Raw genomic sequence first — 144,179 nt, 5'->3', positions numbered from 1 at the left:
CACATGGAATTTAACCTTGTGCTTTCATCAAATTGCTTTGCTACCCCAAAGTCAGTCAACATAACCCGAATAATAATAATTCAGTAAAGTTAAACCAAAACATTTTACCACAATAATAAACATCATCTTTTTAGTGACAACTGCCAACCTGGATGGTTAATACAAGTGTCGGGTCAACAGCCATTGCTTCATGGTCAATGTTGTTTAATGTCTCACCCGATGCCTCCCATGTTGAGGAGTTTGCTTTCACTTGACGGCTAGGAACAGTAGGGGGAAGAACACGAATAATCTTCAACATAATACAATCCTTGGTTGTATCATGCTAAACAGTAGCAGAACAGTAACTTGTAGAAGACAATGTAAAAGAAGAAATTGCAGAAAAAACATTGATCTGATAGTGTGTAATTAGATTAAAGATTATGAGAAGATAATAAAGTAAACCTTGAGTTGCTGGATTTAGGATCTTAGTTGATTTCTTTCAATGCTGGTCAACGAACATGAAAGCACCGGTTTTTTAACTCCACATGCTCTCCCCAAGTCTTCTTTTGAAGGAACAAAAATATTAGAAACATACCTTATATTTAGTAAGGAATGGAATATGGGAAATCATTTCAAAATCTTCAGTGTCTGCAGCCATCACTACAAATTCAGAAAACCCCTATTCAGGTCCCTTGTAACTGTTTAAAAAAAAAGAAAAAAATAGAAGTTAGAACCAACATTAAGAACAAAATATCAAAAATAAATATCAAAACAAGTCAGAATAATATTCACAAAGTTGATAAACTTTGGTTAAGAAAAAGAACAAGAAACATAGCCAATTTAGTTAGGCATTGATGTGGTGAAGAAAACCAAAGGAAATAATGGAATTTTTTTTTCAAATGAAGCTACAGGGGGAAAAACAGTTTTCGAGTCAGGGGGATCAAGGGAATTTCTCGAAAAATGAAGGTTCAGGGGTTTTTGCTGGAAACCGCAAGCAGGGGAAAAAAGGGAATTATCCGAAAATTGGAAATTCTGGGGCTTCTGTTGGAATTCGCTATCAGGGCTATAATGGGAATAATCAGGAAAATTTGGAATTTAGTTTTGATAGAGGTGGGAAGACAAGAGGTAAAAATGGGCAGGGGTATTATGGGAATATTCAGCCAATGAAAGGAAAGTCTAATGATTCAAAGATTGAACAGGGGCAAAGTTGGAAAAGTAACAAGGTTATGGGAAAGAACAAGGATGGGGGTGATGTTTCGGAAGTCAAAGGGTTTGTGGGGAATAATTCTATGAGTCGGCCTGACCAGGAAGCTAAAAAATCAGAAGCAGGGGTGATATGGAACATCGAATTGGAAGGATTGGGACAAAATTCTTACCATACTAGTTACCAATTCGAATATAAAACTGATCTGGAACATCGAATTGGAAGGATTGGGACAAAATTAGCGATCAATACGAACTGAAAAACAAATTTAGCGAATCACTTTGTTCTTCCATTTCTGTCAAGGCGATGCTTAAGGTAACAACAAATTTAGCTCCTGTTTCATGATCACGTCTATTTTCAAATGTCCGAAAAGGGTAACAACACGTATTACGGACTGATCTACAAAGAAATTTATCCGAAACTAAACTCACAAATTACACTGAGAAGAGTTGTACCTGAACGAAATTGGACATCAAAGTGGTAGCTGCAGCGACGATGAGCAATGGTCTGCGAGGATCTGTAAGGCGGAAAGGAGAAGAAAGCGTAGCGGCGAGCACTGGAGGAGATGAGGTTAGACACAAACGGTGGAAGAAGGCGGTGGCGGGGACAGAAGTGGTTGTAGAACAGAGTAGGGAAGAAGATAGAGGATCGATAAGCGGAGGAATTGAAGCCATCTTCGGTGGTGTTTGTCGGTGTGTTGTTAGATAACAAGTGCCGATCGATCCCCAGTGGAGATTTCACGGAAGCGGTAGGAAAAAACGAAACCCTAATACACGCCTGGATGGCACAGTCGATAAAATCGCTCAACATCTGCACAATAAATGAAAATCGTTAGAATTCGAAAACATGTGCACAATAAATGAAAATTGTTAGAATTTGTCGGCTGTAAATCACCCAAAAAAAACTGTAAAATAACATGCAGTTTAAGAAGCAATTAGCGTTAATTTTGAATTGGGGAAACAAACCTTAGTTCTTTTTTCTTCGCCATGGAAAAGCACACAAACGGAGGATAAAAAAGAAGCGGGTTTTCAAAATTTTGGGGATTTCATTTTCCCCAGTATCTACTAAAACCCTGGCCTAGCACGTGCTAGAGAGAAGGGAGGTGGCGATGGCTTAGGGTTTACAGAGAGACGGGAGGTAGAGAATGAAGGGAGATCTAGAGGAGAGAGTATCAGAGAGAGGAGAGTGGATTGCAAGGATGAAAGATAGATAGAAGATAGAAAAAAAAAGGCGGGTTTTCAAAATTTTGGGGATTTCATTTCCCCCTTGTCTACTAAAAGCGCGTTTCATTAAAATTATAAAGCGACAGGTAAAGACGATGCGCGTTTAAGATAAAGCGCCCTCCGTGTTTTTAATTTTTTTTTTCTTGAGACACTAAATTAAGGGCACGCAGTAATGCGTGACGTAAATCCTAAATTTTTTTGAAGAGATGACACTATTTTAAGGGCACGTCCTTTTGCGTATCATTAATCAGCGCGTGTCGTAAAAAGCGCGTCATTAAAGGTCTATTTTCTAGTAGTGAAATAAAGTTAAAAGTTGGAAAACCACATTGCTTACAACCCAAGTTTAATGAGGAAGCTTGGTTATGGCACGCGCGACTTGGCCACATTAATTTGGCGCGGTAAACTTGATGCACAAGCTAGCTACAAGGGTACCGACAATCCAACATCAAGACCAACTTTGTAAATCTTGCATGGTTGGAAAACAAACAAAGCAGTCGTTTGAAAAGAAAGCTAATTATAGAGCTACAAATATTCTTGAGATGGTGCATGGAGATTTTGGTGGACTGGTTGATCCCCCCACCCAAGCGGGTAATATTTATATTTTAGTTCTTATTGATGATTATTCTAGATATATGTGGTCTTTTCTTTTGAAGCACAAAAGTGATGCATCCAGAATTATTAAAAGATTCAAGATATCATTTGAAAAACGAACAGGTAAAGAAATCAAGACTTTCCATTCAGATAGAGGTGGAGAATTCACATCGACTGAGTTGAACCGTTTTTGTGACAAAGAAGGGATTTCACGTATGTTGACAGCTCCTTATGCACCTCAACAAAATGGTATAGTCGAATGGAGAAATCAGACTCTACTCGAGATGACACAGTGCCTAATGTAAGCAAAAAATATTCCAAACCACTATTGGGGTGAAGTGGTACGACATGCAACGTTCATCATAAATCATACACCTACTCGAGCATTGATAAGTGCTACACCATTCGAGAAATTTTATGGTGAAAAACCGAACCTTGAAGACTTGAAATTTTTTGGTTGTGTTGCATATAAAAGAGTAGTCTCAAAACATTTGAAAAAGCTTGATGATAGGTCTCGACCATTTGTATATTTTGAAAAGGAATCCAATTCGGGAGGATTTCGGTCTTGTGGAGTAACGGTCAAGCAACCCAAGATAATGCTGGTTTGATCCCAACTGCAACAGAAACCGAACAATTCACTGATCTGGCCCAAACCGACCAAATCAATGACACTTATAACGATGATTGCACCCCATCACAACCTGTTGATGATCAAAATAACGATGCAAGTTTTGTCCCACTTCGACGATCCACTCGATCTTCAGTGTTGCCAATAAGACTAAATGCTAACGAGCTAGATGTGGATCATTTAATGTTATCATTCGATGAAGAACCAAAGAATTTTAACAAAGCCAATGCAAATAAGAATTGGGTCGATGCAATGAAGGCCGAAATTGACTCCATCGAGAAGAACAATACTTGGAAATTAGTTCCTCCACCTAAAAATGCTAAACCTATCGGGGTAAGATGGTTGTATAAATATAAAAGAAATACGGATGGATTAATTACAAGGTACAAAGCGCGTCTAGTAGCAAAAGGCTATGTACAAGAACAATGCATTGATTTTGATGAAGTATTTGCGCTAGTAGCTCGACTCGAGACAATAAGATTATTGATTACTCTTGCGGCTGGGAATGGATGGAAGATTCATCACTTACATCTAAAAACAACATTTTTATATGGAGATTTAAAGGAAGAAGTGTACGTGTGCCAACCGGAAGGTTTCATGAAGCAAGGTAAAGAAACAAAAGTCTACAAATTGGCAAAAGCTTTATACGGTCTTCAACAATCTCCGAGAGCATGGAATTTGAAGCTCAATAACACGTTCAAAAATATGGGTTTCCAATGATGCATGCAAGAAAATATGGTTTATAAAAAGGTTACAAATGGAGAATTTATCATCGTTGCGGTTTATATAGATGATTTGTTCGTGACGGGAACAAGTTTAGAGTCTATAAATCAATTCTAGAGACTAATGGCGTTACAGTTTGAAATGTCAGATCTTGGTGAACTAACTTGCTTACTTGTGTATTGAAGTATTGCAAGAAAATGGTTGTGTAAAGGTGAAGCAAGAGAGTTGTGCTATAAAGATTCTAAAAGAGGCAGGCATGCAAGAGTGTAATGCAACTCAATGTCCGATGGAGCCAGGACTAAAGTTCTCTAAACCTGAAGATGAACCAGAAGTTGAAGCTACATATTATCAAAAAATAGTAGGTTGCTTATAGGGATGAGATTTAGAACCGGAACCGTTTGAACCGAAATATATAGAACCGGTTCCGGTTCCGGGTTTAAAAATTTACTTTATCCGGGTTCCGGGTTTGGGTCCATTGGGTCCGGGTAAACCAGGCCTAAAAACCGGAATCGGTGTTAGGAACTGGAACCACATTTAGAGTCGGAACCGGTTTTTGTGAAACACTTAAAAGATATATATCTCATTCGTTTCAACTCCGATTGACATGCGGTTTTTTCCGACGTGTAATTTATAGTTTGTACATGATTTTAGACTATAAAGTTGTCATTTTTAGTTTTATATTCATTGACTTACAGTCCCCCAAAGTCGAGATATCAAAGCTGAAAGTTTTTAGTTTTTCATTTTTTTTTGTTCTGTGAAAGTTTTAAAATATGCATATCTAATTCGTTTGAAGTCGGGTTGACATGTGGTTTTTTCCAACTTATAGTTTACAGTTTGTACATGAGTTTAGACTATAATTTTATCATTTTTAGTTTAATATTCAATGATTTACCGTCCCCTGAAGTCAGGATATTAAAACTGAAAATTTTCAACTTTTTAGCTATTTGTTTTTGTACATTGTATTTTGTGAAAATGTTAACACATGCATATATCCTTGGTTTAAAGTCGGATTGACATGTGGTTTTTTCCAGAGTGTAGTTTAGATTTTGTACATCATTTTCGACTATAATTTTGTCAATTTTGGTTTCATATTGAATGAGTTGCAGATCCCGAAAGACGGGATATCAATATGTAAATTTTCAAAGTTCAACCCACTAAGTAGTAAGTAATTATCAAAAAATTCTGGTTTTTCCGGGTTTTCCGTTTCTAAACCCACTTTATCCAGTTCTAACCTACCCACTTTGACGTTTCCAGGTTTTCCGGTTCTAGACCCACTTTACCCGGTACCATACCCTGGATCGAACCGAAACCAATTCCTATATACCGATCCGGTTTCCGATTCTACAAAATGTCATTAACTGGTTACGGGTTTTCCGGGTCCAGGTCCAGGTCCATCCGATCCAGGTTTGGACCCACTTTCATCCCTAGTTTCTTACGATGTCTCTAACACACTTGTCCAGATTTAGCATATTCGGTTGGAGTAGTTATCCGTTATATGCAAAGTCCAAGAGAATCTCACGCACGCGCTATTAAGCAAATTCTTCATTACTTGTGTGGTACTATATCTTTTGGGATAGTATATAAACGAAGTAAAAAATATGAGCTTGATAGGTTACAGTACAATCACAATGTGGATGTTGATGATGGCAGAAGTACAACAGTGCAATCATATGAGCTTGGTGACTCACCTATCACTTGGTGCTCCTAGAAGCAAGATACAATAGCTTTGTGCTCGTGTGAAGCGGAGTTCATGGCAACTATTGTAGCTGCATGTCAGGAAGTATGGTTAAGGGAGTTATTGGCTGAGCTGACAGGAATGAAGAAACATAAGGTGTTGATTCGCATAGACAACAAATCAGCAATAACATTGTCAAAGAATCCTATCTTTCATGGAAGAAGTAAACACATTCACACTTGATTCCACTTTATTCGAGAGCGTGTGGAAAACGAGCAAGTGATTGTTGAACATGTTTCAGGAGATAAGCAACGAGCCAATCCACTTACGAATGCCTTAGCTCGAATAAGGTTCGTAGAGATGAGAGCGTTGCTTGGTGTGCAAGAATTACCCTCGACTCAGAAATTCAGGGGGTGATTGTTGGTGAATTTACTGAGATATATATGGCATGCTTACGTGTTTTGTCCTAGATCGTCCAAGACTTGGAGTGTTGTCCAAGGTTTACTAGTCTTCCTCGAGCTATAAGGAATCCTTATATGGAAAGTTTTTAGGGATCCTAGTTTAATACTAAGAAGATACATTTAGTATAAATTAGATAGGATCTTGTACTGTCTTTTATCAGATATTATAGTTTTGAGTTATTTTCTACAATAAAAGGTTTATGTGAGTTATGCAATTCCAATTTCCTGTTTACCTGTTTTAGCTTTTACTCTTCTCCTATTTTTTTGAACAATGACATATTATTGTCCTCTCCACCTATTTGAGATTGAACTCAATAAATTGTCCTTAGAATATTTTTTCACAAAAAAAACAAAAAACAAAAACGTACCATGAAAATAAACCTTTTTTTGTTTAGATGATAAGTCAAACCTCGATCTTGTTGTATAAATTGCGAAACTTAATCTAAATCTGGCCGTGAGGAGTGTGGATGTGTATGTCTATGTAATATTGCATGATATCTTGATGTGTGTCATTAGATTGGTTATTGCTATCACTTTCTAACAAAAAGGTCGATTAATGTTCATACATCAAATGAAAACAAATCGATTAATGTGCATACATCATTTTTTTTTGTTGATAAGATTTAACACATCATTTAAGAAATGAGATTAACAATATGATTCTTATCGCTCTTTTCATGTTTATATGTTCATACATCAAATGAAAACAAATCGATTAATGTGCATACATCATTTTTTTTTTGTTGATAAGATTTAACACATCATTTAAACAAATGAGATTAAGGGTTCTTTAATGCCATGGAATAAAATATCAAAGAATGAAATCAACAAGTTATAAATAGATTTTTCTATTTTACTGTCATGTTTTGTTGGTTCAAAAGAATAGAATCATTCAAACTATATTATTTTATATCAATAATTAGAAAACTAAATAGAGTAATTTGATAAATACAGAAAAGACTGTTATTTTATTATAATAAACTTTAATTAGATAAATATATACCATTAAATGAATTGATATAAACATAATTAATTTCGTGTAAAGTACTTGCTTTTTTTAGAAAATCTGTAATACAACAAATATATATATATATATATATATATATATATATATATATATATATATATATATATAGAGAGAGAGAGAGAGAGAGAGAGAGAGAGAGAGAAATGTTATTTTTGCTAAAAAAAAAACTTATCTATTTTTGCTAAAAGACCTATCTATTTCAGTTTTATTTACATAAAGAACCATATGGTTTTTGGTTCTAGATTCGCCACTCACACTGGCAAAAAAAGAAAGAAAGACAAGTTATATCATACTGGTCAGCAAGCAAGTGACTCGATTATTTATATGCTATTGCAGATCTAAAATGTACATCGATTTACATATATAGAATACCATGTACAGAAATTGCTATACAGGCAAGGAAAATAACAAAGTTTTGAAGTTTTTTTTACCAAGAATCAACAATGAACCTAGCTATGATCATATCTGCAACTAGATCCTAACCTCATAAAATATACTGTCATCGTCTGTTTCTTGTATATCATCTATGTCATCTTGCGCCGATCGATCACCGTGTGAAGCATGTCTAGCACTTTCCACATTAACAACTATGCTCGATGATCGTTTCATTTGACGTTTCAAATCCTTAAAAAATGTTGATATAAGTTCCAAAAAACCTTTGTTTTCTTCATCAGATTTTTTAACTTCTTTAATTCTAATGATGATGTAAATCACAAGAGCAACCGTGGACACCCCTACAGTTAACACAAATAGTACCCAAAAACTGCGAGCACTAAGACTGTCTTCTTCATTAGGAGCAGAGTCTTCATCAATACACTTCTCGGATATAATATGGACTTCCTCAAGTTCTTTAAGTCTCCCACTCTCTGCTACGTTCATTAATGCCTCGTTTGCTTCCGAAAGACGATCATACTCCTTGGGAAATGCCTACAAATATAATAATAATAATAATGTTTAAGAGCTCTTTTGGAGAGAAAATCAAAGAATCTCTACAAATCTAGCATGGTATCAGAGCCTGCGTTCAAGATATTTTAAATTTGAAAGAGACGAACTTACGAATCCGAAACCTCCAACTTTGAATGTCTCTCCGGTTCTAATAAAGCTCCTACAGTACTGAGCTAGGAAGACTTTGGTTGCTGGAACTTCAAGAAAGATGGCTGCAATTTCGCCGCTGTTTAGTGCCTCCGCATATTGATGGGTTGAGTTATAGCTGTTGGTTTTGACGTTTGGAAAACCTAGAACCCCCGTCAGATATCTATCTACAAAGGACCCATTGCAGTATCCCACGGTTGCATTCATGTTTCTCAGCATCTCAACACTGGATATTGTTGGTTCCAGCCGTTCAGCCGTGAGCATGCTGGCTAAGCTAGCCGTGTAGCTCTGTGTGATGATTAGCGCCACAAAAAGCCAAACCACAGCAGCCATTCTTGATAAATTGCTATGTAGCTTGTCACCTAAAGTAATGATTATATGTCAGATAACAGATAACAGATAACAGATTGGTGAATGTTGGAATGTTACCGCGCAAAGTGAAGAGAGTGCTGAATGAAAGCCAAATGATGACTCCGACTTGGTTTATAACAGAGCCGCGGGGATCCTTAACATAGTTCTTTTCGATCAACCAAATGATGAAGCCATTGTAAAGGGTGATTCCTGCTATTAACCACCACATTGTTGGTGTGAAAGGCTTGAGGAACAACCATGCCTGGTTTGATACTCTTGATCTAACAGGTACAATCATCTCCAAACCGGATTCGGTGTAAGGTTGTGTGAAGTCAACAAACTCGTGTCTATCTGACAGAATCGTTACATCACCCGCTATTGCATCAAAATTCTGTATAAATTCAAGAAAAAAAAAAGATCAATAACATGTTGGTTTTTTTGTTTTTTTGGCATAATTATTTGTTTTTGTGTGTATTATTGCTAACCTTGTTTGGTATTTGTTGGATCAATTGATCGTAAGAGCCATAGAATGGAATATAATCAAATGGCTGATTCATCTTTCTCATCACTTCCTCAAACACAGAGACTACGAATCCAGTGATATCACCCGTATTAACATCCACTTTCACGAATTGGTTAAATAGAGATCGACCAGGAACACCAACCCGTATCCGATTCTCTGAACTTTCTGCAAGATTCCGGCGACGACTGTTAGCATACCATGGTTGACCCGGCCATAGAGCTTGTCCAACATTATCGATAGAATGAGTGTAAGTAGTTGCGCCATTGATATCCTCTTCAATCGTCTCTGAAAACCCTGATCCTTCGGTCCAGTACACAGAGTGATAACCCTTTCCGATGACGTTAACAATCTCCACTGTAGTCGCCGGAATTGACCTCCAGTGACCGAAGTTCTCAGGTGAGTTTTTTTCCAATAATTCCACCGCGTTATATCCTTGCACGGCAAAGATTCCAGGTTCGTCCTTTTCTTCTTCTGGGTAATCGGAACGGAACTTGTGACGGAACTTTTTTCTGAAATCTTGAAACTCCGGCGTGTTTTCAGGGAAGTAGCTTTTGACTCCGACCATACCTTTTAGTGAAGCAATCATGGTGGAGTTAATGGAATGAAAAAGATCCGTGATTCCATTAGTCGCGATCCATAGATACCCATCTCCCGTCATCTCCATCTTCTTGGCTGTCTGAAAGAGACGAATCCCAAGTTCCATAGACGTATGAATTACAAACACTTTACGTTGTTGTCTCTTGAGCACGTCAAGCTCTTCATCTAAGAAAGACGAACCAGATGCGAGTGGTAAGATATGAATAAGCTCGGAACCTGTATGACGAAATGCCTGAGAGAGATGAGAGATGATCGACGCCGATGAGGAGGCTAGAGGCAAGGTTTCGTATATGAGAGTCACTTTTCGCATCCCCAATGACTGTAGAACAGCAGCAACCGCTTTCATCTGAGTGGATTCTGTAGGAACGGCTTGAACAAAAAAAGGCCATTGATGTGGGACCTGTGGTGGAGCTGTTGCAGCGAGGGAGAGAAACACCGGGAAATCGTGATTACAGTCGCTGATAACCTCGGCTATGGCAGAAGCTTCTTCCCATGTATGACCTCCTAAAATGGCTTTCACTTTGTGTTCATCAATAAGGTGTTTCGCTGCATTCCCAGATAAAATCCTGGCATGTTAGCATATGGGTATGATTCTAAACAACCAAATCGAAGTTCTTTAATATGAAATTGCCAACTTTTTAAGAAGAAAAAGTGTAGTTTTGAATAGAATACTTCACCTGCAATGGCTGCTTGACCAGGCTTGTTTCGTGAGTTTTGAAGATATAAAACCGAAGTCTGATTGGTTTTGATGTTGAAATCTTGAATCGCTATCTCAATTGCCACTTTCGCTTCTTTTCCAGGCCTTGACGTTTGGTCAAAAATGGCACCAATCGAGGTTCCATCGATTATCTTAGCTTGTAGAAGAAAACATGACGACAAGAAAGCAAGACAAAAAAGGGTTTTAAGCATCTTAGTGTGATTCTTCTTTATTCTTTTTATTTGGATTCTTATTTATTTTATTCTGTGATGATGGCCATATGATTTATAATGAACTTTTTGTCACCAAAAGTCCATCAAATATCACACGGTTTTGTGGAAAACGAAGGTGCAAGAAATTCCTTGAAGCTTGCATTGCATTAAATGTTATAGGAGACACTCGTGACTTGTGGCACAATCATACTCGTAAGCATGATTTCACCTTTATATATTTTTAATGAGTTCATGACGAATGTATTATATATTCTATTGAATATGAGGAATAAAGTAGGGTCTTCTAGATATATATAGCCATGGTCAACGAAGACATTTTCAGCAAGTTGACATTTTGATGTCCACTTGTGTATTTTCAGTGAGGACATTTTCAAACATGAAGAATAGCTTTGTCTTATCTATGAACTAACTAGTTCTAACTTCTAAAGCATGTGCATGTTTGACAATTTAACAAGTGTAAACCGTAGAGGCTTGCTTGTTCAGACCGCCCAATTCGTTTGACAATGCAGGCAAATAGAAAAAAAAAATGGCAGTTTACACGTATTTGATAAAGCTAATTGGAAGATTGGTTTTTAAATATTATAAAATTACATACAAACTAAAAGTTAAAAAGCTCCAAAACTGTAAGCTTTTGTATTAAGAACTTTATGTTTAAAATAAAAACTGAAAATTCGTAAGTGCGAATGCAGTTTAGTAGTTTTTTCTTAAAAGCTATCAAAAGTTCGCTCTAAAACACATCCTTTATATTTGAAGAAAATAAAAGAAAAAGAAAGCAAGGGGCAAGGAATTCGATCCTATGTTTAAAATATAGGTAATACGATCTAACTATTGAAGTCAAGACTAATCTACTTGTTTATTAGTAATTTTGATACATTATTATGTATATGCATGCATGGTATGATTTAGTCGAACATACCCATTTGAGCGACCAGGTTTCAAAAACATGAAACTGACCATATTGTGTCGATTTGACGTTTACTCGGTTTGAACCAAACAGTGTTCAATATAAATTAATTGCCTTGATTATTCTTCGAATATGGTAAAATTAAGAAAATCTTGTGGATCGATCAACATCATTTCCATAAATAAATACATGTGATGGGTCAAACTGGTAAATCTAAAGAGTCAAAACTAAAATAATATAATTTATATAACATATATTAACGTTGAAAGTTTTGTGATTGTATATCCAATGTGCCTTCATGAATTCATGATATTGCGCTATATTTTAGCTTCAACTTAGTGAGTTGCCATGAGTCGCAATTAATTGTGAAAGAAATTTGCATGCAAAAGTTGGAGATTTTTTCATGCAAAAGTTGGAGATTTTTTCATTATCCTGATCTATTGTGGGTGAGGGTTGTGAAAACCATTTATGGGGGCAGACGGTGGTCTTTCTTCTTTATCTCCACGTGGTTTTATTTTGGGGATTTGAAATAATCTTATTCGCAAGCTTGGGAATCTTAGAGATCGTGGAATTAACCTTCTTTCTCTATGCCCTATTAGGGTAGGAGATGGTGCTTCTACAGGCTTTTGGCATGACAATTGGTTACTCGACAATCCCTTTGCTATTTCTTTTCATAAGATTTATGCCTTGAATAATCATAAAAGATCGAGTTGGTATAGGTTGGGACCCGGGAACTCTTCGTCGGTTTCCTAGGGGAGGGATAGAGCATTGCCAGTGGGATGATTTTTTTTGGAGATTGTGCAGAACCATCCTTTGGAGGACAGATCAAACAGATTGGGATGGCTTGGTGATACCTCAGATGTATTTTCCGTTTCCGTGGCTCGCTCTCTTATAAATTCTACCATGCTTCTTGTCATTGGTATAGAGACCAGATGGAATAATTGGATTCCTATTAAGCTCAATATAATAACTTGGAGGATAAGATTGGAGAGTATCCCTACTAGGGAGAGATTATCGTATTGTGGGATTGAGGTGCAGTCGATTATATGTCTGGTGTGTGATACGTCTGTTGAGACTATTGATCATATTTTTGCAGGATGTAGGGAGTTGATTGATATTTGGAGCATGATTGCTATTTGGTGGGATGTTCATTTACCAGAGCGTCTTTCAGTTTCGGATCTCATATCATGGCTAAATACCTAGCCCGACTAAGAGTGGAAATTATCTCTGTCGGTCTAAAAACTGGTGTCACTATACCCTGTTACTCTCAAGTCATCATTCCCACCGAGGGTAAGGACCCAATCCTTAGTCCTCCGCAAGTATTTAAGAATGTTCTTTACTGTAGTCCAGTGAGCTCTACCAGGGTTCCCTTGATATCGGCTAACCATACTCAAAGCAGAAGCCACATCAGGGCGAGTACACGCCATAACATACATGATCGAGCCAACAACGAAGGCACATGGCACTTGACTCATATTGTCTATCTTTTCATCAGTTCTCGGACTCTAAGCTTTGCTCAATTTTGTATTGCTCTAGATGGGAAAATCACATTTCTTGGAATTCTCCATGTTGAAACGTTTCAACACCTTATCCAAGTTGGTACTTTGACTAAATCCTATTAGCCTTTTACTCCTATTTCTCAATATCCTTATCCTTAGAATGTAAGCAGCTTCCCCAAGGTCCTTCATAGCGAAACACTTCCCAAGCAAAGACTTAACCTCCTACAAGGTTGGGATGTCGTTTCCTATGAGCAATATGTCATCCGCATACAATACCAGAAAGATAACTATACTCCCACTAGCTTTAACATATACGTAGGACTCATCTTCGCTTCTCGAAAAACCAAACTCTTTGACTTTCTCATCAAAACAAAGATTCCATCTGCGAGATGCTTGTTTCAATCCATAGATGGATTTCTCAAGCTTACACACTCTATTAGGGTACTTGGCATCGACAAAACCCTCTGGATGATTCATGTAAACATCTTCAACCAACTTCCCATAAGGAAAGCGGTTTTGACATCCATTTGCCATATTTCATAATCATGAAATGCAGCTATGGCTTGCATAACCCTTATAGATTTAATCTTCGCTACTGGTGAGTAGATCTCACCATAGTCAACCCCATGAGTTTGAGTAAAGCCCTTCGCAACCAATCACGCCTTATATGTATGTACTTTCCCATCCATGTTGGTCTTCTTTTTGAAGATCCATTTGTAGCCGACCGTCTTACGACCAGGTATATTGTCAACCAGGTTCCAAACTTGATTGTCATACATGGACTGAATCTCAATGTCCATAGCCTTTTTCCATTTCGCAGACTAGGGACCTGTCATGGCTTCCTTGTAGTTGTAAGGTTCATCCAAATTTACCAGTGTACTATCACTGATAAACGTATCACCTTCAGTAGTAATATGGAAACCACAATACTCAGGTGCCGTTCTAACTCTACTGGAACGCCTCAGAGGTAAGGACTTGTCATTTGGTTCAACAGGAGTTTCCTCTTCAGGTTGAGTGCTAGTGTTTGAGGTTCCTTCATCACTTAACTCTTGAAGTTCTTCAAGGTCAATTTGCCTCCCACTGTCCTCTTGGCATATGAGTTTTCTCTCTCGGAAAACCCATATCCTTGCAACGAAGACAACATTGTCACTCAGTCTATAGAAGAGATACCCAAAGGACTTCTGCGGGTAGCTGATGAAAATACATCACTCACTACGAGGTTCGAGCTTGTCGTGAGTCTCTCGTCTTACAAAAGCCTCATAACCCCAAACCTTGATGTGTGCTAACGAGGGAACCTTCCTTGTCCACATCTTGTGAGGTGTTTTGGTAACCTTCTTAGTTGGGACTAGATTAAGGATATGGGCGGCAGTCTCTAAGGCATACCCCCAGAAAGTGATAGGTAATGAAGCTCGACTCATCATGGAACGAACCATGTCCAACAAGGTTCGATTGTGCCTCTCAGCCACACCATTAAGCTACGGTGTCCTAGGTGGTGTCAGTTGTAAAACAGTTTCCACATTCCTTAAGATGGTCGTGGAACTCGATACTAAGATACTCACCACCTCGATCGGATTGGAGCATCTTTATCTTCCTGCCCAGCTGATTCTCCACTTCTTATTTAAACTCTTTGAACTTTTCAAAGGTTTCTGACTTATGCTTGATTAAGTAAATATACCCATATCTACTATAATCATCAGTAAAAGTCACATAGAAGCAGTTAGCATACCTTGTGGCAGATCTGAAGGGCCCACACACATCGATGTGTATGAGATCCAACAAACCCTCGCCCCTTGCACAAGATCCAGTGAAGGGTGACTTGGTCATCTTTCCAAGAAAACAAGATTCACATGTGTCATCCGACTTTAAGTCAAATGACTCCAACACTCCATCCTTTTGGAGTTGGGCTATGCGCTTCTTGTTGACATATCCAAGACAACAATGCAACAAGCATGCTTTATCCAAACCATTAGACGAATCGATATGCAACACATTATTTCCTAAGTTATCTACAACCATCACTGTTTCATATACACCATTACAAGGAAATGCTTCAAAATAAAAAATACCATTATAAAAAACATTTATAGAACCAATTTCATTGTTAAATGAAAATCTAAAACCTCATTTATACAAACCGTGAAAGGAAATAATGTTTCTCGCTATATCAGACGAGTAGCAACAATTATTCAACTCTAAATTTAACCCTCTACTAAGCAATAAACTATAAACTCCAATCTTGGTAACGTGCAACACTTTCCTATTCCCCATAATTAAGTTCATCTTCCCGTGCTCCATATACCTACTTTTTAGACCCTACAAATCAGAACAAATGTGAAAACAACATCATGTATCAAGGACCCAAGAATTAACATGTGATGAGTTATTAGATAGAATAGTGTAAATACCTGCGAAGATGGGCTTTATCTTCATATCCTTAATGTCCTGCAAGTATTTGGGGAAACTTCGTTTCCAGTGCCCTTTTTCATGACAATTGTCTCACCCCCAAAACGAGATGGCAGAAACATTCGGGGGCGGAGGACGTCATATACAATATCATAACAATGCATAATAGTAAAATAAGCAACAACATCCATTGCATTAATAAAATAGTTAAGACATGTGTGTTCTTTGTATAGCTGCAAGACACCAAATATATATATATATATATATATATATATATATATATATATATATATATATATATATATATATATATATATATCAAAATAAAAGACGAGTCTTGAACATGCTTTGTCTTCTCAAAACCTCATCCAGTGTACCTGACTACTGGTTCCCTAATAATACAAGTTATTTTGAAAAAGAGTATCAACATTTAAGTTGGTGAGTTCATAAGTATTGAGTGTCAAATGATTGTAGTTATATCATGAAAATGTTTGTATTTGATTAGTGAAATGTTTGTATACTTCCTAGAAAATCCTATATTTTCTTCTAAAAATGAAATGTAGTCTTCTACCCAAGACCCGACTGTTTCGTATGTTTGTTCTCTTGTAATAGTGTAAAATGTATGTTTGTACTTGAAATAGTATAAAATGAATGTTTGTACTTGAAATAGTATAACATGTATGTTTTCCATATTTGTAAACCATCTTTACTAGAAAAATAGTATGCATTTCTCATGAGAGAAAATCATTGTATGAATGTAATGGAAAATGAAGGTTTGCAGTAGAATTGCATGAAATACACTACTGATGCATTAACTACCTTGTAACCAAACTGGTTAATTAAGTTTAAAATGTGATAAGGTTATAACCATGCTTGATTGACTAGTATAAAACACGACGTTTTTCAGGCGTCGAAAATGATATAACATTTGTCACCCGTAGACCTGTAGGTACCACTGTAGCTAGCAGCAAGGTGTGGGGTGGTCAATCCCGTATAAATCTATACACAAACTCACGCTCTCCCTTTAGGAGACTCTGGTTACAAAACGTAACATAGCAATATTATTGCTATGCCATGAAATAGTATCTCACATTTTAGTTATCTTGTTCACGTATAGTTTGCAAGTTCCTTTCTGTTCTTGTAAATGAATAGTATACTTTGTAATGAGTAGTAATAGTATGTATGTACTGATTCATGTACTAGTTTACAACCCGTGGGATTCACGGGTGACAAAGTAAAAACATATTGAACTTCAAAACATATAATCATTAATTATAGATTTGTAAACAAAGATTTATTTGTAAAGTTAGATGTTATGGGAAGTGAACTGTTTTTTTTCGGCGAATGTATTCCTTTATCGAATAGTTTATTTCGTATTCTAAAGAACATCAACATAGGATATATATTTTTATTAAAAATCGGAAATGTAATTAATCGCTCGACACATTCATTTAACTATTATATTCATCATTAAACATTTATCTGTCAAATTTCAACTTCGATCACAGTTATACACTCATGTATGTTTAGAGAGTTTCACAAGAAATATAAGTTAAAAGATACATATTTACTTAAAATACATATTAATGTAAAATTTATTTTAAAAGGACTCTGAAAATTTACAAAGTAACTACCAATTTGATGTTGTAAAAAATATTATCCCATTAACCTACCAAATATAACATAACTATTTAATAAGTTAACATTATCAATATGTACCTTTTTAGTTTTTCAATTTTTTTTTTTATTTTCTATTTCATTATCATATTTGAAATTATTTTTATATTACATTTTCATACCAAAGTTGAAAGTGCAAAACCAAAGCAAAATATAGTGTACTGTTTTAGAAAAAACATTGATAGCCAATACTATGAGAGAACCATTCTAACCTTTTTAAAACCCATGGATTCTTCCAAAAAAAAATCCAAAATTAGAAAAGTATGAGAAAAAAAATATGCAACAGAATATTAATCCAAATATGATAGATAATTTCTTTTTGAATTCAAACACACATGATTCTACATTTTACTTTTTCAAACATTATAGATGTATTTTTAAGAACTGACATGTAGCACCTACATACATTTTTATTTGTATTTTTGGTTTTTGAATATGTCTTACTTACCTGTTACAATCTTTCCATCACCATCTCCTTGAATTTCATATAGGTTCATGATATCAGACTCCATATAGATTTGAATAATAAGTTCATCCATCTCTTCCTTAACTTCACAAATGCAAATACACTGGTATCCAGGACCATATTGTCATAGGAAAAGGTATTACCATCAAATGTGAAACAAATATGAAAAGAAGAAAATATTAGCTTATCGATACACAATCTAAATTGCAATTAGACAACATGGAAGCAATGGGAATGTATAGAAAGAAGAAGACTCTTCCCATTTTCAAGTAATGAGAAGAGATAATGACAACAAATGTGTTATCCAATCTATTTAGAGTTACCCTTTTAAAAAGATATTTTGGGCATTACCAAAATTTCCTTCACAATTAGTTGTGATGAGATGAAAACCACCAGGAGTTTATTAGACCACCATCGGCCTCTTCTATGTTCTTCCTTCCTGACAAGGACTCATTTTACTACCAAAACGTTCTTAATAAATTTCAGCATGACCATCAAAACTTGAAGCTAAAAAGACATTCAAAAGGCATGACCACCAAAACTTGAAGCTAAAAAGACATTCAAAAGTCATGAGGCTACCTTGAAGCTACAACACCATTATAAAAAAGAAACAATGAATAATAATTTATATATTTGTTTAAACTCGACTTCAAAAATCTAGAGGAATTAGAGAGAAAACAACATTGCTAAATACCACAAATACAAAAAATAGGTTGTTTAAGAGATTTATCTTTTGATCTCCATGTTGTTTTCTTTTATTGCAAGTCAGGGGAAATCAAAAGAGAAAATCACCGGAACACCCAAAGAAAACAAAAAATAAAGGGAAATCAAATTACAAAACATGTAGGTGTGAAGTAGATGTTCTCAACTTTACATTGATGGTGACGTGAGAGGAATGAGACGTGACCCAAGCGGAGAAAGCCCTAACTTCTTCCATAGCGGAGGTGATGGAAGAAGAAAAGAAAAATATACTGATTTTTACTGATGATTTATTGCTGATTTAAGGGATATGAAGAAGAAGAACTAAAATGAAACTTACATCATCGTCATCATCACTCATCAGTGGTAGATTGATAGGTGAAGGCCATCCATTTATTTCTTGTTTGGATGAGTATGTAACATTTTGATTAGAGGAAGCAATGGCGATGGGAGCAAGGAAGCCACGACGGTGGCCACCGATTCAAAATCGGAGAATAGATGACATTTATTTGGATTTCAATTAAGTTAAGAATTGATTAAAAATTATCTGATTGTTAATTTTATGGAAGCAATCAAAAGGAAACCGAGTATCCAGAGAAAAGTCAATTCCAATTCAATTCAAATATGTTTCTAAGTAGGAATAGAAGGGCAAATAAGTAAATTGACTTACTAATGTATTGAGAGAAAAAATGACGACACGTGGCAATATTTCTTTTGCTTATTAAGATAGGGGATTGTTTCTCTGTTCTAGAAAATAGTATGTATTGATCCTCTAAACTATACCTATTATAGTTTACTAGTATGTTTGTTTGAACTGCAACTGATTTGGAGAAAAGACTCAATTACCTAATGTATGCAACTGAGTTAAGTATGTACTTTGAAAATAGAGTTTAACATTCATGTATATATTTAGCAAGTATAAATATGATTTAGCCGATAGGCGGACTAGTGTTCCTACCCTAAGCCCACAACCAAACATGGAACCGGAGTCAAGGTATTTAGCAATAGTCTTAAGTCCGTTAAAGCATACTTATACATAAATATATAAATGAATACGATTTTGATAATAAACAACAATCTAAAATAGTCTAAAATTGTTTTTGAAATGATTGTAACGACATTTAAAAGTATAAGAAATCCTTTGTTTTCACATGTAAATGTTAACACAAATAAATTGTGTTCTACTTGTATTACCCCTAAAAGCATTTAAAAAGGTAAATTGTAGAGGTATGAACTCACCTTAAGTGAGTGATTCGTTTGGATGTTCGATATAGGATAATTGTTTCCACAAGTTAGGATCCCGAGACAAAATAAGTCCTAAAATGCATTTCACGCGATATATTGGCATGAAATTAGTGAATATAACCTCAAAGGTGTTAAGGAAACAACCTAGGATGTAAGAATTACTTACAAAAGAAGTGTTAGAAGCAAAATCGAGTGACTTCTTGGAGTTCACGGATGGGCTTCGGTGTTAACGGCCGTAAACAGTTCACGACCACTTGATGATTCAAGTGTTTTCGGCTGTAAACTCAAGTGTGTGTTCTTGGTGTAACTGAGAAGATTCAAGGGTTTATGGCTGAGTGTTCTTGATGAAAAGAAGGAGATTCAAGGTTTTTCAGCCCAATGATCTTGATGAATGAAGAACACTTGAAGATCCTAAGCAATATCCTAAGAAGATTCAAAGGAAAAAGAATGATAGTTGAGAGAGATTGAGGGTTTGCGGTTGGTGTTCTTGAGTGAGAAAGGGGTGAGTTTTCGACTGGAACAAGAAGAAGTGAGGAAAGAGTTCACGGCTCAGCCCTCATATAGGGTCCAAAAACTTGATGGGACACCTTCGTTGGATACCACACCGAGAGGATAAGACCGGAGTTTGCGGCCGAAGAGTTTATAGCTGAGGTTTGCGGCTCATGCGAGGGTTTGTGGATCGGATGCAGGTTCTCGGTTCCAAATGTTTTCTCTCCAAAACACACAACAATTTTGAATACAAGGTTGATACACTTATAACTCATTAATCTAACCAAATTAAGATAATTAAAGAAATAAGTTTGACCTTTATTTGATATTTTTGACTTTCGTTAACCAAGATTGACTTTTACAAGATTTGAAATTACGGGTTGTCACAACAATGGAAGCACTCTGCTTCCTTTTGGATTAGAAAAGGCAGTGGCAAAACCACCTTTGGTCCCATTAGAAAAGGATCCATCACGGGACTTTCCTTTTTGGCTCTTAGAAGGAGCTTTCCTCTTCTTCCCTTTCCCATATCCAATTGCCAGAATAGGGGTTGCAGCAGTAGGAGTGGGTACAACAGACTTGACTTTCAAATTACTTTCAACAGTTCTTAGTATGCCTTGAAGCTTTCTTAGAGTGACTTCCTCCTTGTTCATATGATAAGTCATTCTGAACTGATCATAACAAGGAGGCAAATAGTGTTGGATAATGTCGATAGCCAAATCTTCATCGAATTTGACATTCAACTTCAGCAAGCGGTCTACAAACCTTTTCATCTTTTTTCAAGTAGGTCGTGATGGACTCTCCATCCTTCATTTTTGTTGTAATCATGGAGTCAATGATTTCATACCTTTCATGTTGAGCACTTTGATGGTACCTTTCCATCATGTCTTGGTGCACCTCGTAGGGACAAAAGTCCTCATAGGACTTTTGAAGCTCAACAGTCATGGTAGTAATCATGATGCACGACACCTTTGTCACGTCCCTCTCATGAACCCTATATTCCTCGATTTGTTCGGGAGTAGTAGTTTGTTCATCAATCTCCTTTAGCTCTTTATCGAGGGCATATTCTTTGTCCTCGTAGCGAAGGGCCATACAAATGTTTCAGATCCATTAGTTGAAATTTGACCCATTGAAGATAATTCTCCCAACCAAGTTCATGAGGGAAAACGAGCCAGAAGGGTTGGAGCCTGAAACGTAGTTTGTAGTAGACATATGAAAAGAAAGACAAAGTTTAGATTAGATAAGGATCCTTAATATAGCACCCAAATGAAATATTAAGGCTAGAACCCAACACAATATTCTACAATTCAGAAGAGGGGTGCCGTAATCCAATTGCAAAATATATGAAGGTAGGTAAATGACAATTTACTAATTTCCACCATGAAAAACGAAAAGGAATATTAAGTTTTAAATGAGTTGAAATTCCTAGATTCTTTTGAGATTCATTGAAATTTTCAATGGCATGTTTAAATCTCGATTATGCCGTTCAATTTTATGACTGGGATACCGAGGATTACAAACAAGGTGTGAATAACCATTTAAATTGCTTGGTACTCTTGATGTCACTTATCACCTAATCAATGTGTCAGTTAACCACACACGCTCCATTGATATATGACAAACATCAAGCTACCCTTTTCCACCCTTGATAGTCCCAAATTAGTGTGTCAGTTAACCACACACGCTCCACTAACAACTTGACAAGGTACAAATTGCAATTTCATGGAATAGCACCATTTTCACATTTTTCCTAAAGTAACTAACTCCATAATTCAAATCAAACAATACAAATAATCAAATTATCATATAATCAAATCATTATCTTAAAATTTGATAATTGTCTTTTAATTGGATAAGGATAATCACTACCATATCCGGAAAACCCAATTTTATGATACAAAACAGTTTGTGGTAATGATCCTAATAAAATTATGGCCAAAAACTCAAAAAAAACTGCCATCTGACGATCTAACTTGTCGAGTATGGCTATGGACTCGTTAAGTTCATCATCAAATCATCCAACTCGTCGAGTCTATTCATAGGACTCGTCGAGTCCAGCAGTCAGAGTCCAGAATTGCAATTTTTTCAGCTTTGAAATTAACACAATTACATAAATATTACAAAAAACACCCTAGTCTCTGATACCACTATTGGGTTTTGAGCACTATAACACTCTTATGGTGCACATACAACCCTAGTTTCTTTGGATCTAAGTTTTCTCTAATTATACATGCAATTTCATTTTTCCAAAGCATACACCCTAGCTAGCATGCAATTGGAGATATACAACATAAAACCTATTTAGATGAATACCTCTTAGTGTAGCTTGTAGTTCTTGGCCTTTAAAAGCTTTAGCACCTCAAATGTGATGACTCTAATGTGTTACAAACACCAAATGCAAGAGGAGGCTTATGAGAAAGAAAGGCTAGGTAGCACCAAATCGGTTATGGTTCTCCTTTAGGATGCATTACCCGATTTTAGGGGTTAAGGGACTACTTTTATAGTGTGGAAATCCTAAGGTTTCTTCCATGCAAACCCGAATTCACTATGACCCTTCATAATTCTTAGGCCCTTTGGGTTAAACATTCATGGACTATCATATAGGTTTAGCTCATCCCTAATCAACATGGATCATTAGCCTAAACTATAAGTATTACTGATTCACTTAATCAGTCCCCGTAAATTTAATCAGTTTCTTTTGATCACTAAATTAATTCAAAATTAATTCTTGATCAATGCTAATTAAATAATATGATTTCTTAATTAATATATTATTCATATAATATATTAATAAATCACAAACATCCTCTTTCTCAAAAGTTCATCCTATCAAATTGCCCTGGTGAAGGCAACCCAAAGGACCATGCTACTATCGGGTCAAGTACATACCAATTATAGTTATGGGCTTAGACACCTAATCCAACAGTTACAACCTCTCATTTGGTTATTATCATGACGAGCATCGCTATATGATGTCTGATGCCTTCCTCCATAGGGCAAGTGTTACATTACTTTATGAACCATATTTGGTTACATAAACATCAAATAAATTTGTAAATTTTAACTTGATTTTAGGAAAAAAAAAATGGTGTCTTTTTGGTTAAACCTAAAGCATCAACTATATTTTCAAATAAATTTATGCTATGAGGCAAACATTTATAGTAGGGTTCAAAGTAAAGACATGACGGAAGAAGGTAACTCCATAAAAATATTTTTTTTAAAATTTATTTCATTTTATTGATCTTATCGTTGAAAAGAACATTGTACTTCATATTTTATAGGTGAAACACCTTCCATATGAGCTATTTGAAATATTCAATTAAATTTAATGTTTTAAAACATTTTGTAAAAATTAAATTATAGTTAAGGTCCCAAATGTCCAAGTTCAAAAATGTTTAATTTTTTGGTAGTTTTATAAGTACGAGGATGTATCAATATCATCAATATACATAATTTAAGTAGTATCTTATCACATAACAATCAAGTCTTTTAAATATTCTAAAAATTGTCATATTTTTAGTCTTCACTGAAAACTCCTAATCTAAACACAGGTTGAAACAAGTATGTTAGTTTAGAAAGCCTAATGGGCATTAACGAGGTTAGACATTGATCAATGCATGTAAACTTGCATGGTCTATGCACATTATAAACCCTTAACGGTTTTCAAACTCAAAAGATTACTATGTAATCATTAACTAGGGACAGTGGCGGACGCAGACTGTTTTAGTAGGGGTGTCCCTCGTACTTCAAACGGGTGCACCTAATAGAAAAAACCAAAAAAAAAAAAAAATTACACTGGGTGCCGGAAATTGAGCAGTGGCCCGGGACCCCAAAGGCCCTACATAGGTCCGCCACTGACTAGGGATATAAATGTTCTAATAATAATTATACGATTAGGAACATTAACAAGTTTCAATCTCATCAAATTAACAACATCAACAAAATGCAATGAATAATATGTTTCTAGACCCAGTCTTCCAAGTCGTCTCAAAATCCACAAAATCTCATAAATTATGGTTTTAGAGCATGTGTAAAGATAACCACTCTAATGATTTGTCTAACTAGGTAACATGTGAACCATCACACATGTTACACACAAGGTGTGGCACCTTCGGAGATCTTATATCCCACTTTAATTATGACGGAATGCTTAAGAGTCACCTAAATTAATTGACCACTAATTAATCTTTGTTATATAATTAAGGTTATTAATATGAACCGACTCATTTTATCCCTTAGACACGGAATTAGAAGCGGCATTGCAAGGAGTGAAATGCTTGGGTTCGTCGCTTACAGTAAACATTGCGAAATTTGATAGGAAGGCATCGTCCAAGCAGAAAATGGAATCAAAGCATAACCAAAACTATGTGCAAAGAACCATTGGTCAGGCGTTCCGGGATGGTAGAACTGTTGCGGAGGTGATGACAAGGAAGATCAAAAATTCCCCTCCCCCGCCTAGGCTATCAAAAAAGTCGGTGGCTCTTGCAGACGGAACAATTATGGCGGAATGGTTACACAACCCGTTAACCTTAGTTGGCGAAGTGCATAGCCTGGAGAAACTAAGAAACGTCCCACTCGTTATTAGAATGGGAAGTAAGAACACATATGGGATGAAATACCTTGGAGGTTTAATGGTGGGGATGCACTTCCAGTTCCCATCTGATGTTGAAGATTTCTTATCAAAGAAAAAATATTGGGGTGAATGGTTTTAAGAGTTCAATTTTGGAAACTTAGTGGATGGGATCTTTGATAGAATCGCTTGGATTAAAATCGTTGGGGTCCCAGTGAAACTCTGGAATGAAGAAAATTTCTCCAGAATTGCCAGTGAATTCGGGAAAGTAGCAGCTCCAGTAGAGATTCTACCAAGTATACAGGACCTCACCATGGGGAACGTATGCATTCTAACAGGAAGCAAAAGGAGAATCAACGACGAAGTTTTGGTGGAATCCAATCGAAACATCCTTAAAGTTGGCGTGATAGAGAGCGAATATGACTGGTCCCCATTTCCTTCAGGTATGTCCGATAAACTAAATATCAGTTAGTCTTTAGTGGATGTAGACTCATCAGAGAACCTTGATGGGAATGAGCTGGAAGAAGGTGAAATCAATTATACAGGAAACGATGATGACGAAGGGATTTCGGAGACAATCCTGGCTAATGATTCGGAGACAATAGCCATGGAAGCAGTAGCGAATGACATTCCGGTGATGGTAGCAGTGTCGTCGCCTATGGTGGGGGAGGTTGTCGCCGATCTGTATGAAGGCCAACAGTCGTATAGGGAAAGTCAACAGCCGATTATTAATTTTGATAGGCGGGGGAATAAGGATATAATTAAGGGAAAATGACCTTTTAGGGTAATAAAGTCTTCTACAAGTATTCATTTCGTCACTTTTCTTTTTTCTGTATTCCATTTACCATTGATCTTGTTGTAGATGTTCAAAAGATACCATTATTACCGGGTATTGAAGGTTTATGTCACTCCGATCGTCTTCTCCGGTGAGTTTCCGGCTAAATGCTTTTAGCAACAATTTCCGATCTAAAAACGATTTCAAGAACACTCACTTCCATCTGTTCGTTTGTTTTTGTGAATGATTTTAGTTTTCATGTTCTTCGTTCATGTTTAATTTCTGGGTTCATGTTCAAGAACACACAAAAAAATGATTGTGTGTGCTCATCAGTGGGTTTGAATGTCAAGAAAGTGAAGGATTGAAAGTGTGTGTCGGATCTGAGAGGTGTTCATCTTCATCATGTTCAAGAACACACAAAAAATTTATGGGTTCATGTTCTTCATCTTCACCTGTTCAGAAACACTTTGGTTTGCACACAAATCTTCAAAGATCCCAACGATTTCAGATCAAAAAAATGATTTCAAGAAAATTTATGGGTTCATGTTCTTCATCTTCACCTGATCATCTTCATCGTGTTCATCTTCATCATGTTCAAGAACGGTTTCTTATTGTTCTTGAAAACCCAGAAATGCAACCCTTGAAATCGAAGGTTTCAGTTCATTGGGTTTGAGTTCGAGAAATAAAAACAGATGAAGAGTTTCAGGTTTTGGGTTTGAACACATTTGGAATCGTTTTCTGGGTAAGAGCTTCAAGAAATTAAGATCTTCATTTCTTCAGTTCTTGAATCGTGAGTTCCAGAAGAAAACGAGCCCTAGATTTTAGGGATCTTGATTTTCAAGTTTTGGGTTTGAATCTAGATTCTTGTGAGTTCCCTTGGTTTTGAAATCAATTTTAAGAAGCACACCACAAAACAATCTAGATTTCAGATTTGTGTATATGTGTATTTGTTCAAATTGCCCAGAAAATTCATAGTGTTCATCGGAAATTTTATGTTTGGCTAGAAAATTCATAGGCTTACCGGAAAATTAATTTTGACCGGCTAAACTTATGTTAACCGGTCACAATGGTATATTAAGACGACAACAACAAGTTAAATGACAAATGAAATACAAAAAAAAAAAAAAAGTGATCAAATGAATACTTGTGGAAAACTTTATTACCTTAAAAGGTCATTTTCCCTATAATTAATGTGGAGAATTCCCATGAGAATGAGTCAAACCCTCCTACTGGGGTGAACCGTCCAAATCAAACAAGTGTGGATGGTAGGCCTTTTGGATCAATTGCTAAATTGGCATCTATGGGATGTTTTGGGCCTTTCCAACGTGAGCGTGATCTAGCCACACCAGTTGGACCATCTTTCTTAGTAGAGCTAGTTAATGACCATGGTCTGGAACCATTGTACGACACGGGAGGTATCGTTAGATAAACGGAGAAGAATTCATAGGTCTCTAAGCAATGAAGCACCCCCAAACCAAATGACATTTGATCTAAACCGCCCTGATGATTCAAGTCTCGTCCAAAGCCATCTGTCGGAACCTCATGGAACTCCCGGAATTCGTTCGACAATGGATGAGGCCCAGAAAACGGTAGAGATTGGGCAGATTATTGGCTTTGAAATTGAAAATGGCGATCCTATCCTCATGGAGGTGATGGAGGAAAATGGCGAGATCCCAGCTGTAAAATGAACTTAATGACATTAAATATTTGTGGGATTGGAGAGACCCATAAAGTAGATTGGGTATGCAGATTAAGGATGAAACACAATTTAGTTCTCATGGCGATTCAAGCAACTCATTTGGGGGACCTCCGAAACTCGCTAAACCTGTCAAGATGTTGGGGAAACGAAAACTATTGCTTTGAAGGTGTGAATGATGTTGGAAGATTAGGTGGCCTTCTCACAATACGGGACCCTAGCTTGTTCAATGTGGTGGAAACGATTACGTCTAGGTATTTCCTTGCAATATTTGGATCTTGCCCATTTTTCAATGGTGGAAACGATTACGTCTAGGTATTTCCTTGCAATATTACGTCTAGGTATTTCCTTACAATATGGGACCCTAGCTTGTTCAATGTGGTGGAAACGATTACGTCTAGGTATTTCCTTGCAATATTACGTCTAGGTATTTCCTTACAATATGGGACCCTAGCTTGTTCAATGTGGTGGAAACGATTACGTCTAGGTATTTCCTTGCAATATTTGGATCTTGCCCATTTTTCAATGGTTTAGTAGCTATAGTGAATGTGTATGGACCAAAGTCTATCTCTGAAAAGACGAAGATTTGGAATGACATTCTTAATTTAAAGCAAGCTAAATAAGGCACCTGGATAATTATGGGTGATTTTAATGTTGTCCGGAGACCCGATGAGCGGATTAACTCGATATTTTGCAAATCGAGTGTAGAGTCTTTTAATAGTTTCATTGACAGAGCCAATTTGCATGATCTAAAAATGGGTGGGGAATAGATTTACTTTTTTTCAACAATTTGGGGCAAAACTGAGTAAACTAGATAGAATACCGGTCTGCTGAAAATTCATGGACAAATTTCCCTTGGCCTCATGTATTGCCCTCCCCAGACATCTCTCTGATCGCTCCCCTGTTATACTTAAATCTGAGATTGAAGATTTCGTCCCTCCTCATTTCAAACTATTTAATTCATGGCTGTTGCGAGATGGATTTGAGCAGGTTGTCTGTAAGGCTTAGGATGAATTCAAAGGATTCGGTGCGACAAATGCTTTCCTAGTCTGCAGATTCAAACACCTGAAGGGGGAAATCAAAAAATGGAGGGCAATTGAATATCACAAGGAAAATGATGATCTCTTAAACACGAAAAAAAGATTGGGTGAGATTGAATCAATTGCGGAAGCGGGGCCATTATATGATCTAGAAATTAAAGAACAAGCTAGTGGCTTTAGAAAGATAGTTGAATTGGAAAGGATGGCCTCCCTAGATCTCAGGCAAAAAAGCGAGAATCAAGTGGGTAGTTGATGGGGATGAGAATTCTTGATTTTTTTTTTCATGGTTATGTTAATAGCAGGGCAAGAAGGAACCAGATTCACGGTTTCTCGGTGGAAGGGAGATAGGTTTCAAACCTGAGCGAAATGAAGAGTGAAGCTGTGAAATTATTCTCCAATAAATTTCATGAAAAATGGGTGTCTAGATGACGGTTCTGCAATGATTTATTTAGAAAACTTTCTCAAACTGATGCGGACTTTTTGGAGGCCCCAATCTCAATCCCTGAAATAAAAAATGTCATTTGGTCTTGTGGTGGTGAGAAGGCACCGGGGCCGAATGGGTTCAGTTTCAAGTTCTTCAAAAAGTTCAAGGAAATCATTAAAAATGATATCCTGGAGTTTGTAAAATATTTCGAAAAATGGGGCAAGTTCTCAAGGGGTTGTAATGCCTCTTTTATTACCCTAGTTGCAAAGATTAATCCGACCGATTAGTTTGATTGGCTCGTTGTATAAGATCATTACAAAGATCCTTTCTTTAAGGGTCAAAAAAGTAATTGGGAGTATTATTGATGATGTCCAATCGACCTTTGTTGAAGGGAAAAATATTCTAGATGGACCTCTCATTGTAAATGAGATTTGTTCATGGTGTTGAAAACATTCATTCATTTTTACAATCTCATATTTATTTTAAGGTGGTTATTATGAAGGTTGTATTGTGTAAATATTGTATTCTGTAAGGATGTTAAGTATATGCAGGCTACTATAGAAACACGCGGGTTGCAATCTGGGTTGAGTTCGGTTCGGGTTATATTCATATTTTGATCCAGAGTATAAATAAAGAGAGAGAAGGCTTTGGAACTCATTCGTTCAGTTGAAGTGATCAGATCTAGGGTTTTCTCTCGTTTTCTCTCATAAGAGTTCTTTGGTGTTAGATAGTTATATACATCTATTTTGTTGATTGTATATGCGTATATAAAAGTTTTGTAACTAGTTCTTTATCATATTGTATTGTTTAGAAGTTGTTTAGGTTGAGTGACAGATTGAGAGTTTATGTAGTGAGTTTTGATTTGTAAGTAACTTGAAAACCACCTGTTTCTTGATCTTAAAATGATATGAGAAATGGTGATGTTGGGAAATTTGTCTTGTGCGTTTTTTAACATGGTATCAGAGCTGTAAGGCTCGTGTTCTTTGATCCTGACGGTTGCTTCTTGGTTGTTCGTCTTCTGGTGTTTCTGCACTTGACGATCTGTGAAAGGTATATCTTCCTTTTTATTTTATTTTTGTTCATGTGATTGAACGAATTCAGTTTAGGGTTTCTGTCTTGTTTTTTCCCTAAAACTTGAATCTGGTTGTTAAGACCCTGGTACTGCGAGATTTTTTGTTTAATCTTTCAGGTGTGATGTGATTTGGGTTATGACTGAGCGTTGTTGTGTTGAAGGTTAAAACTCTCCAACGTAATCGACTAATCCCTGTTAATCTGAAATAATCCTCTTGGGGTCAGATTTCATCACTGATAAATCCTTGTAGGAAACGGATTTAGGGAGTCGATCTCGACAATCTCAGTTGCCTATTGCACCGTGAGAGTTTCTCGTTCCTTTCTTTCTCTTTTTTTCTAACTGTAGATTTGGGAGTTCCTGATGTTTTCAGTACATCAGTTAATTGTTGATTGTATTTTGAAGTTGTTATGTTCTTTTTCACACTATGTTGATTGGCTTGGGCCCCGACATACTGTTGTGACCATCTGGACTTTAAGTCAACACAAGTGTTGGCTGTTGTTGGATTGCTATTTGATTTCTTTGGTTTGTTTTCTGTGATTTACTATGGCTGGTGAAACTCCTGGAGGGAGTAGTGTTCCTAAAGAAACTCCTGTTGACTTTGATGATCCTTTATATGTCCATCCTTCTGATAATACTGTAACCTCTATTATAACAGTTAAACTGACTGGTAATGAGAATTATCGGTTGTGGCGTAGTTCTATGTCTAGAGGTCTTAAAGCTAGGAATAAGTTGGGCTTTGTGGATGGTACTATTACTCTTGAAAATACTGAGAAAACTAAAGCTTCTAAATGGGAACGTGTAAATGTTGTTGTTTGTAATTGGATTCTAGGGTCGATTTCTGAAACTATATATGCTAGTCATGTGTATTCAAATAAAGCTAAAGATATTTGGGATGAATTATTTGAAACATATAACAAAGATGATGGATCAGTAATTTTTAATATTCATCAGCAGATTAACACTTTAAAACAAAATGGTTCTTCTCTTTCTGATTATTTCAATAAACTAGATTCCTTGTGGAAGGATTTTGATGGTTTAACTAGTTTAACTGAATGTGTGTGTGAGGCAGCTACAAAACTTAATGATCATTCTAAATTGATGAAGTTAATGCAATTTCTTAGTGGTCTTGATGATGTTTATAATCAAGTTAAGAGTCACATTCTTTTGATGGAGCCTTTACCCAATGTTAAATCTGCCTTCTCTATTCTTTCTAGAGAAGAATCTCTTCAAAAGAATGGGTCTCTTGGGTCTACTGTTTCTTCAAAACCACAAGTCTCAGTGTTTAATAGTAAAGTTAATGATTTTAAACGAGGGCAAAATCAAGTTAGGTCTAAGAACCAAGGTTAACAATGCAAACATTGCAATCTTAAAGGTCACACAATAGAAAGATGTTATAAACTAATTGGTTATCCAAAGGATTTTAAATTTAAAAACGATAATAATAATTAAAACAAATCTGTTTCTGTGAATTCTTCTTCTGTTAGTACTAACAATAACAAGTTTGTTCCTTCTAAGTCTGGTCTTAGAAGTGATGCTCATTTTCTCACTGGTGAACAATATTCTAAGGTTCTACGTCTCATTAGTGAGAATTCTGCTAGTGATGATGTGTCTGCTACTGCAAATATGGCAGGTATATATGTGTTTCAATGCTGTAATTCTTTTGTTAGTTTGAATGATTCTCAAAGCTGGATTGTTGACTCAGGAGCCAATCAACATATGATAGCTTCTGAGTCACAACTTAGAGATGCTGTAGATGTGTCTAAACTTAATCTGTCTGTTAAACATCCTAATGGTTCATCAGCTTCTATAAATAAAATAGGGAATCTTCAATTGTCCTCACATCTTACTTTATTTGATGTCTTTGCTGTTCCTGATTTCAATGTTAATCTTTTGTCTGTACATAAACTTTGTAAAGATAGTGGTTGTCAGGTTGTTTTTTCTGAACGTACTTGTAAAATCCAGGATTCACTATCAAAGAAGATGGTGGAGAATGGTAGAGAGTCTAGGGGATTATACTATCTTGATTATGTTCCCTCAGGTATTTCAACAAATATTATGTCTAAGTGTTATGTCTCTAAAATAACTTGGCATAGTAGACTTGGTCATCCAGCAGACCAAGCTTTAATATCTTTAAAAAATGTTCTAAAACTTGGAAATGAGTCTCTTCCCCCTTGTGATGTTTGTCATAAATCAAAACAAACTAGAGAGTCCTTTCCACATAGTCAACATACTTCAACTAAATTAGGTGAATTGGTTCACATAGATGTATGGGGTCCTTATAGACTTGCTTCTGTTGAGGGGTTTAAGTATTTCTTGACTATTATGGATGATTTTACTAGGTCCACTTGGGTTTTTCTTTTGAAATATAAAATTGAGGTTTTTGATTGTTTTAAATCCTTTGTTAATATTCTTCTAAATCAGTTTAGTGTTAATGTTAAAATAGTACGTTCAGACAATGGTACTGAGTTTGTTAATAATCAAATGAAGTTTTTTTGTTTTGAAAAAGGTATAATTCATCAAACATCATGTGCTTATACTCCACAACAAAATTGTGTTGTGGAGAGAAAGCATAGGCATATTCTCAATGTAGCTCGATCTCTTTTATTTCAATCAAGAGTTCCTATTAAGTATTGGGGAGATGCTGTTTTGACTTCTGTTTTTCTAATAAATAGAATGCCTACCTCTGTTTTAAATGGTCAATCATCTTATGAACTTGTTTTTCAAAGAACTCCTAGTTTTGATTATTTAAGGGTTTTTGGTTGTCTATGTTTTGCTGTTAAGCCAAATGTTTCTGATAAATTGTTTGAACTTGCTGAAAAATGTATTTTTTTTAGGATATTTTTTTTGATAAAAAGGCTTATAAACTTCTTAGTTTGGATACTAATTCTTCTTTTGTGTCCAGGGATGTGAAGTTCTATGAATCTGTTTTTCCATACAAGTTGAAATTAACTTCTGTTGATAAGGTTTCAAATAATTTTGGCCCCAGTGATCTCTTTTCCTATGATAAATTTGATAATAATAAATATATAAATGATTATATTAATCTTGATGAGCTGAGAGTAGAGTCTCAGTTGGATGGTGCTGATGCAGCCATTGGTATGGATGATGTTGATTTTAGTAATTCAGTCAACCCTGGTGGCGAGGCAACTGTACCTCCTACTGGTTCATCTGTTCCTTCTTCTTCGAGTGTATCTGAGGAAAATAGTCAGTCTATCTTAACCCCTTCTATGGATCAGTCTGTAGGTGTCTCTAGGTCTAGGCGTGAGTCTCATATGCCTGTTAAGTTTGCTGATTATATTGTCGAAGGTAAGTATAAATATGGTATTGAAAGATTTGTTAACTATTCTTTTCTTAATTCTGAAACTAAATGTTTTATTTCTAATCTAAATAAAACTGTTGAACCTAAAAGTTATAATGAAGCCTTTTCTGATCCAAATTGGATTAAAGTTATGAATGATGAAATGGAAGCACTTCATCGGAATAATACATGGGAAATAACTGATTTACCAAAAAACAGAAAACCAATTGGATGTAAATGGGTTTATAAGATTAAATACAAGTCAAATGGTGAAATTGAGAGATATAAAGCTCTTTTAGTTGCTAAAGGTTATAATCAAAGAGAGGGGATTGATTTTGAAGAGACTTTCTCTCCTGTTGCAAAAATTGTAACAATTCGTATTGTTACTTCTCTTTCTGTTCATCATTCTAGGCCTTTATATCAGTTGGATGTTAACAATGCTTTTTATATGGAGATCTTACTGAAGATGTTTATATGTCACTCCCACCTGGTTATTATTCTAGTAATGATACTAGAGTATGTAAGCTTACTAAGTCTTTGTATGGACTAAAGCAGGCTCTTAGGAAATGGAATGAAAAACTTTGTGCTTCATTGTTTATGTTTGGTTTTAGACAGAGTATAAGTGATTATTCATTGTTTATTAGGAAAGTTGAAGGTTCAATAACTGTGTTACTAGTATATGTTGATGATATTATTTTAACTGGAAATAGTGAAGTAGAGTTAAAAAAGGTGAAATCTTTTATGACTACTCAGTTTTTAATCAAAGATCTTGGAACACTTAAGTATTTTTTTAGGGATTGAAGTAGTTAAATTTGACAATGGTTTATGTTTAAACCAAAGGAAATATTGTCTTGAGTTGTTACATGAATATGGTATGCTTGGTTGTAAACCTGTGAACACACCTTTGGAAACAAATTTTGTTATAAATTCTGGTAATCATGATGGAAAAAATGAATTGTTGGAAAATAAAAATGAATTTCAAAAATTAATAGGTAAACTTATCTATCTTACAGTTACAAGGCCTGATATTTCTTATGCAGTTCAGGTTCTTAGTCAGTATATGCATAGTCCTAGAAAATCACATTTAAATATTGCTTTCAGGTTATTAAGGTATTTAAAAAATAGTCCTGGAAAAGGAATTGCTTTAACTAGGTCTAGTGTGTTAGAATTAAAAGGTTTTGTGGATGCAGATTGGGCTAAGTGTTTAGCTACAAGAAGGTCTGTATCTGGGTATATGGTATATCTTAATAATTGTCTTATTTCTTGGAAAAGTAAGAAGCAGTCTATTGTTTCTAGGTCCTCCACTAAATCAGAATATAGAGCTCTTGGCTCTATCACATGTGAGATAATTTGGATTTTAAAAATTCTATTTGAACTTGAAGTTAAAAATCTTATTCCTGCTTTTGTTTTTTGTGATAATAGGTACACAATTAAGTTGGCTCTTAATCCTGTGTTTCATGAAAGGACAAAACATTTTGAGATAGATCTGCATTTTGTTAGAGAAAAATTTTCTAGTGGTGTTTTAAAATTGGTAAAAATTGATTCTTATGAACAAAATGTTGATATACTCACAAAATCTTTAAGTGTGAAACAACATGAATTTTTATCTAATAAAATGGGTCTTATTGATGTTTTCAGAAAATAAATATTTCGATTGAGGGGGGATGTTGAAAACATTCATTCATTTTTACAATCTCATATTTATTTTAAGGTGGTTATTATGAAGGATGTATTGTGTAAATATTGTATTCTGTAAGGATGTTAAGTATATGCAGGCTACTATAGAAACACGCGGGTTGTAATCTGGGTCGAGTTCGGTTCGGGTTATATTCATATTTTGATCCAGAGTATAAATAAAGAGAGAGAAGGCTTTGGAACTCATTCGTTCAGTTGAAGTGATCAGATCTAGGGTTTTCTCTCGTTTTCTCTCATAAGAGTTCTTTGGTGTTAGATAGTTACATACATCTATTTTGTTGATTGTATATGCGTATATAAAAGTTTTGTAACTAGTTCTTTATCATATTGTATTGTTTAGAAGTTGTTTAGGTTGAGTGACAGATTGAGAGTTTATGTAGTGAGTTTTGATTTGTAAGTAACTTGAAAACCACCTGTTTCTTGATCTTAAAATGATATGAGAAATGGTGATGTTGGGAAATTTGTCTTGTGCGTTTTTTAACACATGGGCCAAGGCTAATAAGAGAGGAATATTACTATTCAAAGCAGATTTCAACAAGGCCTTCGAATCGATAAATTGGGGATACCTCGACTGTATAATGGTCCAAATGAACATTAGGACTAAATGGAAAATATGGATTAGGGGCTGCCTGGAGTCGGCTAGGGCCACTATTATCATTAATGGAAGTCCCGTTAAGGAATTTGCTATGTCAAAGGGGATGAGACAAGGGGATCCGTTATCCCTTTTTTTGTTCATTATTGTGATGGAGGGACTGAGTGTTGCCATGAAATCAACAACCTCCAAAGGCATCTTCGATGGAATTCGTATCCCAAATTTTGTTTCCTCCTTGTCTTATCTCTTGTATGCAGATGATGTCTTATTCTTGGGAGAGTGGTCTAAGAGGAATATTGCAAACCTGGCCAGAATTCTAATAAGCTTTTATGCCTCTTCTGGTTTGAAGTTTAATTTCAACAAACCAAAAGTTTATGGTATTGGGGTCCCGAACCATAAAATCGTTAACTGGGCAATTCCATTGGGTTGTGAACCGACATCTCTCCATTTCACCTACCTCAGTGTTCCGGTGGGTTTGAATATGAGCTGTATTGCCTCTTGGTCCGCAATTATGGATAAACTAAAGGCAAAGCTATCGGCTTGGAAAGAAAAAAATCTTAGTTTTCGTGGTCGGGTTAAACTTGCTAAAGCTGTCCTTTGTAGTATCCCCACTTATTACCTGTCCATTTTTGATGCCCCGATTGGTGTCATAAATTCGCTTGAAAAAATTAGAAGACAATTTATATGGGGAGGCACTGCTTGTAACAAAAGTATAAACTGGGTGGCATGGGAAAAGATTACAACTCCAAAAGCGGTGGGTGGTCTAGGTTTGGGATCAATCCGATCTTTAAACCTTGCACTCCTCACCAAATGGTTATGGAAATTGTAAAGTGAGTCAAACTCCTTCTTGGCATAGGTCATCAGGGGTCTACACAACTTGCATGGCGACCATGCTCAATTCCAACCAAAGAGCCGGTGGACTGGAGTATGGAAAAATATTGTGAAAAGCAAAGATGAATTAGATAGAATCAATATTCCTCTCGAGAAGGTAATGCAACCAGGAGAGTTAAGGGCTGGCTGGATATCACCATTTGTCATGGATGGTGAATTTTGTGTGGCATCCCTCCAGGATAGAATAGATAGGGCATGCTTCCCAATATGCGACGGTGTATTTCCTGGCTCAATACAATCCCATTAAAAGTCTTGGGCTTTGTGTGGCGGGCAAAACAAAACCGTATTCCTTCGGCTAAAGCTCTTAAGAATAGAGGAGTTACAATGCCTTCGACTATGTGTAGCGCCTGTCGTGAGGCATAAGAATCGGGTGATCATATTTTGGTGTCATGCTCACTAGCGAAAGGTGTAATCCAGTCGATTTTCCAATGGTGTAACATCCGGGAAATTGAATTTCAATCAGTCTGAAGTATCATTGACTTTGCATCTAAATGGGGGAACTGCCCCAAAAGGAGAAAAACTTTCACGAGGATTTTGTTTGGAACCCTATGGTGCTTATGGAAAGCCAGGAATGAAAGAATTTTTAAAAACCATAACTATGAATCGGAAAAAAATTATCTCTGATGTAAAGGCTCACCTATGTATGGCTAAACATAGAGGAGGATATGACAAATTAGATTGGAATCAATGGATCAATTCACCCTTTCTTTGTAGCTAAAACACTGTAAAATCACCTGTATTAGCTTCTTGCTTGTTTGGTGAATATGTTATGAAATAAAATATATCTTTTTCCGGTTAAAAAAAAACTATTTCCAAGTCCATAGGAAATTAATGAAGGTAACTGGAGGTTAAATAAGTCAAAACTAAGAAAATCGAGAATTTTGTGTAAAATATAACAACAAATAGGGTGTGTTACTTTTGGGTTTCCATAAACAACACCATGTTTTTGTGTAAGCATTCCCAAATATTTTGTTTTTCTAGAAATAACAATGCACTTTGGATAATACAAATTTTTTTTTAAGAAGGCGAATATGTATTAATATTAAACCAAAAGGAAGCAAGAAGCTAGGTTTGGTGGAACAAATTAGTAAATCAAGGAAATAAAAGAAACAAAAAAAAGACGAGAGTACAATTTTAGAAAGGATTGCAGCTCTATTTGCACCCAGGTTTTACTATTCTTTCCCCTATATTTGCTCCATTCAAAAGTTTGTGAGATGATAATGTCCACCGTTTTTTAGGGCATGTTGCCTTATTTTTGAAGAATTTGTCATTTCTTGCAAGCCAAATATTCTGTAGTGTGGCATAAATGATCATTATGAAAGTTTGTTTCTTCCTTGAGTAGTTACCCCATGATGCCGCATAATCTAAGAGATCCCGCACCGTGTTATCTTGCAAGTTTTATAATCCACACCATTTGAGGATCCAATGTAGTACTGTTTTGGAGAAGTTGCATTCCACCATTAAGTGATTTACTGATTCGTTATGATTCCTACAAAGTAAACATGTTAAAGATTGGACCATTATACCCCTATGAGAGAGTGCCCCAGAAACAGGAATTCTCTCTAACATAGCCTCCAAACAAAACATTTAATCTTGAGGGGGATTAGTTTATCCCATCATATCCGATAACTACAAGTGGAATGATTTATCTTAGAATCAATGAACCTTCTCATAATTTTAACAAGATACATGCCATCTTTGTTGAGATTAAACCAAAATCCATATTTTTTCGAAGATCTAAATTCCCAAGAGTTAAGGAGGAGGTGAAACCAATATAATTCAGTTGTTACTTCTTGATTCATCGAGTTGTTTTTCCATTACCACCTGAACCCATTATTGCTTATCCTTTCTGTGATAAAACATCTTTTCACTATTTCCATTTTGTACAGAAGAGGGAAGAGGATTTGTAATATTGTATTTCCACACCAAACATCCTTCCAGAACATAATTTTGCAGTTTGGTTAAGGTATAAGAGAGAAAAGATTGTTTTTGTTTATATTGATTTTTGTAGACTATTGACAACTTTGTAGATGTTGATCCACATCCCTGTTGTGTCTTTTCTCACGAGGTAGTTAGAGGGCTTTCTATTAAGGTTATAGATGCTTGAGATAACACTAGACCAAAGGATTCCTTGTGCCACCACCCATTTAACAAGTAAAGCCAAATTTTGAGCTTTCAATGTACCCACTCCAAAGACCTTCATCTTTTTTTCTGCAACAACTTTTTGCAAACCGACCCAATGTATTTTGCTTTTTACACCTATGCCACCCCATATGAATCTGCATCTAATTTGTTCAAGAGAATCTAAGATACCTTGTGGTACTTTAAACAAGGATAGATAATAGGTAGGAAGGCTTCCAAGTATGGATTTGATGAGTGTCAGTCGCCCCCCAAATTACAATGTATTTATTTTCCTTTCAAGAAGAAAGTTTTGACTGAAATTTCTTCATTATAGGTTCCCAATTCTTTTTTAGCAACATATTGGCTCCGACAGGTACGCCAAGGTATGTAAAAGGGAGTAAGCTCTTTAGACATCCAAGAACTTGAGCCATGCTTTGTAGGTCCATATCCGTAGTGCCAATTTCGAACATGCAAGATTTGTCGAAATTTACTTTTAGTGCTGAGGATATTTGAAAGCATTTGAGTATACGTGAGGATTTTGAATGATGCTTCTAACCCAATTTCCTACAAAGATAGCATCGTTAGCATAAAATAAGTGTGAAATGGTTGGCCCTTAATGAGGAAGCTTGAAACCTTGAATTAGGGATTTGTTGCAAGCACCCTTGATGACCATATGAAGTCCCTCCATTGCAAATATGAAGAGAAAAGGGGATAGAGGGTCCTTTTGTCTTACCTCCCGTGAAATTAAGAATTCATATGTAGGTGTGCCATTTACAAGAACCGAAGCTTTGGAATTGGATAGACATTCGCGATTCCAGTTTCTCGATTTACTCCTAAAAGCCATTTGTTCCATCACAGAGTCTAGATAACCCTAGTTCATTGTATCGAAGGCCTTTTCGAAATCAACTTTAAACAAAAACATCCAAGTCTTAGATTTCTTGGCCCAAGTGCATAATTTGTTCATTACAAGAGGCCTATCGAGGATGTTTCTATCGTTGATATATGCAGATTGCACCTCATCTTCAATGTAACCCATGACACCCTTCAATCTGTTAGTAAGGAGTTTAGCTACAATTTTATAAATGCATCCAATGAGACTGATAGGTCTGTAGTCACTGAAAGTGTAACATCCACATTTCCGATAATAATTGACTACATTTATTTTACAATGTTAGTTATCGAGTATCAAATTTTGGTTGATCATAAAATAATATCTATTATATTTTGATAATATCTCATATTCAGATTTTATATAAATTCGGAATTTTATGGTAATTATATTTTATGTATTTAACAAAATGGATTTGTTATCTTAATGAAAAAAGTTCATATATATATATATATATATATATATATATATATATATATATATATATATATATATATATATATCCTCCCTAATAATTAAAAATAATTTTTCTACTTGTCAATCTTTCATAAGTTTTGACACTTGTAATTTTATGGTATTTTTGAAATAAATATTATCCACTTGCCAATTTCTGATTTGTTTTAAATTTTAAAATTAAAATCATATACTTATATATGTAAAGTGTTAAATATAATATATATGATATTAAATTGCAATAAATACATTTCTTTCTTTCTTATTTTTAAGTTTGTTGGAGCATGGAAATGCTCTACAAATAATGAGTAATAGTTAGGTTGTATTTTCCCTTTATTGTATTTTATGGTGTAAATACTCTCCCTCCTATATAAAGGGAGAGTTGGTCATTTCTTACTTAAGCTAGCTCACTTTTTTCTTAGTGATTATTTTTACTCTTCTAAAAATGTAATCCTAGAGAGAGAGAGAAAAGTGGTGGGTTCTCCCACACAGGGAGAGTTTCTCTTCCACCATGTTCTTCAAGCAATATTATTATCATTCTCTCTTTGTTCTTAGCTTTCTTCCATGAAATCATAATATGTTCTTCGTGTTCATACTTACAAAAACACGATTAATCTCGAGATATCTTACTTCCGCATTCACCGTTCCTTATAAAAATGGGTTCTTACAATTGGTATCAGACAAGGTTCTAAATGGCGTGAGGCGTGACGTGGCGGCAAGGCCAAGCCTCAAGCTTAATGAGCCATGGCGAGCCATGGCATTTTTCAAGGCGTGATGTAAGGCGGCAATTTTGTATTAATTTAAAATTATATTTCCACATAAATATAAATTTATATTAAATATAACAACTTTTTAGAAGTGTTGGATCAATAACTAATAACAAAAAGTTAACAAAAACCACAATACTTGTATCTCCGATTTGAAAAGACATAACAAAGAGAAAAAATTGTGTCTCAAACAAAAAAACACGCGCCATAACACGCCATAACGCGCCATGGCGCGCCATATCACGCTTTGCCACGCGCCACGCCTAACAGCAACGTTATGAAGCTTTTCGTAACGGCGAAGCCACGCTTCACGCCATGGCGCGCCTTTTAAAACACTGGTATCAGAGCCGTACCTTGAAGATCTCACGATTAGTTCAAGGGAACGACTCCCGTTCGGTGATTATCTTGTGATTTTTTCCGTGTTTCTACAAGAAAAATTTTCGGGTTTCAAACCGGAATTTTTTTATGAAGTTTGCTCTTAGTTCTATATTCTGGGTGATTCTATCTTAGTAAAAATAAATTGTTGCTGATGCTGCTCGTTCTATTTGTTGCTGGAAAAATATGTTCTTAAAAAGTTATTATTTTTGTTGTTGAAAAAATGAAGAAAAATGGGAGAATAAATTATTTTTGTGATCTCCAAAATGTTGAAGAAATTGTTCCAGGAGGTATTTGTTCTTGGAATGAGAAGACACAATTAATTGGCTTATTTTCTTTGAAGTGGGGCTCTTTTTTTTTTACCTAGCAGCTTGAAAATCTTCTTGAGGTATGGAACTTTTATTCCTCTTTATTCTTGCTGTGAATCTTAATTTGAAGAAATATGGACGTAATATGTGTTTCTATAAAGCACTTTGTCCTTGTTACTCTTTTGGGTAAAGAGTACTGCACTATTTGCCCCCTCAAAAAGACAAAAACCATGTGATATTGTCCAATCCCATCATCTTTTGTCCCTAAACCCCACATGTACACTCCTTATCTTTGCCTTCTCAAGACCACTTTTTGACTTAAAATGCTTTATAAAAGATTCCCTAATTAAATTATGAATAAATGGCCTTTGCGGTACCATTTTTCATGAAATAAATGGCCTTTGCGGTACCATTTTTCATGAAAAATTAGCATTTTTGTCATATATTCAGCCCTTCTCGGTGCCCCGAACCGCAGTCAAAAACTGCCTACCAGAGTCCCCTAAGAAGAGTCCCCGCAGCACCTTCTCAGCCCTGATCTGAAGTCATCTCAACTTTTATCCGCAGCCGAGGTCAGGAGCCGAGAAACCGCAGCCCTCCCTTACCTTATTTTGCTGACCGAAGTCACTCAGGACCGCAGCTTCGGATCCTGCTCCTTCTTCCGACCACAACGTCAATCAGCAGCTTGGACTGCAGGCCTCCATTGCGTCTCGGACCGCAGCCTACCCTAAGCCTCGTCCGCAACCCACTCTTCTTCATCCACAATCACCTCCCACCCAATTCAACCTTTCTCATAATTAATATATGCATCATCTTGAATGGATGGTAAATATCGTACATTTCTATTTGTTGTCAAATTTATAACGGATATACTCTAACAAATGAAATTCTTTTTGCCATATATGTTTTTTGTGAGTATTTTAATTAATTTTTTTTTCCACATGACATTTTATGGTTGTTTCATTTTTATTAAATGTTACATAATATTTAATTAAATGTATTAATTGTAATAAATATAATAATAAATGTATTTCAATTTCATTAATTGATTTTCCTTCTAATTTCAAAATTTATAAATTAAAGTTCATTAGTTTCCTTTATTTATTTATTTAAATTATTTGTTTAAATTTAAAAGAGAAAAAATATTTTTCTCAAATATTTAGAATTTCATATTTAATTTTTTATAAATAAATTCATGTAATACATGGGTTTTACACCTAGTTTCTTAATATCCAAGGTAAAATAAATAGTTACCATAATACCTATCATTAAATTGAGATGTTAGTAGATTTATAATTAATATAGAGCATATATGTTAGTTTTATAAGATGAGTAAGCTTTAATATTCTATAGAAGAGTGATAAAAAATGCAGTATAAATAGGAGAATTGGGTTTGAATATTAATCAATTCCATTTCAAACATATCTTATAGTAAATAAGAGATATTTTGGAAGAAGAGAGAAGAGTGATAAAAAATGCAGTATAAAAAGGAGAATTGGGTTTGAATATTAATCAATTCCATTTCAAACATATCTTATAGTAAATAAGAGATATTTTGGAAGAAGACGTTTTCACTCTCATATACCAAAAGGTATTATTTTCATATTATCTAACATTTATAATAATTTGTTTATTTCATTAATCATAAGATTTTTTTATAATCCGATTAAAGTTATATTTTTGGTCGCATAGCCTTCATCAGTTTAAACATTTTTTTGAAATAAGTTATTATCCTTACTAATAAATGAAGGTTTTTTTTGTCACTTGTCATATTCTCCTTCATTTTGACACATGTAATTTTTCTAAGATTTTTAAAATTATTATTTTCCACTTGTCATTTTTTGAGGATTTCACATTTCTTAAAATAAAATTTTAATAAATTCTAATGGGTTATATATATGTAAGGTTATCATTCTATTAGTTTGATAATATATTCTCATAAATGCTCCAAACGATTTGATTTCTTTCATAAATTCTCCAAAAGATTACATTTTGTATGGAAAAGCATTATTTTATAAAATATTTAATGTTTATATATTTTCATATTAAAATTTTACTTTTAATAAACCCGTATAATATACGGGTCTTACACCTAGTATAACTAATATATTATTAGTTATATTTTAACTTACCTTAATTCCGGTGGTAATTGTTTTTATATTAGACAAATGATATTATATAAAATAATTAAAAAATGTTATTATGCAACTAAAATATTATTATTAGTTATATTATAGCTAATATTAGACAATTTAAACATTTAAACATTTAGATCAAAGAATCGCATTGGGAACTATTTGAGATGAGACATACATTCGGTGTGAGGTGAGTTATCTCACAATACTATGTATTACAATATATATTCATGTATGTTAGGATAGAGAGCTAGTAGAGTAAAAGTATAGTCTTTATGTGCTTTATATTATTATACTCGAGTTATTGAGTCGAGCCGAAAGTATAGTCCCTATGTTCTTATTTTACTATACTTGAACTAGTAGAATAGTGCTGAAAGTATAATCTCTATGTGTTTAAATGTTATTATATTTAAGTTATTACAGTTAAGTTAGAGGTTAACGGCGGAACAACGACAGGTCGTGAACCTATAGACCCGTGTGTTGACGTTGAAATGGCAGGTAGGCCGTAACTCTAGATACACATATTAGTGGTGGATCGGCGAAAGGTTGTGAGCCATTGTTTGTATGCAAGTATATGTATTGGGATATATGGTATATTGGGGAAACTCACTAAGCTTCGTGCTTACCCGGTTGATTACAAATGATTTCATGTACTTCTGCAGATCGTGAGAAGGGAAAAACTTGACTGTACACACGCATCGACATCATGTTTTTGTTTTCCGCATAATTTAATTATACTTTGATTTGAATAATTGACTTCTGATTATCAAACAATGGTTTTCATTATGAATAAAATAAATATTGGAATGAAATGTGGTCTGTTAAAAATGAAAAATTTGTTATGAAAAACCGAGACGTTACAAGTTGGTATCAGAGCCCTAGTTTGTGAGATTTGGATGAACATTTGTGTGATTCCAGACTCAAACTAAGGATCTGAATATCTTAACAAATCTTTTTTAATAAAAATAACTTTATCCAAACAAAAACATGTGGTGCGTACAGTCAGCCAGAGCTCAGAAAGGAAAGTGATTCCCAAAGTATTCATGTTTGTTATGTCTGTTTGATTACAAAAGATGTACCGTAGTTTTATCTAAGTAACTACCAATATACTAACTACCTTAAACCTGTTTGTTTAATTAAGGTAATATGTGATGAGATTATAACCATACTTGATTGACTAGTAAGGCACAACGTACGAGACGCCGAAATGGTATGAAATTCGTCACCGTAGCTAGCAGCAAGGTGTAGGATAGTCAATCCCATATAGATCTATACACAAATTTACGCTCTCCCTCCAGGAGACTCTGGTTACAAAATGTGACACGGTAGTATATTGCTGCACCATGCAGTAGTGGCTCACATAAATGTTATCTTGTTATTGTATTAGTGTAGTATGTTCTCTCTGTTTCTAGTATGTAGTATGTTCTCTCTGTTCTAGTATGTAGTATGTTCTCTTTGTTTCTCATTATAGTATGTTTAAACTGACTCATGTATGAACTTACTCTTGTATGTTTTAGTGTTCTAGAAATAGTAAGTAGTGACTTCCTAAACTATACCAATTATAGTTGACTAGTAAAGTTGTTTGAATGACTGATTATGTTTGAACACCTTTGCTACCTAAAGGTATTTGACTGAAAGAAAGGACTTTTATTTCTATATACATATACGTATACATAATATATAACTAAGATTCAAACGACATTTGGACAAACAACCGAATACCCTAAGTCCACAACCAAACAAAGAACAGGAAATAAGGCGAGTTATCAATCCTAAGCCCTTTCAACCTTATTTATATAACTATATTCACATAGACATGATTTTTACAATATATAATTTTAAAAGAGTTAATAAAGAATTTAACATATAAAAGAGTTTTAACCATTTGAATGGCTTTAGATGACTTGATGTCAGTTTATAAAAAGGTTTTTGAAACAGTTTGATAACACGGTTTTGAAGAATAAGAAGTCTACTTGATTGGTAGTTATTAATCACATGTGATTGAATAATAACTATAATGTTTTCTACTTGTATTCTCCCCTATAAAAGCATTTAATATCATTTAAAAGATAAGTTTAAGGGGGTATGAACTCACCTGTAGTGAGTGATATGAATGTAAGATCGATATAGGATGCTAAGTGTCAAGTGAAGCCTCGAGCACAAACGGATCCTATTAGGTATATAATATGATACATATATGGATATAATTAGTGTTTATACAACAAATCATGCAAGGAAAACACCTTAGGAACTAGGAAACACTTAGATTGAAGTGTTACAAGTACAAAGGATTGCATAAAATGGGTGTACGACCACACTAAAGTGTGTACGGCCAAGTGGTGTGCGGCCACTTGTGTGTACGGACATGGAGTGTACGACCACATATGTGTATGGCTATGAAGTGTACGACCATACACTCCTTGAAGAACATGCCGAAAAAAGGTGGTCTAAGGCTCTATCTAGCATCCTCTAAGTGTCCATGATCTTGTGTTGGAATATAACATGAGTTTGAGGCCAAACATGCACTAAACAAGGGGTGTACGGCCATATGAAGGGTGTACGGCCGTACACTGTCACACCCCAAAACCGAGAATGGCGGAATATGTTCTAGGGTGGAGGACGTCATGCACAATATCATAACAATGCATAATAGTAAAAACAAGCAAACACATCCATTGCATTAATATAGAAATTTTAATACAAGCGTGTTCTGTACAGTTTGTTAGACACCAAGAAGGTATAATCAAAATAAATAGAAGTCTTGTATGTGCTCTGTGTTCTCAAAAGCTGCATCTGTACCTGTCTACTAATGACCTGAGAATACAAGTTATTTTGAAAACGAGTATCAGCATAAAGCTAGTGAGTTCATAAGAATTTTAGTGTCATTGCTTGTATAAAAGTGTTTACAATTGTGTAACATGAAAGTTGTTATCAAGTTTGAAAATAGTGTAAATCTCTAGAAAATCCTATATTTTCCAGTAAAAGTAGTCTTCTGCCAAGACTTGGTTATTTGTAGGTTTGATCCTTTGAGTGTGTAAAAGTTTTTCCCAATTAGACTCTCATTTATAAAAATATAGTTTGGACTTCATTTGAACAAAGTAAATGGGAAAATAATGTATTATTCCAGCAGTGTTACTGTCGACTGAATGGTAAATAAACCGCAGACTATAGGTAGTGATAAGTATATAATACACCTCGGGAAGTCTACTTTACCTTTAATTCTTAATTTGTTAATTTAAGGATCCGAATGTGAATCTTTATGTAACCATGCGAATAGGCGTTCGAATGTATAATGACCCTCCAGGTCACACGTAGTGTGGCAACATGTTATCATCCCTGGGCCTAGACGGCTCAGACTGTAGCTAGTAGTCGGGATGTGAGAGTGTCCGCCCTATATAGATCTATACACGTAGAGCCCGCTCTCCCTCCAGGAGACTATGGTTACACGGCGAAGGCGCAACAAAGTGCCGTATAGAGAAATAGTGTATCACATTCTGTTTTAGTATGTTCTCTTGTATTAGTGTATAGTGTGTTTCTCGGTATTATGTATTCAGTGTTCTTTTTTATAGTACATAGTATTCTCCTAGTATAGTACTTAACATGTAGAGACTCATAATAGTGCTAACTAGGGATGAGCAATGGGCCAAACCCGGACCAGATCGACTCGAAGACCGAAAACCCGAAGACCGAAAATCGTGAATTTTCTTACCCGAAAACCGGACCGTTTTTGGATGTATCGGGTTCGGGTTCGGTCCGGTCCGGTCTCGGGTACTAAACTAGGTTTCGGGTTTTGGACCGAGCTAGGCTTTGAAATTGGTACAATGCGGAACTTTACTTAGATCACGTGCAAATGAGGTGTCTACAAAAAAAATACAAACCTTATTAACATTTGGAACAAATAAAAATTACACTATTTAGCACAAAAACTGCACTTTTTATAAAAAATGCATGTTTTAACAAAAAAGAAACAACATTGTTAATAAAAAACTGCATTTTAACAGCTTTTTTGTGTATAAAACAACAAAAACAGCATTATTTATAAAAAAACTGCATGTTTTTATAAAAAAATTTGCATGTTTTTATAAATTTTTTTTGCATGTTTGAACAAAAAATAGCATGCTAGATACATTTTTTCTTGTAAAGTGATAGGAACAAACGTTGATCAAGATTTATAAATAATGTTACAATAAAAACATCAAGTTTTATACATAAAATTATATATAACATTAACTAATAATTCAATATCCTTATCTATATATTTTAAGGAGAAAAAAATTTCGGTCTGGTCCGGGTTAAATCCCGTATTCCGGGTACGGTCCGGTCCAAACCCGAAACCCGATTAGTGGTAAAAACAAAACCCGAAAACCGGCCCATTAATATATATATCCGGTCCGGTCCGGGTCCGGTCCCGGTTTTTTTCCGGTCCGGTCCGGTCCAACAGGTCATATGTTCATCCCTAGTGCTAACTATGGTAAGTATCATAGTAATGGTAGTAAAGAGCGGGAAAACTTAACTATACCTATTATAGCTAAATAGCATGTTGTAGTCTATCTTGGATACACCAAAGTATTGAACGGAGTGAAAATATTCATATCCAACACAAATACATACAATATATAACTAAGAATTCAATGACAGTCGGACAGATAACAATATACCCTAAGACCCCAATCAAACAAGAATAGGAAATAAGGCGAGCTATCAGTCCTAAGTCCTTCAAGTCTTACTTATATAGATATATTGGTGTAGATATATTTTAGGAACATAAGAAGTTTAAAAGAGTTTGGAAATAGTTTTTATAATGATTTAACATGAAAATGAGTTTGATAAACATTGAAAACAGTTTTGATGGCAAAACGGTTAAAAGTATAGAAATCCTTTCTGATTGTAAGTTAAAAATCACATGTGATTGATACTATAAATTGTTGGATTCAACTTGTATTCCCCCCATAAAAGCATTTAAAAACATTTGAAAGGTTAATTAAGGGTTATGAACTCACCTGCAGCGAGTGGATCGGATGGAAGTGTCGGTTGAGTGCTTTGTGTCAAGTGAAGACTTCAACACACTTAATGACCCTAGTAACATATGAAGACATATGTTTACATATAATTAGTGATTAAAACACTAATTAAACATGTATAAAACATCCTAATGCGAGGAAAAACACTTTGGTCAAGTGCTAGGAGGCTATTGGGTTGCAATAAAGGAGTGTATGGCTTTATGCGGAAATGTATCGTCAAATGACCATGTTTGTTCGAGTTTACGGCCCAGGGGAGTTTACTACTGGCCGTAAACTCTCAATTGGGTCTCCAAACTAGTCTTGAAACTACTATAACTTAAGTGGTTAAGTGCTCCAAGGCCTAAACAAGAGATTGGGTGAGTTTGAGGTCCAAAAATGGTCTTGTGTGGAGTTTACGGCCTGGGGACCACTTCCCCATGAGTTTACGGCCGTAAACTCATGGCATGAAGTGCCAAATTGTTGATTCAAGTCCCTAACTCATTGAGGTATAATTCTAGGTTAATGTCCAAGGCTAGGTGAGGTGATTAGGGCACATTTTGCACCATTTGAGGGAGTTTACGGCCTAAGAAGATCCTGGGCCATAAACTCTCATTCAACCCTCCAAAACCTAATGTTTAAGGTCCATAACACTTCAAGGGTATGATCTATGCTAGTATCTAAGCACAAGGAAGGAGTTAGGGGCATTTTGGCACCCATGTTAAGGGTTTACGACCTAAGAATTTCTTGGGCCGTAAACACCTTGTTCATGCTAGTTTTGGGTGATTTCAATGCTATATGGACATGAAATAAGCTTTAACACAATCTAGGGTAAGAGAACTTATAGTTTGGGGACGAAAACTTGAAGATTTTTGGGAGAAATCGGGTCTTGAAGAGAGAGGGTAGAGAGAGAGTGGAAAGAGTATAAATGAGGTTCACTCAACCCTTATATAGGGTGAGTTTACTGCCCCGGAGTTTACCGCGCGAAGTTTAACGCCGTAAACTCCATGTTTACGGCCGTAAACTCCATCTGATGGAGTTTATGGTGTGATTTTTTTGGTGTTAGGGCTTTAGTGGTTACTTTCTAAGACTTAATCCTTAAGTGTGAAAGGCTCAGAATACTAAAACGGACTTTAAATTGTGATAAAAGATGGCGGAAATGAAATTGACTTCCGAATGAAGTGATTAACTGTGGAAATTATATATATGAAATATTCGGGTTGTCACATACACTCTTTTTGTTCATGCATTTGATGTCGATTTTAAGATGAATAACAAGTGTTTCTAGAGTATGACAAGCATAGGAAGAGGTACTTACAAATTGGAAGCCTCTAAGGGGTGTTTAAGGTCCAAGAACTAGTGTGTGTTCTTGGTGTTCTTGAAGATCTAACCAAAAGAAGTAATTTCATGGATGAAATCATGGATCTTCACTAGATAGCATAATGAATCAACTTACATTTTTGAAGATCTAGGTGAAAAAACCGATGATAGTTGAGAGAGAATCGATTTCTTGGCTTGAATGTGTGAAAAGTGATTAAAAATGGCTAAGTTTCACATATATATGTGAGAGTGTATGGACATGAGGGGTGTACGGCCGTATACCCATGTGTATGGCCATACACTCCTCTTGAAGGAGTGTTTGTCCCGGTTAGAATGTGATGAACTTAAGGAACGCTTTTTCTAAACCCTAACTTTGAAGGTACTAGGCTTAGAACACTCAAATAGACTCTAAACATTGCTAAACGATAGCAGAAACGAGTCTAACTTTGATTGAATTGAATAGTTGTACAAGATAGAAATTTCGGGTTGTCACAGAGTGAATGGAGACGATGGGTCTTGTCGCTATCTATGACTTCCAACGTTCCCCTACAGTCATTATCACACCTCCTTTCATATCTGTGAATCACAAACAACGTTCTCTAGGCATTTCCGTCTTCATATGAAAATATAGATGTGTGTTTGTGTGAGAAATAGAATCTGAATACTCCATGTGTTCATATGATTTAGAAGTATGTATCGGTGTTCATCAGATATGAATTGGTGAAGATGAAGAAGTAGGTGGGTGGTGAATTTCGAGAGAGAGAGAGAGAGAGAGAGGTGACCTCACTTTTTTTAATTATTAAAATAAATGAAAAACAATTAGATTTTAAAAGAATGAAAGAAAAATGAAAAATAAATACCCCAAGGGCATTACAGTCATTTCAGTTTACCGAAGGACAAAAAACGCAACGAAACTACCTCAAAAGGACCACCAATCCAAAAAACCGTGGTTTGGACTAAAACCCTTAAAAAATACATACCACATGGACCATTTTTGCAATTTTTTCATAAATCTACCACGATAAACCATATCCAATCTCTAATGTAGGGGTTGTGTTTTTTTTTTCTTCTGATTATAGTTGAGCAAATTGATTTTGGGATTTTTGATTTGAACAATCTGATTTTGCTCCAATTTTGATTTTTTCTTTCTGGATTGTTTTCATATAGGTTTTTTTTTCGGATCGTTTACATCAAAGTTAAAAGAGTTTGAGAACTTGAAATTGGTTTGTTTTAATTTGGTTGGCTAATGGTAGTCGATGGCAATGGTGTTTGACAACGGAGGAGGTGGCGGTGGTTGTTGATTCTTTTGGCGGTGATGGTTGTCGGTTCTTTTAGTGGTGATGATTGCTAGTTTTTTTTATTGATGCTGATATCTGTGAACGCATTATTTTTTTAAAGTTAATAAACAAGAAAAGAAATAAAAAAACTGAAAAATAAATATAAAGACAAAATAGTCTTTTTATGTCTGTGAGGGACTAAGAACGCAATAAAATCATACTATAAAAAATAGTCTTTTTATGTCTGTGAGGGACTAAGAATGCAATAAAATCATACTATAAGGACGATCCGAACGCAAAAAAAAATAGTTAGGGACCAAATGCGTGATTTTCACAAAACTATAGGGACGATTTCAGTAATTTACTCTTAAAAAAAATGAAATCATTTTGTATATTGTATTATTTGTAGTTATCGTAGTGTTTAGTTAATATTCTGCTGTTTATTCATAATGTTTACTTGATAATTTTAATTTAGTAGTTTTTAATTAATGTATTTTTAAATATGTTAACTTTAGTTATTTTATTTTTAAATTTTATGTAGTATCAATTTTATTTAATATTATTCAGAAATAATAATAATAAAATGATGATATAACAATTGATTGAGGTCGTGTTCGGTATGTAACGTTCGAGAGTTTTCAGTTTCTAGCTTTTAAAAATTAAACCGCTCGTAAAAAAAAGTTTCATTCGCAACAGGAGTATTTAGCTCGAAGCATAAACAAAACGTTCCAAAATAAAAAATTATATGAAGAAACTTTTAGTTACCCGTTATCAGTTAGTTTTACCGAAATGCCCTAAAACCGAAATATTACAATTATAAAATAGTAAAATGCTTATATAACTTTAAAATTTTATAGAGGTCGATGGTATGAAAAAATAAATAAAGTTAATAAACAGTGAAATGATTGTGGTGCAAGTTGCAACTATTTGAACTCTTTCGACCGTTCAATGTATCGTGGACTTGACATGGTCTAAAGTCAAAGAAGCTGATTTTTTCGACTGGCGGCTGTGTAAAAAAAAGAAGAAGCTAATTGTCAATGGTTTTTGCCTCCCGAAATCGATATTGTCAGTCGGGTTTCTGTCGACTGTTGTAGAAATCAATCCAGACAACTTCATTAAGGCTACAGTTTTTAATGGAGTCTCCACTCTCTGCATATTCACCAAGCTATCGAAAGATTGATGTGTTCTTGAGTTACTTTGGTCTAGGTAGTCGTAACAACTTTGTAAACGATATTCGCCATGCACTTGGAAGAAAAGGAATCTCCACACGTTTGGATGATATAAGCACAGTCGAAGACCGGTATACATATGTCTCGCAAGGTATCTTTGGATCGGTGGAATAATCATCAATGGCGGTAATTGTCTTCTGCAAAGACTATCTTAGCACCGGAGAGTGCTTGGATGAACTAGTGAACATCATGAAATTGAGCAAGATAACTGAAGGAGGTTTAAATGTTCTCCCAGTGTTCTATGATGTCGACCCCTTGGAGCTTCGCAACCCTGATGAGCCTTTAGGGGAAATACGCAGGAAGAATTGGCATTTTGGGTCAATGTTTCGTCGTGAATATTATTCGGTAGAACAGGAGAAGTTGTGGAGGCAGGCTGTAGTGGAATTGACTAAATTACACGGGTTGAAACTGAAATTGAAGAGCATACCCAATTGGTAACATTCTTACTGATTTGACTTTTGCGTTCTAAGTTGAAAATTATCAAATGCAAAATTGGTGTGAGTTTATAACAAATCTACTTCAAACAGTTTTCTATCTGCAAATGCTTGTTATAATGTGTCTAAAATACTCATCGGATGTATCCTGGGAAGGTTTTAAGTTCATATATTAATTTGGCCTTCAAGTCTCCCAAGTCCCAAATTAAGTTGTTAGATGCAATAATTCTATTAGCTTCCATAACAACAATTTTAATAAAGCATAACCAATATAATCACAAGTTAGTGATTATATTTCTTTTCCTAGGCTTTGACAACACACAATGTTTTCCAAATACCTTCACATTTCCAAGTACACTAGATTAGTATTAAGATGCCACTATTTATAAGGGGCTTTTTTAGGTTTTCTAATGAGGTATTTTATTTTCACTTACAACTTAAGTACATTTCACCAATAAAACATGTGTTTGATAATTTGCCATTACATTAGTGTCAAACTTGTAATTCTTCGGTTTAAATTTATTTGGGGCAATGTTGAGCAAGTGAATATTGATTTCCATATACAGGGATGTACTCGATTTTGTTGAGGAGATTGCTGAAACCGTTATGAGGAATTTAGGTCGCATGAATGCATCCAGTATTGACAAAAATGTTGTAGAACTGGTAAAGCCTCACAAGAAAAATGCAAGATCCTTGAAGGTTAAACCAGGTGATGTTTACATAACTTAATGTAAGCTAGTTTTTTCTTTCTGTGTGCTACAGTGATGTATGTGTAGCATTATTATTCCTAGATGTTTGTGTTTTTAGCAACATTGTGATGATTATATGAAAACCCTTATATTAATAATCAGAGATGCAACCAACTTTCAAGATTTTTAATTCTCAATGTCCTTCCATTTCCATATTGATTAACTTGAATACTTTTGTTCAGAGGTATGCTCTAGCAAGTTCCCAATGGCAACTTCAAAGTTGCAGGATTTTGGGTGGACTTATGATGTATTTGTGAGTTTTAGAGGAGAAGATACCCGTAAGAACTTTGTTGACCATCTCTGTGCTGCTCTTGAAGAGCATCAAATCTATACTTTCAATGATGATGAGAAACTCGATAGAGGAAAGTCAATAGCCCCAGAACTCTTAAAGGCTATTGAAGAATCAGCTATTTCTGTCATTATTTTCTCAAAGAACTATGCTTCTTCCACTTGGTGCTTGGATGAACTTGTGAAGATAATGAGCTGTCATAAGACGAGGGGAAAAATAGTTTTTCCGGTGTTCTATCATGTGGACCCCTCAGATGTACGGAAACAGAAAGGGCATTTTGGGAAAGGTTTAGCCCAACACTACAAAGCTGAGAAAATGCAAGTATGGAGGGAGGTACTTGTAGAAGCAGCTAATTTGTCTGGATGGGACCTGAAGACCATTGCCAATGGGTAATTTCTTGTGCAGATCATGTCTTCATTGTTCCTCTGTGGCTCTGTGTTGAATATCTCTTGATTCTTTTGTATCCATGTTTCAGGCATGAAGCAATATGTATCAAAGATATTGTTAAAAGGATTCAGAGAGAACTGAATCGGGTTTCTGTTACTACTGATGAGAATTTATTTGGGTTAGAACATCGCACAGAAGAGGTTATATCTCTGTTAGATGGAGATCATGGTGTTTGTATGATAGGGATATGGGGCATGGGTGGTGCTGGTAAGACGACTCTAGCCAGAGTCCTTTTTGATGAAATTTCTTATCACTTTGATGGCGTAAGCTTTCTTGAAAATGTTAGAGAAGTTTCACGACAATATGGTCTGCAAAATCTGCAAAAGTTGTTGCTTGGGGATGTTGTAAAGGAAGAAAACATGAGAGTACGTAGTGTTGTTGATGGTAAACACATATTATCGAAAAGGTTAAGACATAAAAAGGTTCTTCTTGTTCTTGATGATGTGGATTCTCTGAGTCAACTAGAAGCTTTAACTGGATCACTCAACTGGTTTGGTGAAGGAAGTAGGATTGTAATCACAACACGAGATGAGCATGTTCTAGTTGCACACGGGATAAAGGAAAAGAACATCTATAAGATCAGTTTGCTAAATGACAATGAAGCAATTCAACTGTTCAAATGTTATGCTTTCAAGACAAGTATTCCCTCAAAAGAGTATGAAGAGGCTTCACAACAGGGGGTAACACTATGCTACTGGGCTTCCTTTGACTCTTAAAGTCTTGGGTTCCTTCTTATGTGGTAGAAGTTTGGCTGAGTGGACAAGTACGTTAAATAAACTTAAAAGTATTCCAGAAAAGGAAACTATGGAAGTATTGAAAATGAGCTATGATGGTCTAGATAATGAATACAAGGAAGCGTTCCTCCATATTGCATGTTTCTTCAGAGGATGGGAGAAAGATACCGTGTTCTGGATACTTGAAAGTTGTGAATTCTACCCGCATATTGTCGCTAGAGTTCTTGAGCAAAAGTCCCTCATAATCATCTCAAATGAGCGTTTGTTGATGCATGATCTTATACAAGAAATGGGAAAAGATATTGTTCGTAGGATGCAACCCAATGAGCTTGGCAGACGTAGTAGATTGTGGGACCCTCATGAAATTGTGGATGTTTTGAAGGAAAATACGGTAGAGGAATTCTCCTTTAGGTCCCATTTGTTACATAGTACACTACCTGACAAAACTGAACAGGTTGTACTGTGTTTGTGTTTGACTTGACTGACGCCCATTTTACAAGGACGTACTGATGTCAATGGGACAAAAAATTAAATTTTTGTGTCTGGTGTAGTACTTTCTGGCACTTGGTTTTTATGTTGTTATCTTTGGTTTGCAGGGTAAAAAAGAGATCAAAGCCATTGTAGTGGGCAATGTACATGTGGTAGATTCAATGAACATGTCAGAAGCATTCAGAAATATGCGAAACCTTAGACTGCTGTATTTTCATGCAATGACCGAGGAAATGAGTCCTTGTGCTCCTGCATATCTTCCTAATGAGTTAAGGTGGCTTACATGGAATTATTTCAATCAAGATTCTTTGCCAAAAACTTTCAATGCAAATAAACTCGTTGGACTCGAAATGCCTCACAGTAATATTGTACAACTGTGGACCAGTTGGGATGTAAAGGTACAGATACTCTGCTATACTTTGTTTTGGATAATTATACATATCATATTACTCTTATTGTCCCACAATAACATATATATGGACTTTTTCTATTTCCATTTGATTGCGGCAGGTTCTTCATAACTTGAAGCTTCTTGATTTAAGTTACTCGAAGTTAAAACCCCAGATTTTAACCAGATTCCAAACCTCGAGAGGCTTAATATTGGTTTTTGTCTGAGTTTATTGGAGGTTCATACTTCTATTGGGGTTTTACAGAGGCTAACTTACTTGAGTTTGTCTGGTTGTTTAAATCTCAAGCACTTGCCAGAATCACTAGGAAATTTGGTTGGCTTAGCTGAGCTTAATGTTTCTCACTGTTTGATTGAAGAACTGCCCGAGACGATTGGTAATCTCTACAATCTTGTGTACTTAAACCTCACTTACTGCCAAAAGTTAAAGAGTCTACCAAGCACCATTTCTAGATTAAATCGTCTGGAAACCCTTGATCTCCACCATTGCATAAGTCTTGAGAAATTTCCTGACAACTTGGACAGCTTAGAAAGTCTAGAGAACCTGCTTGCATCTAGCACTAGTGTTATCCATCTTCCTGATGCCATTACTAGGCTGAAACGTCTGAAAACTCTTGATCTTCATCATTGCTTCAGTATTAAAACACCTCTGAATCTGAGTGCAGTTTGCAATGATACTGGAGTTGGACAGAATCTCATTTACTTAAACCTCTCTTCCTGCATACAGCTGAAAGAGTTCCCAGAGTCTCTAGGGTACTTGGAGAACTTGTTAAATCTTGACTTGTCTCATAATATGATAAAACAACTACCCTCCTCAATTGGAAATCTAACCAAGCTTGTTTGTCTGAGTCTCACTTATTGCCATTATCTGAAGAGACTTCCAGCCACCATCAGTCGATTGAAAGATCTGAAAACTATTCAACTCGATGGCTGTGTTAGTCTTGACGGTTTGCCTGAGAACCTCGATCAAGTGGAATCTTTGGAGGACCTTATTGTATCAAGTACCAGCATTAGATATCTTCCAAACAATATTAGTAGATGCAAATCACTAAAATCTTTGAATGTTCATGATTGGAAGAGTCTCACATACTTGCCTCCAGCAATAGGTGATATAGAATCACTAGAGGTGCTTCGTGCTTCTGGATCTGGTATTATGTTTATCCCAGACAGCATTTGCAGCTCAAAGTCCCTCAAAATTCTTGATCTCCATGATTGTTCAAATCTCCAAGAACTTCCTACTTACCTCGGTAATATTGAAAGCTTGGAGGAGATTTATATATCAGGTACACATGTTGCGGAATTACCTCCCTCCATTGATGGATTTGAAGTGCCTTAGTGATGGATGATCAAGATATTGAGAAATCCAAACAACATATGATGGTTAGTATTACGACCCAAGGATAATTAAATCTAAAAGATTTAATTTATCATTATCTTTAGTATGACAACCGTAAATCCCTCATCAAATATGTACCAAATTTAGATCCTAAATTAGCTCCTAGACAATTGTATATCACGGCTATATAAGCCTCCTCTGTATATTGTTTTGTATATGAAAAATACATACAGTTAGTTGTTCTCAGGAACCCTAATACCTTATATGGTATCAGAGCTTCAATTGCTCTAAAGCCGATCCTATCTTCTACTTCTTCTTCTTTCCCAACTATTTCAATGGGTTCAAAAACAATACAAGTTACTGCTGCAACACACTTCCCAATTAAGCTGAACGCCAACAACTTCCCAGTCTGGCGTCGTCAAGTTGAATCTGCCCTAATTGAGCTTGAACTTGACCAGTTTATCACTGGCAATCAAAATCCTCCAAAGCGATTTCTTGAAGAAAAAGATGGTCCTAAACCAAACCCATAATACATCTCCTGGTACCGCCAGGATCAAACAATCATCAGTGCTATTCTTGGCTGTTGTTCTGATTCCATCCAACCCCTAATTTCATCATCTCCTACCTCCCGGGAAGCATGGGAACGACTCAATGCTAGTTTTGCTAGTGCCTCCGGATCTCGTGTCATCTCTCTCAAGTCTAAGCTTGTCAAAAACCCAGAAGGCACTCGTCAATCGCTGAATACGTTCAGGATATGCGCGCCATTGCTGATGACTTGGCACTCGGCCAAAGCCCTATCACAGAAGAAGACCTATTGGTGCATATTTTGTCACAACTTGGTGATGAATATGGAACCATTGTAGCTGCTATCAAAGTGCGTGAAACACCACTCTCCTACTCTGAATTGTTTGACAAACTAAGTGACTTTGAGCGAGCCCTTAAGGTACACACTGCCTCCTCTGGCCCGGTGATAACCACTGTCGATTACACTTCACGACAATCAAACAGATCCCAACGTGGCCCCAACAATTGTTTTTCCAATCAGCAAAGCAGCCCAACCAAACGTAACCAATGGTCTTCCCTAGGATCTGGAGGTAGTCGCCCAAACAAAAACAACCTTTTTTGTCAATTCTGTAACTTCCCAGGTCACATGACTCGTGATTGTCGAAAGCTATCTCGATTGCTAAGAGAAAACAATATCACTATCAACAACTCGTAGCCACCTAATCCTAATCCTAATCCTGTCGCTAATGTAACTATGTCCGGGTCACCTGCTATCTCATCACTCTGGCTATTTGATAGTGGTGCCTCTAACCATGTCACAGCCTCACAGGTGATCGCTCTACTCTCCAAAATATCTCGGACTATGGTGGACCCGACGAAGTTGTTCTTGGTAATGGTAACAGTCTACAAATTTCACATGTTGGTTCTAAATGCATTAACATACCACTTAAAACTTTAAAATTACCCAATGTGTTATGTGTTCCCCAACTAGACAAGAATCTCATTTTTGTGGCCAAACTATGCAAATCTAACCGGGGTTCTGTTGAATTTTTTCCTTCTTATTTTGTTGTGAAGGATCTTCGCACGGGGGCGCGTCTCATGCGGGGGGAGAACCATGAAGATGTCTATCATGCCACACTACCATCCAATCTACAACTCAACCTCACCATCAAAGCTTCACCACTCCACTGGCATCATACCTTCGGTCACCCTTCTACAAGAGTTCTCAAGGGAATCCTTTCAAAATTAGGCCTTAGCTCTAAACTTTCTAATATGCATTGTTTATCCTGTTCAATTAATAAAAGTCATAAATGGCTCCAACTCATTTATCGTTACAAAACCATTATAGTTGATATACTCTAATGTGTAGGGACCTATCCAAAACTCCATTGACCGTTTCACCTATTATGTCATTTTCATGGACTATTTCTCCAAATATGTGTGGTTCTATCCAATGAAAAAGAAATCTAATGTAGCCATCATATTTCCTCAGTTCAGACTCTTGGTTGAGAAGTTTTTCCAAACACCCATTGTAGCAATCTTTACTGATAATGGTGGCGAATACATAGGCCTCTCACCCTTCTTAAAAACACATGGCATTTCTCACTACACCACTCCTCCTCATACACCTGAGCAGAATGGTATAGCTGAACGATGGCACAGACACATAGTTGAAACGAGTTTAGCTCTTCTTCGTTATGCTAAACTTCCCTTAAACTTTTGGTCTCATGCCTTTGAAATGGCAGTATACCTAATCAATAGGATTCCACACGTATTCTCAATAACCACACTCCTTATGAACAATTATTTGGTCTATCTCCAAACTACAAAAAAACTTAAACCTTTTGGCTGTTTGTGTTATCCATGGCTGAGTCCTTATACCACCTCCAAACTCCAACATAGATCCATTCCTTGCCTCTTCCTTGGATATTCTACCTCAAAATCAGCCTACAAGTGTTATGATCCTACTACCCAACGATTATATCACTCACGCCACACTATCTCATGGAAATCGGCACATTAGAACTTACTCACAGAACTTGGAAATCGGCACGTCAAAAGTCATTTCTAGAACTTACTCACACCACGTTATTTCATGGAAATTGTATCACTCACTCACACCATTTCTAGGATCTAACATTATTTCATGGAAATCGGCACGTCAAAAGTCGGTTTCTCGTTCCTCCACTGAGGCGGAATACAAAGCCTTAGCAAATGCAGCAGTTGAGGTTTCTTGGGTTCAGAACTTACTCACAGAACTTGGTGTATAGCAATCCTCTCCTCCTACACTCTTTTGTGATAATATAGGAGCCACCTATCTATGTGCTAACCCGGTTTATCATTCACGCATGAAACATATAGCTTTGGACTATCATTTCGTATGTGAGAAAGTTGTTGTTGGCTCTTTAAAAGTTCTACATATCAACTCTAATGATCAGCTGGCAGATGCTCTCACCAAACCCCTCAGTCGGAGCCTGTTTGTTCGTCTACGTTCCAAGATTGGAGTCTTTGATGGATCCTCCATCTTGCGGGGGCGTATTACGAACCAAGGATAATTAAATATAAAAGATTTAATTTATCATTATCTTTAGTATGACAATTGTAAATCCCTCATCAAATATGTTTTTAGATCCTAAATTAGCTCTTAGACAATTATATATCATGGCTATATAAGCCTCCTCTGTATATTGTTTTGTATATGAAAAATACATACAGTTAGTTGTTTACAGGAACCCTAATACCTTATAGTTTGTTCAAGACAAGAGGTGAAGCAACGGTGAACATTGCAAATGGATCTTGTTTCGTTATTTCAGTCTCATGTTAGGGATTTCAAATAATATCTTTTAGCTTCTCTTGTTTACACAGTGTTCTGGGCCTTTTCCCTTTTGTTTCAATGTTTTATTTGATGTGTTATGTTTTTTTTCTCTTTCCCATCTGTTTGAAGGAATTTGAGAATGATACTACATGTGGAGGAGTTAAACAAACGACGGATGTTAAAATCCTAAGCAAGCTAATGGCTGTTTCTATTCCTGAAAAAAAAAATCATATTCATGATCCTCAAGTTTAATGTAATAAAGATTGTGGAATTAAGAAAAGAATCCCAAGTGCAGCAGAAAAAACATCTGTGAATACAAGAATTTGCTCAGGATGTGGAGAAAGAGTTCCTCACAATTTACGTACATGCCCAATAAGGATTATAGCTGATCAATTGACTAAAGACATTTAGTTTTTGTTTTCATTCAACTGTGAATAGAATATTACTTGTTATTATGTGATTGTCTAATATTCTATTCATTTCCCATTCTTTAATTTCATATGTTTTTGTTTTCATATCTGATTTCCTAATATTCTATTCATTTATGAATATATAACTTTCAACCATAATAAAATAGTTAATTCATACATGAATAATTATATGTAGATAATTACATATTTTATATGCTCATTATCTTTGCGGAGAATGTTATGTGTTAGATAAAATATTATGAGATGATATTTAATTAGTTTAATGATATAAGTAGTATACACTTTTAAATATGTATTGGGTAGTAATAGGTGATGGTAGATAGGAGATGATAGGTAAGTGATGACAGATAGGTAATGATAAATATACGATGATAAATAGGAGGTGACTAGGAGATTCCCTGACCTTGACTTGCGATGTTGTGATGTAATCATCTACCAAAGTATAGATGACGACCACAAACTAATCTAAACAGTCTAGTGGAAACACCAGCAGACTCATAACTATGTATTCATGCGATGATACTCTAAACCCTTTGTTGACACGTATTGGGGGAAAATCCTTGAAACAATATTGTCTATGTGATGTAGGAGATGATCCTTAGGAAATGTCCTTAAGGAAGAATAAATAAAGAAAACAGGGATGGGTAATCGAGTTAATTATTTGACATGAAATGTGTGAATAAACAAATTAACTATATTATTGTGGGTTGAAAACACTATGTTTCTCACCAGGTTTCCCAACCTAACCCACTTAGTTTATTTGTATCTCATGTATCAATGTGAAGATACATTACACCGAGAGATTAAATGAGATTTAGATCATTATTGTAAATTAGTGTAAGGTCTGTTTATGCTTAGGTTTTGTATCAGTTATGACATCTCAAGTTTTGAAAAAATATCAATATCGAACGTTTCTTTGGGAATGTTTAATGTTAATATTATCTTACGTTGAAATAATATTTTTGGGACCAATTCCGCAACAAAAGAAATACTCCGTTTTAAAATAAACATAGATAAAAAATTTAGAATGACTATAAATTTGGGAATGTCACAGTTGGTATTACCAGAACATTAGTTTAAGCGAACTAGGAATTTGTAGGATTTTTAGACTTAAACTTAGAATGTTAAATGATGATCGTGAGAAGTGTGTCTATTACATTTTAGACTTAAACTTAGAATGTTTAGTGATGATCGTGAGAAGTGTGTCTATTACATTTTAGATAGTACACCTGAAGTGACACAATCACTAGCTCACTTTAGGATAAGATGCCTAATTTACTTTTGTGTGATAAATGGTTTGAATTATAACATGCCTTAGGTTGCCTATTTAAAATGCTATTATCTGATTAGATCTACGGTCTGTTACCAACTTAGAATTAGGAAATTTTATGTGTTCAGATTTCTAAATGCTTAATTATGGTATTAGAACTGACATATAAAATTTCGGAGTGATAAGGGCGATTACGCATCTAAACCTTCCCTATCTATATTCTCATCTTGGTATACTAAATGCCACTTTGATGTTTAAAATGACATGGTGAGGACAAGAAGCAGAACAATAGAAACCAACAGCCTCAGCGAGTGATGGGTCGTGCACCGGTCATCACACCTGCACCCGAACCCATCAAAATGATGATGATACAAGTAATGCTAGATCATTAAATGGAAGAGACAAGGTGTCTACTATGGGGAAATGGAAGAGAACCTACTGCACCCGTTGTGCAACGTGAGTTAGAGGAGGAACAGTCGAAGGAAGGGAATTACAACCGGACTGTGAGTCAAGATGAACCTTGAGTGGTAAAGAGAAACGATCTGGATAGAGGGATTGCCAAGGATTTATGTAAGTATAAGGAATTCTTGGGTGCCAAGCCACCAAGTCTATCTGGAAGACCAAAGCCAGTAGAGATTATGGACTAGATCTCCGAGATGGAGATGGTATTTGAGAGCTGCAACTGCAACAACAAGCAGAAAATTGTCTTTGCAGTCAGACAACTAAATACCAAGGATTTAAGTTGGTGGAAGTTGTTAGCTGATACAATATCATAGGGAGAAGCTATGAAGATGTCGTGGTAAGCATTCTAGGAGCAGCTGAAGATGTGGTATTGCTCGGAAGTGGATCTAATAGACATGAACAACGAGTTTCTGAACTTGAGAAAAAGGAAGATGAGTCTTGATGAGAATGTCATGGCATTTAACGATAAAATGAATCTATTCCCCTGCTTGGTAGCTATCAAACTCTCCACGATAGAGAGGTTTGCTAACGGGTTGCCGACAGACTTTAGTCTAATGGTGAAAATGGCAACTACTTTAAAGACAGCCGTCAGAGCAGCGAAGAATGTGGAGACCCAATTTTGGGAGAAGGGTCTGGAGAGAACGGAGATAGGAGAGAAGAGCAAGTTTGAGGGATATTTAAGATTCGATAAGAAGCAAAGATTCACAAATTCTAACCTAGATGACAAGAAGTTTGGGGGTAGTAGTGAAGCCAAGTGGTGTGAGAAGTGCAAGAAGAAGCACTTTGAAAGATGCGATGAAGAAGTGACTTGTTATAAGTGTGGGATGACCAGTCACAATTCCATAGATTGTACATTCAATAACAAGAAGTGTTAAGAATGTGGAGATGGTGGGCATATTTCGAAGAACTGCCCAAAGAAAAATTAAGTAGCAAGGAAAAATGTGTCGCTGAAGTTGAAGGTAAGGGCATATCATATGATCCTCGACGAAACAACAATAGGTCGAGAATAGAGAGCGGATCATCCAGAGTTTAGGATATGCAGAAGGAAAGGAGTAGTATTAGAGATAAATCTTGTAACCGTTTTCGGAGATAATCCAATTTCCTAAATTATGTTATGTGCTTTCTATACGATATCCTTTTATGATAACTTAGTGGACTGTGAGACAATACTTGGGATGAGTATGAGTGGGTGTGAAAGGTAGTAAAGGCCTATACTACCGAAAGCACAGGAATCACACTTGGATCAAGGAAATCACAAGGTTACTAAGTCTATAATAGTTGAGCTATTTTGTTCATTTCCATCATTACCTTTGTCTCAGTAATGACTACAAAGATAATTAAATATTATTCCAACCTGAGTGGTTATATCAAATCGAATCCAAAAAATCTATGAAGTAAGCTCAACGTCGCGTCCAACTTTGGTTAAAAGATCAAAGAAAAAGATAATCGAAGCGATCAGTAGAAGTATCACGATCACGGCTAGAATTAAGCATCCTGTAGCTAGAAGTGATACATGCTAGAATGTGATAATTTCACATTAGAACATGAAGGAAGGTATCTTTCATGCTAGAGTCGGACTCAAAGAGACCTAATTCTAACCGTTGCATCATACGATGAAAGGTCATTAGAACATAACCCATCGGTATGTTACGGTAGTCGAAGTAAGGACCTTAATTTAGGTTAACTCTTTTCTGGAAAGTGCAGGATCCTCCAATGGAGATCAAATATAGAAGGAAGAGTGGGTGAAGCACCGTCGGCGGTCAAGAAGTCTACGAGTTAGGAACTTAATAGAAATGACATAAGAGTTACGGTTACCACCTATGATGGAAAGGAAACGTGTTGAGTCATTATACAAGCCTAGTTTTGTTGATGATTATGGGACATAATCATCCTAAGGAGGAGAAAATTGTAACACCCGCAGATTCGGGCTAGTCAGTTAAATAGAATAAGCTATAAAATTGACATTTTTATAGAAGATTATTTAGGATAAATAATCTAAACCAAGCTAAAGCTTATGTGACAATGATTTTGTACATATAAAGAACGTTGAAATCCGAATTCGTATGAAGAAGTTATGCTTCTTTCAAGTTCACAATTTAACCGACACGACTCTATGTATCGTAAAAAGTGAATTGGTGAATCGGGAAGAGCTTCGCCTTACACCTTTCTCGAAAGACCTAGATGTACATAATGTTATGTCTTAGTCTAGTTTCATACTGTGTAGAACTACTATCTTCAAGAGTTTATATTCCTTAACAATTCCAAAGTCTATTTCAAGATCAAACAAGTAAGGATGAGCCAGGCAGGACAGTCGAGAGGTAGGATCATTTCGACATATAGTCTTTCTGAAATCCAACAACCATGCTGATGTGACCATTCTAGACACCTCTCCATATTAGATCAGTCAATATAACAACTTGGAATCATTGATAAATCTTAATTATAAGATCCTAGTAATGACTTACAACTATAATTATAAATTACACAGGGGCAAAGTAAGTGTAGTTCACTTATAGAGTACAATAGACGATAATCGGGATCACCAGTTGCAAAGATAAAGTCTATAAGGGTGATGCTGGCCATTGCTGCATTTCATGATTATGAAGTATGGCAGATGGATGTCAAAACCGCTTTCCTTAATGGGAAGTTGGCTGAGGATGTTTACATGGCTCAGCCAGAGGGTTTTGTCAATGAGAAGCATCTCAATAGAGTGTGTAAGCTTGAGAAGTCCATTTATGGACTTAAGCAAGCATCTTGCAGATGGAATCTTTGTTTCGATGAGAAAGTCAAAGAGTTTGGTTTTCTACAAAGCGAAGATGAACCATGTGTATATGTCAAAGCTAGTAGGAGTATAGTAAGCTTCCTCGTATTGTATGTCGAAGACATACTACTCATTGGATACGACATCCCGACACTGCAGGAAGTAAAGTCCTGGCTCGGGAAGTGCTTCGCTATGAAGGACCTCGGAGAGGCTGCCTATATTCTAGGAATAAGGATAGTGAGAAACAGAAGTAAGAGACTAATAGGACATAGTCAGAACACTTACTTGGACAAGGTATTAAAACGTTTTAGTATGGAGAATGCAAAGAAGGGAGAGTTACCAATCCAAAGTAATGCCAAGTTGAGTAAGACTCAAAGTCCGAGTACCGAAGTCGAGATAGCAGAAATGAGCCGAGTACCATATGCTTCCGCAGTTGGCTCGATTATGTATGCGATGACTTGTACTCACCCTGATGTGGCCTTCGCTTTGAGCATTGTCAGCAGAGCTACGATTGCTAATAGGTTTGTATTTACATTTGTAGTTACCAGACTTATCCAAGTGGGAGACTGTTGGATTAGTGTCTAAGCCTGTAACTATATTTGGTAAGTATTTGACCTGGTTGTGCATGGTCCTTTTGGGTTGCCTTCACCAAAGCAACATGATAGGATGATTTATGAATAAAGAGGTTGTTATGATTTATTAATATGTTATATGAATAATATATTAAAAGAGAAATCATATAGTTTAATTAATATTAGACAATAATTAATTAGGAATTAATTATGTGGCTAAAAGAGATTAAATAAATAACAGGGACTGGAACTGTCAATTGAGTGATAGTTAATTTGGGTTGAGAATCCTTATGGAATTAAGGGGTGGACTAAATTAGAGTGGGAGCCCATCTAATTTTCATCCAAGGCCTTTATTCTGAAAGGTTTTGTGGACTGCTTAAGGCCTAAGCTATCCAATTAGGGTTTTGACTGAAACCCTAGCAGCATAAGTATAAATAGACCCCTTAGGCTTCAGAAATCGGCTAACCCTAGTCCTAAGAGTGCAAGAGATGAATTTTATAGCCTCCAACCTCTCTCCAAGATCATCCTCTTGCTTTTGGTATTTGTAAGCCATTAAAGGAGTGGCATTTGTGACTCTAAGCTCCAAGGACAAGAAGATTCAAGCTTTGAAGAAAAGGTAATCATCTAGATCTGTTTTGTTATGTTAATTTTGAATTATACACACTAGATTTAGGGTTTTCAACTCTTGGATGAATGCATGTACAATTAGAGAAACCTAGATCCAAGCATTAGGGTTTTCATGAGCACATAGGATGTTCTTTTGGCTCAAACCCATCATAGTGAACATGAACCTAATCACATTAGAAATCAGTAGCTATTGATATATTAATCTATTTCACTTGCCATGAAATCAACCATAGGAATAAGTTAATCAAATTTGAACAAAAGTCTCTTTTATCATTGAATCTAGTTATCTTTTATTCTCTTTAGTTGTTAATTGTCTTTGTTTAAGTGTTATTTTCTTACTTAAGTTTCTCGTCTTGCAAAACTAGAGAAAACCCTCTTTTATTACCTGTTTTTATTTAGGTAATTCTAGTAGTTATTTTAATTGTTACCGTTCCCTGTGTTCGATACCCTACTTGCTTGAACTATATTGCTAATCGATAGGTACACTACGTTTTGTGTGTTTATTTTGTGTTTAAATTAGTAGGATTAAAACTAGTATAGTTCACACATATCAAGTTTTTTGGCGCCATTGCCAGGGAACGGTTGTAATAGTTATTTTAATTGGTAGTATTATCGATCATTTGTGTGAAATTTATTTCATACAAAGTTACTTGTTTTTCTGTTTTAGATTTTCATTTTCAGTTTTATGTTTTTGCGTTGAGCTCGTCGAGTCCATTACTGAACTCGACGAGTTGGTCGCGCTTTCAGTTTCGTTTTGTTCGTTTTGTGCGTGATTTTCTATTTTATTTCAGGAAGTTTTGACCCGAGGCTCCAGCTCTACACTAGTGCCACCTGTTGAAGACCCGGAATCGATTATTCGCAAAAAGAAGGACAAGGCAATCGGAGAATCAAGCGGTTTTGACAAGAAGATAGATGATCTCGAGCCGAACACACCTGAATTTGAAGATGAAAGTGAACCCCAACCAGAACAAGAGATGGGTGATATCGCAGACATACCCATGGACGAATACAAAAGAAGGATGTGTGACGATATAGGGTCAAGACTCGTGCAACCCACGATTCCAACAATTGCGAACTTTGAGCTAAAAGGTCACATACTCGCCAAACTAAAGGACATCCCATTCTACGGGAAAGGTCACGAAGACGCATACAAGCATATCGACAAGGTCAATGACATAGACGACTACTTCAATATCCTCAATGTGCCTTGCGAGACTGTTTTACTTCTTATGCTACCGGTGAAATCACTCCCTCTAGGATCCATCACAAGATGGGCTAAGATGCGCGAAGAGTTCATTGATCAATTTTTCCCTCCCTCAAAAATAGCAAAGTTGAAAAAAGCCATTGCAAACTTCGAACAACAAGGTGGCGAGTCACTCTATGAGGCGTGGGAAAGATATAAAGGCTTGTTGAGGAACTGCCCCCATAATGAGCTAAACATTCAGCAAGAAGTCTCCATTTTTTATGATGGAGTCAATGTGACAACAAGATAGCTCCTTGACTCTCAAGGACCACTCACGAAGAAGGCACCCGCGGTTATAAAGAAACTAATTGAAGAATTCTCTAAGCATTCTAGAGAATATCATAACCCAAGGAATGATTCAACTCGAGGAGTGTTGAACTAAGTTTCTGATAACATGGCAGCAGTGAAGGCTAAATTGGAAAGCATGGACCACAAAGATGGATCAGTCCATCCACGCCATCCGCCTAGGATGTGACAATTGTAGCGGGCCCCATCTTATTAAAGATTTTGACCTTGATGAGAATGGGAACCAGAAAGTACAAGTATGTTATTCAAGTGGCGATAGATATGATGAGGATTAGTGAAACGAAAACCGAAAAAGGAGTGGCTACAATACGATAAGTACAAGAAGGCAAAGGACGAGAAATATAGGCAAAATACGAGAGGTTTCTATCAAAAGGAGGGGTCGGTGCAAGAGAAGAAAATGGACTTTGAAGACATGCTCAAACGATTTGCAGCTACATCCGAGAAAAGACACAACGAAACCGACGCGGCGACACGAGAACAACAGGAAATAATGAAAGAACAACAAGCATTAATGAGAAATCAGCAAGCCTCTATTCTTAACATTGAGAAACAACTAGGGCAGCTTGCAAAACAAATCAATAAGCGGACACCGGGCAGATTTCCTAGAGACACCGAGAAAAATCCGAGAGGTGCACATATAAATATTGTGACGACTAGGAGCGGAAAAATAGTCACTCCTCTAACCCTGATCCCGAATGAAGATCCTAAAGAGGTGCATGAGGAAGAGAAAGAAAACTCAAAATCGCAAGAAGTCGACGCAACTCGATGAATTCCAGAAAAGAACTCGATGAGTTCTCCATCTGAACAGAAAAATAAACCTCCAATTAAGCCGTATCAACCTCCATTGCCATTCCCAATCCGAGCTAGACATGATAAGCAGAATGAAGAATATCAAAAGTTCCCAGAGCACATCAAAGCCTTTCAACTTAACATTCCTTTCATCGAGGCGGTTGCACAAATGCCTAAGTATGTCAAGTTCTTGAAGGAGCTTGTCACAAATAGGAAGAAGATGGAGGAGGTATCCAAGGTGGTTCTTAATGAAAATTGTTTAGCTCTAATGTTGAACAAATTGCCAAAGAAGATGGGTGACCCGGGTAGTTTGACTTTGCCATGCCAATTCGGGAATTTAGCTACTAGTTATACATTGGCTTATTCGGGAGCGAGTGTGAACCTTATGCCATATTCATTCTTTAAGAAGTTGAACCTTTTGGAGCCGAGACCGATTCAAATGACAATTCATCTAGTAAACAAGACAGTGTCATTTCCAAGGGGGATATGTGAGCACCTATTGGTGAAAGTTGATAAGTTCGTATTTCCCGCAGATTTCATAGTGCTAGATATGGAAGAAGACCATCAAGTGCCGATCATTTTTGGAAAACCTTTCCTAAACACCGCAAGCGCCATAGTAGACATAAGAGAATCCAAACTTACCCTTTGGGTAGGAGAAGATTTAGTTACTTTTGGAGTTGATTGAGCCATGAAACATTATAAGTTTAGTGAAGACACGACCTTCTCAGTGGATATTTTGGAAGAATTAATGGAAGAATGGAAAGAAGACAAGTCAAGCGAATCCACTGTTGCCTTTGAAGATGACTTTGATGCTGAAAGAGACCTAAAGGAGATAGAAAAATTACTCGAAGAAAGTGAATACGAAGAATTAATAAGAAGTTCTGAAAAGTAAACTCGACAAGTTGAAGAGATAAACTCGACGAGTTTGGGTGAAAAGTCGCGATCAGACGGGAAAACTGGGCACAACTCGATGAGTTTAGTTTCTAGACTCAACGTGTTTAGTGTTCAAAACTCGAATTTAAAGTTGAAAACTTTGCCAGAACACTTAGAGTATGCATTTTTGGAAGAGGGTAATTAAAAACCTGTGAATATGGCTTTTGACCTCACGAAATCTGAAAAAGAAGAGCTGGTTCAAGTTTTGAAGAAAATAAATAATGCCATTCCGTGAAAAATTACTGATATTAAAGGAATAAGACCTTCTTGTTGCTCTTACAAGATCAAACTTGAAGAAGGAGCGAAGCCGGTAGTGCAACATCAAAGGCGGTTGAACACGAACATGCAAGAGGTGGTCAAGAAGGAGGTTGTCAAGCTCTTAGATGTTAGGATCATATATTCGATTTCCGATAGTCCATGGGTTAGTCCAATTCAAGTGGTGTCAAAGAAAGGAGGGATGATGGTGGTGATGAATAAGAAGAACGAACTCATACCTACACGAACAGTAACTGGTTGGCGGGTGTGCATCGATTATCGAAAGCTAAACGATGCCACTTGCAAAGACCACTTCCCCCGTCCTTTTATTGATCAAATGTTTGAGCAATTATCTGGCCATTGCTATTATTTTTTCTTAAATGGATTTTCAGGTTATTTACAGATACCTATTGACCCAATTGATCAAGAGAAGACGACGTTCACTTGTCTTAGTGGAATATTTCCCTATCGACGCATTCATTTTGGGTTATGCAATCTGCCGACGACCTTTCAACGATGCATGATGGCGATATTCCACAACATGGTGGAAAAATTTATGGAAGTATTTATGGATGGATTTTCTGTTTTTGGCTCTTCTTTTAATAATTGTCTTACTAACCTTGATTTCATGCTTGCTAGCTGTGAAAAGACCAATTTAGTCTTGAACTGGGAAAAGTATCATTTTCTGGTGAAAGAAGGCATTGTTTTAGGCCATAAAGTATCCAAAGCAGGGATCGAGGTGGATCAGGCAAAAATTGATACTATTGCTAAATTACCTCCACCAACCAATGTGAAGGGCGTTAGGAGTTTTTTTAGGTCACGCGAGTTTCTACCGCCGCTTTATCAAAGATTTTTCTAAAATAACTAGACCTTTAACTCAATTACTTTTAAAAGATGCACGTTTTAATTTTTCTAAAGAATGTTTAGCTACTTTTGAAATTTTGAAAGAACAATTAACTAATGCTCCGATCATTATCGCCCTAAATTGGAACTTACCCTTTGAAATAATATGCGATGCGAGCGATTTTGCCTTAGGAGTTGTACTTGGTCAAAAGGTTGAAAAGCACTTTCAACCCATTTACTATGCAAGCAAAATCTTAAATTTGGCTAAAGAGAATTACACCACAAAAGAAAAGGAATTATTAGCCGTGGTCTATGCCTTTGACAAATTTCGTCCTTACCTTATTTTGTCGAAAACTATTGTTTTTACTGACCATTCTGCAAGTATTTGTTTTCCAAGTAGGATGCAAATCCTAGATTGATCTGATGGGTGCTTTTACTTCAAGAATTTGACATCGAGATCAAGGACAAGAAAGGGATGGAGAATGTAGTTGCCGACCATCTATCTAGATTGGAAAATCCAGAAAGGGACGAGATGGACAACAAAGGTAATTAAGATAGCTTCCCAGAGGAGTACTTGATGGTGATCATGGGGGAAGAACCATGGTATGCTGACATTGCAAACTTCTTGGCTGGAAACTTTCTTCCAAAAGGGCTCACTCACCAGCAGATGAAGAAGCTCTTTTTAGAAATCAAAGATTATTTCTGGAATGAGCCCTATCTTTTTAGGAGTTGTGCACCTGATATTATTAGAAGATGTGTATTTGTCAAGGAAATCCATGACATTCTAGAGCATTGCCACAATGGGTCGGGAGGAGGACATCATGGGGTACAATACACAACTAAAAAGGTGTTTGATGCGGGGTTTTATTGGCCCACAATCTTTATGGATGCTGCCACCTATGTGAGAGAGTGTGATGCTTGCTAGAGGTCGGGTAATATTTCTGCAAGGAATGAAATGCCTCAAAGGAACATCCAAGTGTGTGAAGTATTAGATGTGTGGGGTGTGGATTTCAGGGGACCATTCCCATCATCTAGAGGACACAAATACATACTTGTCGCGGTGGACTATGTATCAAAGTGGGCAAAAGTGCAAGCATTACCAAAAAATGATGCAAGGGTCGTGGTGACGTTTCTAAAAAGTTATTCTCTAGGTCTGGAGTTCCAAAAGCATTGATAAGAGATAAGGGAACCCATTTTGCTAATGAAAAACTAGCAAAGGTGTTACTAAGATATGGTGTACGCCATAGATTTTCAACACCTTACCATCCAAAAACAAATGGGCAAACCGAGATCACAAATAAGGCACTCAAAAGAATCTTGGAAAGATCGGTGGGTGGCAATAGGAAAGATTGGGTGGTAAATTAGATGATGCACTTTGGGAATTCCGGACTACATTCAAGACACCCATTGGAACCACACCCTACAGATTAGTCTATGGTAAAAATTGTCATTTACTGTTGGAGCTTGAGCATAAGGCTTATTGGGCTTTGAAAACATGCAGTTTCGAACCAAGTGAGTTGCGTGCCAATCGACTTTTGCAAATGAATGCCTTAGAGGAGTTAAGAAACGAGTCTTACACTAACTCGTTGATCTATAAGGACAAAACAAAAAGGTGGCATGATGCAAGGTTAAAAGGTAATAAGGAATTTGAAGCTAACCAGAAAGTTCTTTTGTACAGTTCAAGACTAAAGCTCTTTCCGGGTAAATTGTGCACTCGTTGGTCCGGGCTGTTTACGATTAAGCATGTATATCCATAAGGGGTGATTGAGTTATGGAACAAGGATGGGTCGATTTTGAAGGTAAATGGGTATAGGGTTAAGCGATATGAAGAAGGAATGCCAAGTGAAGAAGGGTTGGATTTGGTGAAAGCCGCTGCAACGTAGAGCGGGAATGTGTCCAGCTAAAGACTCCTAAAAAGAAGCGCTTACGTAAGAACACTTTGCTTAAAATGATTGCTAAATTGAATCTTTTCATTTTTAACAAACTTAAAACCCTAGTTTTCACTCTAAGTCTTCTGATTTGCTTAAAATGATTGCGTGAGGACAAGCAAAGTTTGAGTGTGGGGTGTGTTGGAATTTGTTTAAGAGAACACTTTTTTTTTTCAAAAAGAGCCAAAAAAATCGCCGAGTCCATATGCGCACTCGACGAGTTCATCTAAAAAACCGCGACATTTTGACGGAACCCGTCTCTACTCGACGAGTTTGGGACACTGAACTCGACGAGTAGGTTTTTATTACCGAAAAAATAGTATAACTTTTAAACTTAGTAAATTAGGGATTTTACCCTAAGAAGCAAAGTTTCTCATTCACAGCTGCCACTTGCCTTGCACTCGATGAGCTTTTTCTCTCAAGTAAGAACTTTCTAATTTTTGTGATTCTTCTCCAATTCTTGCAAAAAAGGTTAGGTTTTTCACTCTTAAATCTGTTAAAGATTCAATTTTTAAGAGTTTGATGGTTGCAATTTGTTAAAAATCTCGATTTTGACTTTGGTATGAAAAGTAGGGTTTTATTTTTTAACAAATTAGGTTGTTTTGACTAATTTTTATTATGAATTAATGCTTGCTTTACCACTCTAGACAAACCCTGAAGTAATTTTAAGTTTAAGTGGTTGAATCTGTTCGAATCAATAATGCGATCTCGCAATGTTCATCGGACTCGTCGAGTTGCTCTTGGAACTCGGCAAGTTGATGTTGCTGTTGCCCAAATTTTCGATTTTTAACATATTCTGTGGTTTTTCCTTGCTGTTTATTTTGTAGAAAATGAATAGAGACATAGGACAAAATGCTCCAAGAAACCAAGGGGACTTCCCTTGGTTTAATTTTCCTCAGATTGGATCTAAATCTACATTGGTTAGATGGAGGAAGAAATTGGAAACACTCAAGAAAAAGGACTTTTACTTACCGAACGAGTCGAATTGGACATGGTTGGAGCAGGTGGGTTTGGTGGAGGCCATGGACCCGTATTTGACACAAGTTTTCATAAACTATGAGGTACAAATTACTTGTGACGTGTGGAGGAGGCTATTTCAGATGCAAGAACCGGTCTACCAGGAGCTGTGTTTGGAATTTTTTTCCACAGTTACGTTCCGAGGTGGAGACAATTACTATGACACGAACGTGTTGACTTTTTGTCTTGGTGGTGAGTTTCGGGAATGTAGCATGACCGAGCTAGGATGGAGAATGGGCTTATATGACCAATCAGTAGTCATGACTGCAACTTTTGGTACCTTTTCGATAATTTGTTTTGCTTTTTATTACTTGGTGTTTATTTTTTATCTTACAAAAAATAGGGTGAGGGATTGAATGCATGAATATAGCGTGAGGAAATAACGTGACAAGTCGAGTCTAGACGAGAAGATTAGGAGTTTTTTTATACATATAATATATTAAACCTTGAATGCATGAACTAGCGATTTGACTGACTTTTCTTATACATATAATATATTAAACCTTTATATATATATATATATATATATATATATATATATATATATATATATATATATATATATATATATATATATATATAACTTTTGAAAGCCTCTAAAACCCTATAATCATCAAGAATTCAATCTCCTCCTAGGCAGGTTCTAGAATTGGTGAATATTCAACTTTTAAACATTGTCACCTTTAGTCCTTTCATTTTTAAATAATCTAATTAATCCTGAAATTAATTCCAATTAATTTCTGATTAATTCTTAATTAAACAATACAACTTCTAATTAATATTTTATTCTCATAATATGTTAATATATTCTGTATTTTGATTTCTATTAATTTATTAATCATATAATAAATTAATAATCGGTCTCTTCTCCAAAAAGCAATCCAATCAACTACTAAGCTTGAGGGTAGAGGTGACAATGGGTAGATTGGATCGTGATTATAAAAGTAATGGGAATGCATAAGGGATATATGTTATTTTCCCAATAAAATAAATACAGTTGTTTTAGATGTTAAAGGATGCCCATTTAGATGTTATGATTGATACCTGTTAATAATACAGATATGCTTGTCTAATTTATTGTACATGGTTATACTAAACAAGTATATAGGACTATATACAATACAACCATTAGATCCTGATTATAAAAGTAATGGGAATTCATGTATATATGTTGCTTACAAGAAACATGCTAAAACAATCAGTCTTTATCTCCTTATGACAACTAGACCACTAGACTTTTTTATAATTAAATGATAGAAAAAAAAATCTGACACTTGATCTGCCTATCATTATTTTTATTCTAGTCTTTGATCATGTACAGGTTCGAAAGGAATTTTTTTTCCCACCATCGTCGAGGTACCACGTATGTCTTATGTACAGGTTCGAAAGGAATTTTTTTTTTCCCACTATCGTCGATGTACCACGTATGTCTTGAATATATCTCATCGTATTTTCTTTCATATTTGAAAAGAAACCCACATTATTTCCAGCTATAGGTTTAATTAATTATAGACGTTGCTTGCGCGAGGGAAACAAAGGAATTAACGATGGCGACGTCTCCATCAAATTCAACTCGTTTGCAGTTACTTATCTTTTCATGTGAAGCAAAATTGATCATATGTCATAACTAGGAAATTATCTTGAAAGATTCAAAGAAGATGGTTTATATTTGTGTATCCGACAAGCGGAATTAAATTAACAGATCAATCTTGTCACGTAAGAGCAGGTGAGGTTTCAAGAAGATTCAACAGCTATTATGCAGTAAAATTCAAATGCATGTATGCACCAAAATGTCATTTTCATGGCTTTAATCTCCTTGTTCAATACGGAAGATGGTATAAGATATTTGAACTGGTAAAAACAAAATCGTTGACCCTGGAGAAGTCTTGGTTTTTATAGACTTTCTTGGATCTTTCCTCCATTTATCAACTTTTCTATATATAACCTAGTACTTGATAATTAAACAACACAAAAGTAAACACCACCAACAATCATTAAAGATGATAAAATTCTCAAAAACGGCTTCCTCCGCTTCATTGATTCTTATCCTGTTAGCAGTGAAGGCTACAGGTCGGGTTTTACATTACACTGCCTCTGAGTTGATTTCAGATGGCGCTGATGATCAAACAGGAGATCAAGGAGCATCTTTCTTGCATCTCAAAGGAATCGATGATTTTCCTGAAGAACACTGTGAGCAAATGTACGGGTTCTTGCCATGTTCCGAAAATCTCCTAGGCCACCTCTTCCTTATTTTGGTTTATGAATACTTGCTATTTCATGGAGAATCGTATGTTTCTTCGGGAGGAAAACGGATTTTCCAGATTCTGGGTCCTGGAATCTTCGGTGCAAGTGCTTTCCAAGTTCTTGGTTTCCTTCCTGAGTCATTGATACTTCTCGGTATGTTCCTTCATTATCTTAATTCTCTGGATACCCTCAATCGATCCGGACCCACAAATTGAAAATGTTATATACCTAAAGACTCCTCATTGGAAATTTGTTCATCATGTGCAGTATCTGGACTATCAGACACAAAAGATGGAGCTCAAGAGTATGTCTTAACTGGAGTTGGCTTACTAGCTGGATCAGCTATATTCCTTCTCACTTTACTGTGGGGAACTTGTGTCATGATTGGTAGTCGAAAATTTTCTTCAGAATCTGCTTCAAGCTCTTCGATGATTAATGATCCTACGCAGAATCAATTCCGAAAACTGATTTCATTATGCACTGGTGAGCTCCGAACTTCTTCAGTTCACCTCCTAATTAATTCAATCCGGTTTCTTGTGTATGTTTCCAAGATTGCTCATAAATGGAGTTAATTTGTTTCCTTGTTTGTAGGTTCTGGTGTAACTACAGATGAAGAGACAAGTAAAGCAGCCAAAATTATGCTTCTTTCTGTTATACCATTCACATTCATCCTAATCCCAGGGTTATTTGGTGCAAATTTGTCTCGGGGATATATTTTCACAATTGCTCTTCCTGGATCGGTTTTGTTCTTGATTGTATACTTCATTTACCAGGTATATATCCTCTACATCTATCTTTGTGAACATTATTAGATTATATTAATAAGATAGAATTAGCTAAAGATTCTCTTATGTAGGTGTTTGAGCCTTCAATACAAAAAAGAAGATTATCATACGTGAAACACGAGCATTTAGTTGTCGACATACTAAAACATCTACAGGAGCACACTGCGGATAAGATACTCAATGAAGATGGTTCAGCAAATCTAGCAACTATAAAAGGGTTGGTTTCTTGTTTCTTTTTCCTTTTCATATTATCTATGTATATGCTTTATTTGTATTTATGTTTCCTGTTGGATAAAAATTAAACTAATTAACGAGCATTGCATTGTCTGTGCAGTCTATTTTCCAAGATCGATCAAGATGGTGACAGCTACATATCTTTTCCTGAACTAAAAGCAATTCTCCAGGATATTAAGTTCAGGAAATTAACTTGGAGCAAGGATAGAACATTGGAAGAAATAATGAAAGAATTCGATACAGATGGTGATAGTAAAGTAACTATGGACGAATTCGTCAATGGATTCATAAATTGGCTCGATGAGACAAAGAATGCAGTGAATAAACGGTCATTCCGCTCAATTAACTCGTGGAAGGACTTGTATCAGGTATTTAAAATTCAAACTTGAAATCTGGCATATCATCACATGTCTTTTCAATAAATTCTGACAATCTGTTTTCAGATTATCCAACCATGGGTTCAGAGTAAAAAGAAAGAAGAAGAGATGATGAAGATCCTGGTATCTGAACTTATCAGACATGTCCAAAGGTTACCATTAGGTAACTTCTACAACGAAGATGGGACACCAAATATATCCGCAATAAAAGGGTGAGAAACGAAATTTGACATAGGTATTACACCGATGAACAAGTAGCTAAGTAAGGTAATTAACACATTTTCTTGGCAATTCTAGGTTGTTCGAAAGAATTGATCTTGACAACGATAATTTTATATCACAATCCGAATTGAAGAGATTGATCATGGAAGTCGATTTTCAGAAAGCACCAGAGAATGTAGATGAAGCAACAGCTAAAATAATGCAAGATCTTGATGAAAGTGGGGATCAGCAGATTGATTTAGATGAATTCATAAATGGATTTAGAAATTGGCTCAACTCATCCAATGGTGAAATCATCCCCATGTCGCCTGGGTCTAAAAGGGATTCATCCGAAGTAAGTCAAGTCACACCAAATCTTCTTTTCATTGTCATAAGTTTTATGAAGTTATATATATGATCTAAAACGTCAAAATGCATTCACACAGAAACCATGGGAAAGATGGGTTGATGATGATGGTGTAGATAGATCGAGATGGGCATGGACAAAGGCTATAACATCCTTGGTGCTTGGGATAACCATGTTAGCACTTCTGGCTGAACCTCTGATACACAGTGTGCATGATGTCTCTACTGCTGCAAACATACCATCATTTTTCATATCTTTTATCCTCGTTCCCTTAGCCACAAATGCTCGAGCAGCAATCTCAGCCATCCAAACTGCAAGCCAAAGAAACGAACGAACTACTTCCTTGACATTCTCCGAGGTTTGTTCTTTTCCTGTTCACTTTTATCGATTCTACTAGATGAAGTACGAGAATTCTTGCCATTAACAATCGATGACGGTTTAAATTTATAATTCGATTTTTTTTTCAATAATCAATTTAAATGAACATGTTTTGTTACTCTTTATCACATGCAGTTATACGATGGAGTGTTCATGAACAATGTTCTTGGATTTTCGGTGCTTTTGGCGGTCATATATTTTCGAGGCTTGACATGGGACTTCTCTGCGGAAGTGTTGATTGTTTTGATAGTTTGTATCATTATGGGTACGGCAACTAGCTTTAGATCGAAGTTCCCCATTTGGACATCTTTCATAGCATACCTGCTCTATCCATTATCGTTGGTATTCGTTTATCTTGTTAATAGATTCTAATACGAAAATAAATTTTTTTGTATTGTTTAATTCATTTATCTTCTGTTAGATTTTAATGGGATTTTTTTGTATAGATGTATTCATTCATAAAATCTATTGGTTATTGTGTCATTATCATATTTTATTTAAATGTGTTTGTACTTGTCTATACATAGATAGGTTCAACATCATGTATAAATTGTGTGGTTATTAATTAATGAAGAAGGCAAGCATCACCATATTTCATGGAATCAAAGGTTTAATGTGATATATGCTTTTACTAAATTGACAATTTCTACAATAGGTATTTTGTCTTTACAGCAAACCAAGTATAAACAGGATGTATCAGTCTAAAAAATTTTCCTTTTAAAATGCAATTAACTCATTCTTGAAGGACCAAATTTGCCAAATTAACAAAACCCTTTTAGCCTCAATTGAACGTATATTTTAGAAGGTTTTGAAAACCGCACCGTAAATCAAATTTGTCGTCTTACCGGTTCGATGGTTCAGTTGGTCCAACTTGTTGGACTGGTCTCAAAAACCGGAAAAATTGGATGATGTCATAATTATATTATTATTAAATTTAGTTATATAAAATTACAAAAAATGAAAAAAATATATTTTTTAAAATTATCGGTTGTACCGGTTTTTCGGGTTCAACCAGATCGGTTTTTAGCGGTTCACATAACGAGCAGTTTTTTGGTCTATAAGAACTGATTACAGACCGGTTCCCCGTCGAATCCACCGGTCCGGTCCGATTTTCAAAACATTAATATTTTATATAGAGAGGTTTTGAAGACAATTTTGTAAGCCATCTACTTTTCTTCTCATTTTAGAGCTGCATTTCTATAGTTTTATCCCTTAATCACCAATGCACCATTATAGCTCCTAATTTCTTTGGTCAAGCTCTGTAAACACTATAATATTTTAGTGGATTGGTTACCGGCTTCCTCCACTAGTAGTTTCTTTTTCCTCATTTGAGTTTTCCACGTAAATATCTTTATCTCTATGGTTTAGTGTTTTGCTTTGTATTTTTATTTAATGCAATTGATTGTCATTTGATATATTAGTCATATTCCGCTTGAACTAATATTCTTCTTGTGATTTAGATTTTTGGGTTGTATGATGCATTAGGGCTTTTTCGTTTCAATACATCTTTACTCACTTGTTTATAACAATTGGTATAAGAGCTTCTAGGTTTAATGTTAGTTTGTTGGGATTATTTTATCAACTGATTGATCACGTCTTCGATGAAATATGATATTTCATTGTTTGATCGGAACACTAGGTTTCCACTATGACAAGTAAAGATGGAAGATGTGTCTTATACATATGGATTTACAGAAAACAATTTTGGGTTTGGATAAGATGCTCGCTTCATGGACGAAAGAAGATAAAGAGATGAAAGATTTAAAATCTCAATCCTAGATTCGTTTGCATTTGTTAAATGATGTTTTGCAAGATATTTTAAAAGAAACTTCAATGGATGCTTTATGGTTAAAGTTGGAGCAATTGTTAATGATTAAGAGCCTACCAAACAAGTTGCACTTAAATCAACGGTTGTTCAATATCAAAATGATTGAAGGAGGTTCTTTAGCTGAACATATTTCTACATTTAAAGAGTTGGTTAATAACTTAGAGAATATGGATGTCTAGTATGAAGATGAAGCCTTGGCTTTATTCTTGTTGTCATTGTTACCTGAATCTTACAGTCATTTTCATGATATTATCATCTATAGACGTGACACTATTATTTTAGATGAAGTTCTTACAACTTTGGATTCAGAAGAGAATATGAAGCATATTAATGGTGGTGGTTCAAGTGATGATAAACCCGAAGGTTTAATGCTAGAGGAAGAACAATAGATGGAGGTAAAACCTCTCAATCTTCCAACATGGCCAGATCCAAGTATAAAGGCAAAACAAAGTTTTGCACTTCCTGTCACCAGAATGAACATTCACTACTAAAAAAACATCCCTTTAAAGACACGTAAACAATTACAAACACGTCCTAAAAATAATGTCAGTCTTCCAAAATTTGAAGGATAGAAGACACGTATTTATGTGCGCCCTAAATTTGGTGTCCAACAACTTTTTTACAAACATGGAGGGTACCTATCTTAAACGGGTGTCGTGTAGAGCAAGATGCCGCTTTATAATTTTTTAAACGCACATTGCTAAAAATCATAGGACCATTCTAGTTAGGGCTTTTTTTCAAGAATGAACGCTCTCGGTGCTCTGGTCTCTACAATAATTGACGATATCACCTCTCTTCGCCTCACCTTGTCGGCAACCTCACGTCCCTTCGGTGACCTCATGCTCACTTCTTGTCGCTGACTCGTTTGTGTTTGCCACACATTCGTTTCTTTTCAACTTCGTCTTCATAAAAATCGAGTCTCTTCTCTCCCCTCTTGTGTCTCTATTTTGTTCTTGCATATCTCGCTTACATCCATCCCTTCATCTCTACCCCCACCCACCTCCATTCACCTCTCTTGTATCCCCTTCACCCATCTGTATATCCCTGAATGATGCCATGTACATCAAAGTAGGGAAGAGAATTTGGCCTAGAAACCTGGACCGAGTTAGGCCTAAATAAAAAATTCAATTTAGGTTTCAGGTATCTATATTATGCTTATTCGGTTCTCGGGTTATTCGGTTTGGGTTACCCAAATAAGAGCTTATTCGGTTCTAAATACCCGTCCCGAATAACCATTCCTCGCCCCCTTTCTCTGATTAACAGAAATCAAAATCACGATTCACACTTTTGTCCTTGTCGTTCATAAAAGAAAAAAAACCTAAGCTCATTCTCGTCGTTTCAAAATCGACCAATCTTCTCAGCAATTTCCAAACTCGAAATCACTTCTGTTGATCCTTCCTCTTGTTTTAGACTTTCAAAAATCAATCATTCCTATTTTCTCTAAGGTTTCACGAATTCCTACATTGTCTAGTCATGGAAAATTGGGCTCCAACTCAAAAAAAAAAAAAAAAAAAAAAAAAAAAAAAAAAAAAACACTCAAGTAAGAAATTAGTTTTCAATATATTAATCTACTATGTAAATGCTCGTTTTTCAATGTGTTAATGTGCTATGTTATTCTTTGAATGTTTTATTTTGATGTATAAAAATATATTTTTATTCTATTATGTGGGTTATTCAAGTTATAAAATCTTAATACTGTTTATTCGGTTTTTTTTCCAGTTATATTTGGTCATTAATCGTCTTTTAAATGTTATTCGGGTAATAACCGAACCGAGCTGATTAGTACCCAAACCGAGCCGAACCCTTATTGGTGAATCAGTCCGGTTTTCGGTTCATACAATTACCCTCATTCGGTTTTCGGGTTATTGGGGTTCGGTTCAGTTCCCACCCGAATAACATCCCTACATCAAAGTTGTCCATACTTCCTTTCGTATTATTGTTTGACATATGTCAGTCCACCGCTTCCCTCTCTATCCATCGTTCTAATATTCTGATAAGGTTTATGTATCAAATTCGAATCCATTGATGTCTCTACAAGTTCTGCGCTCAAACCCAGAAGGCAATTTCGATATCCTTGTCCCAAGTTTCAACCAGGTAATTAAATCTCTTTGATCTCCAATCAATAGTTCCAAATGTTTAATATTTTGCAATAATTTTCCCCAATTAGGGTTTTCAACCTTTTTGTGGTTGTTGATTGGCAAAAACTCACGAGTTGCTCGGATGACGGAGAGGTTGTATATGATTCTCAATAAATTTTCATAATCAGACGGCTACAGAAATCCCAAAAGCTTTTTAGATATTGCTAAATGAATTCTAAATTTCAAATTATTTAAATGTTCAATACATGTAAGGACTTGGGCACTTTGAAGATTCAAGATGAAACTACCGGTGGGAGTTGTTTGTATAATCATTTTATACATTTTATATAGAATAACCAATTATCAAAGCTTGAAGATGTAGTGATTTTACTATTTGTTTGTCTCTCCTATTTCTACAACTTCAATTTCAATCAGGTTTGATTCACTCCCCAAATGGAAAATATGTTTCTTTGTAATATGGTAATTGATTAAAGTTGTATTGAAGCTAATTGAATCGCAAATGTTTGTGATGATCTTTCCTTTCATTTCTGAGAAGATACAACAAATTAATTTGATGTTTTCGGTTTAAATTCACAAGAATTTTTTTTTTTTAAATTTTAGAAAAAAAAATCATAACTAGTGCAGACATCATGAGTGGTTCACAAATTCATCTCACCCTTCCTTTTCATAGTTTGTTACATAACTTGTTTTATTCAACTGATAATCTGTCATTTCTCATCTTATTATAACTTTTGGGGTGCACTAATATCTTATCATAGCTTGTTGTCTACTAGTCTGTCAACATAATTTGTTCTATTCAACTGATTATCTGTCAATATTAGAATTTGGTTTCATTGATAATAAAGTTGTACAACTGAAGGTCTACTTAATGGTTTATAGGGATATAAAACCATAAAATTAAGTTATGCCTTATTATTGAATCTTGATGATAAAAGAGTTTTTTTTATCTCAATACAACTGACGCATAACATGGAAGCCAATAGTATGTACATGTGGGTTGTGGTAGGTAACTAAAGGGTTGTTGCCTAGAAGGACATAATTGTTTCATGAGAGGTGGAAGCCAATAGTATGTACATGTGGGTTGTGGCAGGTAACTAAAGGGTTGTTGCCTAGAAGGACATAATTGTTTCATGAGAGGTAGAAGGTTTGTAAGCATTTTGTGATATATTTTTTGCTTCAAATTCCCTGTGAATAATGTGTTTTAAATATTGTCAATTTAAAGGTAAGGAAAATACATAATATTGCACTTGGCTCTTTTTAAATTACTAAATAAGGTAAAGTAGATTTAGATGTATTTATGTTTAGGGTCATATTATAAAACAAAAAAGTATGCCACATCAGATTTTTAGTTGTCTATTTCATCAAATAAAAATGTATGTCACAGTTTAGGTGGTACATTAGCAACCTTGCTTGCTCTCATACTATCCTCTAGTCAATTAGCAAAGTTAGTTTTTACAATTTGCTGAATCATCAGTTCATCATTATCTTTTATTCATCCATGTCACATTTTTGTCTCATTTGATTCACTAGGCTAAGGGTTGTTTATGTATCTATGTATAACTTTGGATATCCAAGAGTTTGTAACAAAAAATTGCTCAAAGTTATAACGAGGTAATCTCCCTCCCAGTGATTAAAAGGTGTTTGTTGTTAGGCTTTTGATCATTATTACCCTTTTGTTCTTGCATTGTAGAAAGTTAAAGACCACTTGAGAGTTATGAATCATAAAGATATTATTCCTTTTGTTTCTTGTTTGACGGGTTATTGCCATGATGTAGAAAATGCATTAGTGGGTCAAATCATGTTCTAGATTTTTCCTTGTAGTTTCAAGAAAACATAATATGTTAGTATAAAGCTTGATTTTCCTTGTAATTTCGCCTTTTTTTTACAAGAGAGAAATGTCAAATTTGTGTCACTTGTCAGTTCACTATTTTGTGTAGGTAGATTCTTTCTTTTAGTAAATGTCTGTACATATATTCACATCTTTTCAAGTTCTGTAAGTATTCTTACCTGTCACTTAACTGCTTTCAAGACTAAATGCAATAAATGGCAATGTACTTTGCTTATTATTCTTGCATTTAAGTTTCTTTCACTAAAAATGAGTTGAAGTAAGTTGCTATTCCATGTATTTAGGCAATTTTTGGTTAAAATGCAAGAAATAACAACATACTTTAATTAGTTTTACTTGGCAAAAACACAATTTACTCTTTTTATTACACAAGTCATTTTATGACCCCAAGTGTAGGAAATAGCAATGTAATTTGTTGTTTCTTGCATTTAAGCTTCTTTTATTGGAACTAAGTGGAAATAAGTTGTTATTTCATGCATTTAGGCCATTTTTGGTTAAAATACAAGAAATAGCAACAGACTTAATTGATTTTACTTGAAAAAAACATAATTTGCTCTTTTTACTACATAAGTCATTTTACGTCCCCAAGTGCAGGAAACTTGTAGAAAAAGAGTCAACACTGGTTAAGTTGATGCATCTTCAAGTGGAAAAAGTTGCAATGCTTAAAGTTTACATGGAGTCTATCAAAGGAGAACTTACTCACAAGTTCCTTTTAATGTTGTGTTTTTATTTTCTAAAATAAATATTATTTAATATTAGCAATTTATTACATTTACTTACTATTGGAATGATTATTTGTATCTGACATATGATATTTTATGAAATGAATTATCTTTCTTATGTATGGTATTTTATTTTTTATTGTGAGAGTTTAGATGTGTTATTTAATTTGAAAATTAGTAAATCTCTCATATATATATATATATATATATATATATATATATATATATATATATATATATATATTAAAACATTTAAAATTATGACACACAAAAAGATGTGTTGTTTTGTATTGATGACAGGGGCTTTAATGATACAACTTGTGTGTCGTAAATGCATGTCGTAAGGTTATGACACGCAAATGTGTGTCGTCTTCCTTTATGACAAGGTCTTCCTTCACACACATTTGCATGTCATATGTTCCTTTTATGACACATTGTCTGTCATTAAAGGTAGTTTTTCTAGTAGGGATCCTACCTCATTAAAGGAATATAAAATCAAATTATGACTAAGGAGATAGGCTTTTAGACGAGCACTTTGAGAAACCACAAGAGTAGCTAAAGTGAAATTTAGGAGTAGGTTGTAACTCATCAAGAGCAAATCTTAATGGAGAAATTTCCAATCTATTGTTGAATTAAAGAAAAAAAAAAGACTATTAAAAAAATCACAACAAAGTTTTAGTTTTTTGTTTTTGATCATTGTATAAATAAAGTTTCAATTTTTGTTGTTTTTAGTTTGATGCAACAAAGTTTTAATTTTTTAGGTGAAAAAATATTGAAGGAAATGGCAACCAAGTTTCAAATGTATGCAAACATAACAACAAAGTTTCAATTTTTTTTTGACTATTTTGTTGGGATATTGTCACTGTAGCACAATAAAGTTATGAGTTTGGTCCGATTTGACCATTTATGTATATTTTTTTTTTGCGCAATAGGTCATCTAGCTTTTACTGTACATGTCAATTAATGCAATATCATTAGTTTTTAACCATTCGTCCATCAACCAGTTATCTAAATTACATTAATGGTCCTTATGATTTAAATTTCTTTTGTAGTTGCTCCCTTACTAGCTATGGGTTAAATAACACGACCAAAACTGCCACATTTATGAAACTCTAGGGACCAAAGTGTAAATTTCTTATCTTCTTCCCCATTAAATCGCCTTCTGGATTACCCAAATCAAATTTTATTTTCTCGATCGCCTTTTGGACCAAAGTGTAAATTTCTTATGGTTAAATCTACTAACAAGCATTCTAGACAATACTTGTGAAATTTCTTTAACATCATCAATCAAAGCATAAGTAGAAACTAAAGAATTCCAAGAGACAATATCTCAGTTATCCATTGATTTAAACAAGCTCTTAGCATCAAGGATATCTCCATATTTACCATATAAAGTTAGGAAACAATTGGCTAAGGGCAAATCACAATGAAGCCCGTATTAGATTGCACAAGCATGAAGAGACTGGATGGGAGTATATTATGAAACGCCTGAAAGCATGGCTAATATGTTGACTGAACTTAGTTTAATTCCTAATCGAGTATAACAATCGATAATGGCAGTCTAGGGAAGAACATTTCTATCAAGCATATTATCGAACACTTTGTTGGCAACATCAGTGTACTGAAATTTGGCGTAACAGTTAATTAAGGAAGCATCAGAGGAGTACCCATCGTTAATGGAATGTTGGTGGAAAGAAAGGTCATGTGAGAAGAGGTTTAGAGAAGCAGACTATGATTAGATTCCTAGAGATGTTAAGCATGAATGACGAAGTTGCCAACATTTTGACCAACAGCTCAATAATGTCAGTTCTTGTGAAAATACTCTGGAAATCAAAAGACATATGCTTTAGGTGTTTAACTTGTTTCAGTTCTTGGCTTGCTAATACACCATTATACTGTTATTGATGATGAATTCTCGAATTCTAGAATATTGGGTGCTTTGAATGAAGGTTTATAGTAGACAGGAAAGAAAAGGATAAAAGATTCTCGATGGCTTCTTGGTGAACCAGCTCAGATGTTATCAATAACCTCTGTTACATATTCTGAGCTCCTAGAAAACAAGAAACCATCTGACTCACCGTTAGATCATCTTTAGTGCGATTAGTTTGTTGTACCCCTCCCACCAAAAACCCACATTCAAAGAAATCACCGTAGCCATCTGAAAAAGGAGACACTTTTAATGAAATCGCCGGTCCTTGGCGACGATTTCTTCCCCAACATCGGTCGTCACCTTCTTTCGCTAGTGGGGGACATGAATTTAGTCTCAAATCTTATTTCGTTGATTGAACATGAAGGGGAGATTTTGAGAGGGAAAATTCTAGTTTTTATGACGTTGTTTGTTAAGAACAAGAAGTAGTGCTTAGGGCAGTTTTTGTTGAATGGAAAATTAGTGTGTTTGTATGTAAATAACAATCAAGTTTCAAACCATTTTACATATTAATTTAAAATAATTATGATAAGTTCACGTACAAAAATTAAAAATTATAAAACTTATATGTAAATAACTGTTTGCATATTTTGTGATGACTAAACTGCAAATTTGGTCCCTGTGGTTATCAAAAAAATATGGATAGAGTCCAAAATCTTTTCAACTTGCACCATCGGTCCAAAATGAGATCTTTTTTGTGGATATGGTCCCTATCAAACTTAAAATGACGATTATACCCTTTTAATTTGTTTTTTTTACATTTTTTTATGTTTTCCTGATATCATAATAATTAAAAATAAATAAAAACAACTACTCACGCCATCCCATCCCACAGTCTCTCTCTCTCTCTCTCTCTCTCTCTCCCTCACACTCTCCCCTCCATGGATGAAGCTTCAACTACTCCATTCACAGTCGCATCCATTCTCCAAATCTAAACCCAAAAACCACCCATCACTACCACTTCCCAAATCAGCCACCAGTCACCACCGGAGACACCCAAGAACACAACCATCAACCTTCACCTCTTTCAACCATCTTCAACCTCAACCATAATCCCACCATTACAGCCTAACCTTAACCACAATAACCCACCCTTATTCCTCCTTTTTACTGCCACTATAACGCACCAAAACATAACCAATACCATCACTATCAACCACCTTATACCTTTGTTAACCACCAAAAATCAGTTTGATCGAACCAAGGATGGAAAATGAAAAAATCTAGTGATTAATCGATCTAGAGAAGAAGGAAGGCTACTAATCAAATTTTGAGCAAGTAAAAGGAACGTCGGGAGAGGTTGCATTTGTTTTTGTGTAATCGATTTTTAGACAAGAAAGAACGAATGTAGTGTAGAGCAGCGATCAATTTTGAGGAAGAAAAAAGAGGTTGCGTTTCATGGAGGGGTACCGATTGAGTGTGAATCGGTTTTTAGAATAAAGGAACAAGAGCAAGAAGGTCAATTTCTGTTTCTGGATGAGAAAGGGGGTTGCGTTTCTCCATCGTCACCCTTTTTCTCCGGCCACTTTTGCCTCCATCAATGGCATCGTCGTTTCCTTTGTTCATCTGCATCTCCGGCAGCAGCATAGTTGCTGCCTTCCATCGGTTTTCTTTCACTTGATCTTTATCTCTTGCCTCATTCAATTGCTTTCCCCTATTTTCTTTCCATCTTCGATCCATCAACAAAAAGGAGGGGAGAAATTGTAACGTCCCAAAATTCAAGACTAAAAATTTCTTTTAATAAAACATCACTTAAGGCAAAATCATCGATTCAAAACATGATCAGAGTAATAGTTTCCAAAACATATGTTCATTATCAGAGTAAAACATTCACAGGCTGACTAATCTATGGTGTGTGCCATGCGATCATCCCAAGCTCCATTATCCGCTACCGGAAGCACCTGAAACCAAAACTGAAAACCGTAAGCACGAAGCTTAGTGAGTCCCCCCATCATGCCACATACCATACAATCATATGATGAACAGCTAGGAGATACGGGCCTCACTCACACTCATGGAGATACGGGCCTTGCCCACACTCTGCTAGCTGGGAGATACGGGCCTCGCCCACACTCAACTATCTCTGAGATACGGGCCTCGCCCACACTCAGCTACTAAACCATAACATACAAGTATATATAATCATATAATGAACAACTAGGAGATACGGGCCTCACCCACACTCATGGAGATACGGGCCTTGCCCACACTCCGCTAGCTGGGAGATACGGGCCTCGCCCACACTCAACTGTCTCTGAGATACGGGCCTCGCCCACACTCAGCTACTAAACCATATATCATAACATATCATGCCAGCAAATAAACATATCATCACATACTGTCAGACGTTTCTGGGGCGTCTGACTACCCTCCGGTCCTAACAACCGAACTCTACTGATGAGTCATGGAACCCCATCCATGCTCCTACTGATAGTGAGATACGGGCCCAGCCCACACTCACTCTTTACCTAACTTGGGCCTCGCCCCTGATCTGCTGCTAATGAGATGTGGAACACCATCCACACTCTGCAATTGGTGAGACACGGGACCTCGCCCACACTCACCTCCTTACCAGGCACGTACAAGTATCACACAGACAACAAGTGTAAACTATCACATAAATCGTTCCTTGGGCACCTGCCCGCTTTCATTGGATCTCGTCCTGAATATCATACTAGCATATTGTGCCTAGGGCTAACCCCCTGGTTCTTCTACTCATAACTACATGGGCCGGCATTATGGCCATAGACCCATTCATACAAAGGGAAACTCACCTGCACTGGCTGAACTCGCTGATGATCCCACTAGCTGCTGCCCGGCAACTCTCTGAACTCCTGCTCCACTCGCTCCCCGAGCTACCAATATCAATGTAACACTGAGTCTAACTGACCCCCGAAAGACAACCAAGTCAACTCTAGTGTCAAAGTCCTAGTCAAAGTCAACCTCCCAGGTCAACCCTACTCGCCGAGTCACCCTATTGACTCGCTGAGTTCATATGTTCAGAGTCCTTCTATTCGCGACTCGACTCGCCGAGTCAGTCCATGACTCGCCGAGTCTACCGATTTCCGAGTCCTGACCTGTCCAACTCACCGAGTCTCCATTCGACTCACTGATTCGAGTCTCAACACGAAGGGTTTGGGGTTCCGCGACCTGACTCGCCGAGTCCAAGACAACCTTCAACAGACTCACCGAGTTGTTCATCCAACTCGCCGAGTTCCTGCCCAACATCAGCTGACTCGACGAGCTGTTCATCCCACTCGTCGAGTTTCTCCAAATCTTCATGCTACTCGCCGAGTCCATTTAGATCTCCAAACATGCAGAGGACTTTTAAGTCATGCAGGGACTCCAAACCATAGATCCATACTTCCAAAGCTCAATCCCCACATAAAGTTGCAAACTTTACGTATAACTAAAGAGATCTAGGCTCAAAATATACTAGGGTTTGGTTTAAGGACAAAAGGGCTTCACCAACTACTCATATTTTGATGCTTTATGACATATTGGACCATCCCAACACTAGATCTGAAGTGACAACAACATATCTAAGCCTCTAAACTCGAATTGGGTCTTAATCAACCATAAAACCCCCAAATCTCATAACAAAATAGATCTAGATGCAAAGAAGGGAAAATGGCAGCTTAATACCTCCAAGATGAACACAAACTGAAGTAGATCTCGGATATACACCTTTCCTTTGAAGCAACCTTCTTGATCTTCAAGTTCCTTTCCAAAATTTCCTTCCTCCAAAGCTATTTCTCTCAAATGATGGAAGCTCACACGAAATATAGGGTTTACAGGTTCTCTAGGATGATATGGAGGCTAAGAGAGGGACATAACACCCTTTATATAGGATACAACTCCCGGAATTAGGGTTTTCCTCGCACAGACCAGACTCGCCGAGTCTCCTTGGCCGACTCGCCGAGTCGGTCACTTACTCCTCGACCCGGATCCCACTCGGACTCGCCGAGTCGCCCCTTAAAATTAGGGTTTTTCTTTCCTTTCTTGGCCTTCAAAACTTTGGGTGTTACAGAAATAGGGGGTGTGGTTTGGAGAAGACGAGGAATAGGATTTGTGTGTGTATGTCCTTAAGAAAGATAGATGGAGGGTGGGAAAGAGGGGGTGGGGGTACGGTGAAATGGGAGTAGGGTGAGTTTTTCTTATTTTTTTTAATTATCAAAATATTAAAATTAAGGCTGAAGCATAAAAAAATGTAAAAAAAAACAAATTAAAAGGGTATAATAGTCATTTTAAGTTTGATAGGGACCATATCCACAAAAAAGATCCGATTTTGGACCGATGGTGCAAGTTGAAAAGATTTTGGACTCTATCCACATTTTTTTGATAACCATAGGGACCAAATTTGCAGTTTTGTCTTTTATGATTAATGATTTTTTTTTTATAGTTCTTATGTTATTTTACTTTGTTAATGGTGTAGCATATGCAGTGGGGGAGGCAGACTCAAAGCAAAGGGGTATCCCAATTTTTTTTCCGGGTATCATCGCAACGGCTGAGCATGGGGCGGGTCGGGTCAGTTTTGACCTAAAATCAAACCCTAAACCGACAACCATGGTTTTGAAACTTTTAAAACCCAATCAAACTCAAACCCATTAGTTCGGTGTTACGGTTTTCAGCTTGTACATGGGTTTCCTCGTTTGGTTTTGGTATTAAACTCAAACCTTAATAGAATCCTTAGCTAACTTTAAGTCTTGTTATATAAACATAAAGTTGAAGTATTTTTTGATACTTGAATCAATGTGAGACTCAAAGTTGATATAAAATGAATCATGATGATAACAAGTTTTTATAATAGATGAAAATAACTGAGTTAACATTTGTTTTGTGATGTGGGATAAAATAGCTTGCACTACAAGGAAAAAGGTCATTACCGGCGACAAAAGTCGCCGGTAAAAGTCTCAAAAGTCGCCGGTAATACTAATAGCGGCGACACGTCGCCAATACTGAGTCGCCGCTACTGCTTCGTCGCTATTGATCAGTTTTTCGCCGTTAATGATAAAAGTCGCCGCTATTGACTCTGTCGCCGCTAATGAGTATTGTCGCCGCTAATAAGCTAGTCGCCGGTAATGACTTCCGTCGCCGGTAAAAGTGTCACCGATAATAACTTCTGTCGTCGGTAATTTTTTTTCAATTTTTTAATTTTTTTTTAATTAATGATTTTGGTTGCCGGTGATAATGTCGCCGGTAAAAGTGTTGCCGGTAATAACAATATTCGATTAAATATCAAAACCAATAGTGTCACGCTAATTACAAAACAAACATCCTATTAAATATCAAACATAATAGTGTCAATGCAAATTACAAACAAACATCCAAATACAATTAAATATCAAAAGTCATAATATCCGAATAGCAAAACAACAAAATTTTTACAATCTACCAAGTAGCAAAACGTGACAACATATGCAAATAAAACTCATCCTTACATACCATCATCGTCGTTCCCATCGTTTCCTTGATTATTTTGGAATTGAAAAAACGAATAAAGTCCATCCCTACATGTCGGGTCAGCGAGCATTGCACGGAGATTTTCCAACTACATAATTAATAACAATATATATAAACTTATAAGTTAGATCGTCAAACATAAACAAAACTATCAAAATACATTGCTATTTTTAAACTAAGATAGAAAACCAAAGTACATTGCTATTTCTTGCACTTGGGACAAAAACCAAATTACCAAACTTTTTAGCAAATAATCACCACAAAACCAAAACTACCAAATCAACATGCATTTTACGATGCTAAAGTAGATTGCTATTTTTAAACAAAGATAAAAACCAAAGTACAATGTTATTTCTTGCACTTGGGACAAAAACTCAATTACCAAACTTTTTAGCAAATAATCACCACAAAACCAAAACTACTAATTCAACAAGCATTTTACGATGCTAAAGTAGATTGCTATTTTTAAACTAAGATAGAAAACCAAAGTACATTGTTATTTCTTGCACTTGGGACAAAAACCAAATTACCAAAACTTTTTAGCAAATAATCACCACAAAACCAAAACTACCAAATCAACATGCATTTTACAATGCTAAAGTAGATTGCTATTTTACCTGTGATGGTTGTGATGGTGGTTGTGATGGTTGCGAAGGCTGTGGAATCGTCGAGAGACCAGAAGGTTTGTGGCCAATGCCTCTAATGTGGCCACGTCGCTCTCCTAATACTTTCTCGAACGTAGCTCTTTCTTGAGCGGGTGTTAACTCACTTTCACCTTGAGTTTTTTCTAACAGCTCTTCAACTAACCGATTCTGTAACTCCCAAAAGTGAGTAACAATTAAGTATAAATAAACATTTAAATATATGATAAAATTATAATTAAATATTTACATATTGTTGTTCCGATTCAGCAGTAACAAATACACCATTCTTATCGGTATGAGCTTTGCGAAATGTTTCCACTCTCTTAAGGTTCTATTTAACTTTAAAAATTAGATTAGATTTTAAATAAATAATTACATGTATCATACGGTACCTTCTTATAGCAAGTACTGCTATATGAGCTCGAACCCCCACGATTCACATTTGTTTGCTTTTCATGGATTTTTTTGTTCCTTTCTGAAGCAATTATGTGTTCGTCAGTTTGAAAATACTCAACTGCCTTCGCCCAGTTATCAACAAGCATACCATCCGTAGGATTGGCCAATGCTCTCGGGATATCTTCATACCCACTGACCATCTTGAAATATTATTTTGCGTCGGTTTTACGCTCTCGATAACTTTTTAACAAGGCTGCTTGAAAACTCTCTGTCAATAGATTAGCTTGTGCATCCTGGTACATTTGATTGAGATCAAACTTTGTCTACAAAAAAAAAGTTAACCAAGCAAAAAACAATTATAGTTAACCCTATAAAATATATTTAAATAAATAATTACCACTAAATGTTGTAATACAGTGTCCTTTATATCAAGGGAAACTCTTTTCCAACTCCATTTGTCTAAAGGGACCATCTGCCACATTGTTTTTCCAACTTCTCGGGAAAACATGTCTCCCGGCTCTCCTACGGGATTAAATGTGATATCCCTATCATATTGCATGCCAATTGGTTTCCCCTGCTTCTGTAAGATTGCTTTTTCAAGCTTTATATTTTTAGCTTTTCCTCGAACTTTCCTTCGGGCACGTGTTGGGGTTGCAAAGTTATTCATTCATGACTTTGCAAATGTTTGACTTTTGTTAAACCCACTTGCATGTGGTGCTTTAGCCTTTAGACCCATTTGTTTGTTAGAGTGAGAGAGAGACATGTAAACACCTCTATAAATAGTGGGTTCATACCACTTGTAGAGGTGTGCTTGAGAGATGTAAAAGTGAGTGTGTAAGTGTGTGTTAATTATGTAGTCTAGATCTAGATCCTTTTTGTGTAACACCATATACATTCAATATATCTCTTAAACACCCAAATCACCATGTTCAATTGTGCAAGCTTTAATTCCGCATGCCAAACCTTGTTCTTTGTCACTACAATTGGTATCAGAGCTTGGTTTTCACGATCAACGTGACTTTTGAAGAACGATTCTCGGTTTGGCAATTTTTGTCACAATTTTGAGCAATTTTGGTGAGTCTCTCTCTATGATCTCTCTTAATTTCGTTGAAATCGTGCGTAACGTTTTTACTTTTTGATCGTTTTGATTCATTGGATCTAATTTGTTTCAAACCTCATTGTTGATCTAATCAATTTTTGTTTAGATCAAATCCAAACCAAAAATAAAATCGAAATTGCTTACTGTTCATGGTTTAATCAAAATTCAAGTCCAATACATTGTTAGAATGTGATCCAAAAGAATAGATCTGTTACTGTTCATAGATCCGATTCATTTGAGCCCAATCAAAATGTCGAATGATACTGTTCATCAACTTTCAAGCCCAAACATATTTCTTTTAATCCGCTAAATCATTCTGAATCGTTAAATAGATATTCTTCACCTGACTTGTACACAAGCTTCAACCAGTTGTACATTGGAAATCATAAGCATATGTTCTTCTTTCTCGTAATCGACTGTGGCTTCTCAATTTCTCGATTATACTTCTTTCTTTCTGTTGAATCGATGTCATTAAACGATTTGTTTTGATTGTTGATTTCAACTTGTGAATCGATTTTCTCTAATTTCCGAAATCGATAATGATCAAGTTTAAGTGAAGAAGTCGGAAATGGATTTTTGAAATTGATGAAATTGATCAAGAAATTCCAAATTGTTGTGAAGATCGTGTTTAGAAATGATGATTTAACACCTTTTGATCTGAAATATGGTTTCCGATACTTTGATTTCGTGTTTACTTGTACTCGATTTTGAAAAGTCAAACCTATTGGTTGAACGATGAACTAAAAGGAATGAAGAATTGTAAAAACGAATTGGATTCGATGTGTAATGCTTGAAGTCATCGATCTGATCGATTTCTGAGATTCAGAGTCGAGGTTTGAGGATCGATTGGGTATTTGAGGAAGAAATGAAAAATCTTGAGTTCGCATCTTCATTGTATTCGCATCGATCGAGTGTTATTTTGATATGCGAATGGTTCCACTGTGGATTTTGGGGTTAGATTTCTAAGGTTAGACGATTGGAATCGATGATCTGTAAAAGAAAATTGATTTTGATTCGCAATTGGAGGGACGAGTCGTGAAGAAAAACGCGAAATAAAGAACTGTGAAATTGTTTGCAAGAGTTTAAAAACACGATTTTGGAACTGTAAAATGCGAAGAGCATGTAATGTTGATTTTGGATTCGCATTTGGTATGATCTGTTTGAAATCAAGAATTGATTGTTCGTATGAAAGGATTTATGGGAATCAATGTTGATGGTTTGGTCTCACATGTTTGGAATCAAAGATCAGTATTGTGTTCGCATATGGGTTTCAGTTTGTATATCAAAATTTTGGTTCGCATCTGGTTTCAAAACTACTGTTCGTGTTTGGTAAAAGAGATAAAGATTCGCATTTGTGTAACTGCACTGTGCAAGGAATGTTTAATTCGCAATTTGGTGTTTTGTTTTGGAATCAAAATGCGAATTTATTTCATTATGATTCGCATTTTGGTGATTGAAACATGCGAAGGGATGCGAAGCGTATTTGAATGAAAATGTGAAGCCTGTTATTACCAGTTCAATGAAGAAGAAAGCCAAGAGTTTCGCATTTGGTCCCTGATCTTTTCAAGAAACAACAAAAGCTGACCAACTTCGCAAATTTGAAGCACATGCAGAAATTGTCAAAACGAATGCCTGTAGTTTTGCATTTTTGACAGTTTGTACCCAACTTCGCAAATGGGGTCATAAAATGCTGAAATTGTAGATTTTTCAAATTTGGTCCCTACAGTTTGTGCAAATTGACGCTTTCTACCCAGCTTTGGAAAAGGGGGAGAGTTTTGCATATTTTGCTGTTTTGGACGCAACGGGTCACTGCAGAATTTTGAAATTGACGATTTCTACCCATTTTTGAGAAATTTTGTCAAAGGCGATCCGTGAACGAAGCTAAAAATTCAATATTTTTTGGATTTTTCGGATTGAAGCACAATGTTTATGCCACATGTTAAGGGGGAGTTTTGGTATGAAAAATTCCGAATAGAGCACGTTCTTTTTCCATGGAGTTTTATAATCAAATTTCGATTATAAAAAGGGGGAGAAGTTTTATATGGAAATTCGAACTTGAATTTTTCATATTACGCGGATTTGAAGACCGAAGTGATCTTAAAGTTTTAAAGCTCACGAAATGATGCAATTGGAAGTTCGGAAGTGATGTATTCAAAATGGGTTTGGTATTATTGAAGATTTTTGGGGTGTGTTTTTATGCGCAACTTTTGGGTGATTATTTGGAATTAATCATTCGTTGCTGCTTGGTTTGTATGGTCTCACATCCTAGAGCCCAAATTGAAGAGTCATGGAAGAATTGAAGATTGAAGATCATTTCGACATGTGTCACCTTTGAGGCTCGAACCGCGTAGTGCTTGATTTTGGAAGATTTGAAGTGGGTCATTCATTCCTAACTTTGAGGGGGAGAATGTTGGGGTTGCAAAGTTATTCATTCATGACTTTGTAAATGTTTGACTTTTGTTAAACCCACTTGCATGTGGTGCTTTAGCCTTTAGACCCATTTGTTTGTTAGAGTGAGAGAGAGACATGTAAACACCTCTATAAATAGTGGGTTCATACCACTTGTAGAGGTGTGCTTGAGAGATGTAAAAGTGAGTGTGTAAGTGTGTGTTAATTATGTAGTCTAGATCTAGATCCTTTTTGTGTAACACCATATACATTCAATATATCTCTTAAACACCCAAATCACCATGTTCAATTGTGCAAGCTTTAATTCCGCATGCCAAACTTTGTTCTTTGTCACTACAGCACGTTCCTCAACTATAAATGTAATTAAAAATTATTAGAAACGATATTTAATTTATGATAATTGAACAAAAATAATAAATAAAAATTCATGATAAGACTTACCGTCCTGCTCGTGCTGGCCAGGACCTCTACCACCTGGGAAAGGTGGGTCCTCAGCTCCGTCTCCCCCATGTCTACGACCCATGACAGCAGTCATGGTAAACATAAACAAAAGCCACACTCTCATCATTTACTGAAAAATTATAAGATATACAAATACAATTTTTATTACAGATACACATTACATAGAAATAAATATTTAGATAGGAATAAACATTTCGATTTAAACTAGAAATCCAAATAAAGTTCATATTACAAACACATATTACAAATACACATTACATAAGAACTATTCTAATCAGAATCTTCCTCATATCCTTTCGTGTCTTTTTCGGTATCATAATCAGAATCGGTGTCATCGTGATCAGTCTCGCAATCAGAAACATTATTTTTTTTCAATTATAGCATCCTTTAACCTATTTTTATGGTAACCAATTATTATTAGTTATAGAAATATAACCTTATAAATTAATTTGAAGATTATAAGTTAACTATATAACTTATTGGTTAATTAATTTGGAGTTAGCTTGGGTAAAAACTAGAAACTTTCTAGTTCTTGTATATAAGTTTTTAAACAGTTATATATATATATATATATATATATATATATATATATATATATATATATATATATATATAGAGAGAGAGAGAGAGAGAGAGAGAGTTAGGTTCAAATGTTTTCAATATCTATTGTGTGCCTGTATGATTGATTCTGCACCAATCATTTTAGTTATTTTAAAAAACTAATTAATGCATATTAAATGTTGAAGATGTAATTAATATCCATTATATCTTCAACATGTAATATATATTAATTACTTTCTTAAAATAACTAAAATGATTGGTCCAGAATCAGTAATACATGCACACAATAGATATATATATATATATATATATATATATATATATATATATATATATATATATATATATATATATATATATATATATATATATACTTGTATTTTTTTTCCAATTGTAACAATAATTAATTTTTATTTTCTTTTCAATTATAGCATCCTACTTATAAGAAAACCACATAATTTTACATAATACATAAGAACATGAAATTCACATACTTTTACATACATATTATGTTGTTGTGTTGTTCTTTTTTACCGTTGAGATTAAAATATATATAAGTTTTTAAACAATTTTATAATTTTTTTGTGTTTTTTTTTCCAATTATAACAATAATTTTTTTTATTTTTTTTTTCAATTATAACATCCTTTAACCTATTTTTATGGTAACCGATTATTATTGGTTATAGAAATATAACCTTATAAATTAATTTGAAGATTATAAGTTAAATATATAACTTATTGGTTAATTAATTTGGATTTAGCTTGGGTAAAAACTAGAAACTTTCTAGTTTTTGTATATAAGTTTTTAAACAATTTTATAATTTTTTTTGTTTTCTTTTTTTTTTCAAATTATAACAATAAGTTTTTTTTTCAATTATAGCATCCTACTTATACCAAAACCACATACTTTTACATAATACATAAGATGATGAAATTCACATACTTTTATATACATATACCACATATACATCAAATACAAATACATATACATACACACAAAATAACATCCTACTTAAACCAAATACACATAATTTCACATATAGATAATAACATCCTATTTATACCAAATACAAAAGTTTCACAATCATATACCACATTTACAACAAACGTACATACATTCATATACACACAATAACATCCTACTTATAACAAACACATATCATTTTTACCAAATACTCATATACCACATATACATCAAATACACATACATTGGCATATATACAACAAATTCACATATATTCAAATTAAAAGTGAAATTAGCAAATGAACTTACCTTTCTTCAAGAAATGGAGTTAGAAATTGGTCCCAAAAGCTTTAACCACACCTAGAGAAATTTGCTTGGAACAATGTGGGGAGAAATTTGCTTATAATCCAAAACAACACCACCAAAAACAAATATATGAACAATTTATTACCATTCAATCACTAGATGAGGCTAAAAATCGAAATTAACATACAAATTGAAAAAGAAATTACAAAATCAACTTACCTTTGTTGAAGAAATGGAGTTAGAAATTGGTCCCAAAAGCTTTAACCACACCTAGATTCTTAATAGGACACAATGTGGGAAGAAATTTGCTTGGAACAAGCAAATAGAAGTGAAAATCGGAAGAAGCTGGAAGTGGCGAAGGAAAGAAGCGCAGCAAACAGAAAGCAAATGGAGAAATGAGGGTTCCTCATGCGTTTTTTTTTTTTTTATCTGCGAGAGGCAATAACGGCGACACCTTTAGCGGCGACAGGTAGAGCTTTATCGGCGACTTTTAGCAATAGCGGCGACAAACTGGAGGGAAGGAATACAGATATACATAACATATTTAACAATATATACAATATATTATCTAATAGTTATCTAATAAAGGATACCGCATGTTTTTTCGTTAACTATTAGCGGCGACTTTTTTAACTCTTTAGCGGCGACAAATATGTCGCAGGTATTAGGTTAGATAGGATAAGACACCCCACCCGTTGGATTAGATATCTCATCGCGGCGACTTTTTTAACTCTTTAGCGGCGACAAATATGTCGCCGGTATTAGGTTAGATAGGATAAGACACCCCACCCGTTGGATTAGATATCTCATCGAACGGTTCAGATGTAACAGAGGAGGAAAGCGCGGATCCGGGTGCCAACCCTTTACCGGCGACAAAGGGTTTTAGCGGCGACAATATCTAGAGTCGCCGCTAAAGCCCCTTGTCGCAGCAAGAATTGATCTTGAGACCTTTGTTTCAATAATCCAACACCTTAATCAGTAGACTAGCTATATGTTTGTGTTTAAAAGTGAAGGGATGCATATATATATACACTAAAAAAACGAAAATTTTCTAAAAAAATTACATTATCGAAATTTTTTTGAGAGATATCCCGGGCTACCCGAGATACCCCTTGGATCCGCTTATGAGCATATGAGTTATAATATAATATTGTTATAATTTATCTCCTTTCCCTTGGCGGTTTCATCATTTGGTACCCTTTACATTATGTATTTTACAAGATCAACATTGGTGCAGTTAAATATTTGGTTTCCATTCAAATCTTTTTTTTTTTCCAAGCATCCATAGTTAATTACATCAACGTTCCACGTACAATAAAGTAAACTCAAATAGATGCTCTAAGTAAATAAATAGTTTAATTAAGAGATCCATTATTTTTATGATACCACATGGACAACAAATTAATGTAATTTAGCCTAAGTTTTATGATCAAATATAATATTTTCGTTCCAATAAACAAAAGAATGACCAAATATTTTCTTAAAAATCTATAGTTTATTAAACACGTAAACAAATATCAAAGATAATGGGTAGAGTAGATAGGCTATGAATGACGACCAAAGGGTAAACTTCGACCTAAAGCTCGTTGTCGCCCCCACAATGATACAAACCATCAACACCGCCAATAGTTCGCCAGAGAAATCCCATGTCAAGCCCCGAAAATATATGACCGTCAAAAGAACAGAAAATCCAAGAACGTTATTCATGAACACGCCGTGATATAACTGCATGCCATCAACCATGAAGATACAATTAATCATTAAAAACATCCCAAAATGTTAAATATTTAGTGACCGATTGTTAAAAGTTTTATATTATTAGCGATCAACATGCAAAAGCCTATGTGTACTTCATTATAAGTTTATTCATTTATTTGCACTTCTGGGATCCAATTACATATCCATTATAATCCACCTTAATCTATGTTCAAGTCTACCCTCTTTGCTTAAAACTTTTATTTGGAAAAAATCAAGGACTTCACATATATATAGTAACATAGCTGAATGAAATATGAGGCGTACGTACCTCGGAGAAAGTCAAGGAAGTGGTTCGTTCTTTCCTTTGGCTTGCAGTTTTGATCGCGGAAATTGCTGCTCTAGCGTTTGTGGCCAGTGGAACAAAGATAAAAGAGACAAAGAATGACGGTATGTTTGCAGCAGAGGAGACGTTCTGAACACTGTGTATCAGAGGTTCAGCCAAAAGTGCTAACATGGCTATCCCAAGAACCAATAAAGATGTAGCCTTTATCCACGCCCAACTCGATCTATCTACACCATCGTCCATCCATTGTTCCCATGGTTTCTGTGTACATTTCAATTAATCTTTTCAATAAAACCTACTTTATATATGAACACTTGTTACGAATATATAAAAGTTGTACTTGTATTGTTATATCTTAACCACCAAGCATTCATAAATTTATTCAGGTTGAATCTGTCAGTGTTTTGCTGAATTTTAAGCTTACCAGGGATGGATCACTCTGAGCCTCCGGCGACATGGGAACGTAGGTATGGTCATTAGATGAACAGAGCCATTGTTTAAATCTATCTATGAACTCTTGTTCATCTATTCCTTGATCTATGCTTTTGTCAAAATCTTGCATTATTTGATCGGTTGCTTCATCAACATTCCATGGCATCTTCTCCGAATAGACTTCCATGATCAATCTCTTCAATTCGGAATGTGATACACAATTATCTTTATCAACATCAATTCTTTCAAACAACCTGAAATCTCCATAAAATCACCATTCACTTAACTACACTACTAGAAATTATAGAAAGTAGAAAATAGAAACCCCACAGGAAAACACAGGGAATCCTTATTTTATATTGACTATATATCAAAAATTGTTTCTCACCCTTTTATTGCGTATATATTCGGTGTTCCATCTTCGTTGTAGAAGTTTCCTAATGGGAAGCTTTGGACATGTCGAATAATCTCAGATACCAGGAGCTTCATCATCTCTTCTTCTTTCTTTTTGGTCTGAACCCATGGTTGAACAATCTGTAGATCGATAGATGTATTCAGATCATTACAACAGTTTGTATACAGAAAATACTTGATTAAAATGAAAAATCACTAGTTTAATTGTTTAAATATATACTTGATATAAGTCCTTCCACGACCTAATTGAGCGATAAGGCCGATCATCCACTGCGCCCTTTGTCTCATCGAGCCATTTTGTAAATCTATCGACGAATTCTTCCATAGATACTTTACTATCGGAATCTTTATCGAATTCTTTCATGATTTCTTCCATTCTTGTCTCCTTGTTCCATGTTAATTGCCTGAACTTAATATCCTGGAGAAGGTCTTTGAGTTCTGAAAAAGATATGTAGTTATCACCATCATGGTCAATCTTCGTAAAGAAACTGCATATATGGTAACAACCATGGTTATGAAATTCAACACAAAAAATTCGACACGCCTGAATATGAAAAAGAAGAAGAAACCAACCCTTTTATTGCAGATAAGTTCGCTGAACCATCTACTGTAAGTAATTTTTCTGCGGTGTGTTCCTGAAGATGTTTTAATATGTCTACAACTAAATTCTCGTGTTTCACGTACGATAGTCTTCTTTTTTGGATCGAAGGCTCGAGCACCTGTTCGTTTGAGAGTATTAATATATATTAAGAAATACGAAACAAGTTTCAAACAACTGTACATATATACAACTACTGAATACCTGATAGATAAAGTATACGAGCAAGAACATGATCGAAACAGGAAGAGCGATTAAGATCATGTATCCCTGAGATGGATTTAGACCAAATAGCTCTGGGATTAAGAGAAATGCGAATGGAAAAATCGAAAGAACCATAATCCTGGCTGCAGAGCTTGTCTCTTGATCGGTAGTGACACCAGAATCTGTGAACAAACAAACACATAACATACTAAATGATGAGGAGAACAAATTATCCAAACAGTAAATGAAGAAGATATATGGTAGCTAATTAACCATTTAGAATCGAAAGTAGCTTTCTGCATGGATTTGGGTTTGGATTCAGTGAAGAACTGGAATCAGATTCTGAGGAAAATTTTCGACTGCCAATGATGACACAAGTTCCCCACAATAACGTGAGGAGGAGAATAGTGGATCCGGCTAGCAAGCCAACTCCAGTTAAGACATACTTTTGAGCTTCATCTTTATTGTTCCAAAGTCCAGATACTGTAGATAGAAAAGAAAAAGTATAAATACACAAACGAAAAAGATGAAGGGTTATACATATGGAAAGATGTTTTTAGAAAAGTGTTCGTTTGGGTAAACGGAGTATATAGAATTAATCAATCGAAAAAGAATAGGAAAATTTTGTAAAAACTTAGATGGAAAGTCCCATTTCATGAGACTTTCTATGCATGAATTAGCACTCATAATTATATATAGCTTATGAGATTAAATGTCTAGATCAATTAAAGATGGATTATATTGTGGATTGATCAAATGATGATATGAGGTGAATTAAAGATGAGATGAGATGAGATCAAACCTAGAAGTATCAATGACTCGGGAAGGAAGCCAAGGACATGAAAAGCACTTGCACCAAAGATACCAGGACCAAGAATCTTGAAAATCCGTTTTCCCCCAGAAGCAACATACGATTCTCCATGATATAACAAGTACTCATAAACCACAATAAGGAAAAGATGGCCTAGCAGAGTTTCTGAACATGGCAAAAAACCATACATTTGCTCACAACGCTCTTCTTGAATATCAACTCCTTTGAGATGCAATAAAGATGTTCTCTTCTCTGGAGTTGGATCATCAGTTTTATCTGAAAGCCACTCAGAACCATTGTAATGTAACAATCGGCCTGTAACCTTCAATGTGAATGTGGTAAGAAGAAACGAAGTTTTGTATGCGATTTTTGCAAACATTGCCATATCTTAATTAATGATGGTTATTTGTTGGTCTCATTTACTTATTTTGTTTAGATTATATAAAGAAAGTGATTGATGAATGAAAGATTCAACAATATCTCAAAAGATATGAGGAAAACTTGTACATCAGGTCAACTGGATTTTCTTAAGCATGTTTTATTAATTTTAAACGAGTCATTATAGGATTTTGAGGGTTTTCAGTCATTATCAAGATATTTTATTCTTTTATTTCTATTTGTTAAGGAAATCTTGTGTTTGTTTCATGTTCATTTCCACTTATTTGATTAATTATGCGATAAGCATCATCGTTGGATGCTATACAAGATTAATCTTTTAATTTGGTTCTACTTGTTACATATAACATTTATGGAAGGTTGTGCTAAATACTCAAGAACAACTTACCTTGACCGCGATGCCCCCCGGCCATTCACGTAACAGAAGAGAATAAAATCGATTGGTCAAAATTAACAGCATGTTGCTGGAATTAATTAATTATCATTACCATGCGATGCTATATATTCTTTCAATTTAATAAGTCAAATGGTATAGTTGTCATTTGTGAAGATGAGGGAGAAAAAAAATTACTTCTTTTAACATATTTCTTGCCAGCTTCACCGTTCTTGAGTGGTTTGCAAGTTCTACTAAATCAGTGGCTTGTTTTCTACGTACAATCCAATGGTTGTACACACTCATACGGTATTACTATAAATGAATAGAACCTCATTACTTGGTGGTAGACGTTTGGTTTCTTGGAATTGGAATTCCAGCTTTCATTTAATTACATGGCTAATTGGAAAAAACTAAAATGAAGGGAATTAGTTCCAATGCAGTATATGGAAAAAAAATATATTACTAAAAGAAGTTATGTTTTTTAGTAGTAACTTTGACATAATAAATATATAAAATATCTTTAAATATTATTAAAAAAGAAAATTTAATTCTAAGCTGAAAAAATCAGAGTCATTGATTGCATTTCAATCATATATTTTTCACCATTGGATTATTTGCTGACATCATCTTTGTCAATCATTTTATTTTTGTCCATCAAATTTATAAAACGTATATTACGTTTTAAATTAAGAATTTATTAATGACAATTAAATCTCATCAAAAATAAAATTAATTAAATTTGGAATTTTATTAATGAAAATTAAATTTCACCAAAAATAAAATGAATTAAATTAGGAATTATATTAACGAAAATTAAATCTCACCAAAAATAAAATAAAAAAACACCCCACCGCACCCCTACACTCTCTCCTCATTTCTTTACATAATCTATCTAACCAAAATTTTGTACTGGAGAATAAAATAAGGGAAAGAAGAAATAGAATACGTGTGGGGGCTTCGATCTGTATGGATCAATCTTGTGCTCGATCATCATGGAAGAATTAGAAATGGTATAGAGATAAATTTTATTTGGATTCTACTTTAATTTGATCGTAGTTTAGATCTATTTTGGTTAAGTTTTAGATTATGTTTATTTTATTCTGTTTCAACTATGAAGTTCCAATCTATAAACCTTTCGATTTAAGTTTAGATCGATAATGGTTACGTTTTCTAAATCTGTTTTGATTTTTCTTCTTATGATCTGTATTGTTGATTTTGATTTTTTAAGTTATAGGTATCTAATAGCAAAAAGATTGACACAATAGCACCGCTACCTCTCATCCATTGTTTTGATTTGGAAGATATGTCCACTAGGTAGTGAATTTGTATATGTCGATTTTGTATATGTGTTTAGTCAATGATTTTTTTTTATGGCTTATGAAATCGTGAATAGAAGATAACCAGTGTCTATAATGCTTTACCCATTTGACCCCTTCATGGATTTAGAGATGGAATTCAAACCCTTATATCAGTTAGTGATCCACATATCCTACAACTCAGCAAAACCCAGTAGTGATATTTATTTTAATTTATCTTAAAAACATCTTTTTATAAAAACACAAATTGGGCTATCAGAAATGAGTTATTTACCGGTCCCTTTTCAATGTTATAAAACATCTTTTATACTCAATAGCAAAGAAAAGACAAAGTTTTAGTATACTAAGTAAATAGATCACCTCGATAACCCTTATTGGAAAATGTTTATGATTGATTACTTTTGGTTACTTAGTAGGTTCTTTTTTTTTGGAAAAACTGTCTTCTAATTTATCTATTACATATTATTCTGTTTTTTTTTTCAAAGGAGATATACATAGAACTCAGATTTCTAATTTTCGTTTTGTGTTTCTGGAATACATTTTAGTTGTGAACCTGATGTTATGCAAATACTTGCGTTATCTGTGCATGCTAAGAAATATAATAAGAACCTTGCACAACCTTATTCTTTCGTTTAACTGGTTTGAATCTTTTTATCGAGTTTATTTTCTCAAGGATAAATGGGTGTATCCTAAACGCTTGAAAATATGGTTGGAAACATTGTGAGTATCTAGGTTTTCTCAGCAATAAGATAAGACATTAGTATAAAAGTTGCAATATAAACCTTTTTTAATTATATAATAATAACTAAATAAAGATATGTGAAGGATTATCTTTATAATTGAAATTGGAATATATAACATAAAAATCGTATTAAATTTTCATTATGTTTCGTTCCATGCCTCACAAACATGTTTCTGGAACGGAATTACTCATTCTATTATCTGGCTTTTACGATTACCTATCATTTCCATTTCTTTGTTGTTTTATTCTTTGCAACCTCACATATCTCAAAGAAAGTAATTCTAAAATTCATCACAAAATAGAAATGTTTTATAAACTCCTATAAGGAAAGAAGAAAGATAAGACTAAATGAGTGTATGGTGTTAATCTAATTATAATGTTCTTTCATCTCTATTTGCGTGTTTCTAGCTTGTTCGTAGTATTTTCTATAAAATATTGTTGTTATATTTGAAAGTTCATTTTCTCATTTTCATCTTTTTTTGTGTATATTTTAATCTTTTAAGTTTTTTAGAGTATTTGAGGGACCGTTTCTACTTGGGTTTGGGGTGAAGCCGAAAGTCTTAAAACTGGAGGGTAGTTATATTCAGAACCACTTGAATATTGAAGATTTTTGTTGGCATTAATTTCAATAATCATATGTACCCTATAAGAGATATAAGAACTTTAGTTTATTTTTTATAACGTTTCTTGTATTTTTGTTAAATGTTCTACAGGTGATGGCTACAAAGTATGATCAGCCCTATCTATGATCAAGGGTAATTTGGTAAATCTTTAAATATTACACTTTACTAAAGAGTACAAAGGAATATTTTTGACTTTTGGTTCCTTATGAAAGAGGCAAGGGTATAATGACCCTTTTAATATAAACTGTTTATTTTATTGTTTATTACCTTCTGTGTCTACAACATAATTACTACCGTTTGATTATGCATATTCAATGTCATAATATTTTATTTGATCTAAATTTATGATTTTCATTGTCTGGAATTGTAAGTCAGAGACTGTCTCTTTTCAGTTTTTTAACGTCATCAATTATTTCCATAAATTTTGAGTTGTAAGTGCTTTAGATGGACAATCGAAGCTTTTGGTTATATTTTATATTAAAGGGGTTGTTTTTTAGATTATTGATTATTATATCGAAACATTTTTTTTAAAACTAATAGCATTATCTTTACCATTTAATATGAAAACCATCATTCATGAATCCACTACCATATCATTTTTTTCTCTCTCCTCTCTCTTCCATCTTTTCCAACCCACCACACATGGAAACATTATCTTTTTCAATCCACTCAATTAAAAAAATACAAAAAAAACTAAGGTATACGTTTTAAGACATATGGTACAAAAGGAGAGAGAGAGAGGATGAAGCGGGTTAGTGAAGCTATATAAACAACCCATTCCTCCTAGCCCATTCAAGCTGGAGTGGTGTCTTAGAGGTACCAATGGTACGTCCCAATTTTACCATGACTCCATCCTCCCTAACCAGAATATATTAATGTGTTTTCATTCAAATTTTATTAAACGTGGAAAATAACAACATCTGAAAACTGGGTTGCTTCTTTCATTCTTTTCTATACGAATCAAATTTTTAGATTTAATCAACATGATGGAAGCAACATATGTTTTGTATCCATATTTCATGACAGTGAGATTATATAAACAATAAAGGATCATTCAGTTATCATTTATGAACAAAAAAAGCTCAAAGAAGAGTGTGTGTGTGTGTAGAGAAAGGGAGATCGGTGAACTTATTGCTAACGCTATGGAGAAAATTAGCAAAGAAGGTACTCACTCTATACTATTGTTATCCATTACATAATATCTTATCTTCTAAAGAATGCTAAAATTGTTAATTTTTAGTTTTTTTTTTCAACATTTTGACTATTTTTTATAGTTTCTACCCGACAATTTAGCTGGTGATGTTGAAGCCTTTTTAAGTGTTGGAATTGGTTATCGTTTGAATGTCTCTTGATGTAAATTTTAAGTAATTATTGTTTATAGTCATTATTTTACTTAGAATTTTATTTCAAGTTTTAGAAGCATAGTAGCAAATATAATAAGTACTATTAAATGAAAAAAAAAACTTATCAAAATTAAAACAAAAAAAATTGGTGTGGATGTTGTCTATACCGCGTAAATCACAATTATAAGAATCAATACCAGCACACACACACACATACACACACACACACATATATATATATATATATATATATATATATATATATATATATATATATATATATATATATATGGTTAAGATTAAAATTTCTAAACAATGTTCGTATCTTCGAAACATTTTGCATGATTAGTTTAAATTAACAATTGTGCACTTATGTTATATTAAATATCCACATATACAGAACGTCGATCAAATATTTCAATGTATATATTAATTTTAACTAATCATTATAATTTTATAAATAAAACATATATCTTTGTATATTAATAATTTTTTTGAAAACATTGATTAGTTATTAGGATTAGTTTTGCATTTATATGTATTTTTTTATATGTATTTCGCTTTATACGCGGGTTATAATCTAGTTTATATATTAGATCACAACATCTCAAATTCTCAATATCTTCTGGTTACTTACCATAAATATAAAAAATAATTTTCACTTATTTATACTTATTTTAATTAGTATTATGTTTAATAAATATCAAGTTTCAAAAAAGTTCGTCATGGCTCCACCATGGCACGCCATTGCTCCAAGGCTTGTGCATGCCGCCAAGCGTTACCAAAACGCCGTCTTAACTCATATATGTGTATAAAATAGAAAATAGTTGAAAACACATATAAAAATATTAAATATATACAAAACTAACACCTTAAGTCACGCCTTACAAACGACGTGACTCGCCAATGCTCAGAAAAGCTTGAGACTTAATATTGTTGTCAAGTCACGTCTTACATTATTTAGAACTTTGATAAATATACATAGACATCTTTGAGATAGACATGTTTGAGGATTACATCACAACAAAAAATGTAACATTTAGCGGCGACAAAAATCGTCGCAATTGATGCCACTTGTCGTCGCTAATACATTTAGCGACGGCAAGTCGTCCCTAAAGTGTCGTCGCTATTACCTCATAGCTAATAATCGTTTGTCGCCGCAAATAGCGTCGTCTCTAATACATGTCGTCTCTACTCGTATGTCGTCGCTATTGATGTCGTCTCTATTGACATTCCGGCCACCGGCTAGAGTTTTTTCAGCAAAGATTCTCGGAGTTATGTGTCATCACAGTTAGTCCATGTTGTCCCTAAAGGTGTCGCTGCTAATGGTTTTTTTTGGGAAAAAACATATTTTTTATGATATTAGTTTATATATATATATATATATATATATATATATATATATATATATATATATATATATATATATATTAAAATGTAGATTTGATAAAAATACATAAATAAATACATACCACATTACATAAAACATCAAATATATCATATTACATATATCTAATAAATCCCAAATAAACATCTAATATATTATCCATAAATTATCTAATAAATCCCAAATAAACATCATCCATAATATAAAACAAGAATTACTATGTGTCTTCGTTTTCTCCATTGTTGACTTGGTTTTTGAACGAGCGGATAATGTCTCCAATGGCCGTCACAAATGTCGGGTTTTGAAGAAAAACATTCACATCAACATCCTACAATTAAGTCACAAGCACATTAAGTCATTAACAATTTAACAAACTATCAAACCATCAAAACACCAAATGAATTAAGTCGTTAACATTTTAACAAACTATTAAACAACCAAATCAATTAAGTCTTTAACAATTTAACAAACTACCAAGCTACCAAAAATTACTACAAATACATCAAGCTCTTAACAATATAAAAAACTACTAAATTCTTAAAGAATTTAACAAGTACATGTGTTGGTTGCGCTGCTTGTGATTGTGACTGCCATTGGGATGAAGCACTTGTACCCGCAGCTGAAGAAGGTTTAACCCCAATGCCTCTCACATGCCCTCTTCGTGTACCCAACACCTTCTCAAATATTGCGATCCAATCAATGGTGTTTGGATCACCACCAGAGTCGGAAATGTGATGAATATGTAGAGTAACCTCAACAACTAAGGCATTCTGTATTTCAAAAAATTGTTAGAGTTCTTCTCTGAGATTGGAAGTTTCATTGGTCCTTTCCTCATTGCTAGGATCTGTTCATCTTCTTCAAGGTGTGGGATCTTGTAGTGGTTATTAGAAGAATGTGATTAATGGTGGTTGAGGCTTGTTGTTTGTTCGATTCATTGGTACAACACATGTTTGGGTAAGATTACTACTAAGAAGGAACACAGTTGTTTAGGGAGCATTGTGTTTCCTCCCAGAGGGTGTGAATTGTTGTGATTTCATGTTGGATCAAAAGGTTGATTGTATAGCTTGCTCTAGTGGTGTGCGAACATGTTTCGTTTGGCGATATGGCGGTAACAGTGGGATTGTGGAAGTGTGCATGTCTAAAAATGCCATGGATCATGTATTTTGTTAGAATGTTGAGTACGGTGTTGACTGGGTTCCTACCAGTCAGTCGAATAAGGGTAGTATATCCATAGGCTGGTTGGATGCGGCTCATTAGTCTTCATGTTTGTGTGCGGCTCAGTAGTCTTCATGTTTGTGGTTGGGTGATGGAAAGACCGTTCAGGTGCCATGAGCTTCTTATCCAAATGGATGGATGGCTTTGCGGTGTTTTGTGAGCCATCTTAGCGTTCACTTTTCGAATGAGGTCAACATCTGAGTAGCGGAGACCTATGTGTGGATTCGTTAATCATGTGGCACTGACACGTGTTTGAGTAGTAGAGTGTCATACTAGTGTCTTAGTGACTGACAGGTTGAGTTTGGCAGTTGCAAAATGTTGACTTGTTGGGAAAGTTTGGATGGTATATTGGTAGCTTATTACCAGCTGAGGTATCGTGTGAACTCATTCCCTATATTACCTATGTCATAAAGGTATGCATACTAGAATAGTCGAGTCTTATTATGTAACATCCCGATTCACATGTATAATATTTAATTAAATTATATTCATTTTGTCAGGGCAACTCGACGAGTTGGAGGCCCCAACTCGCCGAGTAAATATTGAGATGGTCGCGTGATTTTTAGAGTCTACTCGACGAGCTAGGGGGACCCGACTCGACGAGTAGGAGCTGAGTGTGAAAACCCTAATTTTCAGTGTTTGCACCTTATTTAAAGGACCTTAAGTCCTTTACCCCGCCTCCCTCATCACCCTAGCACACTTAGAGAAACCCTAATCGAGCTATTACCATGTGTGTGTGTGAGAGAGAGAGAGAGACTAAGATTGTATGTTTTAGTGCATTCTTGGAAGGAGTTTGAGGAGAAAAAGGCTTGGAATGAGAAGGAGCCCTTGGATCCAGTATTCTTTCAGTGTTAGCCGCCATTTGGATGTAAAAAGTTGTTACCTTGACCAATTATGTGTTAGATCTCTTCATTAGGGAGTTTATGGCCATTTCCATCTTCCTTTTGAGTCCCTTAGTTGTTTGAGCATGCCTTGAAGATGAGACTTTAGATCTGGACAATATTAGGTCCCTTGGGCCTAAAGTTTCAAGCTTTATCAAGCTATTGGACAACTTTCATGCATTAAACCCTTTATTGAGCTTTGGGTTGGCAAACTTAGCCCTAGATGCCATGCATGAACGTAAAGCTTGCAGCTTTACATGGTATTTCAGCCTTAGAAGGCTAGATCTAGTGTATGGGGCCTTATTTTTGCTTAAAAACGTCTAAATGAGACAATGGACTGGAGGGACTCGACGAGTTGTTGAACCAACACGACGAGTTCGTTAGGGTTTTACCCGATAGTCTGGACGCGTTACAGACTCGGCGAGTTGGTGAGACAACTCGACGAGTTGAGTTGATTTCCCTGATTTTTCAGAAGAAACCAAGGAACTCGATGAGTCGCATAGATGCACTCGACGAGTTGGGTCAACAGGGACTGTTGACTCGAGTGTTGACTTCCGTTGAATTTTAGGGTTTGGTCAAGTAATGGATTATGGAGATCATGGAGGGGTAAAATGGTCTTTCACCATTCCCGAGAGTTAGAAAAGAGGTTATCTTAACATCTTTAGAGTTGTTGTTATAAAGTGTTAATTAGAGATGATTATATTATGTAGGCAGAGTGTAGACCGATCGTTGAGTACGAGACCTACTTACTTACGTACGAGGTGAGTCTTCTCACTAAACTTATCTGTGTGGTAATTTATGTGTGATCGAAGGGTCTTATTCGTATTACTGACTGGAGGGTCTTATTCGTGTTATTGACTAGAGGGTCTTATTTGTGTTATTGATCGGAGGGTCTTATTTGTTTATACTGAGATATGTATTATTATGCATTCTGTCTTTGTGACTTATGTTGTTATATTATTCTGTGTATATATTGAGTTATGACTGGAGGGTCCATACCGAGACGTGAAACAGGAGAGTCTTCACTGAGACACATGACCGGAGGGTCCTTATCGAGATATAGCCATGAGAGGTTGATTATTTGTGTATGTGGTATTTTGGGGAACTCACTAAGCTTTGTGCTTACAATGTTGTGTGAAATGTGTTTTAGGTACCTCTCAGGATTGCGGGAAGGCGCCGACTTGATTCTACACACTAGCTAGAGATTATGTTTTTGAGGATTCTGAGATATTGTCAAACATTTTTATTGACTTGTGTTTTGAACAAATTATAACTTGAGTTTGAGAAATGTGAAACTGTGATTTGTGTCGTTTTTAAAATGAAATTTTTATTTGAAAATTTAGAGCGTTACAAGTTGGTATCAGAGCCTTGGTTTGAGGGATTCGGATGTACCATGGGGTATGTCTGGACTCAAACTAAGGATTTGAGAAAATTTTCTAAAAATAAATGATTTTTCTAAAACGAGTAAGAGCTTTTAAGAGAAAACGATATGAAGTAGTGTGTACAATCAGCCAGAGCCCAAATGGTAATATCCCAAAATACCATTACTTGTTTATATTATGAGATACTTATGAGATATTAGAGTTGCATGCTAGAGGATAGGCTAGGTATTTCAGGAGTTTAGAGCTAGATTTGCTTGATTCTTAATTCCTTTGGCTAGGAGATGCTATTGATTGATATAATCTACTATTTGCTCTGTGTATGTGCTGAGTAAGAGTACCTATCAGGAATCTTTTAGAGAGAGATTTGAGTCGAGGAGTAATCTAGGATAGATACCTAGAGGTGCATTGAGAAATCTACTGAGAGAGTAATTTGATATCTGTGAAGGATAGAGTACTTGTGAATTAGGATCCTAGGAGGAGGACTTGGGGCGACTATAGGTTGGTGTCGAAGGTAGTATTGGGTCCGTACTACTAAAAGCACCAGATCTGTATGCGACCTAAGTAAGAACCTTAGGATGCTAAGGAGCATGTAGGGTGGGTAATAGAGTGTGTATTTGAGCTAGTACATGATAATTTTGTGTTTGTGTTTCAGAGAGACTATGGTGATTACCCGCAACAATCCCAGGGGCAATGGTACTAGTGAGGAGGAGATATGCATGATCATTGCTGAGGAGGTGGCCGCAGCTATTAGGGAGGCCATACTAGAGATGTTTGGGTCTATTAAGACCACACTGATTTAGACATTTGATGAGCAATACGATATTGTCACAGAGGCTGCTGCTGCCGCAACCACCGCAACTGTTTGATGGGACCCAGGACCTGATTTCTGCCATGAGATGGATCTCCGACGTTGAGGGGTGTTTCTATAGGTGTTCATGCCCTGAGCATTTGAGAGTTTGGTTTGCACTGAACCATCTTTGCTTGGGAGCAAAGGACTGGTGGAAGTTTGTGACGACTGATTTCACTCTTGTAGATCATGTTGTAGTGACTTGGGAAAGGTTTACCCAATTGTTAAGAGATGAGTATGTTCACCAGGTGGAGAGGGAACATTTTTCCTAGGATTTTTTGTCTCTCAAGCAGAAGATAGAAACAGTGACACAGATTACGAGGATGTTCCATAAGAGGACATTGTTCTTTCCTAAGCATGTGTCTATTGAGCGGGCACGTGTGAGCCGGTATTTGAGCATCTTGAGGAGAGATATTTAGGAGTTTGTGGCGAAATCATCATATCGGACATTGGCTGAGTTGCAGACCAATGCCAGGAGGAGAGAGATTGAGCTGGAGATTCAGACTAGAGAGGAAGGAGAGCATCATGGGAAAGAAAGAAGACCAATTCAGTCGCAGTCGGCGACGAAGCAGGCTAAGCCCGCTGATTCAAGAGCAGGAGGCTACAAGGGCCGCACTTGTGGCAAGTGCGGAAAGAGCCATGAGGGATCTTGCCAATCATGGATTTGCTACAAATGTGGCAAGGAGGGGTACATGGTGAGGGACTGTCCCAAGGGAATTTTGGTTTTCTTTCATTGCAACCAGACTGGCCACCGGAATACCGAGTGTCCTCAGCTCACTCAGGGACCAGCCTATGCTTCTTCTCCTGCTGCTTTACACGTTACTGATGGCCGGCCGGGGAAGGCCGAGACTTCGAGAGCTCGTGGGAGAGCATTCCAGCAGACTGCGGAGAAGGTCCTCGCAGCGCCTGATGTCGTTGTTGGTACGTACTCCTTATTCATGTTATTTTGAGATCTTTTTGTGCTTATACTGTGTTGCATATAGGTACTTTTCTTGTGAGTTATGTGCCTACCTTGGTGTTATTAGAATCGGGTGCGAGTCGATCTTTCATGTCCTTAACCTTTAGTCGTCACATTAGTGTTAGACGCAAGGCGTTGAGTCGACCGCTGAGGGTTTCTATAGCCGATGAGCATGCGGTTTTTTCCATTGATGTATTCTAGGGATGTGTATTAGTGATTTTCGGTGTTGAGCTAGTGATAGACTGGTGTCTATAGTGATGGGTGATGTCTGTGTCATAGTGAGCATGGATTGGTTGAGTTGGTGTAGTGTTGTGATTGACTGTAAGCGTCAGATGGAGACCGTACGAGCCCCTAATGGGGGAGTACGTACTGTGTATGGTGGGGGAACTAGATCGGGATCAGCTTTCTGCTTTGCCACCAGGGCGAGGCAGAGTCTACAATAGGGGTGCATGGGCTTTTTAGCATACGTGATAGATACGCGAGTTGCCACTAAGAGGCCGAGGTCCATTTCCGATGTTCCAGTAGTGTGTGAGTTCTCGGATGTTTTCCCCGAGGAATTGTTGGGTGTGCCTCCTGAGGGATCTGATTCCGGGTGAGGTGCCTATTTCCAAGGAACCTTATCGCCTTGCGCCGCCTGAGATGCAGAAGTTTTCCTTGCAGTTTCAGGAGCTTCTAGGGAAGGGTTGTTAGGTTATGAGCAAAATATCAATCCTATGGTGTGTTGGATTAGTGTCTAAGTCCATAACTATAACTGGTATGTACTTGACCCGACTTGGCATGGTCCATTTGGGTTGCATGGCATCGGAACATTTGGATAGACCGTTTGTGAGAAGAGGACATTTGTGACATATTAATATATTATAAGTTCTAATATATTAATATGAAATCATGTTATTTAATTAGTATTGATCAATAATTAATTTGGACTTAATTTAGTGATCAAAAGAGACTAATTAAATATATGGGGATTGATTATGAAAATCGTTAAGTCTTATATATGTGGGCTTATGATCCAAGATTCCTTATGTTGGGTTTAACCCATGTGGTGACCCATGGATACTCCATGGAGGTTAAAACCCATGGAGCATAAGGAATGGGTAAAGTCATGAGTTACAGGGTGTAACCCTAATAGCCACACTATATAAAGACCCCTTTAGCTCAAGAAATTGGCATTAGTGATACTTATATGAGGGCTAGCCAATTTAAGCATGAAGTTTTTTTTTCATGGTTATTCCAAGTGTTGATGATGTTGTGTGAACCATTTGATCAGGTGTCACACTTGGGGCACTAGGCTCTCGAGTTTCATGGAGTTAAGCTACATCAACAAGGTATGTATTTCTATCTAGTTTATTATTCAAGTATCAAAAGATTGTATGCTAGATAGGGTAATACCTTGGAATACTCATATTTGCATGTATAATAGAGAAAACATAGATCCAAGGTATTTAGGGTTGCATGTACACTTAGGAGTGTTAGAATGATCAAAACCCAACAGTGGTATCAGAGCCATGGGTTGTTTTCTGTTATATTAATGCAAATGTTTTATTTTCAAAGTTGAAAAAAAAAAAAAAACATGACGTTTGTCAAATTTTAAGATAATTACTTGTTTTTGTGAAAAACTAATTATTTGTAAAATTTGAATCATTTGCTATATGAGTTGAATTAGGTCAAATTTAGTAAAAGATAAAATTATATGATTATTTTATTAGTTTTAAAAGTTTGATCTAAATAGTTTTTTGAAACCTCCATAAGTTATGGATATGAAAAGGTTTTAAAAAAAATGATTCAAAGTTTTTTATGGAGTTACAAAACTTGGTCTTAATGTTTTAAAGAATTCCATAACTTGTTCTTAAGTTATGGAACATGAAAAGTTTCATCATAAAAGAAACATTAAACTCCATAAGTTATGGAATCCAAAAGTTTTTTTGTGTTACCTTGTCTTATGAGTTATTTTTTAGATTAATGAAAAATATGTGTTAGTAGTTTTCAATCTAAATTAATCTAAAAGTTGTTCATAAAATGTGTTTTTGTAACTTGTCCTCAAGTTATATGAAAAGTTACATTTATGAATCTTAAAAACTCATAAAAATGCCTTAGGTTACAAAAAAAATGAAGAGTCTTTCCTTATAAATAGTTTTTATGGCTCCATAACTTGTCCTCAAGTTATGGATGTCCAAGAGTCTCTTCATTAAAAGTTTTAAAGCTTTAATTAAAACCCATAAGTTATGAAAATCCAAGAGTTTTGAATAGTTTCAAAACTTGCCCTCAAGTTTTGGAATTTGAAAAGTTTTCTTTTATGAATACTTTAATTCCAAGTTAAGCCCTTAGAATTTTAAAGAGTTAAAATTCAACCCTTATACTTTATAATATTATAAGTTAATAATATTTATATATGTATAAGAGCAAGTCAGTCTTACCGTTAGTAGGCCTCATTCAAGAAGCTGGTCTATAAGGGGGGTATAAGGTTACTGCCTATAAAATGGCAGTTTAATGGGTGTCCACTCTCACCCACCGCTTCCTTGACCGGTGGAGGTCATTAGCCGAACGGGTAGGATAATGACTATAATTCTCCCTTCATTAAAAGTATTAATGATAAATATAAAGTAACTAAATGTTTTTTATAATTCCCAATCTTAGTTACCTTAGGAAAATGTGAATAAGGTGCTAATCCATGAAATTACACTTTGCACTTTGTTTAAGTTGATTAGTGGAGCGTGTGTGGTTAACCGGCACACTAACTCGTATTTAACAAGGTAGGCAAAGGGTAACTTAATATTTATCATAGTATCGATGGAGCATGTGTGGTTAACCGGCACATCGATTGAGGGGTAAATATTAAGGGTACCAAATATATTTGCATGGTTATTCACACCTTGTTTTGTGATCCTCGGCATCCCAGTCACAAAACCTGAAGGGCACACTCGAGATTGAAACATGCCATTGAACAGTTCAATGAATCTCAAAAGATCTAGGAGTTTCAAATCCAATAAAAAACCTAATAATTATTTCGTTTTTCATGGTGGAAATTGGTGAATCGTCATTCACCTACCTTCAAATATTTTATAGCTTGGATTACGGCATCCCTCTTCCGAGTTATAAAATATTGTGTTGGGTCATAGCCTTAATATTTCATATTGAGTGTTATATTAAGGACTTTAGATCAACTATCTTGAATATCTCCCAAAAGATGTCTAGTTCAGACATCTATGATCTTCCCAAATCTCTTGGAACTTCACTTTCTCCACCTCATCCAATTATTCTCCCAAACCCACAATTTCAAGGTCACTCAAGCCCTATTGGCAAGGCAAGGTCTAGGTGTGATCGCATCTTGGAGATGTAGTCACATATTGACAAGCCGAGAGAGTTGGGTGTCAAAGTCTTGAGAAAGTTGGATGTTCAATCCCTTTCTAAATCACATAGTGAGTTCCTTTGGGACCCCTATGAAACAGACTATGACAAGACCCTTAATGATCTTATCTATTTGCTAAGATCAACTTCCTAAAACTTTATGGACATTGACAATGATGACACTCGAAATCCAAAAAAAGCATTCTCTTCCCAATGGAAAGGGATCGGCCATAGTCAACTCGGTTGACCAAATGGTAAAGAGAAAAGCTAAGTCTGTGATAGTACCGGTACCATTACCAAAGGCTCCATATGTTTATATTGCCAAAGAAAGGGGCATTAGTTGCGAAGCTGCCAAATTTTACCTAAGGATGTTAAAGTCAATAAGTTCGACTCTACTTCAGGTAAAGTCCACTATCTAACTCTGCTAAGTTTCTATTCTGAGATTCTTGATACATGATGTGACTGAGTCACATGTTGATGTTTTAAGAATCAAAGAAAAGTGAAGAAACTTAAAGAAAGAATATGTTGAATCTGATCGCGTAGATGGATTTCTATCGCATAGTTTGAAGATTGGATTTTTGAGCTACTTCTTAGGAGTTATGATATATTGCTTAGGAACAGATAACAATATAGTTTTCATGCTCTTTTGCATTGTAAGGATAGTTTTTCCGCAAAGTTTTTAAAATAAAAGGAAAAAATGATCATTTTATTTATTTTAAAATATCCTTACAATGGCATTTGAGGGAAAAAATTGTTGCTTATATGATTCCATTAATAGCAAGAGTGGAAATATGAAATTGATTCTTTCATTTGTGGTAATGTCTAAATTTACCAAATAAAGAAAGATCCTCATCACCCAAGTTTCAATTGGACCGAAACTTGGAATCATGCAAGTTGTACAACATGATGAATGAGAATTTTTCATCTTTGGAAAATTAAGACTAGTTCCTTGTTCACATGTATATGTGAAGTCAAGTGAAGGACTAAGGGATTGAGTACACATTCTTGTGCACTGGTCAAGTCCACCACAAAAGATCGATAAGATTATTCGTCATAATTTACTAAAGCTCGGTAAATATGGTTACACTTACAAGCTTAAGTGTAATTCTGAGACATTGGAAAAGGTTCCAATGTATGGCAGAGCGAATAAGAAGAATCAAATTAGGCAGAAGGATAAAAGTTTCTGAAATCTGAAAAGATGGGAGAGTACTTTAGTATCATGTCATATGATCATCTTAACGATTAAGATACCTTATCGCAATTCATTCCCTAAGTGCATTCTGATAGCTAAGAAGAGGAGCTATGAATTGTTGAAGTGGTCAAATCAAGAAGATGAGTCATACTTCGTTCCAAAACTAGTCTTAGGGTCATACTCCAAGACTGTAAGTTGAGTGAAATATCTTAAAGAAAGATTTAAAACACTAGTCAAATGTAAGAGTAAACGTTTTCTACTCTTGTACATTTGAAATTGGTAAGTTGTGATGTTTTGGACAAAACAAAGACCAACTAAGGTCAATTGTGTTAAGTGTTTGTCTTGATAAAGAATCCAAACTATCTCTTGAATATTTGGCAAGTGAGCCTTATGTGTTAAGAGGATACTGGGAGTCTTAAAGATCCTGAAATGATAATCAAGAATAAAAACCTGTAAGTTTATCACTAGCACACGACTTGAGTTTTATAACCTATCATGTTAACATATTTTGTGCTCATTCCAGTTAAAGTTGGCTTTGCATATGAGTTCTTAGAGTTCTCAATTGGTTGCATAACAACTTGGAAGTAATGGCAGGCCCTTGAGCTGCCAGATGGCAAGAAATTAAGATTGAGTTCAGTCCATATGAGTTTGGATTTGTCATTATCCTTGTCTTGTGACTATGGTTTTGACAATTCACATGGATAAGAGCACATACACCATTAAATCTAAGTGTCATAAGGTTTCTCTCCGATTCATGAAAATGATGGTGAGGAAACACTTTCACTAAGTAGATTTTAACTAGATAGAAATTCTGATATTTGCATTCTCAAAGTCGTTAGTGGAGCATGTGTGGTTAACCGGCACACTAACCTGGACTTGTAAGAAGTGACAAAGGTCTAAACAATTGAGACTATGATTACGGCATCCCTTTTCATAGTTCTTAAACTGTTTAGACACACCTGTGAGCTATCTAATGAAAGGTGTATGATTTTGATAAAGTCTTATCAAAGCAATCTAGTATCAGAAAACTGAACTTTGGTAAGAAAGTCAATAAAGTATCGATTTCTATAAGTCCAGCTGATGTCTAAGTACATGTCAAAGCTAGTGGGAGCATAAGTGTTATGCTAATAATCATCATGTAAGTGGGAGCATGATAATTATGATAAGTATTGCAATTTAGCAATGTTAATTATAGAAAAAAAAGTTTCAATCTGTGAGGCTGTAGGGGTTGAAAAAGTTGGTTTGCTATAATTAAGGGAGAGGAAATTATACTTCATTTCAATTCTAAAAGCTTAGATTGAGATTTTAATCAAATTTAGTCAAGGATATATATATATATATATATATATATATATATATATATATATATATATATATATATATATGAATTTCATGTTAGAATGGCTCAACAGAAGGAAATTCTATATATGGGTTCATTATTTGCGTTCTAAAATTTGATTATGATTACGACATCCCTTTTCATAATCTGAATTATGAGAACTTGGCAAATAGAAATGGAAATATTATAGCAAAAGATTGGTTTAGTCTTTATGTGAGACATCATGAATCGTGTCCCATATGCTTCGGATATAGGATCGATTACATGTGCTATATTCATCATTTCTAAAATTTTCCAAATGCTGGTCTAGAACTGGATATGACTAAAACGATTAAGCAATTGTCGAGGAAAATCTAAGGTTTACCAAAGATTGGTTGCTCTAGGACAGTTGGAAGTATAGTGTTAATTGTTGGAAGAATCATATTGACATATTCTGAAAAGAGGCAACTCTTGTTCAGAAGTGATAGTCAAAAGGGGAATGTGGAAATGATCCCATTTGTGGAAGTTGTTCAATAAACTTGTGTAAGATTAGGAAACTTAATGCAACAAGGATGTTTCCAAGGAGTTGATCTCCTTTGGAATGCTCTGCAATGTTTGTTGTCAAGTCTTTGTGACTTTGTGCATAATCATTACAAGAGAATCATTACATATAACTTTAGAATCTAACAGATTTCGGTAAAATAGAATGAATTTGGAATTCCGGCATTTGCCATACGAATTCGGGAGTGTGAAATTCGAATCATTGAAAGTTTGGTCAATTGGTTTATTTCACAAAGTAAGGATCATAGACAAACATAGAGTGCATACTTGGTGTATGGCAAAGCTATTGTTTAGAAAAACATAGTGTACATGCTCGGAGCATGGAAAAACTATTTTTTTTAATTCAAGAATAAAGTTGATAGCTGAAACAGACAAACAGTACGCAAAGAATAATGTGTAATCATATGGTGATAAATAAAAGGTGTTTTATTTATGTTCATAGGTTTTGATACCATATTAGATTCAATTATTCTTGTGTTTCATTTTGCATGTTTTGACTTCCAGAATAAACTAGGTTATTCTTCCAGAATGACTAAGTTATTCAAACTATCCACAGTCGGTCATATGTTGGAAGTAGATATAAATCAAGACTGCCATGGGTTGGCTTGTAGAGGTCCAAGTTGGTGGACAAAGTTGTGCTACAACACTCATGAGTGCTCATAAGTTCTGAGTATTGGATTCAACCCGCGCTCATTGGAATCACTTCATGGATTTTATTACGAGTGATCAAGAGACGATAATATCTTATATTCTTCAAACCTAGAGATATGAGTTGTTACTATGAGTTGGTTGTACATTGATTGCACGAAAACGCATACGGTAACTCGATGTTATAAAACGTGCCTTTGTGTATGATTCAGAAAGTAGTAGAACAAGCCATATGAGTCGAAGTTTATCCATTCCTTTTACCTTCGGGATAAAAGCGATATTTGTGGGCCCCTCGATGATTTAATGATGATACATGTGAGTGTTTGGCCAAGCCAGGACTGATTTGATTTGTTCAATTAGTCAGTCGTCATAAATCGGAAATCAGGAAACAAAAAATGGACAGAGAGAATGATTTTAATCCATGTATCATTCCATATGATATCTAGAATTGAGGAATATATATGATCCCTTATCTAATGGACAAGTTATTGACAAAGCTTAGAGTTCATCGACAAGGTCAGAGTTCGACAGCGGCTTTTGAGAGCTACGATTGCCAGTTAGGTTTTGAAGTCATACTCGATAATAGTTTTAGACTCATCCAAGCGGGAGACTGTTGGATTAGTGTCTAAGTCCATAACTATAATTGGTATGTCCTTGACCCGACTTGGCATGGTCCATTTGGGTTGCATGGCATCGGAACATTTGGATAGACCATTTGTGAGAAGAGGACATTTGTGACATATTAATATATTATAAGTTCTAATATATTAATATGAAATAATGTTATTTAATTAGTATTGATCAACAATTAATTTGGACTTAATTTAGTGATCAAAAGAGACTAATTAAATATATGGGGATTGATTATGAAAATCGTTAATTCTTATATATGTGGGCTTATAATCCAAGATTCCTTATGTTGGGTTTAACCCATTTGGTGACCCATGGATAATCCATGGAGGTTAAAACCCATGGAGCATAAGGAATGGGTAAAGTCATGAGTTACAAGGTGTAACCCTAATAGCCACACTATATAAAGACCCATTTAGCTCAAGAAATTGGCACTAGTGATACTTATATGAGGGCTAGCAAATTTAAGCATGAAGTGTCTTTTTTTTCATGGTTATTCCAAGTGTTGATGATGTTGTGTGAACCATTTGAGGTGTCACACTTGGGGCACTAGGCTCTCGAGTTTCATGGAATTAAGCTACATCAACAAGGTATGTATATCTATGTAGTTTAGTATTCAAGTATCAAAAGATTGTATGCTAGTTAGGGTAATACCTTGGAATATTCATATTTGCATGTATAATAGAGAAAACATAGATCCAAGGTATTTATGGTTTCATGTACACTTAGGAGTGTTAGAATGCTCAAAACCCAACATGGTGCACATGCAAACCCTAAGTCTTTGGATCTAGGTTTTTCTAATTGTACATGCAATAATCATCCAAAGCTTGCGAACCCTAAATCTTGCATACTAAAATCGAAATCAACATCAATAACAAGTAAGAATGTTACCTTTCAATTGAAGCTTGAAGATCCTTCCCTTGAGAGCTTAGTATCACAAATGTATTACCTGTAATCGATCACAAACACCACAAGCAATTGTAGAATGATAGAAAGAGAGGGGGAGGTTTGATTTCGGCTCTAGGGATCCTTCTAAGGTTTCTTGTCACCTAAAATATGATGCCAATGGGTCTTTATATAGGTGAGGGATTAGGGTTTCGGTCAAATACCTAATCTGGTTGCTTAAGCCCTAAGCATCCCATAGGAACCTTCTAGAACCCTAGCCATGGACGAAATCCTTATAGGCTCCCATAAGATTTCGTCCACCTCTTACCCAAGAGGTCCTCAACCCATTTCACAATTATCACATAATTACAATATCAGTCCCCTTAATTCAATTAACCTCTTTTGAACACAAAATTAATTCTAAATCAATTCTTGACCAATGTTAAGTAAATAATATGATTTCTCTTTTAATATAGTACTCACATAATATATTAATAAATCACATTTATCCTCTTTCTCTATTATACTTCCAGTCAAGTTGCTTTGGTGAAGGCAACCCAAAAGGACCATGGTATAATTGGGTCAAGTACATACCAAATATAGTTATAGACTTAGACACCTAATCCAACAGTCTCCCACTTGGATAATTCTAATAACTATAAATGCAAGTACGACTTCAAAATCCGATTAGCAATCGTAGCTCTAAAAAGCCGTTGTCGAACTCTGACACGTCCTTTAGATAAGGGATCGTATAGTCCTCCATTCTTAAGATATCGTGTGTACAATTACATGGGACATAGTCATACTATTGTCCAACAGTTTGTTTCTCGATCTCTGATTTGTCTGACATAGAACTTAATTGAACACATCAATTCAGTCCTGACCGGGCCCGACACATAAGTCAAAACAAAATCATCAAGGGTCCCAACATATCGCTTTTAACCTCGTTGGATAAAAGGAGCAAATAAACTTCGACTTATATGCTTGTACTATTTACTCATCAAATCGTACACAACAATACATTTTATAACATCAATTTACTGATGAGTTTACGCATTATCACTGCACAACCAACACGTAAACAACAACACATATATCTAGGTTTAAAGACTATATGATATTATCGTCTCACAATTACTCGTGATTAAATTCCATGAAGTGATTCACGTGAGCCCTAAGCTTCTAGAAACTCATCACAACCTTAAAACTCCATGAACAAAAACCCAAAATTCATAAAAGACCGAGCCAAAGCCTTTACCGATACTCTTGAGCTCTGAAGCACAACCCAAACCCTTTTATCACACAACCTACCTTATCCATATCCAAAAACAGCCTAAACTTTTCTCCTTCAAAGGCTCAAAACCTTCTCATGCTCGGGTTACGGCCCACGAGCCTTAAATCACAAATGATCTGAAACATAATGTTACATAAAATTTAACATAGAAATGTTAAAAGAGGAAGGAGATAGATGTGTACATAGAGAAAAAGTGGTGGTGCCAGAGTCATGATTAGCACTGAAGATGAAGATAGTAGTTGTGACCTCCCCAATTTCACGGCCAGAAAAATCCGATTTGTTTATGCTTTGTTTTTAAAATCAGAGTAATCGTTTAAAGAAAATTGTTGCGGAATTTGTCCCCAAAACAAAATATGATAAGAATTTATCAAAGCATTTCTTAAAGAAAAGTATTTTCATTATATATCAAAATCTCGGGATGTCTTGTTCAATACAGACCAAAAGCATAAACAGAACAAAATAGACCTTACAACAGTTATTCATAACTACTGGCCTATAATCCAAAATCTCTCGTCAAGTCCATCAACTTATACTCTTGTGCCATTACCTGTAATGCAAAGAAAACTGAGTGGGTCAGGCTTGGGAGCCTGGTGAGCATATAGGGTTTTCAAGCCACAATAATATAATTATTATTATATTTAACCATTAAACAATCAACCCAATTACCCATCACCATTATCTTCTTTATTTCTTAAGGTTTTACCCTATTAATCAACTATCCTTCCTTCATTCATTCCTAAGGATTGACCTAAGGAATTAGCACAAACTTCCATTGCTACATAAGGTGCATCTGCCAACATCATCCTTTAAGCGCCTCTGCCAGGATTATGACATTCACTATTAGGCGCATCTGCCAATATTATCCTTAAGCGCATTTGCTAGTATTATGACATTCTCTAGTTGGTGCATCTACCAATATTATTCTTAAGTGAATCTACTAGTATTATGTCGTTCTCTATTTGGTGCATCTACCAATATTATGCTAAAGCACATCTGCTAGCATTATCACATTCTCTAATTGGTGCATCTGCCAATATCATTCTTAATTATCTTTCATACCTCATCATTTTATCACATACCAACTATCTCATCTACCCATGTTCTACCTAACATATTTGTAGATATAAAATATATATACAATTTAACTCATTTAAAAACTATATAAAACATCCATTCCACACTCATCTCAAATAAACAACAATATATTAAACACATAGCATGTATTTCATAGAAAATACTTTATATTTATGTGTTAGAAGAGAGTGACTACACACTCACCCAAAACATATATTTAATACATTCAAACAATACTTGTATTAATATCGTGTTTATGAAAGGGACTATACACTCACTTGATCAGAAGATGATCGGGCAGTACTACGACTTGCAAAAGTAGTATTCCTCCGTAGATCTGGAAGATCTTCACAAAAACCGGGCTCCTCGCGGGTTGGGCTTCGGCTCGGGAATAACGCTCCTCGGGATCTTCGGGACTTTGGAACTTGCTTCGGGGCTCGAGAATAACACCGGGGCTTCGGGATATAGATGGTATGCAAAACGATGCAAAACTTAAAGAGAAATGAAGAAAATTAGCAAGGGAAATGGCTGATCACGAGTTCTATTTATAGGCTGTTGGGTCTGGGATTACGCTGGGCGTAATTTTGAAGTACGTTGGGCGTAATTTTGGTTACGCTGGGCGTACGCTTCGGATAAGCTTTGGTATGTGTGCCACGATCTTCAAAAATTCATAACTTTCGCATACGAGCTCCGTTTTTGACGTTCTTTATATCCACGCGAAGGTGAGATTATGCTCTACAACTTTCATTTAGACTCCTTCGGCTAATTTTGACTTTATTTTTATTATATTATTTTTAGTAGGCCGGGACAGGAAAACTTCGTTATAAAATCATAACTCCTTCATCTGACGTCCGCTTTCGTTTGTCTTTTTACCGTTGCACTACTAATGAAGAGATCTTCGATTCTCATTTAGATTGTTTCGGCTAAAAACCGCTCGATCTCAAATCGAGTATTCGGGCTACATACCGCTAAGTCGAAACTTAGAAAAATCATAACTTCCTCATACGAAGTAAGATTTGGACGTTCTTTTTATGCATGCTCGTGGTTTAACAAACTCTAAGACTTTTGTTTAGATCGTTAAGGCTAAATATCGCTCTAACGTAAATTCACTTTTTACGTCATTCAACGTCGTGCACGACGCTTCTCTCGCGAAACTTCGACGGGTCTTAACTTCTTCGTTATAACTCGGATTTCGGCGTTCTTTATATGTTCGGAATCCTTGTAACATATACTATAACTTAGTTAAGATTATTTATTCTAAATAATATTTCATCAAAAATCCATTTTTGACGCCTATCCTCTCTAAATTGACTAGCCCGGATCTACGGGCGTTACAATTATCTCCCCTTAGGATGATTACGTCCCGGAATCATCAACGAAATAGGACTTGCATAATGATTCCACACGTTATTTCTTTATCCTAGGTAATAATCGTAACTTCTATGTTTCCTCGAAAGAGTATTTAACTCTATGGCTTTCTTGACCGCAGAAGATGCCCAATCTTGCATCTGCTTATCGTACTATGTTGTACTTTTGATTGTAACCTTCAAGTTACCAAATAAGTCCTTATTGTGGACTCCTTCTTCTTCTTAGGATAAATACTTTCCTTTATCTATTGTAACAGACCAATGGGTCGTGCTCTACTGACCTCTCATCGCATGATGCGATGCTTAGACTCGGTCTTTTTAAAGTTAAATTCCAGAACGGAATATACCTTCCTTCAGATTCTAATGTGATATAATCACATTTCAGCATGTAGCATTTCTAGCAACTAACTTCTTTTAACAACGAGATCGATCGCATTAATTTAAACCTTCTGACTTAAGTCAAATGTTACATAGAACTTGGTTCTCCAAACCACGTAACATACTCACCGTAGTCAGAATCCAATTGGATATGACCACTAGGGTCGGAACAACAACCAACTTACTAGTCATTACCGAAACAAGGGTAATGACATACTCAAATAAAACGGAATCAATTACTAGCTTCTTGGTAACCTTGCGACTTTCCCTGATCCAAGTGCGAGTCCTGTGCTTCCGGAAGTATATGCATCTACTACCTTTCACACCTACTCATACTCGTCCCAAGTATCGTCTCTCAGTCAAACCAAGTTACTATACAAAAATCACATAATCATTTAACACATCAGGTATTAAAACCATAAATATATCAAAACCAGGGTTTATATCAAAACTTGAAACGATTACACAAAAATTCAAGTTCACCCTATACTATGCCTCTAATAGGCTACATCATAAGCTACTATTTGTACTGCTACTTCATAACTTGATCCTTGGATATATAATCCTCATCCTTGATTACCCGCATTATGGTCTGCTTCGTCGAGGATCATTTGGAATGCTCTTGCCTTTGGTGGCGCATTTTGTTTCATAGATCCTTTTTTTTGGGCAGTCTTGCTTGAAGTTCCCCTCTTCATTACATTCGTAACATACCTTTTTGTTGAATATACATTCATCAGCGTAGTGCCCATGCTTTCCACACTTGAAACATGTCACATCCCCGCCACATTTTCCTGAGTGCTTCTTCTTGCACTTATCGCACCATCTTGCGTCATCTCCCACCTCTTCGAACTAGACTTCGAGAATTTTATTTTTTTGTCGGACCTTGGGGATCCCTCAAACTTTCTTTTCTCGCCAATTTCGACCTTGTTGGCGGTCCTGCCATTGATCATTTCTTCAACAGACTTGGCAACCCAGATGGCTGCCTCTAGGGTAAGTGTCTGGCGTACTGGCACAGTGTACTCCCATGGTAGTCCCTTTGCATACCTATCTATTTTCGCCAGCTCGTCTGGGACAATGCGTAGAGCAAATTCCATCTTATCTGTGCAGGCATTGGTGTATTCATCAATGGACATGTTGTCCTTCTTTAACGTCAGGAATTTGTTTTCTAGATCTACAGATCTTGGGCCGAGCAGAACTTTCGTTTGAATTGCACCAAAAATTCTACCTAAGTCAGTTGCAGTGGCTCGTTGGGGCTTATGGTCTTCCCCAGAGTGTTCCACCAGCGAACAACGCCACCTCTGAACTGATGCACTGCATATGTGGTTTGTAGCTTGCCCTTTCAGCCACAAGTTATGAAGGCTAGCTCCATTTCCGAGATCCAATCCATGACTCTGATCGGATCCTCCTTTCCAGTGAAGGTCGATGGTTTGCAAGTCAAAAAGTCTTTATACTTGCATCCAAGGCCATCATTTCCTCCATCGTGATGATTCTGTCTAACAATCGGTGGGTTAGCTTGACCAATCACCCCACTGAAGTTACCTCCTTCTGACTGCCCTCCATTCACTTTGGGCTCTTCAATTGGTATTGATAGTTCTTCGAGATTCTGCCGAAGCAGACGCCTAGTTTCTTCCATCTGACGATCCAGCATCGTTTGAATCATCAATTGTACTCCGACCATTGTTATTGGCTCAAGTGCTGCTGCTACAACAGGTATTTGCTCAATCACTGGTGGTTGATTCCTGTTTTCATCAGCATTTCCAACTCCATTTCTTGTTCTCACCATTTTTTATCTACACACTGAATAAGGTGAAATTAGATCCTCATTTACGATATATATTCAAATCATCCTTGTCACTCCGAAACGTTTACATGCTAGTTCTAATATCGTAGACGTACGCTTAGAATCCTACACACATAAGGTTTCCAGATCCGGTCGGCAACAGGCCATAGATCAAAACAAATAATATCATATATGGCAAACATATAACATTTAGCACATAAAAGCATTTTAGGCAATTTTCCTAAAATAAACTAGTGCTCGTGTCAATTTAGGTGTACTACCTAACATATTTTAGACACACTCCTCACGATCCTTACTTAGCATTCTAAGTTTAAGTCTAAAATTTCATACAAATTCCTAGTTCGCTTAAACTAATGCTCTGATACCAACTGTGACATCCCCAATTTCACGGCCAGAAAAGACCGATTTGTTTATGCTTTGTTTTTAAAATCAGAGTAATCGTTTAAAGAAAATTGTTGCGGAATTTGTCCCCAAAACAAAATATGATAAGAATTTATCAAAGCATTTCTTAAAGAAAAGTATTTTCATTATATATCAAAATCTCTGGATGTCATGTTCAATACAGACCAAAAGCATAAACAGAACAAAATAGACCTTACAACAGTTATTCATAACTACTGGCCTCTAATCCAAAATCTCTCGTTAACTCCATCAACTTATACTCTTGTGCCATTACCTATAATGTAAAGAAAACTGAGTGGGTCAGGCTTGGGAGCCTGGTGAGCATATAGGGTTTTCAAGCCACAATAATATAATTATTATATTTAACCATTAAACAATCAACCCAATTACCCATCACCATTATCTTCTTTATTTCTTAAGGTTTTACCCTATTAATCAACTATCCTTCCTTCATTCATTCCTAAGGATTGACCTAAGGAATTAGCACAAACTTCCATTGCTACATAAGGCGCATCTGCCAACATCATCCTTTAAGCGCCTCTGCTAGGATTACGACATTCACTATTAGGCACATCTGCCAATATTATCCTTAAGCGCATCTGCTAGTATTATGACAATCTCTAGTTGGTGCATCTACCAATATTATTCTTAAGTGAATCTACTAGTATTATGTCATTCTCTATTTGGGGCATCTACCAATATTATGCTTAAGCACATCTGCTAGCATTATCACATTCTCTAATTGGTGCATCTGCCAATATCATTCTTAATCATCTTTCATACCTCATCATTTTATCACATACCAACTATCTCATCTACCCATGTTCTACCCAACATATTTGTATATATAAAATACATATACAGTTTAACTCATTTAAAAACTATATAAAACATCCATTCCACACTCATCTCAAATAAACAACAATATATTAAACACATAGCATGTATTTCATAGAAAATACTTTATATTTATGTGTTAGAAGAGAGTGACTACACACTCACCCAAAACATATATTTAATACATTCAAACAATACTTGTATTAATATCGTGTTTATGAAAGGGACTATACACTCACTTGATCAGAAGATGATCGGGCAGTACTACGACTTGCAGAAGTAGTATTCCTCCGTAGATCTGGAAGATCTTCACAAAAACCGGGCTCCTCGTGGGCTGGGCTTCGGCTCGGGAATAACGCTCCTCGGGATCTTCGGGACTTTGGAACTTGCTTCGGGGCTCGAGAATAACACCGGGGCTTCGGGATATAGATGGTATGCAAAACGATGCAAAACTTAGAGAGAAATGAAGAAAATTAGCAAGGGAAATGGCTGATCACGAGTTCTATTTATAGGCTGTTGGGTCTGGGATTACGCTGGGCGTAATTTTGAAGTACGTTGGGCGTAATTTTGGTTACGCTGGGCGTACGCTTCGGATAAGCTTTGGTATGTGTGCCACGATCTTCAAAAATTCATAACTTTCGCATACGAGCTCCGTTTTTGACGTTCTTTATATCCACGCGAAGGTGAGATTATGCTCTACAACTTTCATTTAGACTCCTTCGGCTAATTTTGACTTTATTTTTATTATATTATTTTTAGTAGGCCGGGACAGGAAAACTTCGTTATAAAATCATAACTCCTTCATCTGACGTCCGCTTTCGTTTGTCTTTTTACCGTTGCACTACTAATGACGAGATCTTCGATTCTCATTTAGATTGTTTCGGCTAAAAACCGCTCGATCTCAAATCGAGTATTCGGGCTGCATACCGCTAAGTCGAAACTTAGAAAAATCATAACTTCCTCATACGAAGTCAGATTTGGACGTTCTTTTTATGCACGCTCGTGGTTTAAAAAACTCTACGACTTTTGTTTAGATCGCTAAGGCTAAATATCGCTCTAACGTAAATTCACTTTTTACGTCATTCAGCATCGTGTCGGTTCTGTCGCGAAACTTCGACGGGTCATAACTTCTTCGTTATAACTCGAATTTCGGCGTTCTTTATATGTACGGAATCCTTGTAACATATACTATAACTTAGTTAAGATTATTTATTCTAAATAATCTTTCATCAAAAATCCATTTTTGACGCCTATCCTCTCTAAATTGACTAGCCCGGATCTACGGGCGTTACAGTAGCAATGTTCAATTCTTGATGTGCTAAGAACTAAAGAACGTGAGAAATGGGTCAAGGCTTTTGTGGAAGTAAGAGATAGAGTATGAAGTGTGATAGGATACCTTGGTAGTGTTTCCATAAGAGAGAAAGAAGAGTAGGTGTAACTCCTAGGGTGATAAGAGATAGACTCGTGAGATACTATACATATGCGTAAGATATATAACCATTTACTTGTAGGTAAATGTTAGAGAAAGAGAAAACTTTGAACCCTATGTCTAAAAAGGGCCAGTTAGAGAAAGATTGTGAAGTTATATTGAATGGTGAGAAGATAGTGGACTCGTGGGAAGAGTATAAGACTGGGTGTAGAGTCCTTGTAGAGAATAAAGTGACCAAGTTTCATATAGAATTGAGAAGTTAGAAACATTCAGAGTGTGTGACTTCCCCATGTAAGAGATGAGTACGTATACGAAAATACATCTTATATATGTATCAAGAACACAATAATGGCTTGCTTGTAAGCAAATGAGCACTAAATAAGATGAACACTCAATAATTTTCATGTTGTGCATTTGGGTTGTGAGAAACGAGATAGAATAATTGTGAATTAGCTAGTGAAGTGTAATTTTGAAACTATATAGTTATAGTGTACATGTAGTAGCATGGGCACTCCAGGCAGATTACACATCTTATGATTCAATGGAACCATTCAGCTACCTAAGGAACGAGTGGTGGAATAAGAAAGACTAACATGGTACCTGGAAGTATATATCATGTATGGATTGAGACTTAGGGTCTCAAGAGTAGTAGAAAATAGATATGAAGGTTAGCATACGAGCACTAAAATATTGTTGAGCAAATAGAGTTGTAGTTAGATATAACACCTTAGAATGGAATTGAAGTGGTTAGATTTAATACTTCACTAAGAGTTAAAAAGGAGTTAGAAAAGTAGCAGTGTAACCACTTATAGAGTTGGAACGCGCAGGAGAAGTGCGAGGGGTTAGTAAGTGAATGCCTTCAAGTTATTAGATGAAGATAGATTAAGAATATAAGTTTCATATCATGTATCATAACATGTACGTATGTTCAAATTATGTATGAGGTATACGTTTAGAAACATGTATTAGAGCATGCAAGTATACATTGAGTTTGTATGGTAAATAAGAATGGTATTTGTTAAATACCTAATAGATGGTAGAAAGCGATGGAATATTATTATATGCATTATAATTATATTATAGAGTACATATGTATGTGTAGATGCAAATGTTATTTTATAGAATACATAAAAGAGCTGAGAAGAAGAACCAAATTATGTAATTAATGAGTTAAGTACTAGAGAATTATAAAAGATTTGTTGATGAGATAAAGAGAATGAATTTCCATGGGACATGTGTAGAGAAACATTATAAGAAGAGTAGAAAGATGATTCCTTTGAGAATAAGATAGAGTTCCTTCGGGGATGAGATTATATTCCTTATAGGTAAAGAGATGATGATTCCTTTAGTAACGTAGATAGATGATTCATGTGGGAATAAGATCATGTGTGTTAGATAAGATTGAGAAAGGTTCCATGTGTGGAACAAGGTAAGAAAGTTCTTTAAGAACTTAGAAATAATCCACGAGGAATTAAGAGTAAGGAATCCGCAAGAGATTCGAAAGAAGAAGAATGATGTTAAGGGATCTGTGGGGATTCAAGATAAGGGGTTATGGCTGGAAGGTTGTTCCCGGTAAGAATAGAGGTATGTGTTTCCCTTATATGATAAGTGTAGTTATCATATGTGATTAACCATTTGGGTCTAGATGAGAATAAAACGTTGAAGCATGAGAATTTGAGATGGAGATATGAGATTTAGCAGACTAAGAGAAAGGGATGCCAAGAGTATGAGATGCTAAAAGAGCATAGTGTGACTATAAAAATGGCAAGCATAGATAGAAGGGATAAAAAAGAAAGAGGAGATGAGATAGAGCATGGAGAAAGTGAAAAAAAGTGAGGAGAGCATGAGAGAGATAAAAAAAGATAGAGCATGTATATAGTATGAGATGAGCCTGAAAAGAGTCTAAGAAAGAGTATGAGATGAGCCTGAGAAGAGGCTAAGAAAAAGTATGAGCTGATCCTGAGAAGAGGCTAAGAAAGAGTATGAGATGAGAAGAAAAAGATTAGATAAAAAGAGTATAAGATATACTATGAGATCTATAACATGAGAAGGCATGAGAAAAGTGTAGAAGAGATAAATGCATGAGAAAGAATAGCAGTGTATGCTATAAGAAGAGGAGAATACATTGTAGAGTATAAGAAAGAAAAGAGAAGAAAGTTAGAGTACGGAAAGATGGAAAGAGTTAGAAGAATAATAGATAAACATGAAAATAAAAAGAATATAACTCACCTGACATTTTTGTTTGATGTTGTAGTGATTCTTTCATGGTTTACAAGTTCAAGTAACAGTCGTGGTACATGAGAAGATGGGAGCACAAGGAATTAGACTATAAGTCATTATTTTAGTTCCCTTGTTGTTGTATTTATAAATAGATTTTACTATAAACCCATATTAACTTCGGGATGTAAAATGTTTTAATTTTTAAAGAACTATGCAATTTTAAAATAACTCTCACAAATCCCTTAGATATGTGTATAGAAAAATTCGAGACGTAAATACACAAAACCACATTTCCATAAACCCCTCAACAAAATATTATGTCAGCAAGAAAGAATAGAATTCTCAAGGAAATAGTGAATTCCATGTTGTCATCTTCAGGAATAAGTGGTGAGTTATTGGGAGAATCCATGTTAACGACTTTCTATCTATTGAATAGGGTTCCAAACAAAAGGAACAAAATAAATCCTTATGCACTTGGTACAAAAGAAAAAAAATTAAGTTATCTCAAAGTTTAGGGCTTTTTGGCAGTTATAAGACTAAGTGAACACAAAATGAAAAGTTTGGGTGAAAGAGGTATTGACTGTATTTTCATCGGATATGTTGATCATTCCAACGCTTATAAGTTCTTTGTATTAAAATATAATAATTATGTTTCAGTTAATACTGTTATGCAATCTAGAGATGTAATATTTAATGAAATCACTTTTCATCTACACCTAATTTAAGGTTATGCCTCCTAGTTCTGGTGGAACTAAAAAGTAAGATGAAGTTGTACCTAATTTAAATGAATCCCTTGAGCTTCAGAAAAGAAAGCGAGAAATAAAGGCTAAATCTTTTGGTCATGATTTCTAGTTATATTTGGTTGAGGGTTCTAGTAAGGAAATTGCATTTCAATACTCTAATTGTTTTAGAATTAAAGAAGATCGATCCTAAAACATTTGAAGATGCAATGAAATCTCAAGATTTTGCTTTCTGGAAATAAACAATTAATGATGACATGGACTCCATCATGGAAAATAATACTTTGCGTCTTGTCTGATCTTCTTCCAAGTTGTAAAGCATTAGATTTTAAAAGGATTTTCAAGAGAAAGCTAAAAGTCAATGAATAAATTAACAAATTTACTTTTCAATGGGTCGTTAAAGGTTTTATACAAATACGTAGTGTTTAATAATTTGATACTTATGCAACAGTTACTCATATTTCTACTATAAGATTATTAAATGCCTTAATTGTAAGTCACAAGCTAGTCATTCACCAAATAGATGTTATAACAACATTCTTAAATGGTGATTTAGAGGAAAATGTGTACATGTAATAATCAGAGGGTTTCATTATGCCTAAAATTAAGAATAAAGGGTGTAAGTTGCTTAAGTCAATGTACGGGCTAAATCAGGCACCTAAATAGTGGCATAATATATATATATATATATATATATATATATATATATATATATATATATATATATATATATATAGTAACTATTTGTCTATATGTGGATGATATGTTGATCTTTGGAATAAATCGAAGACAAGTTGATATAACTATGAATTTTTATCATCCTAATTCTCTGTAAAGGGTATGGGGAGGTAGAAATGAGTCTTGGAATAAGGATCAAGAGTGAACACAAAGGAAGTTCTATTACACAATCTCATTATCTTGAGCAAGTACTAAAGAAATTCAGTTGTTCAGATTGTTCTCCAATTAGTACTCCTAGGGATTCGAGTATGAAACTTATGCCCAATAATGTTCAAGTGATTTCACAATTCAAATATTTAAAAGCATTAGATGTTTAATATATGACATGAGTAGCACAAGTCCTGATATTTCCTTTGATGTAGGAAACCTTCCACTAGCAACCCTAGTACTCTTTACTAGCAAGCAATAAGGTGGGTGCTTAAATATCTTAAAAAAAACCAAAAGACTATTTTTTGTCAACATATACGACTTTATTGGAGGGATATTCTAATGCAAGGTGGATTACCAATATTGAAGACCACTCATCCACAAGTGGTTGGTATTTCAACTTGGAGGATGAGCAATCTTATGTGCCTCAAAGAAGCCAATTTGCATCACCAATTTGATAATGGATTCTTAATTTATAACTCTAGTTACTAATGGTAAAGAGACAGAATGGATAAGGAATTTGATTTATTAGATTCCATTATGGCTAAAACCTAGTTATTCCCCCCATTTATATGCATTGTGATAGTGCAACAACATTGGCCAAGTTATATAGTCAAGTGTATAATGGAAAGTCAAGATATTTGGGTGTTTGACATAGTATAGAACATAAGATGATAACTCGTGGGATAATTTATGTTGAATTTTTTCGATCTCAACAGAATCTGGTTGGTCACTTGATTAAAGGGTTAGGTAGGGTCTTGACAAATCAGTCAATAATCTGGATTGTTTAAAGGTCGTTTGACATCTCTGAGTGCAAGATACCTAATTCCATTCTAATTTAACATTCAGAGTTAAGTTCAATGTGGAAAGCTTATTTTCGGAGATTCAAGAACATTTGGTTACATCATCTCAAGGTATTTTCTTAGAACTGCATATTAAGGTTAGGTCAAATATGTTCTCCATAGTTTTTTCGAAAAAGTGTAGGTGAAGATGTATATACATGAATTGATATGACTACCTATGTGGGCATGACATTTTGTTGTTTTAGGAAACTTAGGCTTCGCTTTTGTGCGCTCATGAATGGACAGGACACATGGATTATAATAATGTCAAGTATAAACATTAAAATTTGTCTATAAATTATATGTATAGTATCTTTAGTTACTCAATGAGTTGACGTGTTCAATCTTTCAGTCACCTAAATTGTTGAGAACGCAAAATGTGTATTATACAAATATGAAAATTCAGTCTTCAAGATATTTTCATTTATGCATAAGTTTGGTGTTATGTTTGTTATTTTAGTTAATTAAAGGTTAAACTAAGATGAAAGATAAATGTTGGTGATTTAATGTCATCAATCTTTTTATTATAGTTGAGATTAACTTGAGACATGCTAAATTAAGCTTTGCCTATAACTCGATATTGGAGGTGCATAATGCACACTCAGATAAGGTAAAGTTAACTCGGAAACACAGGGGATCTGAGGGAAGCTCCCTTGGCAGGGTCAACGAGGCACAATCCCCGCCAAAAACAAACAATTGCAAGTGTTGAGAACAATTATATTTTTTCCTCTAGAAATAAATGAATCTAACTTCCACCTTCTCTATATAAAAGGTGTTCAATTTTGCAGAGACATATGAAAACTTAATGTTACTTCGCTAAAATTTATGTCATGAAAATCATCGCACAAAACAATAAATTTGAGAACAATTGCAAGTGTTGAGAACAATTACATTTTTTCCTCTAGAAATAAATGAATCTAACTTCCACCTTCTCTATATAAAAGGTGTTCAATTTTGCAGAGACATATGAAAACTTAATATTACTTCACTAAAATTTATGTCATGAAAATCATCACACAAAACAATAAATTTGGCTTGAAATCGAAATTGTGTTTTTCCTCCTAAAGATTGAGTGTTCAAGTCATGCAGTAAAAATATATGGAACTAATGAATAGTTTAGGAGTAGAGTAGGTATATCGATTAAAAAAATAAAAAAATAATGATTAATATAAACATAAAGATAAAATAGTATTATTTTGTTGGCATAAAAATATAATACGTCGAGTCTTATGAGCTTTTCGATGTAAACATGTTTGAAGTATACAACTTAAAGATAAAATGTTGTTTTATAAAGATAAAATAATGACTAATATAAAGATAAAGATAAAATGTTGTTTTATATTTACCAATCCATTAGAAAATATACAACTTAACGTCTTTTTATATGACCATAAATGATAAATGATGATTAAAGAAGAGGCAAGTTGATGGGTCATATCATATCATATGTTATTAAAGGAAGATTTTTGAATCGTCTTCCCAAAATCAATTTTATCTTTTACGCGCTCCCCACACGTTAAACCCTGCATTAAAGCTTCAGTACAAATAACGAAAACACACACACACAGTCACACCAAATAAGAATATGGCTCACAATATTCTTATCATAATTGCTATCTTCACTACTTTCACTTCCGCAACCGCCGGTCGTCTCATCACCACCACCACCACCGCCACCAATTCCTCCTCTGATATCGTAAATGACGGTGTTCACGGTGGTTCCAGAGGTGTACTTCGTCTAAACCCCGTCCTATCCTTATCATCTTCGACTGAGGAATCAGGAATCTGCGAGCAGACTTATGGATTTTTGCCTTGCACCACCACCGTATTTGGCAACCTCTTCCTCATTCTGGTCTACGGTTACCTTATGTTCATCGCCGCTACTTACCTTTCCGCCGGTAGTGAGCTGATGTTGGAGATTTTAGGTCCGGGCATCGTCGGCGGCCTGTTTCTTCCAGTTCTCGGCGCTCTTCCAGACGCTATGCTCATTCTAGGTACAAAAATTAAAACCCTATATGCATAATCTTTTCGAATTCTTATTGGCTTTGGTAAATGGTAACTACTCAAATACTTCCGTTTTGTTAAGTTAAATCATCCTTATCTTGGGATTATGTTATATCAAAGGATTCATATTTCATAAAAGAAATTGATGTTGATAATTGAGTTAACTAATTAACTAACTGTTCTTGCTGCTTCGTGGGAAGTTTCGATAGAAAAGAAGTAAAAAAAGTAAATAGTAGATAAACAAAAAAAAAAAGGAAAGGATAATGATTCTTTTCCTGTGATGACACGCAAAGAAAGGACTAAAAGCTATCGATTTTACATATTTGCCCTTCATTTTTAAAATTTGGGTTGTTGATACTCAAAAGATTTTTAGAAATTTCAACTCTGTCCAAATCTGGTCACGTTTAAAAACTAAATATATAAATAAATAAAAATAAAAAAATTACAAATTTCCCTCTCTTTTCTTAGGGGTCATTATTAAGTCGTGATATTCGGTTGATATAACTAACGCATTAATTATTGGATGTGAATATTCTATAGTTTTGAACAAGTGGCATTTTTTATATGCATTTTATGACCTGTACAGATGACTTGTCAAAACTTTATCTTGTAAGACTTTATTCTTGATTATTTTCCCTTTCTTTATCTAAATCGTATCTCAGTTTTCGTGTGTTTCTTTTTATTGTTTATTGTTTACTCATTATTTTCCGTTTCCTTGTTCATTTTTATGTGTACATGTTACATTTAACTCTGTATCAAGGTTGTAAAGCTATGTGTTTAATGACTGAATAATATAATACAACAATTCTAATATTTTCATATTTTGTATGATCTACTTTTTATATATATAGTATCAGGATTATCTGGAAGCTCAGAAACAGCTCAAGACCAAGTTTCTGTTGGCATGGGATTATTAGCTGGATCAACTGTCATGCTTTTAACTGTCATATGGGGAACATGTATCATTGTAGGCAAATGTGATTTACAAAACTCAATTGCTATAGATAACCAAGATACAAAAGGATTCAACTTATTAGGTACATTAAGAAAAAATTATCTTATTCTAGATATGTTAATTATTACAAAACATAATTATATATCCAAAAAATTAAAATTATTCTTTTATATTGCAGGCTCTGGTGTAAGTACTGATATTTGGACAAGCTATTCAGCAATGATAATGGCTGTATCTTTGCTCCCTTTTATAGTTGTTCAATTCCCACAAATCATGCATTCAACTTCTGGAAGACACGTGGCAGTGTTGATTGGGCTTATAGTCACCATTTCCCTTTTAATCGCATACTGCATTTATCAGGTTTATATCAAGGGATAATTAATTAATTAATTACAGAAAATAACCTAACTTTCATTTTATAATTAGTGAGTATAATAACTCATTCCAATCCAATCCATTTTTTTCAGGTGTATCAGCCTAATATACAGAAGAGACGCATTGCATTTGCAAAGCATAAGCATGTAAGGTCTAGAATTCTCAACTACTTGAAAACAAACGCATATGAAGGATTTTTAGATGATAAGGGACACCCAAATCGAGAAGTTTTATTCAGGTGAGTTCTATTACTATTATTATTAAAATTATTTTTATGTATAATTTTGTCACTACTAATTAATTAAATAACTCTATCGCAGGCTATTTAACTCGGTTGACGTGAATGGAGACAAACACCTTTCACAAGCTGAACTAAGAGCACTAGTCGTAGGAATGCAATTAAACGACATAAATTTAAACGAAGATGACGCCGTTCTTAAAGTCATGAAAGATTTCGACACATCTGGAAATGATGAAATAGATTTTGAAGAATTTGTATCCGGAATCACAAAATGGATCGACGAAGCCAAAAGTACAATACTAGCTTCTCATGTTTCTGGTCCTGACACAACAAATTACTTTCATGACTATTACGAGGTATATATAAATATAAATTTACTTTTTACTTAATGGATTTATTCTGATAAGCTATATGCTTGTGTCTCTTACTAATTTGTATATAGGAAACAAAGAGAGAACACCATCTTTTGGGAGATGAAGGAGGTGATCATGATGAAGAGAATGGTGTAAATGATCCTCAATGGACAACGATAAAGGCGTTGTTATTTTTGTTATTGGGTACGATTGTTGCTGCTTTATTTGCTGATCCATTGGTGGATGCTGTTGGGGGGTTTTCTTCTGCTACAAATATTCCGTCTTTTTTTATCTCGTTCATTGTGTTGCCAATAGCGACAAATTCCAGTGAATCTGTGTCGGCTATCATCTTTGCTTCTCGCAAAAAGCAAAGATCTGCTTCACTAACTTTTTCGGAGGTTTGTTAATTTGCTTCTTTGATTCTTGTTTTTGTGTTAAAGATTGTTAATCTCACACACGCGATAGCAGCTACACACAAATATTGTGAAAGAGAGTCGTGACCACATATTAGGGTGCTTGTGTCGTAAAATGTTTTTGGAACAAAATCGGTTAAGAGAAATTGGATCTAGGAAATCATATAATCTATCAGGAGATGGGTTAAATGGAAAAGGAAATGAAAAGGAATTCAATAATAAGTACTAAATAGTTTTTATAACGAGGGTACTTTGGTCTTTTACTGAGAAAAGGAAAAGAAGAATATAATTTATTCCTATCACCTTTTCAATATATATAATAAGGTATTTTGGTCTTTTACTAAAAAAGAATAGTGAAATGAAATTCCTTTTTTTCTCAATACTTATAATTAGGATATTTTAGTCTTTTAAAGGAAGAATAAAATCAAATTCCATCCATCCTCTTCTAATATTCCCCTATCAAACATTGAATTCGAAGGGTTATGAAGGGCTTGAATTTTATCAATTTGGTAACCAAACATGTCATGTCATGGAATATATAGACGGATTTCACGTAAAATAGTGGGGACACCCTACGTGTTTTTTAATCCCCTTTGAGATATTATTTACGTGTTTTTTTAATCCCCTTTTAGATATTATTTATGTGTTATTGAATTTATGTTTTGGGCGCAGTTATATGGGTCTGCAACGATGAACAATTTGCTTTGCCTATCAGTATTCTTGGCACTTGTTTACGTGCGAGGACTAACATGGGATTTTACATCAGAAGTTCTTGTTATTGTGATTGTTTGCATTGTGATGGGTGTATTTGGTAGTTTGCGTACGACATTCCCTCTTTGGACATGTTTCATTGCGTTTGTTCTTTACCCGTTCTCCCTTGTTCTTGTATACATTCTCGACTATTGGTATGGTTGGTCATAGATTCAACCAATGTTGTGGTTGGTTGTAAAATATTGATTTTAGCTTAAAGCTAACAAGTTATGTACTCGTATATATATGTCATAGATTTCTTTGTAATTATTTAATTAATAGGTAGCTAATTAGTTTTAGTAATATGGAAATGCTATAGTTTTGATAACACGTGATGGGAATTGGATCGTTGTGATATAAAATCTTCCGCGATGTGTTGCAATCAAAGGTGTTCTTTGGATCCGAGTGTAGATGGTTTAATTAAGGTCAATTTGCAAAAAGATCATAGAGAATGTTAGAATCGGCAGGGTGATGTCTTCCACAAGCTTGGTTATATGTTTAACTAACAGACATCTAAAAATGAATTGGTACTTGGTACCAAGAAATTCTACTACAATGTATGTTACAAATTTCCATTTGACGTGTGGAGTTCATGATCAATGGGAATTCATCAATGAATATGGGAACGTGGTGGGTGTTTTATGTTCAAAAGGTTAAAAAGGTTTAGTAGGACTTTGGTTTTACACAATTTCCACAAATGTTGGTATTCTTGCATGTAATATTTCTTCTTTATGGATCAATAGTCACAAAATGTATGCACCATTTGAAAGATTTGTTAAGAATGATAATATTCAGGATACAAAAGAACATGTGAGACAAATCAATCCCATGGGAGGAAATGATTTTAATGCCATGCCACATAGACAGCCATAGGCTCAAGACGGTCATAAGACTTAGGCTATCAGGAGTGGAGAGATCTCCACGCGTGAAATGCTTACGTCGAGGGTCTCTCCACGCGTGAACACCGCCCCTGGGTTCAGTGGGTTGGTCGTGTCGTGGCTCCCAGGACGAACGAAGACGCGGACGTTGATTGGCTATTTAATTTTTCGACCGTTGGGTTATTAAATAAAAAAACATTTTTCCTTTAATTTACTTTCTCTATCTATATATACATCCACTTATACATAATTTTTTTTAAAACATTCATACAAATTTTCTCAAATCAAACATACAAATTCAACCAAAAAAATGGATAGCGATTCTGATGACAATTTAGTTTTGCACACACTATTGTATGCGGCACAAGACGTGATTCGTCAAAGAGGCGAAACTTCACATCGCGAGAAGAAACATAGAAAATATATCAATCGGGATCGAGAGACGGCACATGAACTTTTGGTACGTGATTATTTTGCCCTGATAGTCTTTATGGCCTTTCGAAATTTGAAGACCGTTTTCGTATTAGTAGAAAATTATTTTTACGTATAGCTTCAGATTTGGAACGTAATTATGAGTTTTTCCAATTACGTTGGGATGCTAGAGGTAAACGTGGTTTTACCACAATACAAAAATGTACGGCTGCTCTTAGACAATTGGGATATAGTATAACCGCAGACGCATCAGACGAGTATCTGAAAATGTCTGAGAGGACGGGTCGAGATTGTACATATCTTTTCTGTGAGTATGTTATAGAGCTTTACCGTGACATATACCTGCGACATCCGACTAAAAGTGATGTCGAACAGTTGTATGCCGCGCATAAAGCTAAACATGGTTTTCCAGGGATGCTTGGTAGTATTGATTGTACACATTAGGAATGGGCAAATTGTCCCAATGCGTGGCGTGGTCAATTCACACGAGGAGATCATGGGGTCCCGACTGTTATACTGGAGGCGGCTGTTTCAAACGACCTATGGTTTTGGCATGCATTCTTTGGTATGGCGGGGTCAAACAATGACCTGAATGTGCTTCACGCGTCTCCGATATTTAACGATATTTTGCAGGGTAAAGCATCAGATATGTCATACGTTGTGAATGGAAATGAATACAAGTATGGATATTACCTAGGTGATGGG

At 35.4% G+C, this 144,179-nt stretch overlaps 6 protein-coding genes, 2 long non-coding RNA genes, 1 other non-coding gene and 1 pseudogene across 10 annotated transcripts; 7 read left to right on the top strand and 3 right to left on the bottom strand.

The window, feature by feature from the left end:
• Nucleotides 1-7,850: 7,850 nt before the first annotated feature.
• LOC145054335 (glutamate receptor 2.8-like) lies at nt 7,851-11,115 on the bottom strand. The gene is made up of 5 exons (XM_079002491.1): nt 10,752-11,115; nt 9,440-10,620; nt 9,033-9,345; nt 8,568-8,965; nt 7,851-8,438 (listed from the first exon to the last, which is right to left on the bottom strand). The coding sequence occupies exons 1-5, from the start codon at nt 10,981-10,983 to the stop codon at nt 7,983-7,985; spliced, it is 2,580 nt and encodes an 859-aa protein (XP_078858617.1). The 5' UTR covers nt 10,984-11,115; the 3' UTR covers nt 7,851-7,982.
• A 13,516-nt stretch (nt 11,116-24,631) lies between these two features.
• On the top strand, nt 24,632-26,716 carry LOC145054334 (uncharacterized). Its single transcript, XR_013684777.1, has 2 exons — nt 24,632-25,396; nt 25,499-26,716. It is a non-coding gene; the product is annotated as an uncharacterized LOC145054334 (long non-coding RNA).
• Nucleotides 26,717-30,503: 3,787 nt separating this feature from the next.
• LOC145050507 (uncharacterized) lies at nt 30,504-34,903 on the top strand. The gene is made up of 11 exons (XM_078998746.1): nt 30,504-31,288; nt 31,445-31,590; nt 31,663-31,998; nt 32,404-32,466; nt 32,551-32,675; nt 32,795-33,266; nt 33,381-33,774; nt 33,870-33,987; nt 34,251-34,303; nt 34,360-34,488; nt 34,681-34,903. The coding sequence occupies exons 1-11, from the start codon at nt 30,504-30,506 to the stop codon at nt 34,901-34,903; spliced, it is 2,844 nt and encodes a 947-aa protein (XP_078854872.1).
• Nucleotides 34,904-52,030: 17,127 nt separating this feature from the next.
• Nucleotides 52,031-57,483, top strand: LOC145050506 (TMV resistance protein N-like; annotated as a pseudogene). The gene is made up of 6 exons (XR_013683418.1): nt 52,031-52,738; nt 53,305-53,447; nt 53,670-54,165; nt 54,252-55,348; nt 55,554-55,844; nt 55,957-57,483. The product of XR_013683418.1 is annotated as a TMV resistance protein N-like (transcript).
• Nucleotides 57,484-67,958: 10,475 nt separating this feature from the next.
• On the bottom strand, nt 67,959-68,065 carry LOC145056193 (small nucleolar RNA R71). The gene has a single exon (XR_013685724.1). It is a non-coding gene; the product is annotated as a small nucleolar RNA R71 (small nucleolar RNA).
• A 901-nt stretch (nt 68,066-68,966) lies between these two features.
• Nucleotides 68,967-69,653, top strand: LOC145050505 (uncharacterized). The gene has a single exon (XM_078998744.1). It carries the CDS (start codon nt 68,967-68,969, stop codon nt 69,651-69,653), a length of 687 nt encoding a protein of 228 aa, XP_078854870.1.
• A 6,236-nt stretch (nt 69,654-75,889) lies between these two features.
• LOC145054333 (sodium/calcium exchanger NCL2-like) lies at nt 75,890-79,026 on the top strand. Its single transcript, XM_079002490.1, has 9 exons — nt 75,890-76,341; nt 76,456-76,671; nt 76,780-76,961; nt 77,045-77,190; nt 77,308-77,575; nt 77,651-77,796; nt 77,882-78,140; nt 78,232-78,510; nt 78,666-79,026. The coding sequence occupies exons 1-9, from the start codon at nt 75,945-75,947 to the stop codon at nt 78,900-78,902; spliced, it is 2,130 nt and encodes a 709-aa protein (XP_078858616.1). The 5' UTR covers nt 75,890-75,944; the 3' UTR covers nt 78,903-79,026.
• A 3,272-nt stretch (nt 79,027-82,298) lies between these two features.
• On the top strand, nt 82,299-85,164 carry LOC145054332 (uncharacterized). The gene is made up of 2 exons (XR_013684776.1): nt 82,299-82,452; nt 84,898-85,164. It is a non-coding gene; the product is annotated as an uncharacterized LOC145054332 (long non-coding RNA).
• Nucleotides 85,165-100,657: 15,493 nt separating this feature from the next.
• LOC145051635 (sodium/calcium exchanger NCL2-like) lies at nt 100,658-104,143 on the bottom strand. Its single transcript, XM_078999505.1, has 9 exons — nt 103,748-104,143; nt 103,219-103,428; nt 102,946-103,127; nt 102,717-102,862; nt 102,364-102,631; nt 102,118-102,263; nt 101,722-101,983; nt 101,283-101,558; nt 100,658-100,981 (listed from the first exon to the last, which is right to left on the bottom strand). Exons 1-9 carry the CDS (start codon nt 104,139-104,141, stop codon nt 100,745-100,747), a joined length of 2,121 nt encoding a protein of 706 aa, XP_078855631.1. The 5' UTR covers nt 104,142-104,143; the 3' UTR covers nt 100,658-100,744.
• Nucleotides 104,144-138,576: 34,433 nt separating this feature from the next.
• On the top strand, nt 138,577-142,431 carry LOC145054331 (sodium/calcium exchanger NCL-like). Its single transcript, XM_079002489.1, has 7 exons — nt 138,577-139,067; nt 139,929-140,114; nt 140,211-140,392; nt 140,500-140,645; nt 140,728-141,004; nt 141,091-141,399; nt 142,087-142,431. The coding sequence occupies exons 1-7, from the start codon at nt 138,659-138,661 to the stop codon at nt 142,333-142,335; spliced, it is 1,758 nt and encodes a 585-aa protein (XP_078858615.1). The 5' UTR covers nt 138,577-138,658; the 3' UTR covers nt 142,336-142,431.
• The last annotated feature ends 1,748 nt before the right edge of the window (nt 142,432-144,179 follow it).

The sequence above is a fragment of the Lactuca serriola genome, chromosome 5 (assembly GCF_051521515.1).
Source record: "Lactuca serriola cultivar US96UC23 chromosome 5, Lser_US96UC23_V15, whole genome shotgun sequence".
NCBI lineage: Eukaryota > Viridiplantae > Streptophyta > Magnoliopsida > Asterales > Asteraceae > Lactuca > Lactuca serriola.
Note: the sequence above shows the minus strand (reverse complement) of the source record. Positions and strands in the feature narration are given on the sequence as shown.

What these genes read in the sequence shown, in the direction of transcription:
- LOC145054335 (XM_079002491.1), bottom strand. Translation starts at nt 10,983, where the DNA reads ATGCTTAAAACCCTTTTTTGTCTTGCTTTCTTGTCGTCATGTTTTCTT. An exon ending in TGGTCAAGCAGCCATTGCAG is followed by an intron (nt 10,621 to 10,751) that starts GTGAAGTATTCT and finishes CTGGGAATGCAG; the next exon opens with CGAAACACCTTATTGATGAA. An exon ending in CACTCTCTTCACTTTGCGCG is followed by an intron (nt 8,966 to 9,032) that starts GTAACATTCCAA and finishes TCATTACTTTAG; the next exon opens with GTGACAAGCTACATAGCAAT.
- LOC145050507 (XM_078998746.1), top strand. Translation starts at nt 30,504, where the DNA reads ATGGCTGGTGAAACTCCTGGAGGGAGTAGTGTTCCTAAAGAAACTCCT. An exon ending in GTCAATCATCTTATGAACTT is followed by an intron (nt 32,676 to 32,794) that starts GTTTTTCAAAGA and finishes TATTTTTTTTAG; the next exon opens with GATATTTTTTTTGATAAAAA. An exon ending in GTGAAGTAGAGTTAAAAAAG is followed by an intron (nt 33,988 to 34,250) that starts GTGAAATCTTTT and finishes AAAAATTAATAG; the next exon opens with GTAAACTTATCTATCTTACA.
- LOC145050505 (XM_078998744.1), top strand. Translation starts at nt 68,967, where the DNA reads ATGAGTTCTCCATCTGAACAGAAAAATAAACCTCCAATTAAGCCGTAT.
- LOC145054333 (XM_079002490.1), top strand. Translation starts at nt 75,945, where the DNA reads ATGATAAAATTCTCAAAAACGGCTTCCTCCGCTTCATTGATTCTTATC. An exon ending in CTAAAAGGGATTCATCCGAA is followed by an intron (nt 78,141 to 78,231) that starts GTAAGTCAAGTC and finishes GCATTCACACAG; the next exon opens with AAACCATGGGAAAGATGGGT. An exon ending in CTTCCTTGACATTCTCCGAG is followed by an intron (nt 78,511 to 78,665) that starts GTTTGTTCTTTT and finishes TATCACATGCAG; the next exon opens with TTATACGATGGAGTGTTCAT.
- LOC145051635 (XM_078999505.1), bottom strand. Translation starts at nt 104,141, where the DNA reads ATGGCAATGTTTGCAAAAATCGCATACAAAACTTCGTTTCTTCTTACC. An exon ending in TCGTATACTTTATCTATCAG is followed by an intron (nt 102,863 to 102,945) that starts GTATTCAGTAGT and finishes TCAAACGAACAG; the next exon opens with GTGCTCGAGCCTTCGATCCA. An exon ending in CTCAGAGTGATCCATCCCTG is followed by an intron (nt 101,559 to 101,721) that starts GTAAGCTTAAAA and finishes AAATGTACACAG; the next exon opens with AAACCATGGGAACAATGGAT.
- LOC145054331 (XM_079002489.1), top strand. Translation starts at nt 138,659, where the DNA reads ATGGCTCACAATATTCTTATCATAATTGCTATCTTCACTACTTTCACT. An exon ending in ACTTTCATGACTATTACGAG is followed by an intron (nt 141,005 to 141,090) that starts GTATATATAAAT and finishes ATTTGTATATAG; the next exon opens with GAAACAAAGAGAGAACACCA. An exon ending in CTTCACTAACTTTTTCGGAG is followed by an intron (nt 141,400 to 142,086) that starts GTTTGTTAATTT and finishes TTTTGGGCGCAG; the next exon opens with TTATATGGGTCTGCAACGAT.